Source organism: Neovison vison, chromosome 7, assembly GCF_020171115.1.
Source record: "Neovison vison isolate M4711 chromosome 7, ASM_NN_V1, whole genome shotgun sequence".
Taxonomy (NCBI): Eukaryota; Metazoa; Chordata; class Mammalia; order Carnivora; family Mustelidae; genus Neogale; species Neogale vison.
Window position 1 is genome coordinate 60627483 of NC_058097.1, and position 121795 is coordinate 60749277.

At 47.1% G+C, this 121795-nt stretch overlaps 3 protein-coding genes and 3 pseudogenes across 6 annotated transcripts; all 6 read right to left on the bottom strand.

The window, feature by feature from the left end:
- Window positions 1-307: 307 nt before the first annotated feature.
- On the bottom strand, window positions 308-45985 carry LOC122913415. The gene is given in 29 exon segments (XM_044260159.1): window positions 308-678; window positions 775-827; window positions 1160-1264; window positions 1992-2042; window positions 2645-2944; window positions 4831-5130; window positions 5821-6105; window positions 6936-6971; window positions 7164-7210; window positions 17447-17493; window positions 17785-17885; window positions 17888-17908; window positions 19619-19921; window positions 20071-20088; window positions 20091-20180; window positions 20183-20229; window positions 20231-20351; window positions 40637-40694; window positions 40769-40930; window positions 41685-41737; window positions 41939-41976; window positions 42055-42097; window positions 42428-42544; window positions 43506-43556; window positions 43871-44173; window positions 44387-44683; window positions 45058-45360; window positions 45504-45788; window positions 45970-45985. Coding segments are annotated over 29 exon segments (3798 nt in total). The 3' UTR covers window positions 308-531.
- An 18062-nt stretch (window positions 45986-64047) lies between these two features.
- On the bottom strand, window positions 64048-69087 carry LOC122912197 (leukocyte immunoglobulin-like receptor subfamily A member 6). 3 transcript variants are annotated; one of them, XM_044257654.1, is made up of 9 exons: window positions 68994-69087; window positions 68651-68728; window positions 68459-68494; window positions 67992-68279; window positions 67548-67850; window positions 67029-67325; window positions 66512-66814; window positions 64963-65013; window positions 64048-64819 (listed from the first exon to the last, which is right to left on the bottom strand). In XM_044257654.1, exons 2-9 carry the CDS (start codon window positions 68682-68684, stop codon window positions 64683-64685), a joined length of 1449 nt encoding a protein of 482 aa, XP_044113589.1. In that variant the 5' UTR covers window positions 68685-68728; window positions 68994-69087; the 3' UTR covers window positions 64048-64682. The 3 variants fall into 3 exon arrangements, with proteins under 3 accessions (XP_044113589.1, XP_044113587.1, XP_044113588.1); XM_044257652.1 differs by lacking the exon at window positions 67029-67325; XM_044257653.1 differs by lacking the exon at window positions 67029-67325 and having other exon boundaries at window positions 68651-68710; window positions 68994-69002.
- Window positions 69088-81968: 12881 nt separating this feature from the next.
- LOC122913416 lies at window positions 81969-86376 on the bottom strand (annotated as a pseudogene).
- Window positions 86377-98304: 11928 nt separating this feature from the next.
- On the bottom strand, window positions 98305-103059 carry LOC122912193 (leukocyte immunoglobulin-like receptor subfamily A member 6). Of its 2 annotated transcripts, XM_044257647.1 has the most exons (8): window positions 102777-103059; window positions 102585-102620; window positions 102093-102380; window positions 101644-101946; window positions 101307-101390; window positions 100588-100890; window positions 99014-99064; window positions 98305-98870 (listed from the first exon to the last, which is right to left on the bottom strand). In XM_044257647.1, exons 1-8 carry the CDS (start codon window positions 102808-102810, stop codon window positions 98734-98736), a joined length of 1236 nt encoding a protein of 411 aa, XP_044113582.1. In that variant the 5' UTR covers window positions 102811-103059; the 3' UTR covers window positions 98305-98733. The 2 variants fall into 2 exon arrangements, with proteins under 2 accessions (XP_044113582.1, XP_044113583.1); XM_044257648.1 differs by lacking the exon at window positions 101307-101390 and having other exon boundaries at window positions 102777-103058.
- Window positions 103060-104152: 1093 nt separating this feature from the next.
- LOC122912201 lies at window positions 104153-106342 on the bottom strand (annotated as a pseudogene).
- Window positions 106343-114919: 8577 nt separating this feature from the next.
- Window positions 114920-120477, bottom strand: LOC122913417 (annotated as a pseudogene).
- Between the last annotated feature and the right edge of the window lie 1318 nt (window positions 120478-121795).

Here is a 121795-nt window from a genome sequence, read left to right on the forward strand (position 1 = left end):
GTCCTGGGTATTTACCCCAAAGACACAGATGTCGTGAAAAGAAGGGCCATCTGTACCCCAATGTTTATAGCAGCAATGGCCACAGTCGCCAAACTATGGAAAGAACCAAGATGCCCTTCAACGGATGAATGGATAAGGAAGATGTGGTCCATATACACTATGGAGTATTATGCCTCCACGTAGATGAAACTAAATAATAGCTAGGAAGAAACATGACTGTTGATAGATGATAGATTTATTTGTTTATATAGCATAGCAACAGAAGTCAGAACTTACCCTTGAGAAGGAAAGGTGGTTTTGTGGACAATATTGGAAATGTCTGGATCATCATAATAGTATCCTAGAAGGGATGGGGGGTTTTCTAAGATTGTTATTCCTTCTTAGGATGAGAGGAAGATGAAGACTTCTGTCTTCCGATTCTGGCTGTTGTTGGGTGGGGGTGTGTTCAGAAAGTGCTATGGCATCTATGGAGAGCCTCCTCAGGGTCTTCTTGTGGGTTCTTGGGGCATAGGATTTATGCCTTGATTGGTCTCAGCCTGTTGCAAGTTCCATGTACACACTTTCATCATGCAAGGGTTCCCCAGGCCTCTGGGAAGTGGGAGTGGTGTTTTTCTGCATGAAAATGCGATGATCCAACTGTGTGTATGTCACTTCCTGTGGGTCTTCTGCTTGAGGGTCCTGCATGACAGGAAATGGTTAAGAGGATGAGCACAAACTCAGGGTATTTAGAGGAGATGAGATGGCACTGAAGAGGGTGAGGTGAGGACAACCTACCTCCCTACTCACCATTCTATCCACTTCAGGCTCTCTGTTCATTATAGCAGCATCTGCAAGGAATGGAAGTCATCAAAAAAAAAAAAACTTGGAAGGTTCTCATTTTATAAATACAGATACCAAAGCACAGAGAGATGCAGCGAAGGCCTGGAATTACTGCCACAAAGTAGAGTCAGAAGTTCTACTCTCTGAAGTTCAAAGATGTATCCCCTTTGTGTCTCCCTATTTCCATTCCGTTGATGAGGATGGGGGCATGGAGGTTCTCTCTAGAAAGCCCAACCTCTGTGGCCCCTACTTTGAACCAGGAGTCAGCCTGAACACAGAGGTACCCCTGCTCCCCCACTCCTCCCCAGACAGGTACTGGCCTCTACTTCCCAAGACTCACCCTCTTTGGGAGGGCACCACTGACGACTGAGGAAGAAAAGAAGGACAGCGAGGAAGACGATGACCACTAAGGGCACAGCCAGAACATGCTGGTGTCTGGGGTTATCTGTAGGAAGAAATGAATCCAATAGAAGCAAATCCAGGCAGGTACCCAGTCTGCTGCCATCTTGGTTCCAGCCCCACGAGACCATTTCAGATCTATGACCCACACAACTGTAAGATTATTTTAAAAACTGTGTTGTTTTCATGCAGTGAGCTTGTAGAGATTTGTTATAGCAGCAAAAGGAAATGGATATAAAGTGCATATCCAGAACAAGGATGTACAGTGGAGCAGTGCTTGAATGAATAAATGAGGCAATTGTGAATTTGGGTGGCAGACAGCATTCTCAGTTCTCTCTTCCTCTACTGGGTATATCACAGTTGCAGTCTGACAGACAAGAGCTAATTTCTTGGCAAATGGAACTTCTCTAAGCACTGCCTGCCCCTCACCAAATGCTCTCTTCCTTCCCCCTGCCCTCAATTCCCCACAAATCTTATCTCCACTTAGGAATGGGGACAGAGTAAGCCCAGCATTATTCCCAGCCAGGAGATAAGGTTTATTCTCACCCTCCTCTCCTGGAGGAGGTCTCTGATGCAGAAAATTAGAGGTTAAGAGTCCTCACTGGCCCCGTGCTGACCTAGACCGCTTCTGCTGTCATAGAGTCTGGGGATCAAAGAGGGAAGGTAATAAGCCCAAGATCACAGAACCGGAAGGTGGCTGAGCCAACACTCGAACCCAAGGCTTCTCTTTGTCAGGTTTCCACAAACAGGGATAAAAGGGACTCTTTACTCACCAGTTTTGGAGGTTGGTTTTGTGGATGGGAGGCAACTACTTGAAGAGTTTCATAAAATACAAGCCAGGAAAGAGGTAGAGAAGTGGAACTGACTGTCTTCTACCCACTGAAGCTCCTCATCATCTAACACTGAGCTCCTGGGAGCTCCTAGAACCCCTCCCCAGAATCTCTGGGGCCTTGACTCCCTGGACCTTCAAGCTGCTGAGAGGAGATGGGAGAGGCTGATGACGAAAAGGGGAAAGAACCTCTACTACAGAGGAGGCTTCTCCATCTTGTGGTAAAGACACTCATACCACGTGGGAGAGCACTTTGTGGGTGAGAGGTGAGGAACGGCTGCTAGGAAGTGGGTAATGGTGAGGTGCCAATGCAACGTCTGATATCCCTAAACCAAGCCTCTTCTCTCCTGATCCTGGGTTTGCCCTGATCTCTTTCCATCTTCCTGGGGACAGAGATCCCCAGTTTGGGTCACCACACAAGCTATGCAGGAGGATGCTGGAGGTGAGTCTTCAGTCTCTCCTTCCTTGTCTCTATCTATGCTTCCATCTCCCCAGAACTCCTAAGCATCCCACTAGTACCAGCAGGACTCTCCTGTTGTATGACCTTCAAATCTATCCTGAATCATTAGACACAGGGCAGGTTCTGGACTTCCTCACCTGTGACAGAAAGGAACAGTGGGTCACTCGGGCCTGACCACTCACAAGGAGAGGGGTTGAAGGAGCCATGGCATCTGTAGGTCCCACCTATGGCTGGGTGTGCAGGGCCCAAAGGGAAGTCAGCCTGGGTTGCACTGCCGTGCTTCTGTCCCTTAGCGAGCCAGCACTCATGGGGCTGCTCGTCTCTGGATAGATGGTACACATCAAAGGACCTCTCTGAGCAGCAGGACAAGGTCACGTTCTCTCCTGTCCTCACCACGGTGCCTGGCTGGGTCCAGAGAGAAGGTTTCTCGTGTAGACCTGGAGGAAGTGGAGGCAGTTCAGTACAGAGAGGCTCTTCCTTGCTCATAGTATCCTTCACACCTGGACTGAGAATTCTCTCCCCCTGTTCCCAGAGCCCAAGGCCCACTGTGTCCCCTCATGTCCACCTCTCCTACTGTTTCTTGTGCTTGCTTCCCTCCTATCCTTTTTCCCTTTTTAAAAATTTTTTAAGATTTTATTTATTTATTTGACACAGAGAGAGATCACAAGTAGGCAGAGAGGCAGGCAGAGAGAGAGGAGGGGAAGCAGGCTCCATGCTGAGCAGAGAGCCCGATGCGGGGCTCGATTCCAGGACCCTGGGACCATGACCTGAGCCGAAGGCAGAGGCCTAACCCACTGAGCAACCCAGGCGCCCCTCCTTTTTCCATTTTGTGCTGCCTTACTCTCTCTGCCCCTCCTGGAGTCTGTTGGTTTGAGATGCCTTTTACTTTATTTATGAGTCTCTCATTCCACCTTGTCTTTGTCTTTCTGCATTATCTATCTATCTATCAATCTATCACCTATCTATCTAAGTATCTATGTATCTTTCTATCATCTATCAATCTATCACCTATCTCTCTACTATCATCTATCATCATCATCTATCATCTATCATCTCTATCATCTATCACTTATCAATATATCACCTATCTATGTACCTATCATCTATCAATCTATTATCTATCATCTATCTATCTATCATCTATCAACCTATTATCTATCATCTATCAATCTGTCACCTATCTCTCTATTTATCATCTATCTATCAATCATCTATCAATCTATCTTCTATATATCTATCTATCATGATGTATCAGTCTATTATGTATCTATCTATCTAACTATCTATCATCTGTTATCTATCTATCATCTATCATCATTTCTCTATCTATCATCTATCTCCATCACCTTGGTTTCTGTGACCTGCTCTGATTCTCTGTCCCCAGTCCTCTTCTGGGATCTCTGTCACCCACCCCCACATCATCTTTCTCTTTTTGCCCCACTCTCAGGTCTTAGTCCTTTAGGGCTTTTATCTGCACTCTCCATCTTTCTATTTCTCTATCCCTTTTTATTTCTTTTGTTTTTTGTGCCTCCAAGCCAGTGTCTGTCTGTCTATCTGTCTGTCTTTCTCTGTTGTCCCTCCATTCTGTGTGTGTGTTCACATGCACACATGCATTTCTGGGTCTATTTACACAGAAACTTTCTATGTACATTGACACACATCGACTCTGCTTTCTCTCTGATGGCAACTCTCTGTAGGCTTTGACCTCAGTAATCCTGTAACATCTGGGGTAACCTTCAACACAGACCTGAGAATCAGCTTTGGGAACCCATAAAACACACCACACACAGGGGCTGGTTCGGGCTCCTCCCCCAGAGCATGGTTTCCTGGGGCCTATTGTGGCTCAACCACATGGGATGAAGGCGTGTGAGAGTGCATGCAGCATCTGTGGGTGCCACATGCAGTGAGGACCCAGGGCCCATCAGTCACCAGCCTGAGACAGGCCAGCCTGGCCCTGAAACTTGGTCACATACATGGTGTGTCTTTGGGTTCACCTGGTAGAGAAAAGGGCATGGACATTAACTGGAAACCACATTCTAAACTGTCCCAGGTCTCTGAACAAACTCAGGGTGGAAGGGAACCCTGTCTCTGATGGGGGTGTACCTGACTCTATCTGTCCTTTTGTTCTTTGTCTCCATTACTGACTCTGTCTCTGCCCCCTGTAACAAACGGTTTCTCTTCTGTCATTGTCTCTCTTGGTGTAGCTCTCACCCAGGCTGCCTCTCTTCATAAAAACCCACGTTCCTCACTTTCTTCACCACCTGGGGCTTCCAGGTCTTATCTGTATCTCCAAGAGGATGAGGACAGGTCTGGACAGTCTCACCTGTGATCATGATATCCAGGGGGTCACTGGGGGCAGACCACACATGGGAGGAGTGATTGAGAGAACCGAAGCACCTGTAGGTCCCTGCATGGGCGGCTGTCACAGGACCCATGGAAAAGTTAGCATGGGAGCCCCCATGATGGTGCTGACCAGCACGGTACAAGTGGTCCTTGGATACCCCCTCTCTGTGAAGAATGAAGCTTTCAAACAGGATCTCTGAGCAACAGACCAAGGTCACGTTCCCTCTTGATTTCACCAGGCGACCCGACTGGGCTAACAAGGAAGGCTTTCTGTAGATTCCTAAGAACATAGATGTTGTAAATTGAGAAGGAGTCACCCTGCCTCACCCCATTTCCTGGGATCTGAAATGACTGAGGGTGCCCTGTGTCTGTCTGTCTCCTTCTCCTCTGTATCCTTTTCTGTCTGAATGTCCACATCTATCTCTGCCAACATGGGTCTTATGGGCTAGGATCAAGGAAGGGGTTGAGAGAACTGGGATCCTTCTGGAGGCTGAAGGGGAGAATTCACACCTCAGTCTTTTCTAGCTCCTGGGGGCTGCCTGTATTCCCTGTCTTATGCCCCCTTCCTCCATCATCAGGCTAGCAGTGGCTGGTGGACTCTCTCAGGCAGCATGACTCTGAAGCTCGTTCTCCTGCTTCCTTCTACTTTGTAATTACAGCAAGCTCACCTGGATAATCCAGGATAATCCCCCCCATGTCAGGGTCACCTGCTTAATAACCTTAATTCCATATTCACCCTTAATTGCCCTTGGACTATTCATGGACATGGAGTGTTATGATATAGATGTCATTGGGGGGCCATTATTCTGCCCACCTTCATGAAATGCCCTCTCATCTACAATACTTGGAGCCATTCCCATTGTTCTAATTGGACTTGTTCTAATTGGACTTGACTAACACTCCCATCAGGAAATCTGACATTAGGAAGATTGGGACAGTGACTAGACCCTCTAGACAGGTGTTCTCTGACCTGTGACCACAATCACCAGGGGGTCACTGGGTGCTGACCACAGAGAGGGGGAATTGTGGTAGGATCCCTGACAGCTGTAAGTTCCTGCATGTTCTGGGGTTACAGGGCCAATGAGGACACCGTATTGCGATATTGTGCTATGGAGCTTGGAGATGAAGATGTCATTGTCCTTGTACAGTCTGAATGCTTCAAACTTGTGATGGGAGCGACAATGAAGAGTCACATGCTGCCCTTGAGGAACCACGGGGCTTGGCCAGGCAGAGAGGAAGGGCTTGTTCTGACCACCTGGGGGAGGAGGAGGCACAGTATTGGTTTCCCCTCCCTTGACTCAGAGGCCTCCCTTCTTTCCAAGTCTCCATGGCTCCTTTCCACTCCCATCATGCCCACACCACACAAAGACTCCCCACACCACACAGACATGTAGTCCTCTCCTACAACACACATGTCAACTGAGAGGTCTGGCTGAGTACTGAACAGTGGGCTCTTCCTAGGTGTTAGTAATGTAAGTCAGTTATGTAAAAGAAGACAAAGGAGATGCTGAACAGAAGAGTGATGACCTATGTATATGCCATAACATCAGCAAACCCATGAAGCAGGTGCCATGTTGGAATGTGCTGGAATTCCAGGGGTCCTGGTATGGGGATCTCTCCCCTCTGCTGAGAACATCAGTGGCAGCTGCCTGGGAAACATCAGTGGCAGCTGCCTGGGGCTCCTACCCTCGTGGGTGTGCTGGGGAGCTCGAGTAGTTGTCCCAGACTCAGACAGTCTATTGTTCCTGGCACCACTTGCCAACCCTGATCTACAGATAGCACCAGTTCCTCCTAGACCCCCCCAGGTCTGAGCAGCAGTATCCTCCAGATGGCTCTAGAGCCTGGCTCTAGATGGCTTCTGAGATGGCTTTAGAGCCCAGGGGAAGAAGGTGTAGGGAGGGTCTCTGGACCAATATTGGGACTAGAGTTTCCCTGGGCCCCCTACTTTTTAGTTCACAAGAGATTCACCCACAATTCCTCCCACATTCAAACAATCACCCAACCTCCTGTGCCGTCTGCTTTCCTATTACAGGAATTCTCTTATTCTGAGTGGATGGCAGCCCAAGGTTTGGGGAAAGGACTCACCCACGTGTGCCCCAATCCTCTGGCTGAAGAAGAACCCTGGAAAGAAAGACTCATGATGGATTACCCATCTCCATAGAAGACCCAGCCTCCCACTCCCCCGACCTGGCTTGAGTGTCACCATCAGGTCTGCTTTGTCCCCATGGGAATTTTCTGCGGTGGGGAGACCCAGCCTTCCAGACCAGTATTTCCTCCATGCATTCCCCCTCTTTGTCCCCTTCTGGGACTCACCAAGACATGCGAGGCTGATGACTCGAGGGGACATGGTGTTGCTCCTGCTGCACGGTGACCCAACAGAGTTGACAAGTACACAGGATGTCGTGAAATGGGGCCGTGTTCATGTTCATAAGCTGACCGCAGTGAGGAAAGGTGATGCACAGACACTCTTCTTACTCTGCATCTAGATGGCTGTGGGGCTCAGCTGAGGGTAAAGTTGGGCTTCCTGGAAATCGTTTAGACTGGACCTGTAGTGTCACATCATTTACTGTGGTGAGACTTGAAACACATCTCAGACACAATGTCTCATTCCCAGAATGATGAAAGGATAGTAGGTTTTTTTTCTTTAAATTTAAGCTTCAAAATCTCTGTATGTAACATACAACATATCTAGTAGATACTATTATAAAAAGAATTATAATATATGAATCAAAATGATTTTCTTTTTTTTGAACCAGGAAGAAATAGAAAGCCTGAACAGACCCATAACCAGTAAGGAGATTGAGATTGAAACGGTCATTAAAAATCTCCAAACAAACAAAAGCCCAGGGCCAGATGGCTTCCCGGGGGAATTCTACCAAACATTTAAAGAAGAACTAATTCCTATTCTCCTGAAACTGTTCCAAAAAATAGAAATGGAAGGAAAACTCCCAAACTCATTTTATGAGGTCAGCATCACCTTGATCCCAAAACCAGACAAGGATCCCATCAAAAAAGAGAGCTATAGACCAATATCCTTGATGAACACAGATGCAAAAATTCTCACCAAAATACTAGCCAATAGGATTCAACAGTACATTAAAAGGATTATTCACCACGACCAAGTGGGATTTATCCCAGGGCTGCAAGGTTGGTTCAACATCCGCAAATCAGTCAATGTGATACAACACATCAATAAAAGAAAGAACAAGAACCATATGATACTCTCAATAGATGCTGAAAAAGCATTTGACAAAGTACAGCATCCCTTCCTGATCAAAACTCTTCAAAGTGTGGGGATAGAGGGCGCATACCTCAATATCATCAAAGCCATCTATGAAAAACCCACCGCAAATATCATTCTCAATGGAGAAAAACTGAAAGCTTTTCCACTAAGGTCAGGAACACGGCAGGGATGTCCATTATCACCACTGCTATTCAACATAGTACTAGGAGTCCTAGCCTCAGCAATCAGACAACAAAAGGAAATTAAAGGCATCGAAATCGGCAAAGAAGAAGTCAAATTATCACTCTTTGCAGATGATATGATACTCTATGTGGAAAACCCAAAAGACTGCACTCCAAAACTGCTAGAACTTATACAGGAATTCAGTAAAGTGTCAGGATATAAGATCAATGCACAGAAATCAGTTGCATTTCTCTACACCAACAACAAGACAGAAGAAAGAGAAATTAAGGAGTCAATCCCATTTACAATTGCACCCCAAACCATAAGATACCTAGGAATAAACCTAACCAAAGAGGCTAAGAATCTATACTCAGAAAACTATAAAGTACTCATGAAAGAAATTGAGGAAGACACAAAGAAATGGAAAAATGTTCCATGCTCCTGGATTGGAAGAATAAATATTGTGAAAATGTCTATGCTACCTAAAGCAATCTACACATTTAATGCAATTCCTATCAAAGTACCATCCATCTTTTTCAAAGAAATGGAACAAATAATTTTAAAATTTATATGGAACCAGAAAAGACCTCGAATAGCCAAAGGGATATTGAAAAACAAAGCCAAAGTTGGTGGCATCACAATTCCGGACTTCAAGCTTTATTACAAAGCTGTCATCATCAAGACAGCATGGTACTGGCACAAAAACAGACACATAGACCAATGGAACAGAATAGAGAGCCCAGAAATAGACCCTCAACTCTATGGTCAACTAATCTTCGACAAAGCAGGAAAGAATGTCCAATGGAAAAAAGACAGCCTCTTCAATAAATGGTGTTGGGAAAATTGGACAGCCACGTGCAGAAAAATGAAATTGGACCATTTCCTTACACCACACACAAAAATAAACTCAAAATGGATTAAGGACCTCAATGTGAGATAGGAATCAATCAAAATCCTTGAGGAGAACACAGGCAGCAACCTCTTCGACCTCAGCCGCAGCAACATCTTCCTAGGAACATCGCCAAAGGCAAGGGAAGCAAGGGAAAAAATGAACTTTTGGGATTTCATCAAAATCAAAAGCTTTTGCACAGCAAAGGAAACAGTTAACAAAACCAAAAGACAACTGACAGAATGGGAGAAGATATTTGCAAACGACATATCAGATAAAGGACTAGTGTCCAAATCTATAAAGAACTTAACAAACTCAACACCCAAAGAACAAATAATCCAATCAAGAAATGGGCAGAGGACATGAACAGACGTTTCTGCAAAGAAGACATCCAGATGGCCAACAGACACATGAAAAAGTGCTCCATATCACTCGGCATCAGGGACATACAAATCAAAACCACAATGAGATATCACCTCACACCAGTCAGACTGGCTAAAATCAACAAGTCAGGAAATGACAGATGCTGGCGAGGATGCGGAGAAAGGGGAACCCTCCTACACTGTTGGTGGGAATGCAAGCTGGTGCAACAACTCTGGAAAACAGCATGGAGGTTCCTCAAAATGTTGAAATTAGAACTGCCCTATGACCCAGCAATTGCACTACTGGGTATTTACCCTAAAGATACAAAGGTAGTGATCCAAAGGGGCATGTGCACCCGAATGTTTATAGCAGCAATGTCCACAATAGCCAAACTATGAAAAGAACCTAGATGTCCATCAACAGATGAATGGATCAAGAAGATGTGGTATATATACACAATGGAATACTATGCAGCCATCAAAAGAAACGAAATCTTGCCATTTGCGACAACATGGATGGAACTAGAGCGTATCATGCTTAGCGAAATAAGTCAAGCGGAGAAAGACAACTATCATATGATCTCCCTGATATGAGGGAGTGGTGATGCAACATGGGGGCTTAAGTGGGTAGGAGAAGAATCCATGAAATAAGATGGGATAGGGAGGGAGACAAACCATAAGTGACTCTTAATCTCACGAAACAAACTGTGGGTTGCTGGGGGGAGGGGGGGTTGGGAGAAGGGGGGGTAGGGTTATGGACATTGGGGAGGGTATGTGCTTTTGGGTAAATTGGAAGGGGAGGTGAACCATGAGAGACTATGGACTCTGAAAAACAATCTGAGGGGTTTGAAGTGGCAGGGGGGTGGGAGGTTGGGGTACCAGGTGGTGGGTATTATAGAGGGCACAGCTTGCATGGAGCACTGGGTGTGGTGAAAAAATAATGAATACGGTTTTTCTGAAAATAAATAAATTGGAAAAAAAATAATGAATAATGTTTTTCTGAAAATAAATAAATTGGAAAAAAAATAAATAAATAAAATTTAAAAAAATTAAAAATTAAAAAAAACAAAAACAAAAACAAACAAACAAACAAAAAATTATTTTATTTCCCTTTTGAAGAATTACGCAGTCATTTAGAATTGTAGAATATCACTTTATTAGTAAAGAACAATGCGTGTACATTCTGGATTGTATGGTTTTACCTGAAATTCATCGTATGACCCAGAAATCCAAACTCCGAGATCCATTTGTCTGTCTATATATATATATATATATATATATATATATATCTCAGTGTTACATAAATTTAAGTATCCATTAATATAATGCTATGGGAAATTCACCTTCTTTTTAAAAATATATTTTAATTTAATTTCTTATTTTTTTGCATTAATATGAACCTCAGTTTTATTATTTTCAATAATAACCTTTTTCAAATAATCTCTTGTGACTGTTTATTATAGATTTGGGGTACAATTTATCTTTACCTGAGATCAATTTCAGCCAGTTTGAAGTCGTTACTAATAATATATTTTTTTAATTTTTTATTTCTTTTCAGTGTAACAGTATTCGTTGTTTTTGCACCACACCCAGTGCTCCATGCAATTCATGCCCTCCCTAATACCCACCTCCTGGTCCACCCAACTTCCCACCCCAGCACCTTCAAAACCCTCAGGTTGTTTTCCAGAGTCCATAGTTTCTCATGGTTTACCTCCCCTTCCAGTTTCCCGCAACTCACTTCTCCGCTCCATCTCTACTTGTCCTCCATGCTATTTGTTATGCTCCACAAATAAGTGAAACCATATGATAATTGACTCTCTCTGCTTGACTTATTTCACTCAGCATAATCTCTTCCAGTCCCATCCATGTTGCTACAAAAGTTGGATATTCATCCTTTCTGATGGAGGCATAATACTCCATAGTGTATATGGACCACATCTTCCTTATCCATTCATCCGTTGAAGGGCATCTTGGTTCTTTCCATAGTTTGGCGACCATGGCCATTGCTGCTATGAACATTGGGGTACAGATGGCCCTTCTTTTCACGACATCTGTATCTTTGGGGTCAATACACAGTAGTGCAATTGCAGGGTTATAGGGAAGCTCTATTTTTAATTTCTTGAGGAATCTCCACTCTGTTCTCCAAAGAGGCTGCACCAACTTGCATTCCCACCAACAGTGTAAGAGGGTTCCCCTTTCTCCACATCCTCTCCAACACATGTTGTTTCCTGTCTTGCTAATTTTGGCCATTCTAACTGGTGTAAGGTGGTATCTCAATGTGGTTTTAATTTGAATCTCCCTGATGGCTAGTGATGATGAACATTTTTTCATGGGTCTGATAGCCATTTGTATGTCTTTATTGGAGAAGTGTCTCTTCATGTCGCCTGCCCATTTTTGACATGATTATCTGTTTTGTGTGTGTTGAATTTGAGAAGTTCTTTATAGATCCTGGATATCAGCCCTTTGTCTGTAGTGTCATTTGCAAATATCTTCTCCCATTCTGTGGGTTGCCTCTTTGTTTTGTTGACTGTTTCCTTTGCTGATCAGAAGCTTTTGAACTTGATGAAGTCCCAAAAGTTCATTTTCGCTTTTGTTTCTTTGCCTTTGGAGACATATCTAGACATATCTAGAAAGAAGTTGCTGTGGGTGACATCAAAGAGGTTACTGCCTATGTTCTCCTCTAGGATTCTGATGGATTCCTGTCTCACGTTGAGGTCTTTTATCCAATTCGAGTTTATCTTTGTGTATGGTGTAAGAGAATTGTCAAGTTGCTAAGGAAATGTTGAAAAACAGAACTGGTGGCATCACGTTACGTGATCTCAAGCTTTACTACAAAGCCGTGATCACCAAGATAGCATGGTACTGGCACAAAAACAGACACATAGACCAGTGGAACAGAGCAGAGAGCCCAGATATGGACCCTCAACTCTCTGGTCAAATAATCTTCGACAAAACAGGAAAAAATGCACAGTGGAAAAAAGACAATCTCTTCAATAAATGGTGCTGGGAAAACTGGACAGTTATATATAGAAGAATGAAACTCACCTTTTATAAAAATTTTTAAATTTAATTTATTTTCAGTGTAACAGAATTCATTGTTTATGCACCACACCCAGTGCTCCATGCCATACGTGCCCTCCATAATACTCACCACCAGGCTCCCCAACCTCCCACCCCACCCCTTCAAAACCCTCAGTTTGTTTCTCAGAGTCCACAGTCTCTCATGGTCCATCTCCCCCTCCAACTTCCCTCAACTCCCTTCTCCTCTCCATCTCCCCATGTCCTCCATGTTATTTGTTATGCTCCACAAATAAGTGAAACCATATGATAACTGACTCTCTCTGCTTGACTTATTTCACTCAGCATAATCTCCAATCCTGCCCACGTTGACAGAAAAGTTGGGTATTCGTCCTTTCTGATGGAGGCATAATACTCCATAGTGTATATGGACCACATCTTCTTTAACCATTCATCTGTTGAAGGGTGTCTTGGTTCTTTCTAGTTTGGCAACTGTGGCTATGAATTGTGGCTATGAATGCTGCTATGAACATTGGGGTACAGATAGCCCTTCTTTTCACTACATCTGTATCTTTGGGGTAAATACCCAGAAGTGCAATTGGGGAGTCATAAAGCAGCTCTCTTTTTAATTTCTTAAGGAATCTCCACATAACAGTTTTTATAGCTCCATTTCATTGTTCTGGACTACAATATAGTATTTCTTGCATGAATATATCAACATGTATTTATCCATTCTCATTATTATAGATATCGGGCTAACATGCATATTGGGATAATACAGGTGATAGAGATACTTTAACAATAGTATTCTTCCAACCCATAAACATGGGACATCTTTCATTTGTTTGTGTCTTCTTCATTTTCTTTCATCAAAAGTCTTACAGTCTTCAGGGTATAGCTTTCACCTCTTTGGTTAAATTTATTCCCAAATATTTTATTATTGATGTTATTATAAATGAGATTGGTTCCTCCTCCTCCACATCAATTCAGTTTTTTTTTTAATTTTTTTTCCCAATTTATTTATTTTCAGAAAAACAGTATTCATTATTTTTTCACCACACCCAGTGCTCCAAGCTAGCTGTGCCCTCTATAATACCCACCACCTGGTACCCCAACCTCCCACCCCCCCGCCACTTCAAACCCCTCAGACTGTTTTTCAGAGTCCATAGTCTCTCATGGTTCACCTCCCCTTCCAATTTACCCAAATTCCCTACTCCTCTCTAACGCCCCTTGTCCTCCATGCTATTGGTTATGCTCCACAAATGAGTGAAACCATATGATAATTGACTCTCTCTGCTTGACTGATTTCACTCAGCATAATCTCTTCCAGTCCCGTCCATGTTGCTACAAAAGTTGGATATTCGTCCTTTCTGATGGAGGCATAATACTCCATAGTGTATATGGACCACATCTTCCTTATCCATTCATCCGTTGAAGGGCATCTTGGTTCTTTCCATAGTTTGGCGACTGTGGCCATTGCTGCTATAAACATTGGGGTACAGATGGCCCTTCTTTTCACGACATCTGTATCTTTGGGGTAAATACCCAGGAGTGCAATTGCAGGGTCGTAGGGAAGCTCTATTTTTAATTTCTTGAGGAATCTCCACACTGTTCACATCAATTCAGTTTTATTGTATCTTTCAAATATCACAAATATTGCGTTATGGTTGTCACTAACATAACACAGTCAAAAATAACAATAAAAAATAAAATATCACAAATAAGTTTGAAAAGTCATCTGGCATCTTGCTGTTTCTGTAGCCAGAAAACTTGGATCTTGTTTACCAGCCTGCTGAGCTGTTCTTTTCTCTGAAACATAGATACCACCCCAATCATTTTTTGGTCATCCTTCTTTTTTTTTAAGATTATTTATTTATTTGACAGACAGAGAACACATGGAGACAGAGACGTAAACAGAGAGAAGAGGAAGCAGGCTCGCCACTGAGCAGAGAGCCCAATGTGGAGCTCGGCCCCAAGACCCTGGGATCATGACCTGAGCCAAAGGCAAAGGCTTTGCCCCACTGAGCCACCCAGCTGCCCCTGGTAATCCCTATTTTTAACTCTTCTGGCTTACTGAATGGAAGCAGCTGAATTTGATACAAATTCAATCTCCTTTCCTTCAAGAGTTAACTCATCTCTCTGGGCTTGAGTTACTGAACAAGCAACATCTGGCCTCCCCCAAACCTTGTGGATGTGTTTTTCACCAAAAAATTTTGGATTTTGATGGGAAAATGATTCTCCCGAATGACAACAGTATTGCTAATGTCCTGCTGAGGTTTATGAGAGAACTAATCTGTTTGTTGCACTTAGAACAAAAGTGCATGTCACCTTGTTATTCAAAGGGTGTGGAACAGCATACAGAGATTTTTCTGTGGGGCTACTGTGAGAATCAGCAGCACCATGACCCAGGTCTGGTCCCTAATGTACTTCAGGTCACAAGGGGAAGATGGGCTTCATGTCTCTCGCCAGGGACACTTTCTGTCAGGGGCATTTGCAATGCCCACAGTCATTGTTTGGGACCTGCTGGCTTATTCTGGGATCTCATAGAGCCTGGTTATCCTTGAGCTCAAAGCATTTCTCTTCCTGAAGGTGTAGAGGTGTAGAGGGTCATATTGCCATTGCCATGGAAATGGGTCAGCATATCTAGGACCCTCGTGCATGGTGAACCTCAGAGGAAATGCGGGTCTTTCTTCACAGGTCCCACTCTTTTCTCTCTCCAGAAGTAAGATCCATAAGGGAAGGAACTATTAGCTGTGGGCAAGAATTATTCCAGGGATTGTCATTAGAGGTATTCCTGTGTTGGAAGCTCTCTGCCACCCAAAAGTCATTTCCACTTTTTTAAAAAAATTATTTTATATATATTTTAAAGATATTTTATTTATTTATTTGACAGAGAGCGATCACAAGTAGGCAGAGAGGCAGGCAGAGAGAGAGGGGAAAGCAGGCTCCCTGCTGAGCAGAGAGCCCTATGTGGGCCTCCATCCTAGGACACTGAGATCATGACCTGAGCCGAAGGCAGAGGCTTAACCCACTGAGCCTCTCAGGTGCCCTATTTCTACTTTTTAATACAACACTAAGGTCAAGGGGTTCTGTATCTGTTTTCAAGGTCAGGTCCCTAATAAGTTTCCATCTAGGAATGGAGTGGAGAGAACTCTGACCTTGGTGACCAGTACCCTTGCACACAGCTGTCTGTCCTGAACTCTCAGAGATTAGGGATGGGACAGACCAGGAATGAGCTGGAACTGAGGTTCCTCCCAGGTGCTCAGGATGATGGTCTGATAGGACAGAGGGCGAGTCCATGAGGAAGAACAGACAGATTCTTAGAGATGGACCTATACATAGTTCAGGCATTTGTATGGTTTACCACCATAATGGATTATGGGAAGCTTTTCCTCCCATTATTTATGGGGTTGAAGTTAGTCAGTTGTGCTAAAAAATGACTGGTCTCTTTTTTTAATTTATTTTTTATTTATTTTCAGCATAACAGTATTCGTTATTTTTTCACCACACCCAGTGCTCCATGCAAGCCGTGCCCTCTATAATACCCACCACCTGGTACCCCAACCTCCCACCCACCCACCAATTCAAACCCCTCAGATTGTTTTTCAGAGTCCATAGTCTCTCATGATTCACCTCCCCTTCCAATTCCCCTCAACTCCCTTCTCCTCTCCATCTCCCCATGTCCTCCATGCTATTTGTTATGCTCCACAAATAAGTGAAACCATATGATAATTGACTCTCTCTGCTGGACTGATTTCACTCAGCATAATCTCTTCCAGTCCTGTCCATGTTGCTATAAAAGTTGGGTATTCATTCTTTCTGATGGAGGCATAATACTCCATAGTGTATATGGACCACATCTTCATTATCAATTCATGACTGGTCTCTTGATGAACATTATGTATGCGATGGATTAATCCTATATGCAGGATTCTTGACATGTGCATTCCTATACACGATGTGGAGGATGAAATTGATCTGTGCACTGCTGGTGGTGTCAGTTTCTGATTTTCAACCTTAAAAATTCTCATTCCATATTAGCCATTAAATACTAATTGTGTGGGATTGAACTCTTGGTTTGTGTCTACACTGAGCAACACACTTGTCATTATTCTCCCGCAGGGTCCCATGCCTACACACATGGTTTCCTCTAGGATGTGGACTCCTGGGGCAGAGCTACATCCTTTGCTTTCACCAGGTGATTCTGATCTGATACCTAACTTGTCCTTAGCAATTTATACTCCTACCAGGAATGTACTGGGGTTCTAAGTACACAGTATTTTCTCCAATGATGGATATTGCCATTGTGTTCTCTTGCCTGTCCTGTGGCTGTAGTAGGATTTGTGTGTCAGTTTCCCTGAAACCGTGGCATTACACTGAGCTGGAAAATACCAGGATGTTTACAATACAGGGAGGCACACGTGCACGTTGGGATCACCAGTGAGATGAGCCCACAGCTGGATCACACTCACTCATGAAGACAGTGTATCCATGACTTCTACCTGGGTGCACAGTGGGTTCACACGGCTCCTTGATGTTGCCAATGATGGCGTATTTACACCAAAGAAATGGGCAAACGCTACGAATCACTACTTAAAAAAAAAAAAAGGAAAACCCACTTATTTGTTGGGGTCAGTGTAGCAGCTCCCCACCTGGCTACACCTCAAACACCCCAAAGCTCACTCAAACTGATGGTGTTTCTGGAAGATTCCACCAGGTGTCGCCACATGAAGACAGAAGAGCTCTGTGAGTCCAGAAAGGGTTCAGAGAATGGTTTTGGATTCATCTGTTCCAAAGTGGACCTGATTTTCACCCACTTATTTACTTATGAAAACAGTCTATGTTTTGCACTGAAGGGACGGAGGGCAATAGTGCCCATCAGGGAAGGTGGAAATGGAAAGTGAAGGAAAATGAATCCCACAAAAGTGGACCAGAGCTGCCGCTGTAGGAAGGTATGAACCAGCTGTGCTGTGTGGGAGGAACCCCCAAGTCACAGGCATGAGGAAAGATGGGGGCAGTCAAGGATGTCCAAAGTGCAGGAGGGAAAGCACCACAGGTCACAGGGGACAAGTCCTGGGCAGGAAGCAGCCCAGACATGTCCTGCACCTGAACCATGCTCCCCCTCGATGTTGTTAGCAGACAGATCAGCAAGCATGAGCTGCAGGCTTTCTCCAGATCCCTCTGGGCACCCGAGATGCATGCCCACAGCTCTGCCAGATAGAATGGTGGCTTTGTTCCCCCTTGTGTTTAGCTCCTGGCTGCATCTGGGGTCCTTCTCTGGCTGTGCTGAACCTCTAACAGCAGAATCCCGAGGACCACCTGGATCAAGACAGCCATGCCCATGCAGGTCAGATTTTCCAAGTGTAATCTCTGGGGTCCGAGGCTAGGAATGAGGGCAGAGAGGTTGCAGAGGTCAGAGAGGATCCAAATCACCCAGGATCCTGCATGTCCACCCAGGGGACCTGCTTTCCCACACAGGACACCCACTCCACACCAGCCCCATCACTGAGAATTTTTCCTACTCACTACTGCTGGGGTCTGACTTGTTTTGGGGTGGGCTCATAGTGCCAGCAGCTTCTGCAGGGAAGATGGAAGCAGATGGAAGGAGCTGGAGACCCCCGTCCAGCCTGTCCTCTGCTCTGTGTCTTTATCCCTCAGCCTGTCACTATGTGGTTTTTGTACAGTTCCTAAACTAGCCCTTCTCTGCACTAGAGAGCTTTCCTCTGCTCTCCTCACTGGATTCCTTCAGTCTCCTTGTTCTCTTTGATTTCAGACTCTGCTTCTGAGTCACTCGGGATAGATTCTGGCTGTGCCCCACCAGCTCAGGGTTGCAGAGAAAAATAGCCTCCCAGCACAGAAATCATCATGTCCTCGCATGTCCTCTGCTCAGTCTGGGACACAAGACCTCCTGGGCTCATGTCCCTGCAGATGACAGTTCCCACTTATTCAGTAGTCGGGGTCCCAGCAGTGTCCATGGATGAGGGGCTGGTGCCAGGGGCTCCTGACTGTCAGGAGGACAGAGGGTCCCATGTCTGGGGTCGAATCCCTCTCCCTCCATGTCAACCAGCTCCCTTCCTTCAGGGTCTGCACTTTATTCTGTACCTACAGTATTCCTCCTTGGCTATGTTCATTAATTCATTCTTCATTTACTTACAGATACCACAGTCCCAGACACACACACACACACACACACACACAGAGAGAGAGAGAGAGAGAGAGAGAGATCTGTGTGCGCACATCTACAACAGGCATATAAATATGTATCCACGAAAGGTGATGGTCAGTCACTGGGTCATAGGAACACCGTTATTGCCTGCATGCAGTGTGGATGGAGATGGGAAGAAGAGCTACATAAGTAAATAAATAAATAATAAATAAATGAACAAAAAAAATAAATGTGACTGATTGAAAATGTGCTAGGACCCGGGAGTGCCCAGAGTTTGTGCCCCACCAGGACCCTGTGAATCCAGTCTGGCCCAATGCACACAGGAGAAGGAGTACGGTTTCTGAGTCTGGCGTCCCTGTCACCTGAGTTCCCTTTGTCATCATCTGCAGGTGCTGCTCTAGAAGGTGTGAGAAGCAGACATAGGGACACTGGACCAGCATCCACACAAAAAGGAGAGTGGACACCAGTGCACATGGACATGTGGTACATCCTCCTTGGGGATCCCCATGAGCCAGGTTAGGCCCCTCCTAGGTCTCAGATGTGCACCAAGGGGCATGGAGGCGCCCAGGTGAGCACAGGAGGCAGCAGAGTGGTGCCTGCAGGTGGGGAGGCTTCTGTCCAGGAGAGTATCCCGAGGGGCTGACACCATGGATTGGATTCTGCTATGGAGGGACAGGAGGTGAGTGGGAGGTGCTGTCCACTCACCTTGGTCCTCACTCACCCCCCACGCAGCCCCTACTACTTCCTCTGCTGAGACTGCAGGATGGGGACCCCAGGTGCACACGGTGGATCTTCCCAACCTCTCCAGGACAGGACCCTCCTCTGTGGAACCCCTGTGATCCCCACATGTGCTACTGTGTCAGGCTTTCCAGAGACTTTTGTCCTTAGCTGACAGAGCTCAGACGGGACAGGGTCACGGACCCTCACCTGAGAGCAGCAGCTCCAGGGGGTCACTGGGGTCCGACGACACCTGGGGGGTATTGCTGTAATAGCCATAGCATCTGAACATCCACCTGAGGCTGGAGGTCATGAGGCCCACAGGGAACAGGGCCTGTATCCCCCCACGGGGGGCTGGCTGGTAGTTTGGGATCCAGGAGGGCTGGTTCTCTCCTTCCTTCATCAGGACGAACCTGTGGAATCCCATCCATGAGGCACACTGGAGGGTCACGTTCCCTCCTGAGGTCACGACAGGGCTGGGCAGGGCTGAGAGGCTGGGTTTGCCCTGGGATCCTAGGAGAGGAGGAGGGTATGTTGTTAAATGGGGCTCAGATCCCCCACATTATCCCAGGATGGGCTGTGAGAGTTAGACACCAGAGAGCCCACCCCCTTCCTGAGGGCAGAGCCTGGGCCTGGGCCTGGGCCCCTGAGTGGGCTCGCACCTGTCACCACCAGCTCCAGGGGTCACTGGCCTCTGAACAGCCAGTGGGACTGAGATAGTCACAGTGGTATCTTCCTGCATATACATCTGTCATGTGTGTGATGGAGAACTTGCCTTGTCTCCAGGCTCCAGTGGCAGCAGTCTGTCCCAGGTCCATGAGCCTCCCTTTAATGCAGCAGTACTCCTAGGCCTCCAGGCTCTCCTGACACCAGACAGTCATAGGTGTCCCCCAGGGCATCACAGAGCCTGGCTCAGCTCAGATGGTGGTTTTGCAGAGGTTCCCTGGAAGGAAATAGAGGCTGGGACACAGACCTTCCCCACCGCCAGGTCCCAGCTCAGCCCCAAACCCCCAGACGTCCCCCTCAGTCAGTTCATTACTGTTGTTCTTCTGGTGCCTGGTGGGTGACCCATGTCCCCAGTGAGGTGGTGGACTGGGATCTCTGGGGACAGACTCCCCTGCCTGTGATCTGGTCCTGGGGCCCACACTCAGCCCTGGAAGAGAGTCCCTGTGAGAGGTTTGCCCCAAATCTACCAGAATCCCTCCTCTCCATGAGCCTCCTGAGCCTGGGGTATCCGACAGACCAGGGCCCGAGTGTGGAGTGGGAGGAGTGTGGGGCGGGTCCCTCCCAGAGTGGGGAGTCCCCTCCCCTCGTCAGATCTCACGGAGACACAGCAGGACCATGAGGGTGGGGGTCATGGCGTCTCCTCTCTCTGGTTCTGGCTGTGCCATTGTTGGTATCATGGTGCCTGCAGGAAAGAGAGACACTCAGGGTGTGGATACCCAATGGCTGGTCCTCCTTTCATGAGGTTGTCATGTTAGCAGGATGTGAAACCAGGGAAGTGAATAGTCCCTCTTCTGAGTCCTGCTCAGGTGTCCATGATGTTGCTGCAGGGGGACCTGAGGCTTCCTGAAGTGCCCCATCCAGGTGAGGAGACCATGGCAGGTCCTTCCCTCCCAGATCCTCCCCCTGGGTCTCCTTCATCCTCAGCTCATCCATGGAGTCCCTAGACCCCAGGAATGCTGCGAAGGATGTGGGTTCCTGCTGCCCTGTGGAGGTCATGTCAGCACAGACATACCTGTGACAAATCTGCTCTGCTCAAGATGAAATCATGCTGGCAATGAGGCTAGAGGAGAAATAGGGGCAAATAGGGAAGGAAACACAGCCCCTCTCCTGGTCCTGGAGTGTGGGCTTTCTTTCTGCATAGCCTCTGTGGACTTCTCTATTTTCCTCTGAGTCTGTCTACTTCCACTTCCTGGGAGCACACCTCTGATCACCTGCTGGCTCCTCTGTCCCTTGATCCAGGGGCAGGGACATCCTCCCCACACTGTGGTCCTTTCCGTGAGCTATAAGAGGGCAATTCATGGGTGAGTGCTGTAATTTGAAGAACAAAGATGATTCTCATGTGAATACTATTGCCGTGTCCACTTCCCTGGTGACCTTGCGCACATCACCTGGTCTGTAGCATACTGTCCTGAACACCACTCAAAGTGGTTGCGATCAATCTTTGATATTTCCTGAACTGATTAAGAGGGGTGTGGCTGAGACACAAGAGGTCCATGTGTCAGACCCCACAATCAGGGTGAACCAGAGATCCATGTCCTCGAGAGACCCTATGTGACCCTATAGATGTGAAATGCTGTTGGTGATGTTTATGAAATGGTTTACAATAGCGTTTTACAGGAAATATGAAACAAGAGTTTCTGGAATTGAGAGGGACCACAGCAGAACAGAGAAGAAAGCTGAGTGACCAGCAGAGCCTGGGGTCCAGCTGAGGGTAGTCAAATATGATTGCTCCCTCTGTATGGCCAGAAGAGTTGCCACATTCTCGCAGGCAGGAAGGGTATTGAGTTTCTGGGTGAATGTGGAATCAGCGTGACCTTCCACTATGTGTGGGTTGGGCGCTGGCATGTCTCTTCCCTCTGGCCCAGCCCAGAGGTCAGCCCTGAGCCCTGAGTGTGTGTGTGGAGTGGTTCTGTCCCGTGGACTCACCCTCCACTGGCGTCTGCCCATGTGTGGGTGTGTGGTTCCCATGGGAGCCATTCCTGATGGACACATCCCTGCCCAGTCATTAAGTTCGGAGAGTGGATGCCAGAGGTCAGGGCAACAGGGACCATCCACCCCTTACAGTCCTGAAATCCAGGCAGCCCTGGAAGCAACTGTGTCTGGAACTCAGGGGTGTGGGAGGTGAGTGTGGGTGTGGGAGGTGAATGGACATCAGAGAGGGGCCCCCATATGTAAGGAGTGCTATGGAAGACTGTGTGCAAGTGGTCCTTCATCATCCAGGTCATGGAACAGCAGGAATATGGGAAACACATTTTTCACTAAGAATGTGAAATAGTGAAGGGAAGAGACAAGAAGGTGGAAGAGTGGGGGACCCCGTTTCATCCAGTCCCTTGAATTTAGCTACATAACTATCAATCCATTCTGCACAACATGAATTCAACCAGAGATCCAAGCAAAAAACATACCTGGAACTCTACAAGTAGAGAAGCGAGTACTTTTTGCAAGGTGGGATGTCCAGAGAAGTTAATCTGAGGGTAGATACCAAAGACAAATGGAGGGGGTGGGAGCCTCCATGTGTCCTCTACCAAGAAGAAGCTATAGCCCTCGAGAGCAAAATATGAACCCTTAGCAATCTCCTCCAGTGAGAGATATGGCTGCCTGAAAGGGGCTCTTGGGATGAAACAGGCAGACTTCTAGGTGGGTCATCAGTGTGGTCCCTGGATCCCAGGAACCTCAAAATAAGATAGTGCCGCCCAGAGGGGGGACAAGATGGCGGGGTACTAGGAAGAGGCGTCTTTTCAGCTGGTACCCCAAAGTGAGCTGATTACCTACCAAAGAACTCTGATCACCCATGAAATCAGCCTGAGATCAGAATTATACACGTCTGGATCTCTACAGGGGCAGAAGACGCCAGTGAGCAGGTAAAGTGGAATGGGAACAGCGGACTGATATCGGAAGATAAACAAAAGGGGGGGAGCCACCAGAGGCGACCGGTGCAAAAGTAATACCCCGATACGAGCGAGAGTGCCCTGCGTCTGGGGACCAGCATTAACTCGGAGACTGGTTGAAAGCACTCCAAAAGAGCAAAGGATCGCGGGGGCAAATTGTGGGAATCGGGGCGGCTAGGGACAGGGGCTTGAGTCCCCAGTCCCAGACGGCCTCCCCGGCGCGGAGGCAGAGAGAGTGCGGCGGAGAAACCGGCTCCTGGTCCCTAAGCCGCCAGCGCGCCCCAGAGCGCGGGGGTTCCGGCTCCTGTGAGGGGATGGGAGCCGGTCTGCAGAACGCGCGCTAGCCCTACCACAAAGCTTGAGATGCGCGTGCACGTCGCTCCAGCTCTCCTGGGTTTCTAAGACCCTGGGGCGTTTCTTGACCCGGGCCATTGTTTCAAAGTCTAAGCCACGCGCGCACGAAACTCTTCCCCGGACAGAGGCGCGCAAAAGCCCAGCCTGCGGCTTACGGACCAGTGCCCCGTTCTCAGTGCCCCAGACGCGCGCCCGACCCACAGCCGCCTCTGAAAAGAGGTGCGCGCAAGCCGGGCACTCCCATCCCCGGCCGGCGGCAAAATCTCAGTGTGCGATCGCTGCTTGGAACCTCTCTGGCGGTTGGGAGCTCCCAGACAGCCGCCACTGCCTTGGCTTTGGGGACGAGCAAAAGATCCTGCGCCCCCAGGGTCTTTAACTTGGAACCTGCACTGCCAGCGTCCAAGGGGGAATTTATTCAGATTCTGCACCCAGACTGAGGCTTCTCTCTGAGACGGAGATCAGGAAGTGTTCCAGGGTGCACCTTGACTGCACCAGAGTTGATACATCCAGCTACATCTGTTCAGTCTTCTCCCACCAAAATGACTAGGAGGAAGAATGCCCAACAGAAGAAAAATACAGAGGATGGACCTTCCGCAACAGAGCTAACGGCTATCAACATAGACAATATGTCGGAAAGAGAATTCAGGCTAACAATTATCCAGGCAATAGCTAGGTTGGAGAAAGCCATGGATGACCAAACAGAATTGATTAGAGCCGAACTGAAAGCGACCGGACAGGATGTTCACAATGTTAGGGAGGAGCTTAAAGCTACCAGGGAAGAGGTCCACAATGCTCTCAATGAGTTCCAATCCAATCTAAACTCTCTCAAAGCTAGGGTAACTGAGACAGAAGATAGAATTAGTGATCTGGAAGACAAACAGATAGAGAGAAAGGATCAGGAGGAAGCCTGGAACAAACAGCTTAGATCCCACGAAAGCAGAATTAGGGAAATAAGTGATGCCATGAAGCGTTCCAACGTCAGAATTATTGGAATTCCTGAAGGGGAGGAGAAAGAAAGAAGTCTAGAAGATGTCGTGGAACAAGTCCTTCATGAAAACTTTCCGAATCTCGCGAATGAAACCAGCGTCCATGTACTAGAGGCTGAACGGTCTCCACCCAAGATTATACACTCCAAAAAAACATCACGACACCTGATAGTCAAATTGAGAAATTATAATTGTAGGTATAATCTCTTGAAAGCTGCCAGGGCAAAGAGGCTCCTTACTTACAGAGGGAAGCCCATCAGAATAACGTCAGACCTGTCCACAGAGACCTGGCAAGCCAGAAGAGGCTGGCAAGATATATTCAGGGCACTAAATGAGAAGAACATGCAGCCAAGAATACTTTATCCAGCAAGACTGACATTCAAAATGGATGGAGAGATAAAGAGTTTCCAAGACCGGCAAGACTTAAAAGACTATGCAACCACCAAGCCGATACTGCAGGAAATATTAAGGGGGGTGCTATAAAAGAGGAAAAATCCCAAGAATAGCATTGAACAGAAATATAGAGACAGTCTACAGAAAGAAAGACTTCAAAGGTAACTCGATGTCAATAAAAACGTATCTATCAATAATCACTCTCAATGTGAATGGCCTCAATGCACCCATAAAACGGCACAGGGTTGCAGATTGGATAAAACGACAGGACCCATCCATATGCTGTCTACAAGAGACCCATTTTGAACCTAAAGATACACGCAGACTGAAAGTGAAGGGGTGGAGAAGCATCTTTCATGCCAATGGGACTCAAAAGAAGGCTGGGGTAGCGATTCTCATATCAGATAAATTAGACTTCAAACTAAAGACTGTAGTCAGAGATACAGAAGGACACTATATAATCCTTAAAGGGACTATCCACCAAGATGATCTAACAATTGTAAATATCTATGCTCCCAATATGGGAGCAGCCAATTACTTAAGAAAACTGTTAATCAAGATAAAGAGTCATATTGATATGAATACACTAATCGTAGGTGATCTTAACACGCCTCTTTCAGAATTAGACAGATCATCGAAGCAGAAAATCCATAAAGAAACAAGAGCATTGAACGACACATTGGACCAGATGGACCTCATAGATATATACAGAACATTCCACCCTAAAACAGCAGAATACTCATTCTTCTCAAGTGCACACGGAACCTTCTCCAGAATAGACCACATACTGGGTCACAAATCAGGACTCAGCCGATACCAAAAGACTGAGATGATTCCCTGCATATTATCAGATCACAATGCTTTGAAACTGGAGCTCAATCACAAGGAAAAGTTCCGAAGGAACTCAAACACCTGGAAGCTAAAGACCACCTTGCTTAAGAATGCTTGGATCAACCAGGAGATCAAAGAAGAACTGAAACAATTCATGGAAACCAATGAGAATGAAGACACTTCGGTCCAAAACCTATGGGATACAGCAAAGGCGGTTCTAAGGGGAAAATATATAGCCATCCAAGCCTTGCTCAAAAAAATTGAAAAATCCAGAACACACCAGCTGTCTCTACACCTTAAAGAACTGGAGGATCAACAACAAATCAAACCAACTCCACACATAAGAAGGGAAATCATCAAGATTAGAGCTGAGATCAATGAGGGAGAAACCAGAGATACAGTAGAACGTATCAATGAAACTAGAAGCTGGTTTTTTGAAAGAATCAATAAGATCGATAAGCCACTGGCTACACTAATCCAAAAGAAAAGAGAGAAATCCCAAATTCATAAAATTATGAATGAAAAGGGAGAGATCACAACTAACACCAAGGAAGTAGAAACAATCATCAGAAGTTACTACGAACAGTTATATGCCAATAAGCTTAGCAACCTAGATGAAATGGATGCATTCCTGGAAAAATATAAACTACCAAAATTGAACCAGGAAGAAATCGACAACCTGAATAGACCAATATCTAATAACGAGATTGAAGCAGTGATCAAAAATCTCCCAAAAAACAAGAGCCCAGGACCTGACGGATTCCCTGGGGAATTCTACCAAACCTTCCAAGAATAAATAACACCTATTCTCCTGAAGCTGTTTCAAAAAATTGAAGCAGAAGGAAAACTTCCAGACTCTTTCTATGAAGCCAGCATTACCCTGATCCCCAAACCAGGCAAGGACCATACCAAAAAGGAGAATTTCAGACCAATATCACTGATGAATATGGATGCTAAGATTCTCAACAAGATCCTAGCCAACAGGATCCAACAACACATTAAAAAGATTATCCACCATGATCAGGTGGGATTCATCCCTGGGCTACAAGGATGGTTCAACATTCGTAAATCAATCAATGTGATACAACAAATTAATATGAGAAGAGAGAAGAACCACATGGTCCTCTCAATTGATGCAGAAAAAGCATTTGACAAAATCCAACATCCGTTCCTGATTAAAACGCTTCAAAGTATAGGGATAGAGGGAACATTCCTGAACCTCATCAAATCTATCTATGAAAGACCCACAGCAAATATCATCCTCAATGGGAAAAAGCTTGCAGCCTTCCCGTTGAGATCAGGAACAAGACAAGGATGCCCATTCTCACCACTCTTGTTCAACATAGTATTAGAAGTCCTAGCAACAGCAATCAGACAACAGAGAGAAATAAAAGGTATCCAAATTGGTAATGAAGAAGTCAAACTCTCTCTCTTCGCAGATGACATGATTCTTTATATGGAAAACCCAAAAGACTCCACCCCCAAACTACTAGAACTCATACAGCAATTCAGCAGCGTGGCAGGATACAAAGTCAATGTGCAGAAATCAGTGGCTTTCTTATACACTAACAATGAAAATACAGAAAGGGAAATTAGAGAATCGATTCCATTTACTATAGCACCAAGAACCATAAGATACCTGGGAATAAACCTAACTAAAGAGGTAAAGGATCTATACTTGAGGAACTATAGAACACTCATGAAAGAAATTGAAGAAGACACAAAAAGATGGAAGACCATTCCATGCTCTTGGATCGGAAGAATAAACATCGTTAAAATGTCTATACTGCCTAGAGCAATCTATACTTTTAATGCCATTCCGATCAAAATTCCACCGGCATTCTTCAAAGAGCTGGAGCAAATAATCCTAAAATTTGTATGGAATCAGAAGAGACCCCGAATCGCTAAGGAAACGTTGAAAAACAAAAATAAAGCTGGCGGCATCACCTTACCTGATTTCAAGCTTTATTACAAAGCTGTGATCACCAAGACAGCATGGTACTGGCATAAAAACAGACACATAGACCAGTGGAACAGAGTAGAGAGCCCTGATATGGACCCTCAACTCTATGGTCAATTAATCTTCGACAAAACAGGAAAAAATATACAGTGGAAAAAAGACAGTCTCTTCAATAAATGGTGCTGGGAAAACTGGACAGCTATATGTAGAAGAATGAAACTCGACCATTCTCTTACACCGTACACAAAGATCAACTCAAAATGGATAAAAGACCTCAACGTGAGACAGGAATCTATCAGAATCTTAGAGGAGAATATAGGCAGTAATCTCTTCGATATCAGCCACAGCAACTTCTTTCAAGATACGTCTCCAAAGGCAAAGGAAACAAAAGCGAAAATAAACTTCTGGGACTCCATCAAAATCAAAAGCTTCTGCACAGCAAAGGAAACAGTCAAAAAAACAAAGAGGCAACCCACGGAATGGGAGAAGATATTTGCAAATGACAGTACAGACAAAAGGTTGATATCCAGGATCTATAATGAACTCCTCAAACTAAACCCACACGAAACAGACAAACACATCAAAAAATGGGCAGAAGATATGAACAGACACTTCTCCAATCAAGAAATACAAATGGCTATCAGACACATGAAAAAATGCTCATCATCATTAGCCCTCAGGGAGATTCAAATTAAAACCACATTGAGATATCACCTTACACCAGTTAGAATGGCCAAAATTAACAAAACAGGAAACAACATGTGTTGGAGAGGATGTGGAGAAAGGGGAACCCTCTTACACTGTTGGTGGGAATGCAAGTTGGTGCAGCCTCTTTGGAGAACAGTGTGGAGATTCCTCAAGAAATTAAAAATAGAGCTTCCCTACGACCCTGCAATTGCACTCCTGGGTATTTACCCCAAAGATACAGATGGAGTGAAAAGAAGGGCCATCTGTACCCCAATGTTTATAGCAGCAATGGCCACAGTCACCAAACTATGGAAAGAACCAAGATGCCCTTCAACGGATGAATGGATAAGGAAGATGTGGTCCATATACACTATGGAGTATTATGCCTCCATCAGAAAGGACGAATATCCAACTTTTGTACCAACATGGACGGGACTGGAAGAGATTATGCTGAGTGAAATCAGTCAAGCAGAGAGAGTCAATTATCATACGGTTTCACTCATTTGTGGAGCATAACCAATAGCATGGAGGACAAGGGGCGTTAGAGAGTAGTAGGGAATTTGGGTAAATTGGAAGGGGAGGTGAACCATGAGAGACTATGGACTCTGAAAAACAGTCTGAGGGGTTTGAAGTGGCAGGGGGGTGGGAGGTTGGGGTACCATGTGGTGGGTATTATAGAGGGCACAGCTTGCATGGAGCACTGGGTGTGGTGAAAAAATAATGAATACTGTTTTTCTGAAAATAAATAAATTGGGGAAAAAAAAATAAGATAGTGCCTGTGCCGGTAGAGTTCATAGCAGCGGAGTGGGGTAATTGGTTATGGTCAGTGAGCCCAGGGGGGTACTCTCCGCTTGATTCACCATAAGCCCTGAGCTGTGCTAACTGGGGGGACTGCTCCCAGCCTGGGGACCCTGCAGAAGACTGGAACATAGGAACCTTCCACCATCATCCGGGATGGGCAAAATGGGTCCAGTCCTGACCGGGCAACAGCTCTGAGGGTGACAGCCTGGTAAAGGACAGTACAGAGCTGCCCTCTGCCTTCCCCCAAGAGGGGCAGAGCTTGTAAGCTCCATACAGTGACTGCTCTCAGTTCCAGTACCCTACAAAGGGCAGTATCATGGGACCCTCGACTTTCCTGCAGGGTGTGCACTGCAGGAGTCTGCTGACTTTGGCACACATAGAAGTCAGGACCTTTTATCACAGAGGGTTCACAGGGAGGGGATCACAGTCTTTTCAGCTCTGGGCTGGAGATTGGGGCACAGGCATTTTTATTCTGATCCTCTGAAGAGCCACAGAAATCCTTCAGGGGAAAAAAGGCACACAGAGGACCAGGTTACCCTGAGCCTAGCCTACTGGCAAGGGGCAATGAACTCCCACCCAGGCAAGGACATCTGAGAAGCAGCATCGCAGCAGGCCCCTCCCCCAGGAGACACAGGTGCACAAGTTTACGGATCGCACAAGACTGTAAAACTCCAGCACTACGGGAACATAGTAGAGAGAATGCGATTTTTTTCCCTCATGATTCATTTCTCTTTCAGTTTAAAATTTTCCATTTCTCTTTTTTCTTGTTTCTCTTTTTAACTATTTTCCTATTTTATCAACTCGTTTTTAAGTCACGTTTTAACTTTCATTTCTTACATCTACATTTTATACATATGTTGGTCATTTTGGGCCTCCTTTCACTCTTCAGTTTTATTTGTCTATATATGTAAGTTTGCTTTCTTTGCAATTTTGAGATCGAGTGTCTTAATCTCAAATTAGTGCCCAAAAAGTGTCAAATCTCAAACACAGACCAAAATTCACTAAGGAACAAGCAGATCACCCCCGAGCCTTTTATTTCCTTTTCTGTTTCCATTTCTGACCTCTTCGGAATTGTCTGGTGTGTATTCTGCTTGGGTCATATTTGATATTTTTTAAAGATTTTATTTATTTATTTATTTGACAGAGAGAGAGAGAGAGATCACAAGGAGGTAAAGAGGTGGTCAGAGAGAGAGGCGGGAAGCAGGTTACCCAGTGAGCAGAAAGCCCGATGTGGGGCTCAATCCTAGGGCCCTGAGATCATGACCTGAGCCGAAGGCAGAGGCTTAACCCACTGAGCCACCCAGGCACCCCATATATTTGGTATATTTTGATTCTTCTCACTCACTCATCCATTCTTGTCTGGGCAAAATGACTCAAAGTGGGAATTCACAACAAAACAAAGAACCAGAGGTAATGTTCTCCACCGCAGATGTAATCCATATGGATACCAGTAAGATGTCAGAGATGGAGCACTAGATAACGATAACGTTAATATCTGGGCTTGAAAAAAGCATAAAAGACACTAGAGAATGTGTTAGTGCAGAAATGAGATCTAATCAGGCCAAATTAAAAATGCTCTAGCAGATGCTGCTTAAATTGGATACCATAACAGCAAGGGTAAAAAGGAGGTAGAAGAGAGACTGAGTGACGTGGATGACAGGTTGGTGCAAAGGAAGGAAGCCGAGGGAAAGAGAGGTAAACAACTAACATCTCATGAGGAGAGGCCTTGAGAAATCAGGAATGTTATGAAATAAACCAACATCAGAATTATTGGGAACCTGGGGGTGGGGGCAGAAGGTGTATTTGAGTAACCAGAGCTGAGAACTTCCCTAACCTGGGAAAGGAAACAAGCATTCATGTCCAAGAGGTAGAGATGACCCCTCCCCAAATCAATATAAAGATAGATCAACATCCACATTGAGAGTGATTATTGATAGATACGTTTTTATTGACATCGTGTTACCTTTGAAGTCTTTCTTTCTGTAGATTGTCTCTATATTTCTGCTCAATGCTATTCTTAGGATTTTTCCTCTTTTATAGAACCCACCTTAATATTTCCTGCAGTGTCAGCTTGGTGGTTGTATAGTCTTTTAAGTCTTGCCGGTCTTGGAAACTCTTTATCTCTCCATCCATCTTGAACGTCAGTCTTGCTGGATAAAGTATTCTTGGCTGCATGTTCTTCTCATTTAGTGCCCTGAATATATCTTGCCAGCCCTTTCTGGCTTGCCAGGTCTCTGTGGACAGGTCTGACGTTATTCTGATGGGTTTTCCTCTGTAAGTAAGGAGCTTCTTTGTCCTAGCGGCTTTCAAGTGATTATACCTACAATTATGATTCCTCAATTTGACTATCAGGTGTCGTGATGTTTTTTTGGAATATATAATCTTGGGTGGAGACCATTCAGCCTCTAGTACATGAATGCTGGTTCCATTTGCAAGATTGGGAAAATTTTCATGAAGAACTTGTTCCACTATATCTTCTAGACTTCTTTCTTTCTCCTCCCTTTCAGGGATTCCAATAATTCTGACGTTGGAACGTTTCATGGCATCATTTATTTCCCTGATTCTGTTTTCCTGGTTTCTAAGCTGTTTGTTCCAGGCTATGGTCAACTAATCTTCAACAAAACAGGAAAAAAAATACAGTGGAAAAAAGACAGTCTCTTCAATAAATGGTTCTGGGAAAACTGGACAGCTATATGTAGAAGAATGAAACTCGACCATTCTCTTACACCATACACAAAGATAAACTCAAAATGGATAAAATACCTCAACGTGAGACAGGAAGCCTTCAGAATCCTAGAGAACATAGGCAGTAATCTCTTCGATATCAACCACAGCAACTTCTTTCAAGATATGTCTCCAAAGGCAAAGGAAAGAAAAGCGAAAATGAACTTTTGGGACTTCATCAAAATCAAAAGCTTCCCCAATGTTTATAGCAGCAATGGCCACAGTCGCCAAACTATGGAAAGAACCAAGATGCCCTTCAACGGATGAATGGATAAGGAAGATGTGGTCCATATACACTATGGAGTATTATGCCTCCACCAGAAAGGATGAATACCCAACTTTTGCAGCAACATGGACGGGACTGGAAGAGATTATGCTGAGTGAAATCAGTCAAGCAGAGAGAGTCAATTATCATATGGTTTCACTTATTTGTGGAGCATAACAAATAGCATGGAGGACAAGGGGCGTTAGAGAGGAGTAGGGAATTTGGGTAAATTGGAACGGGAGGTGAACCATGAGAGACTATGGACTCTGAAAAACAATCTGAGGGATTTGAAGTGGCGGGGGGGTGGGAGGTTGGGGTACCAGGTGGTGGGTATTATAGAGGGCACGGCTTGCATGGAGCACTGGCTGTGGTGAAAAAATAATGAATAATGTTTTTCTGAAAATAAATAAATTGAAAAAAAAGGAAAAAGAAAAAAAAGAAAAGAAAAAAAAGAACAATTTAAGACAACTGAAAAAAAAAATCAAAAGCTTCTGCACAGCAAAGGAAACAGTCAAGAAAACAGAGGCGACCCACGGAATGGGAGAAGATATTTGCAAATGACAGTACAGACAAAAGGTTGATATCCAGGATCTATAATGAACTCCTCAAACTCAACACACACAAAGCAGACAATCATATCAAAAAATGGGCAGAAGATATGAACAGACACTTCTCCAATGAAGACATACAAATGGCTATCAGACACATGAAAAAATGTTCATCATCACTAGCCATCAGGGAGATTCAAATTAAACCACATTGAGATACCACCTTACACCAGTTAGAATGGCCAAAATTAGCAAGACAGGATAAAAGACTTCAATGTGAGAAAGGAATCCATCAGAATCCTAGAGGAGAACATAGGCAGTAATCTCTTCGATATCAGCCACAGCAACTTCTTTCAAGGTATGTCTCCAAAGGCAAAGGAAAGAAAAGCGAAAATGAACTTTTGGGACTTCATCAAAATCAAAAGCTTCTGCACAGCAAAGGAAACAGTAAAAAAAACAAAGAGGCAGCCCACAGAATGGGAGAAGATATTTGCAAATGACACTACAGACAAAAGGTTGATATCCAGGATCTGTAATGAACTCCTCAAACTCAACACACACAAAACAGACAATCATATCAAAAAATGGGCAGAAGATATGGACAGACACTTCTCCAATAAACACATACAAATGGCTATCAGACACATGAAAAAATGTTCATCATCACTAGCCATCAGGGAGATTCAAATTAAAACTACATTGAGATATCACCTTACACCAGTTAGAACGGCCAAAATTAACAAGACAGGAAACAACATGTATTGGAGAGGATGTGGAGAAAGGGGAACCCTCTTACACTGTTGGTGGGAATGCAGGTTGGTGCAGCCTCTTTGGAGAACAGTGTGGAGATTCCTCAAGAAATTAAAAATAGAGCTTCCCTATGACCCTGCAATTGCACTCCTAGGTATTGACCCCAAAGATACAGATGTAGTGAGAAGAAGGGCCATCTGTACCCCAATGTTTATAGCAGCAATGGTCACTGTTGCCAAACCATGGAAAGAACCAAGATGCCCTTCAATGGACGAATGGATAAGGAAGATGTGGTCCATATACACTGTGGAGTATTATGCCTCCATCAGAAAGGATGAATACCCAGCTTTTGTAGCACCATGGATGGGACTGGAAGAGATTATGCTGAGTGAAATAAGTCAAGCAGAGAGAGTCAATTACCATATGGCTTCACTTATTTGTGGAGCATAACAAATAGCATGGAGGACATGGGGAGTTAGGAGAAGGGATTTGGGGGAAATTGGAGGGGGAGGTGAACCATGAGAGACTATGGACTCTGAAAAACAATCTGAGGGGTTTGAAGTGGCAGGGGGTGGGAAGTTGGGGTACCAGGTGGTGGGTATTATAGAGGGCACAGCTTGCATGGAGCACTGGGTGTGGTGAAAAAATAATGAATACTGTTATGCTGAAAATAAATATAAAATGAGTAAAAAAAGAGAAAAACATAGATCAACACGCCAGCATATAATACTGAAGCTTGCAAATTTCAGAGATAAAGAAAAAATCCTGAAAGCACGTTGGGACAAGAAGCTCCTAACCTGTGGACAGAGAAACATCACCCAAACATCAGACCTGTCCACAGAGACCTGACAAGCCAGAAAGGGCGGTCGGGATACATTCAGTTACTAAATGAGAGGAATATGCAGCCAAGAATCCTTCACCCAGCAAGGCTGTCATGCAGAACTGATGGAGAGGTGAAAAGCTTTCAGGACAGACAGAAACTGAGAGGACATGTGACCTCCAAGCCAGCCCTAGAGCCCAAACGTAACACAGACTGCTAAGAAACAATCCACAGAAAGGCAATACAATGGCACTAAGTTCATATCTTTTTTAAAAAAAAATTTTAATTGTGTGATGTTAGTCACCATACAGTACATCATTAGTTTTTGATGCAGTGTTTCATGATTCATTGTTTGCGTATAACATCCAGTGCTCCATGCCATACATGCCCTCCTGAATACCCACCACCAGCCTTATCCACCCCCCACCCTCCCCTCTAAAACCCTCAGTTTGATTCTCAGAGTCCAGAGTCTCTGATGGTTCATCCCCCCTCTGATGTACCCCCTTCATTTTCCCCTTCCTTCTCCTAATGTCCTCCATGCTATTCCTTATGTTCCACATATGAGTGAAACCACATGATCATTGACTTTCTCTGCTTGACTTACTTCACTCAGCATAATCTCCTCCAGTCCTGCCCATGTTGGTGCAAAATTTGGGTATTCACCCTTTCTGATGGCTGAGTGATGTTCCATTGTATATATGGACCACATCTTTATTTCTTTTGTTTTTTTTCTTAAGATTTTATTTATTTAGTTGACAGATCACAAGTAGATGGAGAGGCAGGCAGAGAGAGAGAGAGGAGGAAGCAGGCTCCCCGCTGAGCAGAGAGCCCCACGCGGGGCTCGATCCCAGGACTCTGAGACCACGACCCGAACCGAAAGCAGAGGCTTTAACCCACTGAGCCACCCAGGCGCCCCTGGACCACATCTTTAATAGTGACTCTGAATTAAATGGGCTTAATGCTCCAGTCAAAGCATTGAGGACAGGGGAATTAGAGAGAAGGGAGTTGAGGGAAATTGGAAGGGGAGGTAAACTATGAGAGGCTATGGACTCTGAAAAACTATCTGAGGGGTTTGAAGTGACAGGGGGGTGGGAGGTTGGGGGAACCAGGTGGTGGGTATTAGAGAGGGCACAGATTGCATGGAGCACTGAATGTGGTGCAAAAACAATGAATACTGGTATGCTGGAAAAAAAGAAAAGGATAGAGGGTATCAGATCAAATAAAAAAGTAAGAGCCATCCACATGTCTAGAAGAGACCAGGTTTGTTTTTTAAATTTAAATTCAATTAAGCAGCATAAATACATCATTAGTTTTTTTTTAGACGAGGAAAAATGGTTTTATTATATTTCATGTATTCTCAGCATCTACCATTCAACAGAAGTGCCCAAATACTGTTGTTGTTGAATTTAGAAAGCTAATCAATGTAAATCCTTAAAGGCTTATGTTCTCATTTGTCTCAGTCAGTATAGATTCTATGTCTGAATTTTGCTTTTAAAGTCTGTATTCTTTTTTTAAAATTTCTTTCAGTATTCCAAGAATCATTGTTTATGCACCATACCCAGTGCTCCATGGGATCCCTGCCCTCCTGAATACCCACCACCAGGCTCACCCACCCCAAACCCCTCCCCTCCAAAACCCTGTTTGTTTCTCAGAGTCCACAGTCTCTCATGGTTCATCTCCCCCTCCAATTTCCCCCAACTCCCTTCTCCTCTCCATCTCCCCATGTCCTCCATGTCTTTCCTTATGCTCCACAAGTAAACAAAACCGTATGATAATTGACTCTTTCTGCTTGAGTTATTTCACTCAGCATAATCTCCTCGAGTCATCATTAGGCTTTTTTTCCAAGATTTTATTAATTCAAATCAAAACCATTGAGTTACCACCTTACACAAATTAAAAAGGCAAGAGTTCATCTATTGAAGGTCATCTTGGTTCTTTCCACAGTTTAGCGACTGTGGCCATTGCTGCTATTGTTAGGGTCTGTTATCAAAGGAACGAAACTGAGACAAAGTAAAAATTATGCAAAGCTCTATTTTATGCCAGCATTAGAAGTCAGACTGACCGAGCAGGGCCATCTCTGAAGAGAGCGACCACCCCCAGTCTACAGGCTCAAGAATCGACTGACCGGTCAGGGCCACCTGTAAAGAGAGCAACCTCTCCCAATCTTACAGTCTACCTTTTATTGGGTGAAACTGCAACCCATATCTTGGTATCTCAACCCACCGGGTTTGTGTGTCTCTTGCTGATTGGCTAGTTCCATCTGGACTGGTGACTTGTTATTTAAGATTACCCCATACCAGGAACTGTTACAAACAGTACTTTTTGGGAAGGCTTAGTCAGTTAACATATTCAGTGTGAATAATAAGATGGTCGTCCTTCCCAAGATGGAGTCATTTCGGATTGGGCAAGACCTTCTCAGTGTTACAAACAGTACTTCGTACTGATTAGATGTCTCCATCTGGCCTGACTTGTCCTTGTATTCTGGGCTGTGTTATCAGGAACTAGATGACTACATTTTCCTGGTTTCCTGGACTTGCTTTTAAGTAAGTTTCTCTGGGGGAGGGTCAATTTAAGTTCACTGCACAAACAACAAGATGGCTATTTAACCGAGATGGAATCGCTCTGGCTAAATAGGTCCTTACAGCTATGAACATTGGAGTACAGATGGCCCTTCTTTTCACTACATCTGTAACTTTGGGGTAAATACCCAGTAGTGCAATTGCTGGGTCATAGGGTAGCTCTATTTTTAATTTTTTGAGGAACCTCCACACTGTTTCCTAAACTGGCTGTACCAATTTGCCTTCCCACCAACAGTGTAGGAGGGTTCCCCTTTCTCCACATCTTCGCCAACATTTGTTGTTCCCTGTCTTGTTAATTTTTGCCATGCTAACTGGTGTAAGGATTGGTTGGTACCTCCAATTATATGAACTGAATGCTGTGCTGAATACAAACGGTCATAAGAAACATACTTGATACTGGCATAAAAACAGACACATAGACCAGTGGAACAGAGTAGAGAGCCCAGATATGGGCCCTCTATTCTATGGTCAATTAATCTTCGACAAAACAGGAAAAAATATACAGTGGAAAAAAGACAGTCTCTTCAATAAATGGTGCTGGGAAAACTGGACAGCTATATGTAGAAGAATGAAACTCAACCATTCTCTTACACCGTACACAAAGATAAACTCAAAATGGATAAAAGACCTCAACGTGAGGCAGGAATCCATCAGAATCCTAGAGGAGAACATAGGCAATAATCTCTTCGGTATCAGCCACAGCAACTTCTTTCAAGATACGTCTCCAAAGGCAAAGGAAACAAAAGCGAAAATAAACTTTTGGGACTCCATCAAAATCAAAAGCTTCCGCACAGCAAAGGAAACAGTCAAAAAAACAAAGAGGCAACCCACGGAATGGGAGAAGATATTTGCAAATGACAGTACAGACAAAAGGTTGATATCCAGGATCTGTAATGAACTCCTCAAACTCAACACACACGAAACAGGCAAACACATCAAAAAATGGGCAGAAGATATGGACAGACACTTCTCCAATCAAGACATACAAATGGCTATCAGACACATGAAAAAATGCTCATCATCATTAGCCCTCAGGGAGATTCAAATTAAAACCACATTGAGATATCTATCACCTTACACCAGTTAGAATGGCCAAAATTAACAAGACAGGAAACAACATGTGTTGGAGAGGATGTGGAGAAAGGGGAACCCTCTTACACTGTTGGTGGGAATGCAAGTTGGTGCAGCCTCTTTGGAGAACAGTGTGGAGATTCCTCAAGAAATTAAAAATAGAGCTTCCCTATGACCCTGCAATTGCACTCCTGGGTATTGACCCCAAAGACACAGATGTTGTGAAAAGAAGGGCCATCTGTACCCCAATGTTTATAGCAGCAATGGCCACAGTTGCCAAACTATGGAAAGAACCAAGATGCCCTTCAACGGATGAATGGATAAGGAAGATGTGGTCCATATACACTATGGAGTATTATGCCTCCATCAGAAAGGATGAATACCCAACTTTTGTAGCAACATGGACGGGACTGGAAGAGATTATGCTGAGTGAAATCAGTCAAGCAGAGAGAGTCAATTATCATATGGTTTCACTTATTTGTGGAGCATAACAAATAGCATGGAGGACAAGGGGCGTTAGAGAGGAGAAGGGAATTTGGGTAAATTGGAAGGGGAGGTGAACCATGAGAGACTATGGACTCTGAAAAACAATCTGAGGGGTTTGAAGTGGCGGGGGGGTGGGAGGTTGGGGTACCAGGTGGTGGGTATTATAGAGAGCACGGCTTGCATGGAGCACTGGGTGTGGTGAAAAAATAATGAATAATGTTTTTCTGAAAATAAATAAATTGGAAAAAAAAAAGAAACATACTTGGATCATCCCCATCACAGAGAGAATGATTTCAAGTTCTCATTTTTGAAGATGAAGGCCAGGTGCTGATTGCTAACCATGGCTTCATGAATTGTTGGAAACTCCTTTTTATTTCTGATGAGCTTTTGTGTGCATTATGAATTGTTGGGGTGTTTTATCACAAGCTTTGTCTCATATGTTGAGATTATTTCTTAATTTTAAATTTTTATTATTATGTTCAATTAGCCAACTTATAATACATCATTTTTGAATTTTGAATTATTGTTAACATATTAGTTTCAAGTGTCCATCATAGTGAATTAGCAATTATATACATTAGGCAGTGCTCACTCTAAGAAATCCAATTACAATGTGTCACACAAAAAATAATTACAATATTACTGATTATATTCCCTAAAGTGTAATTTTCATCCCTGGCACTCATTTATTATGTAACTGGAAGTTGGTATGTCTAATCCCCTTCACCTTTTCACCCATCTCCCCATACCCCTGCCTCTGGTTTGTGAGATGATCATTTTCACTTATTCTGTTAATGTGTCAGATTATATTGATTGAGTTAAGCTACTGTCTTCCTCTCCTCCCCCCAAAATCCAGTGTGTTCATGATGTAGAGTCCTATTGCTGGATCTTATTTGTGAACATATTGTTTAGAGATGTACATCTACGTTTATGAGAGAAATTTCCACAACTTTTTCATTCTGCAATTACCTTGCCAGTTTTTTTGGTGTTCACAGTTCCCTGCCCTGATCCAATATTGTTTCCTCCCTTTTTATTTTCAGGAAAGGCTTGTATAATTTTGGTGTGTGCATATGCATGTGTGTATGCATGTGTGTAAGCATGTGTGTGTTTCCTAAAGGGGTAAGTGTTTGGAGAAATTGCCAATGAAGCTTCCTTAACAGACACAAATATAATAAAATGATTATCCCCATGAGGTTAGCTCACACTTCCATGCCGTACCACAGCTGCCTTTCTTGTATGTGATGAGAACATTTAGATCTACTCTCTTTGCAACATTCAAGAATAGGGTAAATGTTATGAGCTGCGGTCATCATGCTGTATATGAGATCCCCAGAACTTGTGGTCTTACAATTGTAGAGACCTTGTTCTTCTGCCTATAATCCTGACCAACACCTCCCCATTTCCACAGTCCAGCCCCGACAGCCAGCACTCTGCTCTCCATTTCTCTCAGTTTCCACATACTTCAGATGGGGGACGGTTTGATCACATTCAATGCATTCAATGTATTCATAAGGTGATACATATTTTCTAATTCTCCATCATTTTAGTAGCTTCTATTTTGAGAATTTTACTCATTTCATCTACATGTCTCAAATATCAGCATAAAGGAGTTAATAATGTTCCATTCTAAATTTAAAGTCTGTAGGATGGAATGCCATCCTAATAATGATGTGTACCTCCTTCCTCTCTCTCTCTCTTTCCTTGATTTTGTGGCTAAGATTTATAAATGTGACCATTGCTTACAAAAAGGAACACTTTCAGCTTCATTGATTTTTCTCTATTTTTAAATTTGTCCTCTTTACTAGTTATGTCTTGTCTTTATTATTTTCCGCTTTCTACCTTTGTTTGAAATAACTTGCTATTCTTTTCCCAAATTCTCGATAGAATAGGTTCTGTCATTAATTATTTTAGTCTTTTTCTGTTCTAATAAATTGGTTCTTGGTTCTTATTTTCCCATTTCATAGATTTGATGTGTAACATTTACACTGTCCTTCAATGTAAACATTCTCTCGTTTCCATTTGGATTTCTCATTTCATTCATGGGTAATTGGGAAGTCTGTTGCTTTGATTTCCAAAGTGTAGGGGTATTACTATCTTTGATGGCAGAATCAGTGACTCCCAGAGGGTCCCAGGAGTTCTTACTGGTCCATGTGAAGAGTCAAGACTGGCTGGGGTCGTCATTAGGTGACACCCACTGTGGGAAACTCTTGTGCCTTCCAGGGTCCCTGTGGTCGCCCTCCATGGAGTGTGGGATCAGGACCCCTCCTGGGCTAGTGCATGGCCAGAGCAGCATACACACTGGGCTCTGCTGGGGGCTCCCCTAATTGGGAGGGAGGGGATGCCCTTGTCTCCTGTCTGAGAGTCAAGGGGTGAAGCTGGGTGTAGGTTACATCCTGGGGGGTGTCAGATGCAGCAACCTGCAGTGGGGAAGAGAGGGGAGGTTTGTGATTGAAGAGGGGGACCCTGAACACTTGGAGAAGAAGGGACCCACCTGACAGTCCATCTGCCTGCTTTACTCTGCTTGTCTGTCCTCTGAGTCCAGCAATCCCTCTGACACAGGGGAAGGAGAAATGGCCAGTCCCCACCTGAATCTTGATCTTGACCGGCTCACCTGGGCGTACGTCAGTCTCTGGGGGTCTTCATCTTGTGTGTTCTGCTGCAGACAGACAGTGAGAGGGAGGTTTGTCTCCTTGATTCCCCTTGACCACCTCAGACAATTTTCCCCATGGTTGCCAGAGCGATGCTTCAAACTTTCCTGCCCATTAGGTCACTTTCCTGGTGAACTCTCCAGGGGCTTCCTGAGCCTTGGGGCATGTGATTCAACTCTGGCTCTGATTCTATTCCGGACAGTGTTTCTTGCTCATTTGGTTGTAGCTGCATGGGCCATGCTCCTGAAAAAGCATGTTGCTGCCCCGGACCTTTGCACCTGCTACTCAGTACCCTGCTTTATTTTCCTTACCACACGTTGCTCTCAAGGATGCTGCCCACTTCCTTGCATATTGTCCACCACCCACAAAGTGAACTCATGGAGGGTGGTCAGATTTGCTCACAGCTATGCCAGCAGCACTAGGTGGGGCCTGGCAAATGCTGGGCTCCCTGTGTCTTTTGCTGGCTGAATGAATGAAGGGACTTAGTGACCAGTGGGAGAATCATTTCTTCATGCACCCTCTTGAGACATGGGCATGCACCCCAACAACAGAAGTCAGGCAGTGGCTGGGGAGCCAGACAAGAGGAGCACAGAGGAGGACCCACGAGGTCACAGTGGGCTGATCCTGGGTGCCCAAGGAGTGTGAGGGCCTCTGAAGGACACTACTGAGTTTGGGTGGTGTGAGGACACAGAAGTGTCCACTGGATTCTGTTTGGTACCACAAGGGCCCTGGGGTCTGCACAAGGGCTGGGGGTCTCACCTGATGGTCCAGCTCTACCCTCTCCTCAGGCTGAGTGTCTTGCATGGCAGCATCTGCTGGGACAGAACGGGGTGTGTCTCTTGGCAAGTTCCCTGAGCCCTCCTCTCAGGGCTATAGACTCTGCCCTCCTCCCAGTTAGGACATCTGCCATACTGGGGCTTCAGCAGTGGGCTGAGGGGTATGTGGGAATTCAGTCCTCAACCCCTCCCCAAGACCCTCCCAGCCCACCCCCAGAGCATCCCCCTTCATCTCACAGAGGCTCTCCTCCTGGGTGGCAGCAGCTGGGCTGGATCTGGGGAGGAGACAGTGTGTTAGGAGGAATAGCAGGGGCAGGTGGGTAGGAGTCTGGGGGACTGCGGGCAGGACTTACCTGACATGCAGGCCTCTGTCCTTGGGCTCTGGGTCTGCAGCCCCTGTAGGACATTGGGAATCTGTGTTCCTCTCAGCTGGGAGGGTACAACCCCCCCACTTTTGATTCCAGGGAAAGGCACCCTTCACACATACTGTCTGGGTGATTCACCATATCTTCAGATCAAAAGAGGGGAAAACCCTCAATTGGCACGTAGGGACTGACCTCAGGGTTTCTTTTTAAGTTATCTGGGTTGAGATTCTGCACAAGTGTCCTCCTATGCTGGCCTTTCAAACCACTCTGGTTTCCCTCTGGCCGCTGCCCTGAGCCCATCCTTTTTTGGCCCATGGGGCAGCCACCACCCCTGGAGCCCATCATGCACTTCCCTTCTCACCCGACTTCCTGCCTTTGCTCTGATGCCAGTGTTGAACCCAGAGGCAGACGAGGAGGCCGAGCAGCAGGATGAAGGCCATCGCGGCCACGATGAGGATGTACAGGTACCATTGGGGACCTTGGGCAGGAGCTACACGATAAATGAGCCAGTGATACCATTTAACTGAGCACCTACTGTGTGCCAGGAACATGCTGGGCTCTGTGCACTCAGCTCTGACCCAGGCAATGATCACCCAGCAGATGACTGCTGCCCTCTGCCCACCCCACAGACAGAAAACTGAGACAAAGAGAGGTCATTCATGTGTCTCAGGTCGCCCAGCATGGAGGTGGCAGGGCTGGGACTGGAGCCCAACTGTGGGTTTCCTGTGGTCTCTTCATGCTGTCTCCTGTGCAGACACCAGCTCGGAGTTCTGGCCCCCCATCTGGGGCACAGCCTTCTCTGCATCCTCTTCTGGAGCTGACGGTCCTTCCAGGGACCTTATTTACTGAATTATTATTGATTCAGTAATTATTAACTGAATGCCCCTGGCCTTATCCTCCCTCCTTATTACCTTAATTCCCCCCCGGCCATTGTCCTCCCTCCCCTCCCCCTACAATGTCACTGTCATTGTTGCGAAAGGACCCATAGATCACTACCTGGGGGTCTTCACCATGAGCCCTTCTCTCCCAGGATCAGAGCATGGTCTGATGGGAAATCTACTCTGTCCACGACTCTCTCCTTTACATTAGGGGAAACTGAGGTCCACACAGGGGAGGGGCATGTGCCAGCCAGCACCTCCGGAGGCCCTTGACCTGAAGGGGCAGCTCAGCCTCCGCTCCCCATGGACCCACCCACTAAGGCTGACAGAGAACATCATTCCCCCTCAGAGCCTCCTGGGGTCAGCAAGGGTGAGGTGCAAGGCCTGCAGGACTCCCCACTGCACTTGACTTCTCCTCCCCTACTGGGCCCCTCCACCTCCCTCTGCCATGACCACCCCAGCCCCCTCCACCAGCCTCAGAGCCCCTGGAGTCCCGAGGTCTCCCTGGCATCTCTGAAAGCCTAGAAGAAAAGCCACTGGACAGCAGCCCCTGTGACTCACAGTCAGCTGAGCCTGGCCCTGTGGTTGTGGGGCTGGGACCCATAGAGGGTCCTGGGGAAAAGACAGAAGTGTGGGGTGGAGAGGGAGGCAGGAGCTTCCCCTGACTCCTTATTGCTGCACACACTCTTCCTCCTCATGTGCGCTGTGGACCCAAAGGCCCTCCTCCACCGGGACAATTCTGGTGCTGTGGGCGAGGGTTGGGCAAGGGTGGGAAGACCCTGTTTCCCTCCTGCACTGTGAGGGGTAGACCCCTCTGCTGACATTCCCTTGGAGCCCCTCACTCCCATCCTAGACCAGAGCCCTCATGGACACAGGGCCCTGAAGACAATGTTGGGACACAGAGGGACAGACTCAGCGACTCTCACCTGAGACCAGGAGCTCCAGGGGGTCACTGGGCTGTGACAACAGGTAGGGTGAGGTGCTGGCGGAGCCGTAGCACCTGTAGGACCCCCCGTGGGCTGAGGTCACAGGACTCATGGGGAATTCAGCCTGGTGCTGCCCAGCTTGGTACTGTGATCTAAGACGCAGCGGGGGATCGGCTACTCCCTCCTTAGTCAGAAGGAAAGTGTCCACAGAGCTCCATGACAGACACAGCAGGGTCACATTCTCTCCTGGGGCCACCATGCGTCGCGGCTGCACCGAGAGGGAGGGTGTGTAGGGCAGCTGTCCTAGGGAGAGGAAGGGCATGTGAGGGGCTGTCCAGCCCTTGTTCTGAACTGAGTCTGTCTGTGTCCTCCGAATCTGTGCCATCCCATGCCCTGTCCCTCTCTGTCTCTCCCTCCCCCCGGAACCCCCCACCCCAATCCCAGCCACCACCACCTGGGCTCCCCTGGCAGGACCTGTGCAGCGTCTGGGTCCTGACTAATGCTGTGAGCCCTCACCTGTGAGCAGGATGTCCAGGGGGTCACTGGGGGCTGACCACTCGGAGGAGAGGGTGTGTCCACCGTAGCACGTGTACCGGCCCCCATGGGAGGGTTTCACAGGGCCCAGGGGGATGTCTGCCCCAGACGAGCCAGCCTGGGGCTGCTTGCCAAGCTGCCAGGGAGGGTCAGGTGCCCCCTCTTTGGACAGAGCGAATCTGTCGTAGCCAACATCAGAGCCTCACTGGAGGGTCACGCTCTGTCCAGGCGTCATTAGAGAGCCATGCTGGGTCAGCAGGGTGGGCTTCCCTGACACACCTGGGAGAGACCAGCAGTGGATGGCAGGGCCTGCTTTTCCCCAAACTTCCCTTCTCCTATACTGACTCCTGGGTCTCACTGTCCATCACCCTCTGTGACTCTGACCTGTGAGTCCCCATGGTCCCCTCTCCCACCCTGTCTTTGTGGCATGGGTCCTTTCGCAACAATGACAGTGACATTGTAGGGGGAGGGGAGGGAGGACAATGGCCAGGAGAATTCAGGTAATAAGGGCAATCTGGAAGGACCACCAGCTCCAGAAGAAGATGCAGAGACAGGCTGTGCCCCAGATGGGGGCTCTGGGCCCTGGGAGCAGTGTCCCTGTTAACTCTCAGGTGCCTCAAAACACAGATGGGGCAACAGTCAGACTTTCTCACCTGAGACCAGCAGCTCCAGGGGGTCACTGGGGTCCGACCACACCTGGGGGGTATTGCTGTAATAGCCATAGCATCTGATCATCCACCTGAGGCTAGGGGTCACAGGTCCAACAGGGAACAGGGCCTGGGTACCCCCACGGGGGGCTGGTTGGGAGCCCAGGGTCCAGGAGGGCTGGCGCTCTCCTTCCTTCATCAGGATGAATCTGTGGAATCCCATCCGTGAGACACACTGGAGGGTCACGTTCCCTCCTGAGATCACAACATGGCTGGGCAGGGCTGAGAGGCTGGGTTGGCCCTGGGATCCTAGGAGAGGAGGATGGGGTGGTGTTAACTCAGGCTCAGACCCCCAAGGTATCCCCAGGCTGGTCTGTAAGAGGGAGACACCTGAGAGCCCACCCCCTTCCTGAGGGCAGAGTCTGGGGCTGGGACCCTGAGTGGGCTCACACCTGTCACCACCAATTCCAGGGGGTCACTGTATTCTGACCAGTCATTGGGGCATTCATAGTCACAGCAGTATCTTCCTGCATATACATCTGTCATGTATGTGATGGAGAAGTTGGCCTTGTACCCGGACTCCAGTGGCTTCCGCTTTTCCCAATTCCATGAGTCCCCCTCTTTATGCAGGTGGTACTCCTGGGCCTCCAAGCTCCCCTGACACCAGATGGTCACAGGTGTCCCCCAGGGCATCACAGAGCTGGGCTCAGCCTAGATGATGGGTTTGGGGAGGGTCCCTGGAAGGAAACAGAGGCTGGGACACAGACCTTCCCCATCCCCTGGTACCAGCTCAACGCCAAACCCCCAGAAGTGCCCCTGGGTCATCCCAGAACTGTTGTTCTACATGCCCAGCAGCCTGCTGGGTGACCCCTGTCCCTAGTGAGAAGGTGGGACTGGGACCTTTGGGGACAGACTCACCTGCCTGTGCTTGCATCCTGGGGTCTTCACTCAGCCCTGGAAGACAGTCCGTGTGAGAGGTTTGCCCCAAATCCTAGCAGAACCCCTTCTCCCCACGAGCCTCCTGAGCCTGGGGTCTCTGACAGACCAGGGCTTGACTCTGGGGTGGCTTCCTCCCAAATAGGGCTCCCTTTCCCTCCTCAGATCTCACTGAGACAGAGCAAGGCCATGAAGGTGGGGGTCATGGTGTCTCGTCTCTCTCACTCTGGCTGTGCAGAGGGTGAGACCACGGTGCCAGAGGGTGAGACCACGGTGCCCACAGGACATGCAGACATACAAGGTATGGCTCTCAGAGGTAGTTGTCCTATCATGGGGTTGTCACGTATGCAGGATATGACAATAGGAAGGTGAACAACCCCTGCCCAGGGGCCTAGCCTGGCTCCGGTGTCCATGACAGTGCAGCGGGGGGACCCTGGGGCTCCCTGTGATGCCCAATCAAGTGAGGAGACCAGTGCAGATCCTTCCCTCCCAGAGCCTCCCCCATGGGTCTCCTTTATCCCCACAATCCTGGTCCTCACCATGGACGGGTCCGTAGAACCAGAGCTGCTGCAGAGGACATGGGTTCCTGCTGTGCTGGGGAGCTCATGTCAGCTCAGACACTCATGTGATGTCTCCGAATGGCTCAAGTTGAGATATCGGTGGCAATGAGCCCAGAGGAGAAATAGATGCAAAAAGGGAAGGGAACACAGACCGTCTCTTGGCCCTGGAGTGTGGGCTCTCTTTCTGTCACAGCCTCCAAAGACTTCTATGATTTCCTGTGACATGGTCCACACCCCATTCATGGGAAAATGCCTCTTTGAGTCCCTCCTGACTCTTTGTTGCCCCTTGTTCCAGGGACAGAGACATCCTCCTCATCCTGGGGTATTGCCTATAAGCTATAGGGAACAATACTTGGGTGAGTGCTCTGATATGAGAGACAAAGCTGATTCTCATGTCATTATTACTCCTGTGTCCACTGCCCAAGTGACTGTGAGTACAGTGGCCTGGTCTATAGCATGCTATCCTCACTCTACTCCTCAGAGTGGTTGTGAGGTCAGTGGGACCTAGATTGTGCATGGGATGAATTTTGTTAGATTCCTGACCTGATTAAGAGGGGTGTGGTTAAGACCAAAGAGGTCCATGTGTCAGACCCCACAGTCAGGTTAGATCATTGATCATAGTGAGAAGTCCCAGGGAAGACTGAGAGAAAACGGTGGGAATTAAGAAAAACAAGAGAGAGAAAGCTGTGATCAGTTCTCCACAGGCTGATGACCCAGTAGAGCCCCAAAATGCCTAAGAGACTTTATTTTATACTTCAATAACAAGAATGTTTATTAGGGAGTTTGAGGTTGGAGGACCACAAGTGCCAGGTGACCGCCTTGCTTCAAAGCAAGAGACTTTTCTAAAGCATATTTACAGACGAGCTCAAGGTCTGTGTCAGCATGACTGTGAGAGCTAATGTGATCCCAATAAAGTAGTGAATGAACTGCAGGGATTGTGAGAGCTAGCCCTTGGCAAGACTCCTGAGACTGCAAAGACCCTGTCAGCTTGCAGTTGGTTCTCCACATCCTTGAGAGACCCCATGTGTTCTTAACACTGAGAAATGCTAATTACAATGTTTCTGAAATTAGTAGAAACAGGTATTTGCAGAAAGTGAGAAACAAAATTTTCTGAAATTGACACGGACCACAACAGAAAAAGAAGTGAAAGCTGAGTGACTGCCAGTGTCTGGGATAAAGTTGAGGGGTCATCAAATTTGATTCTTGCCTCTGTGTGACCAGAACAGGCATCCACATTATCATAGGCAGGAAGGGCATCCAGTGTCTCACTGACTGTGGAAGCAGTGTGACCCTTCTACCATGTGTGGGGTGGGTCCTGGCATGTCTATGCCCAATAACTCAGTCCAGACATCAGCACTGAGCCATGTTCCCTGTGTGTGTGGAAGAGTTTTGTCCAGTGAAACCCCACACAGCCAGCTGTCCATGTGTGGGGGTGTGGCTTCCATGGCAGTCATCCATGCCAGACACATCCCTGCTCAGATGCTGTGTTGTGACAGTGGATGCCAGAGGTCAGTGGGGCTGTAACCACCCACCCCTTAGAGTCCTGAGCTTCAGGCAATCCCTGGAAGCAATTGTCTCTGGAACTCAGGGGTGTAGGAGGTGAGTGTTCAACAGGAACGGACATCAGAGAGGGACCCCAATGTGATAAGGAGGGCTCAAGAACATTGTGTGCAGACTTGTCAATCATAGTCCAGGACATGAAATGGCAGGAATATAGGAAACTCGTTTTATGTTAAAAATGTGAACTACACCATACACAAAGATAAACTCGAAATGGATAAGAAACCTCAATGTGAGACAGGAATCCATCAGAACCCTAGGGGAGAATATAGGCAGTAACCTCTTCGATACCAGCCACTGAAACTCTTTCAAGATATGTCTCAAAAGGCAAAGGAAACAAAAACGAAGATGAACTTTTGGGAATTCATCAAGATCAAAAGCTTCTGCACAGCAAAGGAAACAGTCAAGAAAATAAAGAGGCAACCTACAGAATGGGAGAAGATATTTGCAAATGACAGTACCGAAAAAAGGTTGATATCCAGGATCTATAACGAACTTCTCAAACTCAACACACACAAAACAGACAATCATACAAAAAAAATGGGCAGAAGATATGGACAGACACTTCTCCAATGAAGACATATAAATGGCTATCAAACCTATGAAAACATGTTCATCATCACTAGCCATCAGGGAGATTCAAATTAAAACCACATTGAGATACCACATTACATCAGTAAGAATGGCCAATATTAGCAAGACAGGAAACAACATGTGTTGGAGAGGATGTGGAGAAAGTGGAACCCTCTTACACTGGTTGTGGGAATGCAAGTTGGTGCAGCCACTATGGAGAACAGTGGGGAGATTCCTCAGGAAATTAAAAAGGGAGCTTCCCTATGACCCTGCAATTTCACTACTGGGTATTGACCCCAAAGATACAGATGGAGTGAAAAGAAGGGCCATCTGTACCTCAATGTTTATAGCAGCAATGGCCATAGTCGCCAAACTGTGGAAAGAACCAAGATGCCCTTCAATGGATGAATGGATAAGGAAGATGTGGTCCATATACACTATGGAGTACTATGCCTCCATCAGAAAGGATGAATACCCAACTTTTGTAGCAACATGGACGGGACTGGAAGAGATTATGCTGAGTGAAATAAGTCAAGAAGAGAGAGTCAATTACTATATGGTTTCACTTATTTGTGGAGCATAACGAAGAGCATGGATGACAAGGGGAGATGGAGAGGAGACGGGAGTTGAGGGAAATTGGAAGGGGAGGTGAACCATGAAAGACTATGGACTCTGAAAAACAATCTGAGGGTTTTGAACAGGCGTGGTATGGGAGGTTGTGGGAACCAGGTGGTGGGTATTAGAGAGGGCACGGATTGGATGGAGCACTGTGTGTGGTACAAAAACAATGAATACTGTTACACTGAAAAAAAAATAAATTAATTTTAAAAATGTGAACTACTGACAAATTGGAGCACATTGAGTATTTGTAGCAATAATGAAGTTATATTATGGAAAGAAGACAGAAATCAGGAAGTGAGTTAATTCAGTTCTCTGAAGGTAAAAGAAAAACACCAAAAACTTACTGTGACTGATCCTCCCATCTGTGAGAAGATGCAGCTGAAAGGCAGAACAGGAAATTGGAAGATAACACTGAGGATGCTTTGTCTGATGCCAGACAACAGGCTGAAATGAGAACATGCAGATACCCAGGGAACAGGGGGATGGTGGATACCATGTGTCTGGAAAGAGAGCAGTGAGGAATGTGTGAGACAACAGTCCAAGGGGCCAGTGTTCAGGTGTTGTAAAGAGACACAGATAGAGCAGCAGCCTGCTGGTATGCCTGGATGTATCCCTGGGATCTGTGTCTCCATATCTCCTGATAAAGCAAAGGAAGTTGACAGGAGCTGACTTTTGAGCAGAAGAAAAAAGCAGAGAGATTTGGAACATGCACTTATACGGAATCATGAATGAGGGATGCTTTACTCACCCAAGGGAGCTTGAAAAGACAAAGATAAAAGCGTCATCAGGGCCAACATCCTCAAGCACAAGGAGACAGGGACTTTGTGTAGCCTTGGGCTTCATCTTTGTGAGGGAGGAGGAGAGCCCCCCAGCAGGCATGCTCCCAGCCACTTATCCTTGGGTACTCTCCTGTACTTGGAAAAAGGCAATGTTTTCTAACTTTTTCTTTTTTTTTTAAACTGGGAAATTAAAGGATATTTTATTTATTTATTTACTTACTTACTTACTATGTCCAATTTTTTTCTAACTTTATCTTTTTATTTTTTTATTAATTAATTTATTTTCAGAAAAACAGTATTCATTATTTTTTCACCACACCCAGTGCTCCATGCAATTAATGCCCTCTATAATACCCACCACCTGGTACCCCAACCTCCCACCCCCCCGCCACTTCAAACCCCTCAGATTGTTTTTCAGAGTCCATAGTCTCTCATGATTCACCTCCCCTTCCAATTTACCCCAACTCCCTTCTCCTCTCGAACACCCATTGTCCTCCATGATATTTGTTATGCTCCACAAAGAAGAGAAACCATATGATAATTGACTCTCTCTGCTTGACTGATTTCACTCAGCATAATCTCTTCCAGTCCCGTCCATGTTGCTACAAAAGTTGGGTATTCATCCTTTCTGATGGAGGCATAATACTCCATAGTGTATATAGACCACATCTTCCTTATCCATTCGTCCGTTGAAGGGCATCCTGGTTCTTCCCATAGTTTGACGACCATGGCCATTGCTGCTATAAACATTGGGGTACAGATGGCCCTTCTTTTCACTCCATCTGTATCTTTGGGGTCAATACCCAGGAGTGCAATTGCAGGGTCATAGGGAAGCTCTATTTTTAATTTCTTGAGGAATCTCCACACTGTTCTCCAAAGAGGCTGCACCAACTTGCATTCCCACCAACAGTGTAAGAGGGTTCCCCTTTCTCCACATCCTCTCCAACACACGTTGTTTCCTGTTTTGTTAATTTTGGCCATTCTAATTGGTGTAAAGTGATATCTCAATGTGGTTTTAATTTGAATCTCCCTGATGGCTAGTGATGATGAACATTTTTTCATGTGTCTGATAGCCATTTGTATGTCTTCATTGGAAAGTCTCTGTTCATATCTTCTGCCCATTGTTTGATATATTTGCCTGTTTTATGTGTGTTGAGTTTGAGGAGTTCATTATACATCCTGGATATCAACCTTTTGTCTGTACTGTCATTTGCAAATATCTTCTCCCATTCCATGGGTTGCCTCTTTGTTTTATTGACTGTTTCCTTTGCTGTGCAGAAGCTTTTGATTTTGATGAAGTCCCAGAAGTTTATTTTCGCTTTTGTTTCTTTGCCTTTGGAGACATATCTTGAGAGAAGTTCCTGTGGCTGATATCAAAGAGATTACTGCCTATGTTCTCCTCTAGGAGTTTGATGGATTCCTGTCTCACGTTGAGGTCTTTTATCCATTTTGAGTTTATCTTTGTGTACGGTGTAAGAGAATGGTTGAGTTTCATTCTTCTACTTATAGCTGTCCAGTTTTCCTAGCACCATTTATTGAAGAGACTGTCTTTTTTCCACTGTATATTTTTTCCTGTTTTGTTGAAAATTAATTGACCATAGAGTTGAGGTTCATATCTGGGCTCTCCACTCTGTTCCACTGGTCTATGTGTCTGTTTTTATGCCAGTACCATGCTGTCTTGGTGATCACAGCTTTGGAATAAAGCTTGAAATCAGTTAACGTGATGCCCCAGCTTTATTTTTGTTTCTCAACATTTCGTTAGCGATCCGGGGTCTTTTCTGATTCCATACAAATTTTTGGATTATTTGCTCCAGCTCTTTGAAGAATACTGGTAAAATTTTGATCGGAATGGCATTAAAAGTATAGATTGCTTGGGGGAGGAGTCAAGATGGCGGAGAAGTAGCAGGTGAGACTACTTCAGCTAGCAGGAGATCAGCTAGAGAGCTTATGTAAAGATTGCAAACACCTGCAAATCCATCGGCAGATCGAAGAGAACAACAACAATTCTAGAAACAGAAAAACAACCACTTTCGAAAGGTAGGACTGGCGGAGAAGTGAATCCAAAGTGCGGGAACATAGACCCCGGGGGGAGGGGCTGGATCCCAGCAAGCAGAGGATCAACGGAGCACAAAATCGGGACTTTTAAAACTCTGTTCCACTGAGGGACATAGCTCCAGAGGCTAAACCGGGGTCAGCATGGCCTCAGATCCCGCTGGGTCATGGCTTTCTCCCTGTGATTTTTTTAGTCTTGCAGTTAAAGGGATTTTTTTCTTTTTCACTTTTTTTCTCTTCTTCTGCTAAAATTTTTTTTTTTTTTTTGGGAGTTTCAAAGACTAGTTTATTTTTTTTTCCCCCAATTTATTTATTTTCAGAAAAACAGTATTCATTATTTTTTCACCACACCCAGTGCTCCATGCAAGCTGTGCCCTCTATTAACTTTTACCCTTTCCTTTTTAAAGTTTTTTAACTAGTTTATCTAATATATATATATTTTCTTTTTTATACTTTTCTTTATTCATTTTCTTTTTTTTAATTCTTTTTCTTCCTTTCTTTCTTTTTGAACCTCTCTTTATCCCTCTTCCCCCCCCCTCACGATTTGGGATCACTTCTGATTTGATTAAAGCATATTTTCCTGGGGTTGTTGTCACCCTTTTAGTATATTATTTGCTCCTTCATATACTCTTAGCTGGACAAAATGACAAGGCGGAAAAATTCACCACAAAAAAAAGAACAAGAGGCAGTACTGAAGGCTAGGGACCTAATCAATAGAGACAATGGTAATATGTCAGCTCTAGAGTTCAGAATGACAATTCTCAAGGTTCTAGCCCAGCTCGAAAAAGGCTTGGAAGATATTAGAGGAACCCTCTCCAGAGATATAAAAGCCCTTTCTGGAGAAATAAAAGAACTAAAATCTAACCAAGTTGAAATTTAAAAAAGCTATTAATGAGGTGCAATAAAAAATGGAGGCTCTCACTGCTAGGATAAATGAGGCAGAAGAAAGAATTAGCGATATAGAAGACCAAATGACAGAGAATAAAGAAGCTGAGCAAAAGAGGGACAAACAGCTACCGGACCATGAGGGGAGAATTCGAGAGATAAGTGACACCATAAGACGAAACAACATTAGAATAATTGGGATTCCAGAAGAAGAAGAAAGAGAGAGGGGAGCAGAAGGTATACTGGAGAGAATTAATGGGGAGAATTTTCCCAATATGGCAAAGGGAACGAGCATCAAAATTCAGGAGGCTCAGAGAACGCCCCTCAAAATCAATAAGAATAGGCCCACACCACGTCACCTAATAGTAAAATTTACAAGCCTTAGTGACAAAGAGAAAATCCTGAAAGCAGCCCGGGAAAAGAAGTCTGTAACATACAATGGTAAAAGTATTAGATTGGCAGCTGACTTATCCACAGAGACTGGCAGGCCAGAAAGAGCTGGCATGATATTTTCAGAGCACTAAGTGAGAAAAACATGCAGCCAAGAATACTATATCCGGCTAGGCTATCATTGAAAATAGAAGGAGAGATTAAAAGCTTCCAGGACAAACAAAAACTGAAAGAATTTGCAAACACTAAACCAACTCTACAGGAAATATTGAATGGGGTCCTCTAAGTAAAGAGAGAGCCTACAAGTGGTAGATCAGAAAGGAACAGAGAAAATATACAGTAACAGGCACCTTACTGGAAATACAATGGCACTAAATTCATATCTCTCAATAGTTACCCTGAATGTTAATGGGCTAAATGCCCCAATCAAAAGACACAGGGTATCAGAATGGATAAAAAAACAAAACCCATTGCTGCTATAAACATTGGGGTACAGATGGCCCTTCTTTTCACTCCATCTGTATCTTTGGGGTAAATACCCAGGAGTGCAATTGCAGGGTCGTAGGGAAGCTCTATTTTTAATTTCCTGAGGAATCTCCACACTGTTCTCCAAAGAGGCTGCACCAACTTGCATTCCCACCAACAGTGTAAGAGGGTTCCCCTTTCTCCACATCCTCTCCAACACATGTTGTTTCCTGTTTTGTTAATTTTGGCCATTCTAACTGGTGTAAGGTGATATCTCAATGTCGTTTTAATTTGAATCTCCCTGAGGGCTAATGATGATGAGCATTTTTTCATGTGTCTGATAGCCATTTGTATGTCTTGATTGGAGAAGTGTCTGTTCATATCTTCTGCCCATTTTTTGATGTGTTTGTCTGTTTTGTGTGGGTTGAGTTTGAGGAGTTCATTATAGATCCTGGATATCAACCTTTTGTCTGTACTGTCATTTGCAAATATCTTCTCCCATTCCGTGGGTTGCCTCTTTGTTTTTTTGACTGTTTCCTTTGCTGTGCAGAAGCTTTTGATTTTGATGAAGTCCCAGAAGTTTATTTTCGCTTTTGTTTCCTTTGCCTTTGGAGACGTATCACAGTCGCCAAACTATGGAAAGAACCAAGATGCCCTTCAACGGATGAATGGATAAGGAAGATGTGGTCCATATACACTATGGAGTATTATGCCTCCATCAGAAAGGACGAATATCCAACTTTTGTAGCAACATGGATGGGACTGGAAGAGATTATGCTGAGTGAAATCAGTCAAGCAGAGAGAGTCAATTATCATATGGTTTCCCTCATTTGTGGAGCATAACCAATAGCATGGAGGACAAGGGGCGTTAGAGAGGAGTAGGGAATTTGGGTAAATTGGAAGGGGAGGTGAACCATGAGAGACTATGGACTCTGAAAAACAGTCTGAGGGGTTTGAAGTGGCGGGGAGGTGGGAGGTTGGGGTACCAGGTGGTGGGTATTATAGAGGGCACGGCTTGCATGGAGCACTGGGTGTGGTGAAAAAATAATGAATACTGTTTTTCTCAAAATAAATAAATTGGGAAAAAAACCCCATCTATATGTTGCCTCCAAGAAACTCATTTTAAGCCCGAAGACACCTCCAGATTTAAAGTGAGGGGCTGGAAAAGAATTTACCTTGCTGATGGACATCAGAAGAAAGCAGGAGTGGCAATCCTTATATCAGATCAATTAGATTTTAAGCCAAAGACTATAATAAGAGATGAGGAAGGACACTATATCGTACTCAAAGGGTCTGTCCAACAAGAAGATCTAACAATTTTAAATATCTATGCCCCCAACGTGGGAGCAGCCAACTATATAAACCAATTAATAACAAAATCAAAGAAACACATCAACAATAATACAATAATAGTAGGGGACTTTAACACTCCCCTCACTGAAATGGACAGATCATCCAAGCAAAAGATCAACAGGGAAATAAAGGCCTTAAATGACACACTGGACCAGATGGACATCACAGATATATTCAGAACATTTCATACCAAAGCAACAGAATATACACTCTTCTCTAGTGCACATGGAACATTCTCCAGAATAGATCACATCCTCGGTCCTAAATCAGGACTCAACCAGTATCAAAAGATTGGGATCATTCCCTGCATATTTTCAGACCACAATGCTCTGAAGCTAGAAATCAACCACAAGAGGAAGTTTGGAAAGAACCCAAATACATGGAGACTAAACAGCATCCTTCTAAAGAATGAATGGGTCAACCAGGAAATTAAAGAAGAATTGAAAAAAATCATGAAAACAAATGATAATGAAAATACAATGGTTCAAAATCTTTGGGACACAAGAATGGCAGTCCTGAGAGGAAAATATATAGCGGTACAAGCCTTTCTCAAGAACAAGAAAGGTCTCAAGTACACAACCTAACCCTACACCTAAAGGAGCTGGAGAAAGAACAAGAAAGAAACCCTAAGCCCAGCAGAAGAGAAATCATAAAGATCAGAGCAGAAATCAATGAAATAGAAACCAAAAAAAACAATAAAACAAATCAACAAAACTAGGAGCTGGTTCTTTGAAAGAATTAATAAAATGGATAAACTCCTGGCCAGACTTATCAAAAAGAAAAGAGAAAGGGCCCAAATAAATAAAATCATGAATGAAAGAGGAGAGATCACAACTAACACCAAAGAAATACAAACTATTATAAGAACATACTACGAGCAACACTACGCCAACAAATTTGACAATTTGGAAGAAATGGATGCATTCCTAGAAACATATATACTACCACAACTGAACCAGGAAGAAATAGAAAGCCTGAACAGACCCATAACCAGTAAGGAGATTGAAACAGTCATTAATAATCTCCAAACAAACAAAAGCCCAGGGCCAGATGGCTTCCCGGGGGAATTCTACCAAACATTTAAAGAACTAATTCCTATTCTCCTGAAACTGTTCCAAAAAATAGAAATGGAAGGAAAACTTCCAAACTAATTTTATGAGGCCAGCATCACCTTGATCCCAAAACCAGACAACGATCCCATCAAAAAAGAGAGCTATCGACCAATATCCTTGATGAACACAGATGCGAAAATTCTCACCAAAATACTAGCCAATAGGATTCAACAGTTCATTAAAAGGATTATTCACCACGACCAAGGGGTATTTATTCCAGGGCTGCAATGTTGGTTCAACATCCGCAAATCAGTCAATGTGATACAACACATCAATAAAGGAAAGAACAAGAACCATATGATACTCTCAATAGATGCTGAAAAAGCATTTGACAAAGTACAGCATCCCTTCCTGATCAAAACTCTTTGAAGTGTAGGGATATAGGGTACATACCTCAATGTCATCAAAGCCATCTATGAAAAACCCACCGCAAATATCATTCTCAATGGAGAAAAACTGAACGCCTTTCTGCTAAGGTCAGGAACATGGCAGGGATGTCCATTATCACCACTGCTATTCAACATAGTACTAGAAGTCCTAGCCTCAGCAATCAGACAATAAAAGGAAATTAAAGGCATCCAAATCGGCAAAGAAGAAGTCAAACTATCACTCTTCGCAGATGATATGATACTCTATGTGGAAAACCCAAAAGACTCTACTCCAAAACTGCTAGAACTTGTACAGGAATTCAGTAAAGTGTCAGGATATAAAATCAATGCACAGAAATCAGTTGCATTTCTCTACACCATCAACAAGACAGAAGAAAGAGAAATTAAGGAATCAATCCCATTTACAATTGCACCCCAACCCATAAGATACCTAGGAATAAACCTAACCAAAGAGGCACATAATCTATACTCAGAAAACCATAAAGTATTCATGAAAGAAATTGAGGAAGACACAAAGAAATGGAAAAATGTTCCATGCTCCTCGATTGGAAGAATAAATATTGTGAAAATGTCTATGCTACCTAAAGCAATCAACACATTTAATGCAATTCCTATCAAAGGAATTAATGCAAATTTTCCTCTCTGGACTGCCTTTGTTGTGTCCTACAGATTTTTTTTTTAAGATTTTTTTTTTATTTATTTATTTGACAGACAGAGATCACAAGTAGGCAGAGAGGCAGGCAGAGAGAGAGGGGGAAGCAGGCTCCCCGCTGAGCAGAGAGCCCGATGTGGGGCTCGATCCCAGGACCCTGGGATCATGACCCGAGCCGAAGGCAGAGGCTTTAACCCACTGAGCCACCCAGGCGCCCCTGTCCTACAGATTTTGAACCGTTGTGTTTTCATTATCATTTGTTTTCACGATTTTTTCTTTTTTTCCCCCCCAATTTATTTATTTTCAGAAAAACAGTATTCATTATTTTTTCACCACACCCAGTGCTCCATGCAAGCTGTGCCCTCTATAATACCCACCACCTGGTACCCCAACCTCCCACCCCCCCCGCAACTTCAAACCCCTCAGACTGTTTTTCAGAGTGCATAGTCTCTCATGGTTCACCTCCCCTTCCAATTTTTTCAATTCTTCTTTAATTTCCTGGTTGACCCATTCATTCTTTAGAAGGATGCTGTTTAGTCTCCATGTATTTGGGTTCTTTCCAAACTTCCTCTTGTGGTTGATTTCTAGCTTCAGAGCATTGTGGTCTGAAAATATGCAGGGAATGATCCCAATCTTTTGATACTGGTTGAGTCCTGATTTAGGACCGAGGATGTGATCTATTCTGGAGAATGTTCCATGTGCACTAGAGAAGAGTGTATATTCTGTTGCTTTGGTATGAAATGTTCTGAATATATCTGTGATGTCCATCTGGTCCAGTGTGTCATTTAAGGCCTTTATTTCCCTGTTGATCTTTTGCTTGGATGATCTGTCCATTTCAGTGAGGGGAGTGTTAAAGTCCCCTACTATTATTGTATTATTGTTGATGTGTTTCTTTGATTTTGTTATTAATTGGTTTATATAGTTGGCTGCTCCCACGTTGGGGGCATAGATATTTAAAATTGTTAGATCTTCTTGTTGGACAGACCCTTTGAGTACGATATAGTGTCCTTCCTCATCTCTTATTATAGTCTTTGGCTTAAAATCTAATTGATCTGATATAAGGATTGCCACTCCTGCTTTCTTCTGATGTCCATCAGCAAGGTAAATTCTTTTCCAGCCCCTCACTTTAAATCTGGAGGTGTCTTCGGGCTTAAAATGAGTTTCTTGGAGGCAACATATAGATGGGGTTTTTTTCCCAATTTATTTATTTTGAGAAAAACAGTATTCATTATTTTTTCACCACACCCAGTGCTCCATGCAAGCCGTGCCCTCTATAATACCCACCACCTGGTACCCCAACCTCCCACCTCCCCGCCACTTCAAACCCCTCAGACTGTTTTTCAGAGTCCATAGTCTCTCATGGTTCACCTCCCCTTCCAATTTACCCAAATTCCCTACTCCTCTCTAACGCCCCTTGTCCTCCATGCTATTGGTTATGCTCCACAAATGAGGGAAACCATATGATAATTGACTCTCTCTGCTTGACTGATTTCACTCAGCATAATCTCTTCCAGTCCCGTCCATGTTGCTACAAAAGTTGGATATTCGTCCTTTCTGATGGAGGCATAATACTCCATAGTGTATATGGACCACATCTTCCTTATCCATTCATCCGTTGAAGGGCATCTTGGTTCTTTCCATAGTTTGGCGACTGTGATACGTCTCCAAAGGCAAAGGAAACAAAAGCGAAAATAAACTTCTGGGACTTCATCAAAATCAAAAGCTTCTGCACAGCAAAGGAAACAGTCAAAAAAACAAAGAGGCAACCCACGGAATGGGAGAAGATATTTGCAAATGACAGTACAGACAAAAGGTTGATATCCAGGATCTATAATGAACTCCTCAAACTCAACCCACACAAAACAGACAAACACATCAAAAAATGGGCAGAAGATATGAACAGACACTTCTCCAATCAAGACATACAAATGGCTATCAGACACATGAAAAAATGCTCATCATCATTAGCCCTCAGGGAGATTCAAATTAAAACGACATTGAGATATCACCTTACACCAGTTAGAATGGCCAAAATTAACAAAACAGGAAACAACATGTGTTGGAGAGGATGTGGAGAAAGGGGAACCCTCTTACACTGTTGGTGGGAATGCAAGTTGGTGCAGCCTCTTTGGAGAACAGTGTGGAGATTCCTCAGGAAATTAAAAATAGAGCTTCCCTACGACCCTGCAATTGCACTCCTGGGTATTTACCCCAAAGATACAGATGGAGTGAAAAGAAGGGCCATCTGTACCCCAATGTTTATAGCAGCAATGGGTTTTGTTTTTTTATCCATTCTGATACCCTGTGTCTTTTGATTGGGGCATTTAGCCCATTAACATTCAGGGTAACTATTGAGAGATATGAATTTAGTGCCATTGTATTTCCAGTAAGGTGCCTGTTACTGTATATTTTCTCTGTTCCTTTCTGATCTACCACTTGTAGGCTCTCTCTTTACTTAGAGGACCCCATTCAATATTTCCTGTAGAGTTGGTTTAGTGTTTGCAAATTCTTTCAGTTTTTGTTTGTCCTGGAAGCTTTTAATCTCTCCTTCTATTTTCAATGATAGCCTAGCCGGATATAGTATTCTTGGCTGCATGTTTTTCTCACTTAGTGCTCTGAAAATATCATGCCAGCTCTTTCTGGCCTGCCAGTCTCTGTGGATAAGTCAGCTGCCAATCTAATACTTTTACCATTGTATGTTACAGACTTCTTTTCCCGGGCTGCTTTCAGGATTTTCTCTTTGTCACTAAGGCTTGTAAATTTTACTATTAGGTGACGTGGTGTGGGCCTATTCTTATTGATTTTGAGGGGCGTTCTCTGAGCCTCCTGAATTTTGATGCTCGTTCCCTTTGCCATATTGGGAAAATTCTCCCCATTAATTCTCTCCAGTATACCTTCTGCTCCCCTTTCTCTTTCTTCTTCTTCTGGAATCCCAATTATTCTAATGTTGTTTCGTCTTATGGTGTCATTTATCTCTCGAATTCTCCCCTCGTGGTCCGGTAGCTGTTTGTCCATCTTTTGTTGAGCTTCTTTATTCTCTGTCATTTGGTCTTCTATATCGCTAATTCTTTCTTCTGCCTCATTTATCCTAGCAGTGAGAGCCTCCATTTTTTATTGCACCTCATTAATAGCTTTTTTAAATTTCAACTTGGTTAGATTTTAGTTCTTTTATTTCTCCAGAAAGGGCTTTTATATCTCTGGAGAGGGTTCCTCTAATATCTTCCAAGCCTTTTTCGAGCTGGGCTAGAACCTTGAGAATTGTCATTCTGAACTCTAGAGCTGACATATTACCAATGTCTCTATTGATTAGGTCCCTAGCCTTCGGTACTGCCTCTTGTTCTTTTTTTTGTGGTGAATTTTTCCGCCTTGTCATTTTGTCCAGCTAAGAGTATATGAAGGAGCAAGTAAAATACTAAAAGGGTGACAACAACCCCAGGAAAATATGCTTTAACCAAATCAGAAGAGATCCCAAATTGTGAGGGGGGAGAAAGGGGATAAAAAGAGGTTCAAAAAGAAAGAAAGAAAAAGAAAAAAAAGAATTAAAAAAAAGAAAATGAATAAAGAAAAGTATAAAAAAGAAAAAATATATATATTAGGTAAACTAGTTAAAAAACGTTAAAAATGAAAAGGGTAAAAGTTAAAAAAATTTTAGCAGAAGAAGAGAAAAAAAGTGAAAGAGAAAAAAATTAAATTAACTGTAAGACTAAAAAATCACAGGGAGAAAGCCGTGAGTTCCGTGCTTTGCTTTCTCCTCCTCTGGAATTCTGCTGCTCTCCTTGGTATTGAAACTGCACTACTTGGTAGGTGAACTTGGTCTTGGCTGGATTTCTTGTTGATCTTCTGGGGGAGGGGTTTGTTGTAGTGATTCTCAAGTGTCTTTGCCCCAGGCGGAATTGCACTGCCCTTACCAGGGGCCGGGCTGAGTAATCCACTTGGGTTTGCTTTCAGGAGGTTTTGTTCCCTGAGCACTTTCCGTCGAGTTCCAGAGGACAGGAATACAAATGGCGGCCTCCTGGTCTCCGGCCCAGAGGAGCCGAGAGCCCGGGGCCCCACTCCTCAGTGCGCCCTCAGAGAACAATGCCCAGTAATTCCCGTCTGCCTGACCTCCGGCCGCGCTCCGAGCTCACCGAGCCTGCGACCGGTTCAAGCTTACTGTCGGCTCTGTCTCTGTAGCCGGCTTTCCCGTTCCAATACCCGCAAGCTCTGCGACACTCAGACACCCCCGACCCTTCTGTGACCCTGCAGGACCTGAGGCCACGCTGACCCCGCATGGGCTTTCCCCCGGTTTAGCCTCTGGAGCGATGTCCCTCAGCAGAACCGACTTTTAAAAGTCCTGATTTTGTGCTCTGTTGCTCCACTGCTTGCCGGGAAGCAGCCGCTCCCCCTGGGGTCTATCTTCCTGTCGCTTTGGATTCACTTCTCTGCTAGTCCTACCTTTCAGAATGTGGTTCTTTTTCTCTTTCTAGAATTGCTGTTCTTCTTCTCTTCAATATGCCGATGGATTTGCAGGTGTTTGCAATCTTTAGATAAACTATCTAGCTGATCTCCTGCTAGCTGAAGTAGTCTCAGCCTGCTACTTCTACGGATCTTGACTCCTCTGATTTGCGAATGTTGAACCATCCTTGTAGCCCAGGGATGAATCCCACCTGATCATGGTGGATAATCTTTTTAATGTGCTGTTGGATCCTGTTGGCTAGGATCTTGTTGAGAATCTTAGCATCCATATTCATCAGTGATATTGGTCTGAAACTCCCTTTTTGGTAGGGTCTTTGCCTGGTTTGGGGATCATGGTAATGCTGGCTTCAGAGAAAGAGTCTGGAAGTTTTCCTTCTGCTTCAATTTTTTGAAAGAGCTGCAGGAGAGTGGGTGTTATTTCTTCTTTGAAGGTTTGGTAGAATTCCCCCAGGGAGTCCGTCAGGTCCTAGGCTCTTGTTTTTTGGGAGGTTTTTGATCACTGCTTCAATATCGTTACTAGATATCAGTCTATACAGGTTGTCGATTTCTTCCTGTATTTTCAAATTTTTTAAGATCTGAATAAAACTTTATTTTGGGGGTGTTACAAGGTTCATTGTTTATACACCACACCCATTGCTCCATGCAATACCTGCCCTCCTCAATACCTACCACCAGGCTCTCCCTTCCCCCCCTACAAAATGCTCAATTTGTTTCTCAGAGTCTACAGTCTCTCATCATTTCTCCCCTCCTCCGATTTCCCTCAATTCCCTTTTCTTTTTTCTACTCCTAATGTCTTCCATGTTATTCCTTATGCTCCACAAGTCAGTAAAACTCTGCTGGTCTCTTCTAGACAGCATGTGGATGGCTCTTACTTTTTTATTCAATCTGACACCCTGTGTCTTTTGATTGGAGCATTAAGCCCATGTAATTCAGAGTCACTATTAAAAGAAGATGTGGTCCATATATATAATGGAATATCACTCAGCCATCAGAAAGGATGAATACCCAACTTTTGTATCGACATGGACGGAACTGGAGGAGATTATGCTGAGTGAAAAAAGTCAAGCAGAGAAAGTCCATGATCACATGGTTTCACTCTTATGTGGAACATAAGGAATAGCATCGAGGACATCAAGAGAAGGAAGGGGAAAATGAAGGGGGTAAATCGGAGGGGGGATGAACCATGAGGACTCTGAGAAATAAACTGAGGGTTTTTGAGGGGAAGGTGGGGATGGATAAGCCCGGTGATGGGTATTCAGGAGGGCACATGTTGCAGGGAGCACTGGGTGTTGTACACAAGCAGTGAATCATGGAACACTGCATTAGAAACTAATGATGTACGGTGTGGTTACTAAATAACAAAAAATCTGCATAAGATTATCAGATTTACAAATCTATTCAATAGATGTGGTGAGTGCACAATATCAATTTTTACACTAAATGCTTGCTCAAATGTAGACAATTATGAAGTATTTCATAACTTACCTTACATAAACATGCAAAGAAACAGGAGAAGCCACAATCACAACTGCCACTTCCCAACGGCACTCAGGGGAAGAACAAGGCACAAACAAGTCTGCTTCCAGAGAGTGGGAGCAGGGGTCAACAGGTGCGGAGACTGCAGCCCAGAACAACTCCTCAGTCCCGTATTTGTTAGATCCGAGATAACAATCAACAAAGGAGGAAGCAGATTATAGATAAACCATATATGTCTGACCAAGCAGGATGGGGTTAGTGGCTGAGTAAAGGCATTTGAAGGAATCATCTAATTAACTACAGGTGATCTCTGGAGAAGGGGAGAAAACAGAAGTACCGCCCTGAGCGGGTGGTCGACCCCAGCTGCTCCTCTGCAAGGACGTGTATCATCCTCTCCCCACGGGCCCCTGCTGTGCCACAATCAAGCATGTTTGGTCAGTACCTTGTTCTAACGGACGGTTACACACAACTTTATCTTCATTCGTACATTCATTTACTTATTTATTTATTTTAAAGATTTTATTTGTTTATTTTTGAGAGAGAGACAGAAACAGAGAGAGACGGACAGAGAGCGAACACAAATGGGAAGGAGGGACAGAGAGTGAAGCAGATTCCCCACTGAGCAGGCATCCTGCAACACAAGACTCCATCCCAGGACCCTGGGATCATGACCTGAGCCCAAAGCAGGTGCCTCACAGAATGAAACTCTAAGGCGCTCAAATCACAACAACAACAACAACAAAGGAAAACCCATTTATTCCTTGGAGTATTCCACCTGGCTGCACCTCAAAGGCCCCTGAGCTCACTCAAAATGATGGTGTTTCTGGAAGATTCCACCAGGTGTCGCCACATGAGGACAGAAGAGCTCTGTGAGTCCAGAGAGGGTTCAGGGAACGGTTTTGGATTCATCTGTTCCAAAGTGGAACTGATTTTCACCCACTTATTTACTTATGAAAACAGAGTCTGTGTTTTTGGCTGAGGGATGGAGGACAATAGTGGACAACAGGGAAAATGGAAATGGAAAGTGAAGGAAAATGTATCCCACGAAGCTGGACCAGAGCTGCCGCTGTAGGAAGGTATGAACCAGCCCTGCCTTATGTTACGAACCCTCAGCTCACAGGGATGAGGAAGGAGGGGCAAGCCAGGATGTCCAACAATGCAGGAGGGAAAAAACCACAGAGCACGAGGGAGGAGTCCCGGACAGGGAGCAGCCCAGGTGCACCTCCTGCACCTGAACCATGCTCCCCCTCGATGTTGTTAGCAGACATATCAGAGACGGTGAGCTGCAGGCTTTCCTCCAGATCCCTCTGGGCACCTGGGATGCATGCCCACAGCTCTGCCACATGGAATGGTGGCATTGCTCCCCCTTGTGTTTAGCTCCTGCCTGAGTCTGGAGTCCTTCTCTGGCTGTGCTGAGCCTCTAGCAGCAGAATCCCGAGGACCACCAGGATCAAGACAGCCACGCCCATGCGGGTCAGATTCTCCACCATGTAATCTCTGGAGTCTGAGGCTAGGAATGAGGACAGAGAGATTGTAGACAGGCAGAGAAGACCTAAATCATCCATATCCTGCATATCCACCCAGGGGACCTGCTTTCCCAGACAGGACACCCCCTCCATACAAGCCCCATCACTGGGATTTTCTCCTACTCACCACTGCTGGGGTCTGAGTTGTTTTGGGGTGGGCACACAGTGCCAGCTGCTTCTGCAGGGAAGATGGAAGCCGATGGAAGGAGCTAGAGACCCCTGTCTTGCCTGTCCTCTGCTCTGTGCCTTTATCCGTCAGCCTGTCACTATGTAGTTTTTGTACAGTTCCTGAACTAGCCCTTCTCTGCACTAGGGTGCTTTCCTCTGCTCTCCTCACTGGATTCCTTCAGTCTCCTTGTTCTCTTTGATTTCAGACTCTGCTTCTGAGTCACTCAGGATAGATTCTGGCTGTGCCCCACCAGCTCAGGGTTGCAGAGAAAAATGGCGTCCCAGCACAGAAATCATGTCCTTGCATGTTCTCTGTTCTGTCTGGGACACAAGACCTCCTAGGCTCATGTCCCTGCAGATGAAAGTTCCCACTTATTCAGTAGCCGAGGTCCCAGCAGCGTCCAAGGACGAGGGGCTGGATCCAGGGACTCCTGACTGTCAGAAGAGAGGGGCCCATGTCTGGGGTCGGGTCCCTGTCCCTCCATGTCAACCAGCTCCCTTCCTTCAAGGTCTGCACTTCATTCTGTACCTACAGTATTCCTCCTTGGTTGTGTTCATTAATTCATTCTTCAAATACTTACAGATACCACAGTGCTAGACATACACACACACACTCACAGAGAGGGAGAGAGATCTGTGGGTGCCTATTTACAACAGACATATAAATATGTATCCACGGAAGGTGACAGTCAGTTACTGGGTCATAGGAACACTGTTATTGCCTGCATGCAGTGTGAATCGAGATGGGAAGAAGAGCTACATAAGTAAATAAACCAACCAACCAACCAATAAACAAACCAAAAAAATAAATGAGACTCATTGAAAATGTGCTAAGACCCAGGAGTGCCCAGAGCCTTTGCCCCACAAGGATTCTGTGAATTCATCTAACCCAATGCACAGAGGAGGAGGACTGGTTTCTGAGTCTGGTGTCCCTGTCACCTGAGTTCCCTTTGTCATCATCTGCAGGTGCTTCTCTAGAAGGTGTGAGAAGCAGACACAGGGACACTGGACCAGCATCCACACACAACACAGAGTGGTCACAGCTGCATATGGACGTGTGGTTCAGCCTCCCTTGGGACTCCTGTGAGCCTGGATTAACACTCCCAGGTCAGGTGCTCACCAAGGAGCATGGAGGCCCCAGATGAGCACAGGGGCAGCCGAGCAGTGTCCACAAGTGCGGAGGTTTCTGTTCTGGACACTGTACCATGGGGCTGACACCACAGATTGGACTCAGCTATAGAGGGACAGGAGGTGAGTAGGAGGCACTGTCCACTCACCATTGTCCTCACTCACCCCCCATGCAGCCCCTACTCCTTACTCTGCTGAGACTGCAGGATGGGGGACCCCGGGTGCACACTGTGGATCTTCCCAACCTCTCCAGGGCAGGACTCTCCTCTGTGGAGACCCCATGAACCCCTGAACCCCATGTTTGTTATCGTGTCAGGCTTTCCTGAGACGTGTGCCCTGAGCTGACAGAGCTCAGACAGCACAGGGTCAGGGCCGCTTACCTGAGACAAGCAGCTCCAGGGGGTCACTGGGCTGTGACAAGAGGTAGGGGGAGGTGCTGGCAGAGCCGTAGCACCTGTAGGTCCCCTCTTGGGCTGAGGTCACAGAATTCATGTAGAATTCAATCTGGTGCTGCCCAGCTCGGTACTGTGATCTTAGACGCAGCGGGGGATCGGCTGCCCCCTCCTTGGACAGAAGGAAAGTGTCCACAGGGCTCCGTGACTGACAAAGCAGGATTACATTCTCTCCTGGGGCCACCCTGGGTCCTGGCTGCACCGAGAGAGCAGGTGTGAAAGGCAGTTGTCCTAGAGAGAGGAAGGGCAGGTGAGGGGCTGTCCAGTCTTTGTTCTGAAGTGCGTCTGTCTATGTCCTCCAAGTCTGTGCCATCCCATCCCCTGTCTCTCTCTGTCTTTCTCTCCTGGGGACCCCACAGCCTTGGTCCTGACCACCACCACTTGGGGGTCCCCTGGTAGGACCTGTGCAAAATCTGGGGTCCTGACTGATGCTGTGAGCCTTCACCTGCCAGCAGGATGTCCAGGGGGTCACTGGGGGCTGACCACTCAGAGGAGAGGGTATGTCCACCGTAGCATGTGTACCGGCCCCCGTGGGAGGGTCTCACAGGGCCCATGGGGAAGTCTGCCCCAGAGAGTCCAGCCTGGGTCTGCCGGCCAAGCTGCCGGGGAGGGTCAGGTGCCCCCTCCTTGGACAGAGCGAATCTGTTGTAGCCGACATCAGAGCGACACTGGAGAGTCAGGTTCTGTCCAGAGGTCACTAAAGGGCCCTGCTGTGTCAGGAGGGAGGGCTTCCCCGACACACCTGGGAGAGACAAGCCATGGATAGCAGGGGCTGAGTCCCCCGGGCCTCCCCTTCTCCTGTTCTGACCCCCGGGTCTCACTGTCCATCAACCTCAGTGACACTGACCTGCGAGTCCCCGTGGTCCCCTCACCCACCCTCTCATTGGGGCTCCCTGGGAGCAGAGTCCCTGTTAACTGTCTGGCTCCTCAAAACACATATGGGGCAATAGTCAGACTTTCTCACCTGAGACCAGCAGCTCCAGGGGGTCACTGGGGTATGACCACACATGGGGAGTGTTGCTGTAATAGCCATAGCATCTGAACCTCCACCTGTGGTTGGGGGTCACAGGGCCCACAGGGAACAGGGCCTGGGTCCCCCCATGGGGGGCTGCCTGGGAGATCAGGGTCCAGGAGGGCTGGTGCTCTCCTTCCTTCATCAGGATGAACCTATGGATTCTCATCCATGAGGCACACTGGAGGGTCACGTTCCCTCCTGAGGTCACAACAGGGCTGGGCAGGGCTGAGAGGCTGGGTTGGCCCAGGGATCCTAGGAGAGGAGGAGGAGGTGGTGTTAAATGGGGCTCAGACCCTCACATTATCCCCAGGCTGGGCTGTGTAAGGGAGACCCCTGAAAGTTCCCCCTTCCTGAGGGTAGAGTCTGAGTCTGGGACTCTGAGTGGGCTCGCACCCGTCACCACCACCAGCTCCAGGGTGTCACTGGGCTCTGACCAGCCGGTCGGACTGAGATAGTCACAGCGGTATCCTCCTGCATATAAATCTGTCATGTGTGTGATGGAGAACTTGACCTTGTCCCCAGGCTCCAGTGGCTTCTGTGAGTCCCAATTCCATGAGTCCCCCTCTTTACGCAGGCGGTACTCCTGGGCCTCCAGGCTCCCCTGACACCAGATGGTCACAGGTGTCCCCCAGGGCACCATAGAGCCTGGCTTAGCCCAGATGGTGGGTTTGGGGTGGGTGCCTGGAAGGAAACAGAGGCTGGGACTCACCTTCCGCACTCCCAGGTCCCAGCTCAGCACCAAACCCCCAGACATCCCACTCTGTCAGCCCAGAGCTGTTGGTCTCCAGCCCCCACTTCCTGGTGGGTGACCCCTGTCCCCAGTGAGGAGGTGGGATTGGGGCCCCTGGGGACAGACTCACCTGTCTGCACTTGGGTCTGGGGGCTCACACTCAGCCCTGGAAGAGAGTCCCTGTGAGAGGCTTGCCCCAAATCCTAAGAGATCCCCCCCTCCCCATGAGCCTCCTGTGCTTGGAGTCTCCAAGAGACCATGACCTGTCTGTAGGGCTGGTCCCTCCCAGACGAGGGCGTCCCCTCCCCTCCTCAGATCTCACCGAGACAGAACAGGGCTGTAAGGGTGGGGGTCATGGTGTCTCCTTTCTCTGGTTCTGGCTCTGCAGATGGAGGGCCCACTGTGACCACAGGACAGACAAACACACAGGGCGTGGCCACACAGAGGCCAGTCCTGCCTGTCATACGGTTGTCACATCAGCAGCCTCATAGGAAGGGGAACAGCCCTCCCCAGGCCTAGACTGGCTGTGGTGTCCATGACAGTGCAGCAGTGGGACCTCAAGTCTTCCTGAGATGCCCCATCCAGGTGAGGGGACCAGGGAAGGTCCTTCCCTCCCAGAGCCTCCCTCATGGGTCTCCTTCATCCCCACAACCCTTGGTCCTCACCATGGACGGGTCCCCAGACTCAGAGACGCCACAGGGGACATGGGCTCCTGCTGTGCTGAGAGCTCATGTCAACACAGACATGTGTGTGATGTCTCTGAATGGCCCAAGTCACAGTCACGGTGGCAATGAGCTAAGAGGAGAAAAATGGGCAATTAGGGAAGGAAGTACGGCCCCTCTCCTGGCCCCAGACTGTGGGCTTCCTTTTTGTCACAGCCTCCAAGGACTTCTCTATTTTCCTGTGACATGGTCCACACCCCATTCATGGCCACAGGCCTGTGTGAGTTCCTCCTGGCTCCTCGGCGCCTCTTGCTGCAGGGGCAGATTCGTGCTCCCCAGCCTGGGGTCTTGCCTGTAAGCTGTAGGGAACAATACTTGGGTGAGTGCTCTGATATGGGAGACAGAGCTGATTCTCATGTCATTACTACTCCAGTGTCCACTGCCCAGGTGATCTTGAGCACAGTGACCTGGTCTGTAGCCTGCTGTCCTGAACCCCATTCTCAGAGTTGTTATGGGTGTCAGTGGGACCTGGAATATGGATGGGATGAATCTCGTTAAATTCCTGACCTGATTAAGAGGGGTGTGGTTAAGACCAAAGAGGTCCATGTGTCAGATCCCACAGTGAAGGTGGACCTGCGATGCATCTCTCAAGAGACACCATGAGCTGTTAGCACTCAGAAAAGCTACTCATGTTTCTGAAATTATTGACAACAGCCTATTTCAGAAAAGAGAAACAAACATTTCTGGAATTTGGGGGACTTCAATAGAACAGAGGCCCCAACTGAGTGACCACCAGTGCCTGGGGTCAAGTTGGGGGTGGTCAAATTTGATTTCTGCCTCTCTGAGGTCATATGGGTAGCCAGGTCTTTACAGGCAGGAAGGGCATCCGGTTTCTGGCTGACTGTGGAAGTAGTGACCCTTCCACCTTGTGTGGAGTGGGCACTGACATGTCTATGCCCACTGACCCAGCCCAGAGGTCAGCACTGAGCCACATCCTCTGTGTGTGTGTGGGGGGGGAATGGTTCCATCCAGTGCACCACCCCCAGTGGTGTCTTGCCCATGTATGAGTGTGCGGCTCCCATGGAACCATCCCTGCCAGACACATCCAAGCTCCATTTCTAAGCCGGAAGATGGATGCCAGGAGGTAATTGGAGCTGTGACCATCCACTCCTTACAATCCTGAGCTTCAGGACAGCTCTGGGAGCAACTATGTCTAGAACTCAAGGGTGTGGGAAGTGAGTGTCCAACAGGAATGGACATCAGAGAGTGGACCAATGTGATAAAGAGTGTTATGGAAAACTGTGTGCAGAGTCATCAATCATAGTCCAGTGGAAGAGCCAGAATATGGGAAACTCATTTTCCTTTAAGCACATGAAATACTGGAAAAGTGAACATTGGGTTTTTGAAGCAATAACAGAAGCTATATTATGGAAAAAGATAGAAATTGGAAATGAATTAGTCAAATACTCTGGAGGTAAAAGATAATAATAATATTAAAAACTTAGCCAATATGTAGTACTATATATTAAACATAATATAAATAAATAAATAAATCTTTGATACAACAGAATGCAAGTACTTGTTTCATCTGTGAGAAGACACAGCTAAAGAGCAGAACATGAAACTGGAAGACAATGCTGAGGATGCTTTGTGGGGTACAAAACAGACTGAAATGAAAGCCTACAGATATCTGGGGAACCAGAGGGACACCTGGTACTGTGAGTTCCAGATGGATAGCAGTGAGGTGGGTGTCAGGCAACAGTCGCATTGGCCAATAGTCAGGTGTTTTACAGATGGAGACAAAACAGGCAAGTGCTGGTGTTCATGGAAGTGTCCATGAAATCTGTGTTTCCATATCTCGTGGTGGAGTGAAGGAAGTTGACGGAAGCTGACCTTTGAGCAGAAGAAAAATAGATTTGGGAAGAAGACCTGTAAGGAATGATGAGTGAAGAATGCTTACTCACCCATGGGATTGTGAAGGGAGAAAGGCAGAAGTGTCAGCAGGGCCCACATTCCCAAGTCCAAGGAGACTCTGGGCACCAGAAGAAGGGGCACAGTGGTGGGTGACTCAGTGAAGTGTCTGACTCTTGGTTTTGGTTCAGATCATGATCTCAGTGACTTGAGATTGAGCCCTGTGTCAGTGAACATGCTCAGAGATGAGTCAGGTTGAGACTCTCTCCCTCTCCCTCTGCTTCACCATTGTCCCCTTCCCCTACTCTCTCTCTCTCTCTCAAATAAATAAAATAAATGTTTAAAATAGAAGGAGGGGACACTGAGTGTCTCAGTCCATTAAACATCTGACTCTTGATCTGGCTCAGGTCTTGATCTCAGGTTCATGTTACAGACCCTGTGTTGGGCTCCATGCTGGACCCGGAGTCTACTTATAAAAGAAAGGGGAAAAATAAAATAGAAGAATGCATACAAGCATGTTGGGGTCACCAGTGAGGTGTGCCAGTGGCTGGATCACACTTACATGTGAAAGAGTGTATCCATGACTCCCACCTGGGCACACAGTGCCTTCACGGAGGTCCTTGATATGGGCCATGATGGGCATATTTACACTAAAGTAAAGGTAAAGTGCCATTAAGGACAGCTTTTTAAAAACTGATTATTTCTTAGAGCCAGTGTAGCAGCTCACTAGCAGGTTGTCACTTTGAACACCCTTGAGTTCCCTCAAACAGATGGTAATTCTGGAAAGCTCTACCAGCCATCATCAGATGAACAGAGACATCTGATTCCTGATTCTTGGGACAAAATAAAGTCTCACGTGTTTATTTTTGCCTCCTCATTAGATGGAAGGTGAGACACTGGAGATGTTCACCTCAAGGGATTGAGATGGTATTAGTTAGTTTCAGGAACTCCCTAGAAATGAGGGAAGGGAATACTTAGGCATTCCTATGTCTCCTCAACCACAGGCTCTATATTTGACTCTCTGGTGTAGCTGATACCCACAGACCATCACAAAACAAATGAGACTCCAAGAGAGGTGAGTGAGGAGGAATTGTGGGTTATCTGCCTGGGATCAGAGGGTCACATCCTTTCAAAGATGCAGTTGACCCCAGTGGACATGCAGGGATCTATGGTGATTTCAGTCTGCCCTGACCACCACAACCTCTAGCCTCACAACAGCCAGGATTATACAGTGGAGAATGTCAACCAGACGTGCATGTCTGCTGTGATCCTGATGGCTCTCGGGGTGCTTCTCTTTCAAGCATCTCTGTCAGAGAAGACTCCAAGATGCAGCCAGGAGATAAATCTGAGAGAGAGAAGACTGTTCAGCAATGTAGATCCTCACCACTGAGTGGGGTAAATCCTAGAAGAAAATCTGGAGCATTACACTGAGGGAACTGTATGTTGAGAATGTCCAGAGGATTAAAAATGGTTCACATGTAGGAAATGTGTGGAGAGAACATTTCTTGTTTGTAGTGGACTTTTGTGCCATTAAGCTGGTAATTTCCTCTCTACCAATAGTGATTGTCCCTGACCGGTCCCTGCCTGTCTCACTCCCATGACATGAGACTGCATTCATGATGCAGGTATGGACCTACACGTATGCACACCCTCACAGGCTGGTCCACTTCTATATATATAAACATTCTCCTTCATTTTTATTAGCCACATCCTTTGAAGTATACTTCTGTTCCATATAGAACACAAAATCTGGTTTTGAATCACTGAATAGATGGGGTAAAAAGAGAGTCTACTTGGAAACAGATAATGGAAGACCATTCCCTATACCCTCTCTGGACTCATAGAGCTGTTCTCTGCACATTCGATGATAGCTGGTAGAACTTTCCAGAATTACCATCTGTTTGAGGGAACCCAGTAGTGTTCAAAGTGAGAACCTGGTGGTGAGCTGCTACACTGGCTCAAAGAAATACAGTTTTTTTTAAATATTTTATTTATTTATTTTTCAGAGAGAGAGGGAGAGAGAGCGAACACAGGCAGACAGAGAGGCAGGCAGAGGCAGAGGGAGAAGCAGGCTCCCTGCCGAGCAAGGAGCCCGACGTGGGACTCGATCCCAGGGCGCTGGGATCATGACCTGAGCCGAAGGCAGCTGCTTAACCAACTGAGCCCCCCAGGCGTCCCAAATAAACAGTTTTTAAAATCAGGAAGGTGGAGAAGTGAACAGCAGGATCCACCTTTTCATCCCCACACATTAACCAACTCGTTCTGGTCCCTAACTTGGGATTATATATTTCCACAGCACTTTCTAGTTTTCAATCTGTCCATCTATTATTTTAAGGAATGACATGGTGGGATTTCTGCAATCCACCATGCAATCTCTCTAGGAGGAAGGATTACCACAATTCACATAAATCCAATTACTCATTCAGTTTGCCATGAGTGATTGGTAGGAAATGAACAAAAAGAGTTGTAGTTTACTCTCCTGAGGGAGAAGGAGGTAGTGTGCTAAAGGGGGCCATCACCCACCTATCCCTGGTGTGGACTGTGAGCAAGAGATCGTCCTGAGGCCACACTCTCTTGCCTTAAGCTTGGAGAAGGTGTGCCAGTGGGAGGGGGCCAGCTCCTGCCCTTACCTGTCACTACCAGGGACAGGAGGTCACCCTGCTGTGACCAGCTATTCCTGCTCTGATATGCACAATGGTATCATCCTGAATCATGTGAGCTCATGGATGCAAAGGAGAAACTGGCCTTGTTGCTGGAATTCTGCAAGGTCTTCACGAAGAAGGGTTCAGAGACCTTCTCTTTATACAGAGAGTAGACATCAGCCTGCAGAGACGCCTGACCCCAGATGGTCACAGGGCTCCCCTTGGTGACCATGGGGCTGGGATCAGCCCAGAGGAAGGGTTTGGGGAGGCCCCCTAGAAATGAATCAGATGGAGAGTTGCAAGGGTGCCCTTCTTTCATTTCCCCGCTTGCAATGTGGTAATGACATTGGTCATTATCAGTCCTGCCCCTCTGCATCCCCCAGCTGCCCTGTGGGGTTGTTGGATTGAAGCAGGATTTCTGGGGAGGGATGACCCACCTGTGCTTGGTCCCATAGGGCCTGACACATCCTGAAAGTGTCGTTAGATACAATATACATAACAACTACAATGTAAAAGGGTGAGGATACCCTCATTTAGATATTTTAAGGTTCCTACATTTCACTTGAAGAGGTAAAATACTAATTCTAACTTGACTGTGTTAAGTATGCATATGATAATATCTAGATTACTGCTTAACAGCACCCAAGAGGTATAGTTAAAACCCCAATAGGGATATTCAATTGGAATCCTAAAAAGATTTCTTAAAGCCAGGAAAAGGCAGATAGTGGAAATAGTAGAACAAATGAAAGAGGAGAGAAGCAAAAATAAAATGGAGATCTAATAACAATCTCATCTGTATTTACATTATATGTCAGCGGTCTAAACACAACACTCAAAAGACAAAGATTGTAAGATGGGTTCAAGAAAAACAACTATAAGCAAGACTCTTCTATTTGCGTCTATAAGAAATTCATTTCCAATGTAATGATGTAAATAGGTTAAAAGTAAAAGAATGAAGAATGTGGGTGAACCTCAAAAACACTATGCTAAGAAAAAAAATCCAGACACAGAGGTCACATCTTGTGTGACTCCATTTATATGACCTGAAGAGGCAAATTCAAGTGACAGGAAGTGGAGCAGAGATTGACAGAGGCTGGTGGCAAAAGCACATGTGAGTAATTATGTAATGGGTAGGGACTTTCCACTGGGATATTAAGAATGTTCTAGAAATGGATAGTGATGATGATTGTCTAACTTGGTAATGTAGTTCATGCCACTGAACTATATATATTAGTAGTGATTAAAATGGTAAATTTTATGTTCTGTATATTCAACCACATTATAAAATGTAGGAGAAAGAAAAATATATAACAGAAACACTAATCCAAAGAATATTGAAGTCATTGAATTAGCTTCCAACTGCTGCTGTCACAACTGACTACATACTTGGTGTCTTAAAACAACATAAATAGATTATGTTAAAATTCTGGAGGTCATAAATACAAATAGAGTCTAACAGCTATAAACTCAAGGAATAGGGCAACATTCACTTACTTCATCTTCATTCAGAACCAGAATTCTGAATGCAATTGACTTCTAAATATTGACCATGTATGCAGTGAATCTGGAAAGCTCCTTTTCATTGTTTTTTTTTTTAATTTAATTTTATTTATTCAGTGTTCCAAGATTCATTGTTTATGTACCACACCAAGTGCTCTGTGCATAATCTGCCCTCCTTAATACCCACCACCAGGCTCACCTAACCACCCACCTCCCTCCCTTCCAAAACCCTTGGTTTGTTTCTCAGAGTCCACAGTCTCTCATGGTTCATCTCCCCCTCTCCTTTTCAATTTGGGCAATACATCTTTATATTATTTTTTATTTTATTCAATTTTTCATTTATTTTTCCATTTGAATTCAATTAGCCAAGGTATAGTACATCATTAGTTTTTATATTATGTTCATTGATTCATTGGTTATGCTCAAACTGTGAAATATTGGAGGAATACAAGTATTATTCTATCCATTTCAGTGCTTCTCCCTTTGTTTTGTTTCCTTTAATTAGTTGGTACCTCCAATTATGAATTGATTGCTGTGCTGAATACAAATGCTCAAAAGAAACATACTTGGAACATTTCTCATCACAGAGAGAAGAACTTCAAGTACATATACATATATATAATTTTTTAATTATGTCATGTTAGTCACTGTATAGTACTTCATTTGTATTTATGTGGTATCCCATGATTCATTGTTTGCATATAACATCCAGTGCTCACTGCAACACATGCCCTCCTCAATACCCATCACCAGGCTAACGCATCACCCTGACCTCCTCATCTCTGAAAACCTCAGTTTGATTCCTGGAGTCCGGATTCTGTCATGGTTTTTCCCCCACTCTGATTTTCACCCACCCACCTTTATTTTTCCCATCCTTCTCCTAATGTTCTCCATTCTATTCCTTATGTTCCACGTATGAGTGAAACTATATGCTAATTGTCTTTCTCTGCTTGACTTATTTCACTCAGCATAATCCGCTCCAGTCCCATCCATGCTGATGTAAATGGTGGGTATCCATCCTTTCTGATGGCTGAGGAATATTCCCTTGTATATATGAACCACATCTTCTTTATCCATTCATCTGTTGAAGGGCATCTCAGTTCTTTCCTCAGTTTGACTATTGTGGACATTGCTGCTGCGAACATTGGCATGCATATGGTCCTTCTTTTCATTATATCTGTATCGTTGGTGTAAATACACTGTAGTGCAATTCCTGGGTGTTAGGGTAGCTTCATTTTTAACGTTTTGAGGAACTCCCATACTGTTTTCCAAAGTGGTTGCATCAGCTTGCATTCCCACCTATTGTGTAAAAGGGTTCCTACCTTATGATGTCCAAATACTGATGGCTAATCATGCCTTCATAGTTGGTAGGAAACACCTTTTTATTTCTGCTGAGTTTTTGTTTTCATTATGAATTGTTCATGTGTTTTAACAAGTGCTTAGTCTGCATCTGTTGAAATTATTTCTTAAGTTTTAATTTTATTTATTCCATAGGGCTTCTTAATATTTTTTATTTCTTTACAGCGTAACAGTATACATTGTTTTTGCACCACACTCAGTGCTACATGCAATACGTGCCCTCCTTAATACCCACCACCTGGTTCCCCCAACCTCCCACCCCCAGCCCCTTCAAAACCTTCAGATTGTTTTTCAGAGTCCATAGTCTCTCATTGTTCACGTCCCTTTCCAATTTCCCTCAACTCCTGTCTCCTCTCCATCTCCCCTTGTCCTCCATGCTATTCGTTATGCTCCACAAATAAGTGAAACCATATGATAATTGACTCTCTCTGCTTGACTTATTTCACTCAGTATAATCTCTTCCAGTCACGTTCATGTTACTACAAAAGTTGGGTATTGATCCTTTCTGATGGAGGCATAATACTCCATAGTGTATATGGACCATATCTTCCTTATCCATTCATCCGTTGAAGGGCATCTTGGTTCTTTCCATAGTTTGGCAACTGTGGCCATTGATGCTATAAACATTGGGGTACAGATGGCCCTTCTTTTCACTACATCTGTATCTTTGGGGACAATACCTAGGAGTGCAATTGCAGGGTCATGGGGAAGCTCTCTTTTTAATTTCTTGAGGAATCTCCACACTGTTCTCCAAAGTGGCTGCACCAACTTGCATTCCCACCAACAGTGGAAGAGGGTTCCCCTTTCTCCACATCCTCTCCAACACATGCTGTTTCTTGTCTTGCTAATTTTGGCCATTCTAACTGGTGTAAGGTGGTATCTCAATGTAGTTTTAATTTGAATAGTGATGATGAACATTTTTTTCATGTGTCTGCAAGCCATTCGTATGTCTTGATTGGAGAAGTGTCTGTTCATATCTTCTGCCAATTTTTGATATGATTATCTGTTTTGTGTGTATTGAGTTTCAGTAGTTCTTTATAGATCCTGGATATCAACCTTTTGTACTGTCATCTGCAAATATCTTCTCCCAACAAAGAGGGTTGCCTCTTTGTATTGTTGACTGTTTCCTTTGCTGTGCAGAAGATTTTGATCTTTTTTTTTTAAGAAATCATAGCACATGTATTTTTTAAGATATTTTCATAGCAATAAAAACAAAGGCTAATTAAATGTTTGTGAGATGTCAGGTATATGGTTAATTGCTCTATATAATAATTTTATAAAATTGTCCCAGCAACTTAAGGAGGTATATATTCTTGTCTCTATTTTAACAAGTGAAGTTACCGGTGCTTACTAAGTATAACTAAGTTCACATACAGTAAACAGACTGAGACTGTCTTGATAAAGTCCCAAAAGCTCATTTTCGCTTTTGTTTCCTTTGCCTTTGGAGACATATCTTGAAAGAAGTTGCTGTGGCTGTTTTTCAGAGTCCATAGTCTCTCATGGTTCTGAAAAACAGTCTGAGGGGTTTGAAGTGGCAGGGGGGTGGGAGGTTGGGGTACCAGATGGTGGGTATTATAGAGGGCACAGCTTGCATGGAGCACTGGGTGTGGTGAAAAAATAATGAATACTGTTTTTCTGAAAATAAATAAATTGAAAAAAAATGTAAAAAAAAATAAAAAAATAAAGTATCTCAAATAAGTCTGAAAAATCATCTGGCATCTCGCAGTTTCTGTAGCGGGACAGCTTAGATCTTGTTCACCAGCCAGCTGAGCTGTACTTTTCTCAGAAATATAGATACCACCCAATCATTTTTTGGTAATCCTTCATTTTAACTCTTCTGGCTTACTGAATGGAAGCAGCTGAATTTGATACAAGTTCAATCTCATTTCCTTCAAGAGTTAACTCATCTCTCTGGGTGGGCTTGAGTTACTAAACAAGCAACACCTGGCCTCCCCCAAACCCTGTGGATGTGTTTTTCACCAAGAAATTTTGGATTTTGATGGGAAAACCATTCTCCCGAATGAGAATGGTATTGCTAATGTCCCGCTGAGGTTTATGGGAGAACTAAACTGTTTGTTGCACTTAAAACAAAAGTGCATGTCACCTTGTTATCTGAAGGGTGTGGAACAGCATACAGAGATTTGTCTGTGGGGCTGCTGTGAGAATCAACAGCACCGTGGCCCAGGTCTGGTCCCTATGGTACTTCAGTTCACAAGGGGAAGATGGGCTTCATGTGGAGACACAGGACCCTGACCTGACAACTCCACTCGCCAGGGGCACTTTCTGTCAGGGGCATTTGCAATGCCCACAGTCATTGCTTGGGGCCTGCTGGCTTATTCTGGGATCTCATGGAGCCTGGTTATCCTCAAGCTCAGAGCATTTCTCTTCCTGCAGGTGTAGAGGTGTAAAGGGTCATATTGTCATTGCCATGGAAATGGGTCAGCATATCTAGGACGCTCGTGCATGGTGAACCCCGGAGGAAATGGGGGTCTTTCTTCACAGGCCCCACTCTTTTCTCTCTCCAGAAGTAAGATCCATAAGGGAAGGAACTATTAGCTGTGGGGCAAGAATTGTTCCAGGGATTGTCATTAGAGGTATTCCTGTGTTGGAAGCTCGCTGCCACCCAAAAGCCAGGGAGGCAGGTAGAGAGAGAAAGGGGAAAGCAAGGTCCCTGCTGAGCAAAGAGACCCTATGGGCCTCGATCCCAGGACCTTGAGATCATGACCCGAGGCGAAGGCAGAGGCTTAACCCACTGAGCCACTCAGGTACCCTATTTCCACTTTTTAATACAATACTAAGGTCTAGGGGTTCTGTATCTGTTTTCAAGGTCAAGCCCCTAATAAGTTTCCATCTAGGAATGGAGTGAAGAGAACTCTGACCCTGGAGAAGAGCACCCTTACACACAGCTATCTGCCCTGAACTCTCAGAGATTAGAGATGTGACAGATGAGGAATGAGCTGGAACTGAGGTTCCTCCCAGCTGCTCAGGATGATGGTCTGGTAGGACAGAGGGCGAGTCCATGAGGAAGAACAGACAGATTCTTAGAGACGGACCTCTACATAGCTCAGGCATTTGTATGATTTACTGTCATTTCGCTAAGCATGATACGCTCTAGTTCCATCCATGTTGTCGCAAATGGCAAGATTTCATTTCTTTTGATGGCTGCATAGTATTCCATTGTGTATATATACCACATCTTCTTATAATGGATTATGGGAAGCTTTTCCTCCCATTATTTATGGGGTTGAAGTTAGTCAGTTGTGCTTAAAAAATGACTGGTCAGAGAGATTCAAATTAAAACCACATTGAGATATCACCTTACACCAGTTAGAATGGCCAAAATTAACAAGACAGGAAACAACATATGTTGGAGAGGATGTGGAGAAAGGGGAACCCTCTTCCACTGTTGGTGGGAATGCAAGTTGGTGCAGCCTCTTTGGAGAACAGTGTGGAGATTCCTCAAGAAATTAAAAAGAGAGCTTCCCTATGACCCTGCCATTGCACTACTGAGTATTTACCCCAAAGATACAGATGTAGTGAAAAGAAGGGCCATCTGTACCCCAATGTTTATAGCAGCAATGGCCACGGTTGCCAAACTGTGGAAAGAACCAAGGTGCCCTTCAATGGATGAATGGATAAGGAAGATGTGGTCCATATACACTATGGAGTATTATGCCTCCATCAGAAAGGATGAATGCCCAACTTTTGTAGCAACATGGATGGGACTGGAAGAGATTATGCTGAGTGAAATAAGTCAAGCAGAGAGAGTCAATTATCATATGGTTTCACTTATTTGTGGAGCATAGCAAATAGCATGGAGGACAAGGGGAGATGGAGAGGAGATGGGAGTTGAGGGAAATTTGAAAGGGAGGTGAATAATGAGAGACTCTGAAAAACAATCTGAGGGTTTTGAAGGGGCGGGGAGTGGAAGGTTGGGGGAACCAGGTGGTAGATATTAGAGAGGGCACAGATTGCATGGAGCACTGGGTGTGGTGCAAAAACAATGAATACTGTTATGCTGAAAAAAATTAATTAATTAAAATTTTTTAAAAATGACTGGTCTCTTCACGAACATTATGTATGTGATGGATTAATCCTGTATGCAGAGTTCTTGACCTGTGCTTTCCTATACACGATGTGGAGGATGAAATTGATCTGTACATTGCTGGTGGTTTCAGTTTGTGATTTTTCAACCTTAAAACATCCCATTCCGGGACGCCTGGGTGGCTCAGTTGGTTAAGCAGCTGCCTTCGGCTCAGGTCATGATCCCGGCGTCCTGGGATCGAGTCCCACATCGGGCTCCTTGCTCGGCGGGGAGCCTGCTTCTCCTTCTGCCTCTGCCTGCCATTCTGTCTGCCTGTGCTCGCTCTCTCCCCCGCCCTCTGATAAATAAATAAAATCTTTAAAAAAAAAAAATCCCATTCCACATTTGCCATTAAATACTAATTGTGTGGGATTGAACTCTATGGTTTGTGTCTACACTGAGAAACACACTTGTCAATATTCTCCCGCAGGTGCCCATGCCTACACATATGGCTTTCTCTAGGGTGTGGACTCCTGGGGCAGAGCTGCACCCTTGCTTTCACCAGGTGATTCTGATCTGATCCCCAACTTGTCCTTAGCAATTTATACGCCTATCAGGAATGTACTGGGATTCTAAGTACACAGTATTTTCTCCAACTATGGATATTGCCATTGTGTTCTCTTGCCTATCCTGTAATTGTAGTAGGATTTTGTGTGTCACAGTTCCCTGAAACCGTGACATTACACTGAGCTGGAAAATACCAGGATGTTTACAGGGAGGCACACATGCACCTTGAGATCACCAGTGAGGTGACCACAGCTGGATCACACACACTCATGAAGACAGTGTATCCATGACTCCCACCTGGGTGCACAGTGCGTTCACAGGGCTCCTTGATGTTGCCCATGATTGGAGTGTTTACACCAAAGAAATGGGCAAATACTATGAATCACAACTTTAAAGACACACACACACACACACACACACACACACATTTAATCCATAGAGTCAGTGTAGCAGCTCCCCACCTGGCTACACCTCAAACGCCCCTGAGCTCACTCAAACTGATGGTGTTTCTGGAAGATTCCACCAGGTGTCACCAGATGAGGATAGAGGAGCTCTGTGAGTCTAGAAAGGGTTCAGGGAATGGTTTTGGATTCATCTGCTACAACGTGGTCCAAATTTTCACCCACTTATTTACTTATGAAAACAGAGTCTGTGATTTGGGCTGAAGGGATGGAGGACAATAGTGCACATCAGGGAAGGTGGAAATGGAAAGTGAAGGAAAATGAATCCCACGAAGGTGGACCAGAACTGCCGCTGTGGGAAGTTATGAACCAGCCCTGCTGTGTGGGAGTAACCCTTAAATGACAGGGATGAGGAAAGAAGGGGCAGTCAAGGATGTCCAACAGTGTGGGAGGGAAAGTACCACAGGTCACGGGGGGGAGTCCCGGACAGGGAGCAGCCCAGACATGTCCTAGCACCTGAACCATGCTCCCCCTGGATGTCGTCAGCAGACAGATCAGCGAGGGTGAGCTGTAGACTTTCCTACAGATCCCTCTGGGCAGCCGGGATGCATGCCCACAGCTCTGCCACATGGAGTGGTGGCTTTGTTCCCCCCTCGTGTTTAGCTTCTGGCTGTGTCTGGGGTCCTTCTCTGGCTGTGCTGAGCCTCTAGCAGCAGAATCCCAAGGACCACCAGGATCAAGACAGCCATGCTGATGCGGGTCAGATTCTCCACCGTGTAATCTCTGGGATCCGAGGCTAGAAATGAGGACAAAGAGGTTGCAGAGGTCAGAGAGGACCCAAATCACCCAAACCCTGCATGTCCACCCAGGGGACCTGCTTCCCATACAGGACACCCCCTCCATACAAGCCCCATCACTGAGAATTTCTCCTACTCTCCACTGCGGGGGTCTGAGTTGTTTTGGGGTGGGCTCACGGTGCCAGCTGCTTCTGCAGGGAAGCAGATGGAAGGAGCTAGAGACCCCCGTCCAGCCTGTCCTCTGCTCTGTGTCTCTATCCCTCAGCTTGTCACTATGTGGTTTTTGTACAGTTCCTGAACTAGCCTTCTCTGCACTAGGGGGCTTTCCTCTGCTCTCTTCACTGGATTCCTTCAGCCTCCTTATTTTCTTTGATTTCAGACTCTGCTTCTGAGTCACTCGGGATAGATTCTGGCTGTGCCCCACCAGCTCAGGGTTGCAGAGAAAAATGGCCTCCCAGCACAGAAATCATCATGTCCTTGCATGTTCTCTGCTCAGTCTGGGACACAAGACCTCCTGGGCTCATGTCCCTGTGGATAACAGCTCCCACTTATTGAGTAGCTGAGGTTCCAGCTGCATCCATGGATGAGGGCTTGGTGCCAGGGGCTCCTGACTTTCAGGAGCACAGAGGGGCCTGATGTCTGGGGTTGGGTCCCTGTCCCTCCATGTCAACCAGCTCCCTTCCTTCAGGGTCTGCACTTGATTCTGTACCTACAGTATTCATCCTTGGATGTGTTCATTAATTCATTCTTCATTTACTTTCAGATACCCACAGTGCCAGACAGACAGACAGACAGAGAGACACACACACACAGAGAGAGAGACAGACAGAGAGAGAAAGAGATCTGTTTGCGCACATCTACAACAGACATATAAATATGTATCCACAAAAGGTGACGGTCAGGCACTGGGTCATAGGAACACTGCTATTGCTCGCATGCAGTGTGGATGGAGATGGGAAGAAGAGCTACATAAGTAAATAAACAAATAAATAATAAATAAATGAACAAAAAATAAATGAGACTCATTGAAAACATGCTAAGACCTGGGAGTGCCCAGAGCTTGTGCCCCACAAGGACCCTGTGAATCCATCTAACCCCAATGCACACAGGAGAAGGAGGACTGGTTTCTGAGTCTGGTGTCCCTGTCACCTGAGTTCCCTTTGTCGTCTTCTACAGCTGCTTCTCTAGAAGGTGTGAGAAGCAGACACAGGGACACTGGACCAGGGGCCACACACAACGCAGAGTGGACACCAGTGCAGAGAGACATGGGGTGCATCCTCCCTGGGGACTCCCATGAGCCGGGATCGACCCTCCTGGGTCTCAGGTGTGCACCAAGGGGGGTGGAGGCTCCCACAAGAGCACGGGGTGGGCAGCAGAGCAGTGCCCGCAGGTGGAGAAGTTTTTGTCCAGGAGAGTGCCCCATGGGGCTGACACCATGGATCGGATTCTGCTATGGAGGGACAGGAGGTGAGTGGGAGGCGCTGTCCATTCACCATCATCCTCACTCACCCCCCATGCAGCCACTACTCCTTACTCTGCTGAGACTGCAGGATGGGGGACCCCGGGTGTACACTGTGGAACTTCCCAACCTCTCCAGGGCAGGACCCTCCTCTGTGGAGCCCCCGTGACCCCCACATGTGTTACTGTGTCAGGATTTCCTGAGACATGTGTCCTGAGCTGACAGAGCTCAGACAGCACAGGGTCAGGGTCCCTCACCTGAGACCAGTAGCTCCAGGGGGTCACTGGGCTGTGACAACAGGTAGGGGGAGGCTCTGCCATAGCAACTGTCGGTCCCCCTGTGGACTGAGGTCACAGGACTCATGAAAAATTCAGCCTGGTGCTGCCCAGCTCAGTACCGTGATCTAAGACTTAGCGGGTGATCGGCTGTCCCCTCCTTGGACAGAAGGAAAGTGTCCACAGGGTTCCGTGACTGACACAGCAGGGTCACATTCTCTCCTGGGGCCGCCATTGGTCCTGGCTGCACTGAGAGGGAGGGTGTGTGGGGCAGCTGTCCTAGAGAGAGGATGGGCGGGTGAGGGGTTGTCCAGCCCTTGCTCTGAACTGAGTCTGTCTGTGTCCTCCGAGTCTGTCCCTTCCCATCACCTCCCCTCCCTGGGGAGCCCCCACCCCTGGTCCAGACCACCACCACCTGAGCTCCCCAGCAGGACCTGTGCAGAGCCTGGGGTCCTAACTAACGCCATGAGCCCTCACCTGCCAGCAGGATGTCCAGGGGTCACTGGGGGCCGACCACTCGGAAGAGACTATGTGTCCACCATAGCACATGTACCGGCCTCCGAGAGCAGGTCTCACCGGGCCCAGGGGGAAGTCTGCTCCAGAGAGCCCAGCCTGGTGCTGCCAGCCAAGCTGCTAGGGAGGGCCACGTGCTCCATCCTTCGATAGAGCGAATCTGTCATAGCCGACATCAGAGCGACACTGGAGAGTCAGGCTCTGTCCAGAGGTCACAACAGGGCCCTGCTGGATCAGGAGGGAGGGCTTCCCCGACACACCTGGGAGAGACCAGCCCTGGATGGCAGGGGTGGCCTCTCTCCAAACCTCCCTTCTCCCGTCCTGACCCCCAGGTCTCACTGTCCATCACCTTCAGTGACTCTGACCTCTGAGTCCCCGTGGTCCCCTCACCCACACTCTCATTGGAGCTTCCCTGAGAGAAGAGTCCCCATTAACCTGTCTGGTGCCTCAGAACAGGAATGGGGCACCAGTCAGACATTCTCACCTGAGACCAGCAGCTCCAGGGGGTCACTGGGGTCTGACCACGCCAGGGGGGTGTTGCTGGAATAGCCGTAGCATCTGAACCTCCACCTGCAGCTGGAGGTCACAGGGCCCACAGGGAACAGGGCCTGAGTCCAACCACGGTGGGGGGGCTAGCTGGGAGTTCAGGGTCCAGTAGGACTGGCATTCTCCTTCCTTCATCAGGACAAACCCATGGAATCCCATCCGTGAGGCACACTGGAGGGTCACGATCCCTCCTGAGGTCATGACAGGGCTGGGCAGGGATGAGAGGGTGGGTTTGCCCTGGGATCCCAGGAGAAGAGGAGAGGGTGGTGTTAAATGGGGCTCAGACCCCCCCACAGAAGCCCCAGGATGGGCTGTGAGAGGGAGACCCCTGAGAGACCACCCCCTTCCTTAGGGCAAAGCCTGAGTCTGAGACACTGAGTGGGCTCACACCTGTCACCACCAGCTCCAGGGGGTCACTGTACTCTGACCAGCCGTTGGGACTGAAGAAGTTACAGTGATATCTTCCTGCATGTACATCTGTCATGTGTGTGATGGAGAAGTTGGCCTTGTCCCCAGGATCCAGTGTCTTCTCTCTGTCCCAGGTCCTTGACTCTCCCTCTTACGCAGGTGGTACTCCTGGGCCTCCAAGCCCCCCTGATACCAGATGATCACAGGTGTCCCCCAGGGCATCACAGAGCCTGGTTCAGCCCAGATGGTGGGTTTGGGGAGGGTCCCTGGAAGGAAACAGAGGCTGGGACAGGAACCTTCCCCACCCTCAGGTCTCAGCTCAGCCCCAAACTCCCAGACATTCCCCTCAGTCAGTCCAGAACTTCTATTCTCCATCCCCTGTTGCCTGGTGGGTGACTGTTGTCCCCACTGAGGAGGTGGGACTAGGACCCTGGGGACAGACTCACCTGTCTGCGCTCTGGTCCTGGGGCCCACACTCAGCCCTGAAAGAGAGTCCCTGTGAGAGGTTTGCCCTGAATCCTTGCAGAACCCCTCCTGTCCTAGAGCCTCCTGAGCCTGGGGCCTGGGAGAGACCAAGGTCTAACAGTGGAGAAGTTTCCTCCCAGACTAGGGTGTCCCCTCCCCTCTTCATATCTCACCAAGACAGAGCAGGGCAGTGAGGGTGGGGGTGATGGCGTCTCCTCTCCCTGGTTCTGGCTGTGCAGACGGAGGCCCCACTGTGATCACGGGACAGACAGACACACAGAGTGTGGCCACGGGCAGGCCTGTCCTGCCTGTCACAGGGTTGTCACGTCAGCAGTCACACAGGAAGGGGAACAGCCCCTCCCGAGACCCAGCCTAGCTCTGGTGCCCATGATGGTGCGGCAGGTGGACCCTGAGGCTTCCTGAGGTGCCCCATCCAGGTGAGGGGACCAGGGCAGGTCCTTCCCTACCAGAGGTAGCCCATTTGGTCTCCTTCTTCAGCACATCCGGGGTCCCCACCATGGCAATGGTTCCCAGACCCCAGGAATGCTGCAAAGGATGTGGGTTCCTGCTGCCCTGTGGAGGTCATGTCAGCACCGACATACCTGTGACAAATCTGCTCGGATCAGGATGAAATCATGGTGGCAATGAGGCCAGAGGAGAAATAGGGGCAAATAGGGAAGGAAACACAGCCCCTCTCCTGGCCCTGGAGTGTGGGCTTTCTTTCTGCATAGCCTCTGTGGACTTCCCTATTTTCCTCTGACACCGTCCACTTCCCCTTCCTGGGAGCACAACTCTGAGTCTGGGCTGGCTCCTCTATCCCTTAATCCAGGGGCAGAGACATCCTCCCCACATCCGGTGTCTTTTCCATGAGCTGTAGGGAGCAATTCATGGGTGAGTGCTGTGATTTGGGGAAAAAAAGCTGATTCTCATGTGAATACTACTGCCGTGTCCACTGCCCTGGTGACCTTGTGCACATCACGTGGTCTGTAGCATGCTGCCCTGAACTCACTCCAAGTGGTTGTGGGGTCAGGGGGACCTTGCACGTGGGTGCGGTCAGTCATTGATAGTTTCCTGACCTGATTAAGAGGGGTGTGGATGAGACACAAGAGGCCCATGTGTCAGACTCCTCAATCAGAGAAGACCAGAGATACACACCCTCAAGACCCTATGCGTCCCTACAGCTGAGAAATGCTGTTGGTGATGTTTCTGAATGGTTTACAATAACATTTTGTAGGAAATATGAAAGAAGAGTTTGGGAATTGGGAGGGACCACAGCAGAAACAGAGACAAAAGCTGAGTGACCAGCAGAGCCTGGAGTCCAGTTGAGGGTGGTCAAATATGATTTCTGCCTCTGTGTGGCCAGAAGAGTTGCCACATTCTAGCAGGCAGTAAGGGTATCGAGTTTCTGGGTGACTGTGAAATCAGCATGACCCTCCACCATGTGTGGGGTGGGCGCTGGCATGTCTCTGCCCTCTGCCCCAGCCCAGAGGTCAACCCTGAGCCACATTCCCTCTGTGTGTGTGTGGAATGGTTCTATCCCGTGGACCCACCCTCCACTGGCGTCTGCCCATGTGTGGTTGTCCGGTTCCCATGGGAGCCATCCCTGATGGACACATTCCTGTTCAGATGTTAAGTTCGGAGAGTAGATGCACAGGACACGGCGACAGGGACCATCCACCCCTTACAGTCCTGAAATCAGGGCAGCTCTGGAAGCAACTATCTCTGGAACTCAGGGGTGTGGGAGGTGAGTGTCCAACAGGAATGGACATCAGAGAGTGACCCCGATATGTAAGGAGTGCTATGGAAGACTGTGTGCAGAGTGTTCTGTCATCATCCAGGTCGTGGAACAGCAGGAATGTGGGAAACACATTTTGCACTAAGAACGTGAAATATTGAAGGGAAGAGACAAGAAGGTGGGAGAGTGGGGGGCCCCGTCTCATCCGGTCCCTTGAATTTAGCTATGTAACTATCAATTCTGCACAACATGAATTCAACCAGAGATCCACGCAAAAAACATACCTGGAACTCTACAAGTAGAGAAGTGAGCACTTTTTTCAAGGTGGGATGTCCAGAGACATGAATCTGAGGGGAGATAACAAAGACAAATGGAGGGGGGAGGGAGCCTCCATGTGTCCTCCACCAAGAAGTGTTATAGCCCCGAGGGCAAAATATGAACCCTTGGAAATCTTCTGCAGTGAGAGATATGGCTGCCTGAAAGAGGTCTTGGAATGAAACAGAGAGACTTCTAGGTGGGTCAGTGTGGTCTCTAGATCCCAGGAGCCTCAAAATAACATAGTGCCTAGGTGGTAGAGTTCCCAAGCAGCAGAGTGCGGAAACTGGTTGTGGAGAGTGAACGCAGGGGTGGGGGCTGGTGGGTGGGAGGTCGAGGGTACCAGGTGGTGGGTATTATAGAGGGCACGGTTTGCATGGAGCACTGGGTGTGGTGAAAAAATAATGAATACTGTTATGCTGAAAATAAATAAAAAATAAATTTAAAAATATTGCAGAAAAAAATAAACAAGGGATTATTTCTGAAGAAAAAAAAAGAAAGGATGAATACCCTACTTTTGTAGCAACAGGGATGGGACTGGAAGAGATTATGCTGAGTGAAATAAGTCAAGCAGAGAGAGTCAATTATCGTATGGTTTCACTTATTTGTGGAGCATAACAAATAACATGGATGACATGGGGAGATGGAGAGAAGGGAGTTGAGGGAAATTGGAAGGGGGAGGTGAACCATGAGAGACTATGGACTCTGAAAAACAATCTGAGGGTTTTGAAGGGGCAGGGGGGTGAGAGGTAGGGGAGCCAGGTGGTAGGTATTAAGGAGGACACGAATTGCATAGAGCACTGGGTGTGGTGCAAAAACTATGAATTCTGTAACGTTAAAAAGAAATTGAAAAAAAGAAAAAGAAAAATGAGAAATGGAAATTTTTTTCATTTTGCTGTATTTATTACAGTTTTTTAAAATTTCTTTTCAATTTAACAGAATTCATTGTTTATTCACCACACCCAGTGTTCCATGCAATGGGTGCCCTCCATAATACCCACCACCTGGCTCCCTCAACTTCCCACCCCCACCCTTTCAAAAGGGTTTTGAAGAGAAACAAAATTTTAAGCTGAAAGAGAATGAATCATGCGGGGGAAAAATGGCATTCTCTCTACTATGTTCCCATTGTGCTGGAGTTTTACACTCTTCTGGAATCCATTAACTTGTGCACCTGTGTCGTCTGCGGGAGGGGCCTGCTGTGATGCTGCTTCTCAGATGTCCTCGCTGGGTGGGAGTTCACTGCCCCTTGCCAGTTGGCTAGGCTCAGTGTAAGCTGGTCCTCTCTGTGCCTTTTTTCTCCTGAAGGCTTTCTGTGGCTCTTTAGAGGATCAAAATAAAAATGGCTGTGCCCCAGTCTGCAGTCCAGAGCTGAAAAGTGCCCTCTTTTTAGTGAACCCTCTGGGATAGAAGGTCCTGACTTCTCCTCTCCATCTCCCCTTTTCCGAGGTGAACCATGAGAGACTGTGGACTCTGAAAAACAACCTGAGGGCTTTGAAGGGGCCGGGGTTGGGATGTTGGGGGAACCAGGTGATGGGTATTGGAGAGGGCACGGACTGCATGGAGCACTGGGTGTGGTGCAAAAACAATGAATACTGTTACGCTGAAAAGAAATAAAATTAAAACAAAACAAAACAAAAGAACACTGGATCAGGCTTCCTGCTCCACGGGGAGCCTCCTTTTCCCTCTCCCTCTCCCTGCTGCCAACCCCTAACCCCACTGGTGTTCAATATCTCTTAATCTCTCAAATAAATAAATAAAATCTTTTTAAAAAGTTCCTGACTTCAAACCCCTCAGATTGTTTTGAAATGGCGGGGGGTTGGGAGGTTGGGGTACCAGGTGGTGGGTATTATAGAGGGCACGGATTGCATGGAGCACTGGGTGTGGTGAAAAAATAATGAATAATGTTTTTCTGAAAATAAATAAATTGGAAAAAAAAAATTCCTGACTTTTATGTGTGCCAAACTTGGCAGACTCCTGCGGTGCACGCCCACAGTGATCCTTCTGGAGAAAGTCAAGGGTGCCACGATACCGTCCTTTGTAGGGTACTGGAACTGAGAGCAGTCACCGTATGGAGCGCACAAGCTCTGCCCCTCCTGGGGGAAGGCAGAGGGCAGCTCTGTACTGTCCTTTACTGGGCTGTCACCCTCAGAACTGTTGCCCAGTTGGGAGTGGACCCATTTTGCCCATCCCGGAGGATGGTGGAAGGTCTCCATGTTCTAGTCCTCTGCAGGGTGCCCAGGCTGAGAGCAGTCCCCCCAGTTGGCACCGCTTGGGGTTTGTGATGAATCAAGCTGAGACCATCAGAAGGGATGAATACCTTTAGGATTCTGATGGATTCCTGTCTCACATTGAGGTCTTTTATCCATTTTGAATTTATCTTTGTGTACGGTGTAAGAGAATGGTCGAGTTTCATTCTTCTACATATAGCTGCCCAGTTTTCCCAGCACCATTTATTGAAGAGACTGTCTTTTTCCACTGTATATTTTTTCCATTTTGTCGAAGATTATTTGACCATGCAGTTGGGGGTCCATATCTGGGCCTCTACTCTGTTCCACTGGTCTATGTGTTTGTTTTTTGCCAGTGCCATGCTGTCTTGGTGATCACTGCTTTGTAGTAAAGCTTGAAATCAGATAACGTAATAACCCCCGTTTTATTTTTATTTTTTTCAACATTTCCCTACCGACTCTGGGTCTATTCTGGTTCCATAGAAATTTTAGGATTATTTGCTCCAGCTCTTAGAAGAATACCGGTGGAATTTTGATCGGAATGGCATTAAAAGGATGGATTGCACTAGGCAGTATAGACATTATTTTTAAATTAAATTTATTTATTTTCAGCATAACAGTATTCATTATTTTTCACCACACCCAGTGCTCCATGCAATCTGTGCCCTCTATAATACCCACCACCTGGTACCCCGACCTCCCACTTCCCCCGCCACTTCAAACCCCTCAGATTGTTTTTCAGAGTCCATAATCTCTCATGATTCACCTCCCCTTCCAATTTCTTCCAACTCCCTTCTCCTCTCTAACTCATCATGTCCTCCATGCTATTTGTTATGCTCCACAAATATGTGAAACCATATGATAATTGACTCTCTCTGCTTGACTTATATAATTCAGCATAACCTCTTCCAGTCCCGTCCACGTCGCTACAAAAGTTGGGTATTCATCCTTTCTGATGGAGGCATAATACTCCATAGTGTATATGGACCACATCTTCCTTATGCATTCATCCGTTGAAGGGCATCTTGGTTCTTTTCACAGTTTAGCAACCGTGGCCATTGCTGCTATAATCATTGGGGTACAATGACCCTTCTTTTCACTACATCTGTATCCTTGGGGTAAATACTCAGTAGTGCAATTGTAGGGTCATAGGGAAGCTCTATTTTTAATTTCTTGAGGAATCTGCTTGCATTCCCACCAACAGTGTAGGAGGGTTCCCCTTTCTCCACATCCTCGCCAGCATCTGTCATTTCCTGACTTGTTGATTTTAGCCATTCTGACTGGTGTGAGGTGATATCTCATTGTGGTTTTGATTTTTATTTCCCTGATGCCGAGTGATATGGAGCACTTTTTCATGTGTCTGTTGGCCATCTGGATGTCTTCTTTGCAGAAACGTTTGTTCATGTCCTCTGCCCATTTCTTGATTGGATTATTTGTTCTTTGGGTGTTGAGTTTGTTAAGTTCTTTATACATTTTGGACACTAGTCCTCCACACTGTTTCCAAAGTGGCTGCACCAACTTCCATTCCCACCAACAATGGAAGAGGGTTCCCCTTTATCCACATCCCCTCCAACACATGTTGTTTCCTGTTTTGTTAATTTTGGCCATTCTAACTGGTGTAAGGTGATATCTCAATGTAGTTTTAAATTGAATCTCCCTAATGGCTAGTGATGATGAACATTATTTCATGTGTCTGATAGCCATTTGTATGTCTTCATTGGAAAAGTGTCTGTTCATATCTTCTGCCTATTTTTTTTCCAATTTATTTATTTTCAGAAAAACAGTATTCATTATTTTTTCACCACACCCAGTGCTCCATGCCTATTTTTTTCCCCAATTTATTTATTTTCAGAAAAACAGTATTCATTATTTTTTCACCACACCCAGTGCTCCATGCAAGCTGTGCCCTCTATAATACCCACCACCTGGTACCCCCAACCTCCCACCCCCCCGCCACTTCAAACCCCTCAGATTGTTTTTCAGAGTCCATAGTCTCTCATGGTTCACCTCCCCTTCCAATTTAACCAAATTCCCTACTACTCTCTAACGCCCCTTGTCCTCCATGCTATTGGTTATGCTCCACAAATGAGTGAAACCATATGATAATTGACTCTCTCTGCTTGACTGGTTTCACTCAGCATAATCTCTTCCAGTCCCGTCCATGTTGCTACAAAAGTTGGATATTCGTCCTTTCTGATGGAGGCATAATACTCCATAGTGTATATGGACCACATCTTCCTTATCCACTCATCCGTTGAAGGGCATCTTGGTTCTTTCCATAGTTTGGCGACTGTGGCCATTGCTGCTATAAACATGCCTATTTTTTGATATGATTGTCTGTTTTGTGTGTGTTGAGTTTGAGGAGTTCATTATAGATCCAGGATATCAACGTTTTGTCTGTACTGTCATTTGCAAATATCTTCTCCCATGCCGTGGGCTTCCTCTTTGTTTTCTTGACTGTTTCCTTTGCTGTGCAGAAGCTTTTGATTTTGATGAAGTCCCAAAAGTTCATTTTCGCTTCTGTTTCCTTTCCTTTGGAGACATATCTTGAAAGAAGTTGCTGTGGCTGATATCGAAGAAGTTACTGCCTATGTTCTCCTCTAGGATTCTGATGGATTCCTGTCTCACGTTGAGGTCTTGTTTCTCTTTTTAATTATTTTCATATTTTATCAACATGTATTTAAGTCATTTTTAAACTTTCATTACTTTAATCTACATTTTATACATATGTTGGTCATTTTTTGCCTCCTTTCACTCTTCAATTTTATTTGTGTAATTGTGTAAGTTTTGCTTTCTTTGCAATTTTGAGATCAAGTTTCTTAATCTCAAATTAGTGCCCAAAAAGGATCAAATCTCAAACACAGACCAAAATTCACTCAGGAAAAAGCAGATCATCCCCCTCTTTTATTTCCATTTTGTTTTCATTTCTGACCTCTTTTGATTTGTCTAGTTTGGGTCATATTTGAGATTTTTTAAAGAATTTATTTATTTATTTATTTGACAGAGAGAGATCACAAGCAGGCAGAGAGGCAGGCAGAGAGAGAGAGGGAATCAGATTCCCTGGTGAGCAGAGAGCCTAATGTAGGGCTTGATCCCAGGACCCTGAGATCCTGACCCAAGCCAAAGGCAGAGGCTTAACCCACTGAGCCACCCAGGCCCCCCATATATTTGGTATATTTGATTCTGCTCACTCCCTCATCCATTCTTGTCTGGGCAAAATGACTCGAAGTGAGAATTAACAACAAAACAAAGAACCAGAGGTAACACAGATGTAATCCATATGGATATCAGTAAAATGTCAGAGATGGAGTTCTGGATAGCGATGATCAAGTTAATATCTGGGCTTGAAAAAAGCATAAAAGACACTAGAGAATGTCTTAGTGCAGAAATGAGATCTAATCAGGCCAAATTAAAAATGCTCTAGCAGATGCTGTCTAAATTGGATGCTCTAACAGCGAGGGTAAAAGAGGCAGAAGAGTGAGTGAGTGACGTGGAAGACAGGTTGGTGCGAAGGAAGGAAGCTGAGGGAAAGAGCGGTAAAAAACTAACAGCTCATGAGGAAAGGCCTTGAGAAATCAGGGATGTTATGAAATACACTGACATCAGAATTATTGGGAACCTGGGGGTGGGGCAGAAGGTGTATTTGAGCAACCAGAGCTGAGAACTTCCCTAACCTGGGAAAGGAAACAAGCATTCGTGTCCCAGAGGTAGAGATAACCCCTCCGCAAATCAATATAAAAATAGATCAACACACCAGCATGCAATACTGAAGCTTGCAAATTTCAGAGATAAAGAGAAAATCCTGAAAGCAGGTTGGGACAAGAAGCTCCTAACCTGTGGACGGAGAATCATCACCCCAACATCACACCTGTCCACAGAGACTTGGCAAGCCAGAAAGAGCAGGCGGGACACATTCAGTTACTAAATGAGAGGAACATGCGGCCAAGAATCCTTCACCTAGCAAGGCTGTCGTGCAGAACTGATGGAGAGGTGAAGAGCTTTCGGGACAGACAGAAACTGAGAGGACATGTGACCACCGAGCCAGCCCTTCAGGAAATATTAAGGGGGATTCTGTGAAGTAAAGAGAGAGCCCAAACGTAACATGGACCACTAAGAAACAATCTGCAGAAAGAGGACATTACAGGCAATTCAATAGCACTAAGTTTGTATCTTTTGAACTCCTCAAACTCAACACACATGAAACAGGCAAACACATCAAAAAATGGGCAGAAGATATGAACAGACACTTCTCCAATCAAGACATACAAATGGCTATCAGACACATGAAAAAATGTTCATCATCTTTAGCCCTCAGGGAGATTCAAATTAAAACCACGTTGAGATATCACCTTACACCAGTGAGAATGGCCAAAATTAACAAAACAGGAAACAACATGTGTTGGAGGGGATGTGGAGAAAGGGGAACCTTCTTATACTGTTGGTGGGAATGCAAGTTGGTGCAGCCTCTTTGGAGAACAGTGTGGAGATTCCTCAAGAAATTAAAAATAGAGCTTCCCTATGACCCTGCAATTGCATTCCTGGGTATTTACCCCAAAGACACAGATGTCGTGAAAAGAAGGGCCATCTGTACCCCAATGTTTATAGCAGCAATGGCCACAGTCGCCAAACTGTGAAAAGAACCAAGATGCCCTTCAACGGATGAATGGATAAGGAAGATGTGGTCCATATACACTATGGAGTATTATGCCTCCATCAGAAAGGATGAATACCCAACTTTTGTAGCAACATGGACGGGACTGGAAGAGATTATGCTGAGTGAAATAAGTCAAGCAGAGAGAGTCAATTATCATATGGTTTCACTTATTTGTGGAGCATAACAAATAGCATGGAGGACAAGGGGCGATAGAGAGGAGAAGGGAATTTGGGTAAATTGGAAGGGGAGGTGAACCATGAGAGACTATGGACTCTGAAAAACAATCTGAGGGATTTGAAGTGGCGGGGAGGTGGGAGGTTGGGGTACCAGGTGGTGGGTATTATAGAGGGCACGGCTTGCATGGAGCACTGGGTGTGGTGAAAAAATAATGAATACTGTTTTTCTGAAAATAAATAAATTGGAAAAAAAAGTAAAAAAAATTTTTTTTAATTGTGTGATGTTAGTCACCACACAGTACATCATTAGTTTCTAATGCAGTGTTCCATGATTCATTGTTTGCGAACAACACCCAGTGCTCCATGCAATCCATGCCCTCTTTAATACTCACCACCAGTGTCACCCACCACCCACTAAAGCCCTCAGTTTGATTCTCAGGGTCCAGAGTCTCTCATGGTTCATCCCTCCTCTGATTTACCCCCCATCAATTTCCCCTTCCTTCTCCTAATGTCCTCTGTGCTATTCCTTATGTTCCACATATGAGTGAAACCATATGACAATTGACTCTCTCTGCTTGACTTATTTCACTCAGCATAATCCCCTCCAGTCCTGTCCATGTTGATGCAAAAGTTGGGTATTTATCTTTTTTTTTAAATTTTTTCTTATATCTTTTCATGTACCAGAATTCATTGTTTATGCACCACACCCAGTGCTCCATGCAATATATGCCCTCCATAATACCCACCACCAGGTTCACCCAACCTCCCATCCCATGCCTGTTCAAGACTCTCAGATTGTTTTTCAGAGTCCACAGTCTCTCACGGTTTGTTCCCCTCCAATATCCCCCAACTCCCTTCTCCTCAAGAGGGTATTCATCCTTTCTGGTGGCTGAGTGATATTCCATTATATATATGAACCACATCTTCTTTTAATAGTGACTCTGAATTTAAATGGGCTTAATGCTCCAATCAAAAGACACAGGGTATCAGATTGAGTAAAAAAGTAAGAGCCATCCACATGCTGTCTAGAAGAGACCAGCAGAGTTTCTCTTACTTGTGGGGCATAAGGAACATAATGGTGGACATTAGGAGAAGGAAAAGTGAATTGAGGGTAATTGGAGGGGGGGAGGAACAAGGAGAGACTCTGGACCCTGAGAAACAAACCGAGGGTTTTAGAGGGAAAGGCGGGGATGGGTGAGCCTGGTGATGGGTATTCAGGAGGGAACAGATTGCAGGTGCACTGGGTGTTGTACGCAAACAATGAATCATGGAACACTGCATCAGAAACTAATGATGTACAGTGCGGTGTCAAAACAACAAAAAATCTGTATAAGATTATCAGATTTATAAATCTATTCATAAGATGTGGTGAGTGCACAAAATCAATTTTTTACACTAAATGCTTGCTGAAAAGTATACAAATATGAAGTATTTCATAACTTACATTACATAAACATGCAAAGAAACAGGCAGAAGCCACAATTACAGCTGTCACATCCCGACAGTGAACAGGAGAACGAGGCACAAACTAGTCAGCTTCCAGAGAGCAGGAGTCGGGGGCCACAGGTGCGGAGACTGCAGCCCAGAACAACTCCTCAGGCCCATGTTCATTAGATAACGAGATAACAATCAACAAAGGAGGAAGCAGATTATGGGCTAACGAAATATGCCTGATCAAGAAGTATAGGATTTGGGGTTGAGTAAAGGTATTTAAAGGAATCATCTAATTAACTACAGATGATTCCGGAGAAGGGGAGATAACAGAAGTTCCACCCTGAGCAGGGGGGTGACCCCAGCTGCAAGGACGTGTATCATCCTCTCCTCCAGGGGCCCCTGCTGGTACACTATTAAACATGTTTGGTCAGTAAATCATTCTGAGGGATGGTTACACACAACTTAATCTTCATTTGTACATTCATTTACTCATTTATTTATTTTAAAGATTTTATGTATTTATTTTTGGGAGAGACAGAAATAGAGAGACAGGGAGCAAACACAAACTGGAAGGAGGGACAGAGGGAGAAGCAGATTCCCCACTGAGCAGCGATCCCGCAACACAGGACTCCATCCCAGTACCCTGGGATCATGACCTAAGTCCAAGACAGATGCCTCATGGAATGAACCTCTAAGGTGCCAAAATCACAACTTTAAAAAAAAAGGACACTAGTCCTTTATCTGATATGTCGTTTGCGAATATCTTCTCCCATTCTGTCAGTTGTCTTTTGGTTTTGTTAACTGTTTCCTTTGCTGTGCAAAAGCTTTTGATTTTGATGAAATCCCAAAAGTTCATTTTTGCCTTTGCTTCCCTTGCCTTTGGCGATGTTCCTAGGAAGATGTTGCTGCGGCTGAGGTCGAAGAGATTGCTGCCTGTGTTCTCCTCAAGGATTTTGATGGATTCCTTTCTCACATTGAGGTCCTTAATCCATTTTGAATCTATACTGGGAATTTACCCTAAAGATACAAACGTAGTGATCCAAAGGGGCACGTGCACCCGAATGTTTATAGCAGCAATGTCCACAATAGCCAAACTATGGAAAGAACCTAGATGTCCATCAACAGATGAATGGATCAAGAAGATGTGGTATATATACACAATGGAATACTATGCAGCCATCAAAAGAAACGAAATCTTGCCATTTGCGACAACATGGATGGAACTAGAGCGTATCATGCTTAGCGAAATAAGTCAAGCAGAGAAAGACAACTATCATATGATCTCCCTGATATGAGGAAGTGGTGATGCAACATGGGGGCTTAAGTGGGTAGGAGAAGAATCCATGAAACAAGATGGGATAGGGAGAGAGACAAACCATAAGTGACTCTTAATCTCACGAAACAAACTGTGGGTTGCTGGGGGGAGGGGGGTTGGGAGAAGGGGGGTAGGGTTATGGACATTGGGAGGGTATGTGCTTTTGGGTAAATTGGAAGGGGAGATGAACCATGAGAGACTATGGACTCTGAAAAACAATCTGAGGGGTTTGAAGTGGCGGGGGTGTGGGAGGTTGGGGTACCAGGTGGTGGGTATTATAGAGGGCACAGCTTGCATGGAGCACTGGGTGTGGTGAAAAAATAATGAATACTGTTTTTCTGAAAATAAATAAATTGGAAAAAAATAAAAAATAAAAAAAAAGGAAAACCCATTTATTCCTCGGAGTCCGTGTAGCAGCTCCCCACCTGGCTACACCTTAAATGCCCCTGAGCTCACTCAAACTGATGGTGTTTCTGGAAGATTCCACCACGTGTTGCCGCATGAGGACAGAAGAGCTCTGTGAGTCCAGAGAAGGTTCAGGGAACAGTTTTGGATTCATCTGTTCCAAAGCGGACCTGATTTTCACCCACTTATTTACTTATGAAAGCAGAGTCTGTATTTTTGGCTGAGGGATGGAGGACAATAGCGCACATCAGGGAAGGTGGAAATGGAAAGTGAAGGAAAATGTATCCCACGAAGGTGGACCAGAGCTGCCTCTCTAGGAAATTATGAGTCAGCACTGCCTTGTGTTACAAACCCTCAACTCTCAGGGATGAGGAAGGAGGGGCAAGACCAGGATGTCCAATAATGCAGGAGGGAAAGCACCACAGGTCATGGGGGACGAGTCCTGGACAGGGAGCAGGCCAGACATGTCCTGCATCTGAACCATGCACCCCCTTGATGTTGTCAGCAGACAGATCAACAAGGGTGAGCTTCAGGTTTTCCTACAGACGCCTCTGGGCACCTGGGATGCATGCCCACAGCTCTGCCACATGGGATGGAGGCTTTGTTCCCCCTCCTGTTTAGCTCCTGGCTGTGTCTGGGGTCCTTCTCTGGCTGTGCTGAGCCTCTAGCAGCAGAATCCCAAGGACCACCAGGATCAAGACAGCTACGCCCATGCGGGTCAGATTCTCCACCATGTAATCTCTGGAGTCTGAGGCTAGGAATTAGGACAGAGAGGTTGCAGAGGTCAGAGAGGACCCAAATCACCCATGATCCTGTATGTCCACCCAGGGGACCTGCTTCCCCACACAGGACACTCCCTCCATACAAGCCCCATCACTGGGACTTTCTCTTACTCACCACTGCTGGGGTCTGAGTTGTTTTGGGGTGGGCTCACAGTGCCAGCTGCTTCTGCAGGGAAGATGGAAGCAGATGGAAGGAGTTAGAGACCCCCGTCCAGCCTGTCCTCTGCTCTGTGTCTCTATCCCTCAGCCTGTCACTATGTGGTTTTTGTACAGTTCCTGAACTAGCCCTTCTCTGCACTAGGGTGCTTTCCTCTGCTCTCCTCACTAGATTCCTTCAGCCTCCTTTTCTCTTTGATTTCAGACTCTGCTTCTGAGTCACTTGGGGTTGATTCTGACTGTGCCCCACCAGGTCAGGTTTGTAGAGAAAAGTGGACTCCCAGCACAGAAATCATCATGTCCTCGCATGTCCTCTGCTCAGTCTGGGACACAAGACCTCCTGGGCTCATGTCCCTGCAGATGACAGTTCCCACTCACTCAGTAGCCGAGGTCCCAGCAGCAGCCATGGATGAGGGGCTGGTGCCAGGGGCTCCTGACTGTCAGGAGAACAGAGGGGCCGATATCTGGGGTTGGGTCCCTGTCCCTCCATGTCAACCAGCTCCCTTCCTTCAGGGTCTGCACTTTATTCTGTACCTACAGTATTTCTCCTTGGATGTGTTCATTAATTCATTCTTCAAATACTTACAGATATCCACAGTGCCAGACACACACCACACACTCACACACACACACACACACACACACACACGCACAGAGGGAGGGAGGGAGGGAGGGAGGGAGGGAGGGAGGGAGGGAGACATCTGTGTGCGCACATCTATAACAGGCATATAAATATGTATCCACGAAAGGCGACGGTCAGTCACTGGGTTATAGGAACACCGTTATTGCTCGCATGCAGTGTGGATGGAGATGGGAAGAAGAGCTACATAAGTAAATAAATCAACCAACCAATAAACAAACAAAAAAGATAAATGAGACTCATTGAATACGTGCTAAGACCAGGGAGTGCCCAGAGCTTGTGTCCCACAAGGACCTTGTGAATCCATCTAACCCCAATAAACACAGGAGGAGGATGGTTTCTGAGTCTGGCGTCCCTGTCACCTGAATTCCCTTTGTCATCTTCTGCACGTGTTGCTCTAGAATGTGTGAGAAGCAGACACCAGAACACTGGACCAGTGACCACACAAAAAGGAGAGTGGACACCAGTGCACATGGACACAGGGTGCAGCCTCCCTGGGGATTCCTGTGAGCTGGGATTGGCCCCTCCTGGGTCTCACGTGTGCCCCACGGAGCTTGGAGGCACCCAGGTGAGAACAGGGGGGGGGCAGCAGAGTGGTGCCCGCAGGTGGGGATGATTCTGTCCAGGAGAGTGTACCCAGGGGCTGACAACACCATCAGATTCTGCTATGAAGGGACAGGAGGTGAGTGGGAGGCGTTTCTACTCATCATCATCCTCACTCACCCCCCACGCAGCCCCTACTCCTTACTCTGCCAAGATTGCAGGATGGGGGACCCCGGGTACACCCTCTGTGGAGCCCCTGCGGTCCCCACATGTGTTACTGCTTCAGGCTTTCCTGAGATGTGTGTCCTGAGCTGACAGAGCTCAGACAAGACATCGTCAGGGACACTCACCTGAGACCAGCAGCTCCAGGGGGTCACTGGGCTGTGACAACAGGTAGGCGGAGGTTCTGGAAGAGCCGTAGCACCTGTAGGTTCCCCTGTGGGCTGAGGTCACAGGACTCATGGAGAATTCAGCCTGGTGCTGCCCAGCTCGGGACTTTGATCTACGACGCAGTGGGGGATTGGCTGTCCCCTCCTTGGACAGAAGGAAAGTGTCCACAGAGCTCTGTGACTGACACAGCAGGGTCACATTCTCTCCTGGGGCCACCATGCGTCGCGGCTGCACTGAGAGGGAGGGTATGTAGGGCAGCTGTCCTAGAGAGAGAAAGGGCAGGTGAGTGGCTGTCGGGCCCTTGCTCTGTGGAGACTGTCTGTGTCCTCCGAGTCTGTCCCTTCCCATCCCCTGTCTTTCTCTGTCTCTCGCTCCCTGGGGACCCCACAACACCTGGTCCCAGCCACCACAAGCTGGCAGTACCTGAGCATATTCTGATGTCCTGACTGACACCGTGAGCCCTCACCTGCAAGCAGTATGTCCAGGGGGTCACTGGGGGCCGACCACTCAGAGGAGAAGGTGTGTCAACCATAGCTCGTGTACCGGCCTCTATGGGAGGGTCTCACAGGGCCCAGGGGAAAGTCTGCCCCAGACAACCCAGCCTGGGGCTGTCGGCCAAGCTGCCGGGGAGGGTCAGGTGCCCCCTCCCTGGACAGAGGGAATCTGTGGTAGCCAATACCAGAGTGACACTGGAGGGTCAGGCTCTGTCCAGAGGTCACGACAGGGCCCTGTTGAGTCAGCAGGGTGGGCTTTCCCGACACACCTGGGAGAGACATGCCATAGATGGCAGGGGCTGCGTGTCCCCAAACATCCCTTCTCCCGTTCTGATCCCCAGATCTCACTGCCCATCACCCTCCGTGACTCTGACCTGTGAGTCCCCATGATCCCCTCCCCCACCCTCTCTTTGGGGCCACCCTGGGAACAGAGTCCCCGTTAACCTGTCTCAAAACGGTGGTGGCTTTTTTTTTTTCTAATGGTGCCTCCAAACACGCGGGGCAAGAGTCAGACTTTCTCACCTGAGACCAGCAGCTCCAGGGGGTCACTGGGGTCCGACCACACCTGGGGGGTGTTGCTGTAATAGCCATAGCATCTGAATGTCCACGTGACGCTGGGCGTCATGGGGCCCACAGAGAACAGGGCCTTGGTTCCCCCAGTGGGGACTGACTGGGAGACCAGGGTCCAGGAGGGCTGGCTCTCTCCTTCCTTCATCAGGACGAACCTGTGGAATCCCATCCATGAGGCACACTGGAGGGTCACATTTCCTCCTGAGGTCACAACAGGGCTGGGCAGGGCTGAGAGGCTAGGTTTGCCCTGGGATCCTAGGAGAGGAGGAGAGGGTGGTGTTAAATGGGGTTTAGACCCCCACACACAGTATCCCCGGGCTGGGCTGTGAGAGGAGAAACCTGAGAGCCCACCCCCTTCCTGAGGGCAGAGCCTGGGGCTGGGACCCTGAGTGGGCTCGCACCTGTCACCACCACCAGCTCCAGGGGGTCACTGGGCTCTGACCAGCCAGTGGGACTGAAATAGTTACAGTGATATCTTCCTGCATGTACATCTGTCATGTGTGTGATGGAGAACTTGGTCTTGTCCCGGAGCTCCATCAGCTTTTGTCTGTCCCAGACCCTTGACTCTCCCTCTTTATACAGGTGGTACTCCTGGGCCTCCAGGCTCCCCTGACACCAGATGGTCACAGATGTCCCCCAGGGCATCACAGAGCCTGGTTCAGCCCAGATGGTGGGTCTGAGGAGGGTCCCTGGAAGGAAACAGAGACTGGGACACAGACCTTCCCCACCCCCAGCTCCCAGCTCAGCCCACCCCCAGCTCCCAGCTCAGCCCCAAATTCCCAGACATTCCCCTCTGTCAGCCCAGAGCTACTGTTCTCCATCCCCTGCTGCCTGATGGGTGACCCATGTCCCCAGTGAGGAGGTGGGACTGGGACCCCTAGAGACAGACTCACCTGCCTGGGCTCGGGTCCTGGGGCCCACACTCAGCCCTGGAAGAAAATCCCTCTGAGAGGTTTGCCCCGAATCCTAGAAGATCCCCTCCTCCCCTTGAGCCTCCTGAGCCTGGCGCCTCCAATAGACCAGGGCCTGGCTGTGGGGCAGATCCCTCCCAGACTACAGTGTCCCGTCCCCTCCTCAGATCTCACCGAGACAGAGCATGGCTGTGAGGGTGGGAGTCATGGTGTCTCCTTTCTCTGGTTGCAGCTGGGCAGGCGGAGGGCCTACTGTGACCACAGGACAGACAGACACACAGGGTGTGGCTTTGCCTACATCAGTCCTGCCTGTCACAGGGTTGTCACATCAGCAGTTCCACAGGAAGTGGAACAGCCCCTTCTAGGGCCCAGCTAACTCTGGTGTCCATGACGGTGCAGCAAGTGTACCCTGAGGCTTCCTGAGATGCCCCATCCAGGTGAGGGGACCAGGACAGGTCCTTCCCTCCCAGATCCTCCCTCATGGGTCTCCTTCATCTCCAGCACACCCTTGGTCTTCAGCATGGATGGGTCCCCAGACTCAGAGACGCTGCAGGGGACATGGGTTCCTACTGTGCTGTGGAGCTCATGTCAGCACAGAGATTCGTGTGATGTCTCTGAATGGCTCAGGTCGAGGTCATGGTGGCAATGAGCCAAGAGGAGAAATATGGTCAATTAGGGAAGGAAACACAGCCCCTCTCCTGACCCCGGAGTATGGGCTTTCCTCTTGTCACAGCCTCCAGGACTTTTCTATTTTCCTGTGACATGGGCCATACCCCATTCATGGGTACATGCCTATGTGAGTCCCTCCTGGCTCCTCGGTGCCCCTTGTTGCAGAGGCAGAGTCGTGCTCCCCACCCTGGGGTCTTGCCTATAAGCTGTAGGGAACAATACTTGGGTGAGTGCTCTGATATGGGACACAGAGCTGATTCTCATGTCATTACTACTCCAGTGTCCTCTTCCCAGGTGACTGTGAGCACAGTGACCTGGTCTGTAGCATGCTGTCCTTAACCCCACTCTCAGTGTGGTTCTGGGGGTCAGTGGGACGTGGAATGTGGATGGGATGACTCTTATTAGATTCCTGACCTGATTAAGAGGGGTGTGGTTAAGACCAAAGAGATCCATGGGTCAGATCCCACAGTGAAGGTGGACCAGTGATGCATCTCTCAAGAGAACCCATGAGCTGTTAGCACTCAGAAATGCTACTTGTGTTTCTGAAATTATTGACAACAGCCTATTTCAGGAAAGAGAAACAAACATTTCTGAAATTCAGGGGGACTTCAATAGAACAAAGGCCAAACCTGAGTGACCACCAGTGCCTGGGGTCAAGCTGGGAGTGATCAAACTTGAGTTCTGCCTCTCCTAGTTCAGGTGGATGGCCAGGTCTTCACAGGAAGGAATGACATTCAGTTTCTGGCAGACTGTGGAAGTCTTCCCAACCTCTCCAGAGCAGGACCCTCCTCTGTGGAGCCCCCGTGACCTCCACATGTGTTACTGTGTCAGGCTTTCCTGAGATGTGTGTCCTGAGCTGACAGAGTTCAGATAGGACAGGGTCAGGGCCCCTTACCTGAGACCAGCAGCTCCAGGGGGTCACTGGGCTGTGATAACTGGTAGGAAGAGGTGCTGGCGGAGCCGTAGCACCTGTAGGTGCCCCCGTAGGCTGAAGTCACAGGACTAATGGGGAATTCAGCCTGGTGCTACCCAGCTCAGTACTGTGATCTAAGACACAGTGGGGTATGGGCTGCCCTCTCCTTGGACAGAAGGAAAGTGCCCACAGAGCTCCGTGACTGACACAGCAGGGTCACATTCTCTCCTGGGGCCACTGTGGGTCGTGGCTGCACCGAGAGGGAGGATGTGTAGGGCAGCTGTCCTAGAGAGAGGCAGGGCATGTGAGGGGATGTCCAGCCCTTGTTCTGAACTGTGTCTGTCTGTGTCCTTTGAGTCTGTCCCTTCCCATCCCCCTTCTCTCTGTGTGTCTCTCTCCCTGGGGACTCCACACACCTGGTCCAGGCCACCACCACCTATGGCTCCCCTGGCAGGACTGGTGCAGAATCTGCAGTCCTGACAGATGCCATGAGCCCTCACCTGTGAGCAGGATGTCCAGGGGGGTCACTGGGGGCCGACCACTCAGAGGAGAGGGTGTGTCCACCATAGCACGTGTACTGGCCCATGTGGGAGGGTCTCACAGGGCCCAGAGGGAAGTCTGCCCCAGAGAGCCCAGCCTGGGGCTGCCCGCCAAGCTGCTGGGGAGGGTCAGGTGCCCCCTCTTTGGACAGAGCGTATCTGTCGTAGCCAACATCAGAGCGACACTGGAAGGTCAGTCTCTGTCCAGAGGTCATGAGAGGGCCATGCTGGGTCAGGAGGGAGGGCTTCCCCGACACACCTGGGAGAGACCAGCCATGGATGGCAGGAGTTGCCTCTCCCCAAACTTCACCTTCTCCTGATTGACCCCTGGGTCTCACTCTCACTCCCGGTGACTCTGACCTGTGAGTCCCTGTGGTCTCTTCACCCAACCTCTCATTGGGGCTCCCCTGGAAGCAGAGTCCCCATTACCTGTCTGGTGCCTCAAACATGGATGGGGCATCAGTCAGACTTTCACACCTGAGACCAGCAGCTCCAGGGGGTCACTGGGGTCCAACCACACCTGGGGGGTGTTGCTGTAATAGTCGTAGCATCTGAACGTCCACCTGAGGCTGGAGGTCATGGGGCCCACAGGGAACAGGCCCTGGGTCACCCCACAGGTGGCTGCCTGGGAGTTCAGGGTCCAGGAGGGCTGACCTTCTTCATCCTTCAGCAGGATGAACCAGTGGAATCCCATCCGTGAGGCACACTGGAGGGTCACTTTCCCCCCTGAGGTCACAACAGGGCTGGGCAGGGCTGAGAGTCCGGGTTTGCCCTGGGATCCTAGGAGAGGAGGAGGGCGACATGTGAAATGGGGCTCAGAACCCCCACATTATCCCAGGCTGGGCTGTGAGAGGGAGACCCCTGAGAGCCCACCCCCTTCCTGAGGGCAGAGCCTGGGGCTGGGACCCTGAGTGGGCTCGCACCTGTCACCACCACCAGCTCCAGGGGGTCACTGGGCTCTGACCAGCCAGTGGGACTGAAATAGTTACAGTGATATCTTCCTGCATGTACATCTGTTACATGTGTGATGGAGAACTGGGCCTTGTCCCTGGACTCCAGTGGCTTCTGTCTGTCCCAGACCCTTGACTCTCCCTTTTTATGCAGGTGGTACTCCTGGGCCTCCAGCCCCACCCCAAAACCAGATGGTCACAGATGTCCCCCAGGGCATCACAAAGCCTGGCTCAGCCCAGATGGTGGATTTGGGGAGGGTCCCTGGAAGGAAACGGAGGCCGAAACACAGACCTTCCCCACCCCCAGGTCCCAGTTCAGCTCCAAACCCCCAGACGTCCCCCTCGGTCAGTCCAGAACTTCTCTTCTCCCCCCGCCCATGCCTGGTGGGTGACCCCTGTCCCCAGTGAGGAGGTGGAACTAGGACCCCTTGGGACAGACTCACCTGTCTACACTCTGGGCCTAGGGCCCACACTCATCCCTGGAAGAGAGTCCCTGTGAGAGGTTTGCCCTGAATCCTTGCAGAACCCTTCCTCCACATGAGCCTCCTGAGCCTGGGGTCTCTGACAGACCAGGGCCTGGATGTGGGGCTGGTATCTCCCAGAGTAGGGTGTCCCCTCCCCTCCTCAGATCTCACCAAGACAGAGCAGGGCATTGAGGGTGGGGGTCATGGCGTCTCCTCTCCCTGGTTCTGGCTGTGCAGACGGAGGCCCCACTGTGACAGACAATACCACAGGTTGTGGCCACATGGAGGCCTGTCCTGCATGTCACAGGGTTGTCACATCAGCAGCCCCCCGGGAAGGGGAACAACCCCTCCCCAGGCCCAGCCTGGCTCTGGTGTCCATGACAGTGCAGCGGGTGGACCCCGTGGCTTCCTGAGGTGCCCCATCCAGGTGAGGAGACCAGGGCAGGTCCTTCCCTCCCAGAGCCTGCCCCATGGGTCGCCTTCTTCCTCAGCACATCCGGGGTCCCCACCATGGAGAGGGTCCCCAGACCCAGGGAATGCTGCAAAGGATGTGGGTTCAGGCTGCCCTGCAGAGGTCATGTGAGCACCGACACACCTGTGACAAATCTGCTCGTCTCAGGATGAAATCATGGTGGCAATGAGGCCAGAGGAGAAATAGGGGCAAATACGGAAGGAAACACAGCCCCTCTCCTGGCCCTGGAGCGTGGGCTTTCCATCTGCACAGCCTTGTGGACTTCTCTATTTTCCTCTGAGTCTGTCGATTTCCATTTCCTGGGAGCACACCTCTGAGTCCCCTGCTGGCTCCTCTGTCCCTTGATCCAAGGGCAGAGACATCCTCCCCACACTGTGGTCCTTTCTGAGAGCTGTAGGGGGCAATTCATGGCTGAGTGCTGTGATTTGGGGAACAAAGCTGATTCTGGTGTGAATACTACTGCCGTGTCCACTGCCCTAGTGACCGTGCACATGTCACCTGGTCTGTAGCATGCTGCCCTGAACCCCACTCAGTGGTTGCAATCAATCATTGGTATTTCTTGACCTGATTAAGAGGGGTGTGGCTGAGACACAAGAGGTCCATGGTTCAGACCCCACAATCAGGGTGGACCAGAGATCCATGTCCCCGAGAGACCCTGTGCATCCCTACAGACGACAAATACTATTGGTGATGTTTCTGAAATGGTTTACATTACGTTTTGCAGGAAATAAGAAACAAGAGTTTCTGGAATTGAGAGGGACCACAGCAGAACAGTGATGAAAGCTGAGTGACCAGTAGAGGCTGGGGTCCAGCTGAGGGTGGTCAAATATGATTTCCGCCTCTGTGTGACCAAAAGAGTTGCCACATTCTCACAGGCAGGAAGGGTATCGAGTTTCTGGGTGACTGTGGAATCAGCGTAACCCTCCACCATGTGTGGGGTGGGCGCTGGCATGTCTCTGCCCTCTGCCCCAGCCCAGATATCAGCCCTGAGCCACATCCCCTCTGTGTGTGTGTGTGGAATGGTTCTTTCCCGTGGACCCACCCTCCACTAGCGTCTGCCCATGGGTTGGTATGCAGTTCCCATGGAAGCAATCCCTGATGGGCACATTCCTGCTCAGATGTTAAGTTCGGAGAGTGGATGCACAGGGGAGGGCGACAGAGACCACCCACCCCTTACAGTCCTGAAATCAGGGCAGCTCTGGAAACAATTGTGTCTGGAACTCAGGGGTGTGGGAGGTGAGTGTCCAACAGGAATGGACATCAGAGAGTGACCCCGATATGTAAGGAGTGCTATGGAAGACTGTGTGCAGAGTGGTCCGTCATCGTCCAGGTCGTGGAACAGCAGGAATGTGGGAAACACATTTTGCACTAAGAATGTGAAATATTGAAGGGAAGAGACAAGATGGTGGGAGAGTGTGGGGCCCTGTCTTATCCAGTCCCTTGAATTTAGCTACGTAACTATCAATCCATTCTGCACACCTTGAATTCAACCTGAGATGTAAGAAAAAAACATACCTGGAACTCTACAAGTGGAGAAGTGAGCACTTTTTTCAAGGTGGGATGTCCAGAGGCGTGAATCTGAGGGAGATAACAAAGACAAATGCAGGGGGCGGGAGCCTCCACGTGTCCTTCACCAAGGAGTGTTATAGCCCCGAGGGCAAAATATGAACCCTTAGAAATCTCCAGTGAGATATATGGCTACCTGAAAGGGGCTTTTGGTATGAAACAGGCAGAATTCTAGGTGGGTCGTGTGGTCCCTGGATCCCAGGAGCCTCAAAATAGCATAGTGCCTGAGACGGTAGAGATCCCAAGCAGCAGAGCTGGGAAACTGGTTATGGTCAGTGAGCCCGGGGGGGACTCTCAGCTTGATTCACCACAAACCCCGAGCTGTGCCAACTGGGGGATGCTCTCAGCCTGGGCACCCTGCAGAGGACTGGAACATGGGGACCTTCCACTATCCTCCAGGATAGGCCAAATGGGTCCACTCCTGACTGGGCAGCAGGTCTCAGGGTGACAGCCCAGTAAAGGACAGTACAGGGCCACCCTCTGTCTCCTTTTTCTGGTTTCTCTTTTTAATTATTTTCCTATTTTATCAACATGTATTTGTTTTGAAATTTTTAAAATTTATTTTTTATTTCTTTTCGGCATAACTGTATTCATTATTTTTTCAACACACCCAGTGCTCCATGCAATCCATGCCCTCTCTAATACCCACCACCTGGTTCCCCCAATCTCCTACCCCTCCAACACTTAAAACCCCTCAGATTGTTTTTCAGAGTCCTAGTCTCTCATGGTTCACCTCCCCTTCCAATTTCCCCCAACATGCATTTTTTTTATTTTTATTTTCAGCATAACAGTATTCACGTATTTTTTTAAGTTTTTATTTCTTTTCAGCATAACACTATTCATTGTTTTTGCACCACACACAGTGCTCCATGCAATCTGTGCCCTCTCCAATACCCACCACCTGGTTCCCTCAACCTCCCACCCCCCCCTTCAAAACCCTCAGATTGTTTTTCAGAGTCCATAGTCTCTCATGGTTCACCTCCCCTTCCAATTTCCCCCAACTCCCTTCTCCTCTCCATCTCCCCTTGTCCTCCATGCTATTTGTTATGCTCCACAAATAAGTGAAACCATATGATAATTGACACTGTATTTAAGTCATGTTTAAACTTTCATTTCTTACATCTACAATTTATACATATATTGGTCTTTTCTGGCCTCCTTTCACTCTTCAATTTTATTTGTGTATATATGTAAGTTTTGCTTTCTTTGCAATTTTGAGATCAAGGGTCTTAATCTCAAATTAGTGTCAAAAAAGTATCAAATCTCAAACACAGAGTAAAATTCATTCAGGAACAAGCAGATCACCCCCATCCCTTTATTTCCTTTTCTGTTTTCATTTCTGACCTCTTCGGATTTGTCTAGTCTGTATTCAGCTTCGGTCATATTTGATATTTTTTAGAGATTTTACTTATTTATCTGACAGAGAGAGATCGCAAGCAGGCAGAGAGGCAGGCAGAGAGAGAGGGGGAAGCAGGTTCCCCAGTGAGTAGAGAGCCCAATGCAGGGCTCGATCCAAAAACCCTAAGATCATGACCTGAGCTGAAGGCAGAGGCTTAACCCACTGAGCCACGCAGGCACCCCATATATTTGGTATTTTTGATTCTGCTTACTCACTCATCCATTCTTGTCTGGGCAAAATGACTCAAAGTGAGAATTCACAACAAAACAAAGAACCAGAGGTAATGTTCTCCGCCACAGATGTAATCCATATGGATACCAGTAAGATGTCAGAGGTGGAGCTCTGGATAACGGTGATCAAGTTAATATCTGGGCTTGAAAAAAAGCATAAAAGACACTAGAGAATGTCTTAGTGCAGAAATGAGATCTAATCAGGCCAAATTAAAAATGCTCTAGCGGATGCTGTCTAAATTGGATGCTCTAACAGCGAGGGTAAAAGAGGCAGAAGAAAGAGTGAGTGACGTAGAAGACAGGTTGGTGCGAAGGAAGGAAGCCGAGGGAAAGAGCGGCAAACAACTAACAGCTCATGAGGAGAGGCCTTGAGAAATCAGGGATGTTATGAAATACACCGACATCAGAATTATCGGGAAACTGGGGGTGGGGGCAGAAGGTGTATTTGAGCAGCCAGAGCTGAGAACTTCCCTAACATGGAAAAAGAAACAAGCATTCATGTCCCAGAGGTAGAGATGACCCCTCCCCAAATCAATATAAAAATAGATCAACACCCCAACATGTATTGCAAATTTCAGAGATAAAGAGAAAATCCTGAAAGCAGGTTGGGACAAGAAGCTCCTAACCTGTGGACGGAGAATCATCACCCCAACATCACACCTGTCCACAGAGACTTGACAATCAAGAAAGGGCAGCCGGGACACATTCAGTTACTAAATGAGAGGAACATGCGGCCAAGAATCCTTCACCTAGCAAGGCTGTCGTGCAGAACTGATGGAGAGGTGAAGAGATTTCAGGACAGACAGAAACTGAGAGGACATGTGACCACCGAGCCAGCCCTTCAGGAAATATTAAGGGGGATTCTGTGAAGTAAAGAGAGAGCCCAAACGTAACATGGACCACTAAGAAACAATCTACAGAAACAGGACGTTACAGGTGATACAGACTGAGTGATATTCCATTGTATATATAAACCACATCTTCTTTAATAGTGACTCTGAATTAAATGGACTTAATGCCTCAATCAAAGGACACAGGGTATCAGTTCGAATAAAAAAGTAAGAGCCATATGATAATTGACTCTCTGCTTGACTTATTTCACTCAGTATAATCTCTTCGAGTCCCGTCCATGTTGCTACAATAACAAAAAGCATGGAGGACATGGGGGTTAGAGAGAAGGAGGTTGGGGTAAATTGGAAGGGGATGTGAATTATGAGAGACTATGGACTCTGAAAAACAATCTGAGGGGTTTGAAGTGGCGGGGGGTGGGAGGTCGGGGTACCAGGTGGTGGGTATTATAGAGGGCACGGCTTGCATGGAGCACTGGGTGTGGTGAAAAAATAATGATACTGTTATGCTGAAAATAAATAAATGAAAAAAAAGTAAGAGCCATCCACATGTCTAGAAGACACCAGGTTTGTTTTTTAAATTTAAATTCAATTAAGCAGCATAAATACATCATTGTTATTTTTTAGACGAGGAAAAGTGGTTTTATTACATTTCATGTATTCTCAGCATCTACCATTCAACAGAAGTGCCCAAATACTGTTGTTGTTGAATTTAGAAAGCTAATCAATGTAAATCATTAAAGGCATATGTTCTCATTTGTCTCAGTCAGTATAGATCCTATGTCTGAATTTTGCTTTTAATGTCTGTATTCTTTTCAGTGTTCCAAGATTCATTGTTTATGTACCACACCCAGTGCTCCATGGGATCCCTGCCCTCCTGAACACCCACCACCAGGCTCAACCATCCCAACCCCCTCCCCTCCAAAACCCTATTTGTTTCTCAGAGTCCACAGTCTCTCATGGATCATCTCCCCCTCCAACTTCCCCCAACTCCCTTCTCCTCTCCATCTCCCCATGTCCTCCATGTCTTTCCTTATGCTCCACAAGTAAGCAAAACCATATGATAATTGACTCTTTCTGCTTGAGTTATTTCACTCAGCATAATCTCCTCGAGTCATCATTATGTTTTTTTTCCAAGATTTTATTAATTCAAATCAAAACCATTGAGTTACCACCTTACACAAATTAAAAAGGCAAGAGTTCATCTTTTGAAGGTCATCTTGGTTCTTTCCACAGTTTAGCGACTGTGGCCATTGCTGCTATTGTTAGGGTCTGTTATCAAAGGAACGAAACTGAGACAAAGTAAAAATTATGCAAAGCTCTATTTTATGCCAGCATTAGAAGTCAGACTGACCGAGCAGGGCCATCTCTGAAGAGAGCGACCACCCCCAGTCTACAGGCTCAAGAATCGATTGACCGGTCAGGGCCTCCTCTAAAGAGAGAAACCCCTCCCAATCTTACAGTCTACCTTTTATTGGGTGAAACTGCAACCCATATCTTGGTATCTCAACCCACCAGGTTTGTGTGTCTCTTGCTGATTGGCTAGTTCCATCTGGACTGGTGACTTTTTATTTAAGATTATCCCATACCAGAAACTGTTACAAACAGTACTTTTTGGGAAGGCTTAGTCAGTTAACATATTCAGTGTGAATAATAAGATGGTCGTCCTTCCCAAGATGGAGTCATTTCGGATTGGGCAAGACCTTCTCAGTGTTACAAACAGTACTTCGTACTGATTAGATGTCTCCATCTGGCCTGACTTGTCCTTGTATTCTGGGCTGTGTTATCAGGAACTAGATGACTACATTTTCCTGGTTTCCTGGACTTGCTTTTAAGTAAGTTTCTCTGGGGGAGGGTCAATTTAAGTTCACTGCACAAACAACAAGATGGCTATTCAACCGAGATGGAATCGCTCTGGCTAAATAGGTGCTTACAGCTATGAACATTGGAGTACAGATGGCCCTTTTTTTCACTACATCTGTAACTTTGGGGTAAATACCCAGTAGTGCAATTGCTGGGTCATAGGGTAGCTCTATTTTTAATTTTTGAGGAACCTCCACACTGTTTCCTAAACTGGCTATACCAATTTGCCTTCCCACCAACAGTGTAGGAGGGTTCCCCTTTCTCCACATCTTCACCAACATTTGTTGTTCCCTGTCTTGTTAATTTTTGCCATGCTAACTGGTTTAAGGATTGGTTGGTACCTCCAATTATATGAACTGAATGCTGTGCTGAATACAAACGGTCATAAGAAACATACTTGGATCATCCCCATCACAGAGAGAAGGATTTCAACTTCTCACCTTTGAAGATGAAGGCCAGGTGCTGATTGCTAACCATGGCTTCATGAATTGTTGGAAACTCCATTTTATTTTGGATGAGATTTTGTGTGCATTATGAATTGTTGGTGTGTTTTATCAAAAGCTTTGTCTGCATCTGTTGAGATCATTTATTAATTTTAAATTTTTATTATTATGTTCAATTAGCCAATTTATAATACATTTTTGAATTTTGATTTATAGTTAACATGTGATATTAGTTTCAAGTGTCCATCATAGTGAATTAGCATTTATATACATTAGGCAGTGCTCACTCTAAGAAATCCAATTACCATGTGTCACACAAAAAATGATTACAATGTTACTGATTATATTCCCTAAAGTGTCATTTTCACCCCTGGTGCTCATTTATTATGTAACTGGAAGTTGGTACGTCTTAATCTCCTTGACCTTTACAACCATCGCCCCATACCCCTCCCTCTGGTGTGTGAGATGGTCATTTTTACATATTCTGTTAATGTATCAGATTATATTGATTGAGTTAAACTACTCTGTTCCTTCCCTCCCCCCAAAATCCAGTGTGGCCATGATGTAGAGTCCTATTGCTGGATCTTATTTGTGAACGTTTTGTTTAGAGATGTACATCTAGGTTTACGTGAGAGGAATTTCTGCCCCTTTTTCATTCTGTAATTACCTTGCCAGTTTTTTGGTGTTCACAGTTCCCTGGCCTGATCCAATATTGCTTCCTCCCTTTTTATTCTCAGGAAAGGTTTGTGTAATTTTGGTGTGTGTATATGCATGTGTGTAACCATGTGTGTGTTTCCTCAAGGGGTAAGTGTTTGGAGGAAATTGCCAATGAAGCTTCCTCAACAGACACAAATATAACAAAATGATTCTCCCCATGCTGTTAGCTCACACTTCCATGCCATACCACAGCTGCCTCTCTTGTATGTGATGAGAACATTTAGATCTACTCTCTTTGCAACATTCAAGAATAGGATACAGTGTTATGAGCTGCGGTCATCATGCTGTATATGAGATCCCCAGAACTTGTGGTCTTACAACTGTAGAGACCTTGTTCTTCTTCTGTCTATAATCCTGACCAACACCTCCCCATTTCCACAGTCCAGCCCGCCAGCCACCACTCTGACTCCATTTCTCTCAGTTTCCACACACTTCAGATGGGGGACAGTTTAATCACAGTCAATGCATTCAATGTATTCATAAGGTGATACATAATTTCTACTTCTCCATCAATTTAGTAGCTTCTATTTTGAGAATTTTACCTATTTCATCTACATGTCAAATATATCAGCGTAAAAGAGTTAATAATGTTCCATTCTAAATTTAAGGTCTGTAGGATGGATGCCATCATAATAACGGTGATGTGTACCTCCTCCCTCTCTTTATCTCTTTCCTTAGTTTTGTGGCTAAGATTTATAAATGTGACCATTGCTTACAAAAAGGAACACTATTAGCTTCATTAATTTTTCTCCATTTTTATATTTGTCCTCATTACTAGCTACATCTTGTCTTTATTATTTTCTGCCTTCTAACTTTGTTTGGAATAACTAGCTATTCTTTTCCCAAATTCTCGATGGAATAGGTTCTGCCATTAATTGTTTTAGTCTTTTTCTGTTCTAATAGATTAGTTCTTGGTTCTTATTTTCCCATTTCAAAGATTTGATGTGTAACATTTACACTGTCCTTCAGTGTAAACTTTCTCTCATTTCCATTTGGATCTTCTCATTTCATTCTTGGGTAATTGGGAAGTCTGTTGCTTTGATTTCCAAAGTGTAGGGGTATTACTATCTTTGATGGCAGAATCAGTGACTCCCAGAGGGTCCCAGGAGTTCTTACTGGTCCATGTGAAGAGTCCAGGCTGGCTGGGGTCATCATTAGGTGACACCTACTGTGGGCAACTCCTGTGCCTTTCAGGGTCCCTGTGGACCCCCTCCATGGAGTGTGGGGTCAGGACCCCTCCTGGGCTAGTGCATGGCCAGAGCAGCATACACACTGGGCTCTGCTGGGGGCTCCCCTAATTGGGAAGGAGGGGATGCCCTTGTCTCCTGTCTGAGAGTCAAGGGGTGAAACTGGGTGTAGGTTACATCCTGGGGGGTGTCAGATGCAGCAACCTGCAGTGGGGAAGAGAGGGGAGGATTATGATTGAGGAGGGGGACCCTGAACGCTTAAAGAAGAAGGGACCCACCTGACAGTCTGTCTGCTTGTTTTCCTCTGCTTGTCTGTCCTCCGAGTCCAGTAATCCCTCTGACACAGGGAAAGGAGAAGTGGCCAGTCCCCACCTGAATCTTGATCTTGACAGGCTCACCTGGGCGTACGTCGGTCCCTGGGGGTCTGCATCTTGTGTGTTCTGCTGTGGACAGAGAGTGAGGGGGAGGTTTGTCTCCTTGATTCCCCTCGACCACCTCAGACAATTTTCCCCATGGTTGCCAGAGCGATGCTTCAAACTTTCCTGCCCATTAGGTCACTTCCCTGGTGAACTCTCCAGGGGCTTCCTGAGCCCTGGGGCATGTGATTCAACTCTGGCTCTGATTCTATTCCGGACAGTGTTTCTTGCTCATTTGGTTGCAGCTGCATGGGCCATGCTCCTGATAAAGCATGCTGCTGCCTCAGGACCTTTGCACCTGCTACTCTGTACCCTGCTTTATTTTCCCTGGCCACATGTTGCTCTTGAGGATGCTGCCCACTTCCGTGCATATTGTCCACCACCCACAAAATGAACTCATGGAGGGTGGTCAGATTTGCTCACAGCTATGCCAGCAGCACTAGGTGGAGCCTGGCAAATGCTGGGCTCCCTGTGTCTTTTGCTGGCTGAATGAATGAAGGGGCTTAGTGACCAGTGGGAGAATTTCTTCATGCACCCTCTTGAGACATGGGCATGCACCCAACAACCAGTAGTCAGGCAGTGGTTGGGGAGCCAGATAAGAGGAGCACAGAGGAGGACCCACAAGATCACAGTGGGCTGATCCTGGGTGCCCAAGGAGTGTAAGGGCCTCTGAAGGACACTACTGAGTTTGGGTGGTGTGAGGACACAGAAGCGTCTACTGGATTCTGTTTGGTACCACAAGGGCCCGGGGGTCTGCACGAGGGCTGGGGGTCTCACCTGATGGTCCAGCTCTACCCCCTCCACAGGCTGAGTGTCTTGCATGGCAGTGTCTGCTGGGACAGAACGGGGTGTGTCTCTTGGCAAGTTCCCTGAGCCCTCCTCTCACAGCTACAGACTCTGCCCTCCTCCCACTTAGGACATCTGCCATACTGGGGCTTCAGCAGTGGGCTGAGGGGTATGTGGGAATTCAGTCCTCAACCCCTCCCCAAGACCCTCCCAGCCCACCACCAGGGCATCCCCCTTCATCTCACAGAGGCTCTCCTCCTGGGTGGCAGCAGCTGGGCTGGATCTGGGGAGGAGACAGTGTGTTAGGGGGCATAGCAGGGGCAGGTGGGTGGGAGTATGGGGGACTGCGGGCAGGAGTTACCTGTTGTGCAGGCCTCTGTCCTTGGGCTCTGGGTCTGCAGCCCCTGTAGGACATTGGGGATCAGTGTCCCTCTAGGCTGGGAGGGTATGACCCCCTCCCCCTTTTGATTCCAGGGAAAGGCGCCCTTCACACCTACTGTCTGGGTGATTCTCCATATCTCCAGATCAAAAGAGGGGAAAACCTTCAATTGGCACAGTGGGGCTGACCTCAGGGTTTCTTTCTAGGTTCTCTGGGTTGAGATTCTGCACAAGTGTCCTCCTACGCTGGCCTTTCAAACCACTCTGGTTTCCCTCTGGCTGCTGCCCTGAGCCCATCCTTCTTTGGCCCATGGAGCCGCCACCACCCCTGCAGCCCATCACCCCCTTCCCTTCTCACCCAATGTCCTGCCTTTGCTCCGATCCTGGTGTTGAACCTGCAGGCAGACGAGGAGGCCGAGCAGCAGGATGAAGGCTACTGCGGCCACGATGAGGATGTACAGGTACCAGTGGGGACCTCGGGCAGGAGCTACACCATGAATGAGCCAGTGATGCCATTTAACTGAGCGCCTACTGTGTGGCAGGAACCTGCTGGGCTCTGTGCAATCAGCTCTGTATCCATCAACAATCACCCAGCAGACGACTGCTGCCCCACCGCCCACACCATAGACAGAAAACTGAGACAAAGAGAAGAGGTTATTCATGTGTCTCAGGTCACCCAGCATGGAGGCGGCAGGGCTGGGACTAAAACACAACTGTGGGTTTCCTGTGTTCTCCTCATGCTGTCTCCTGTGCAGACACCAGCTCAGAGTTCTGGCCCCCCATCTGGGGCACAGCCTGTCTCTGCATCTTCTTCCGGAGCTGATGGTCCTTCCAGATTGCCCGTATTACCTGAATGCCCCCAGCCATTGTCCTCTCTCCCCTCCCCCTACAACGTCACTGTCATTGTTGCGAAAGGACCCATAGATCACTACCTGGGGGTCTTCACCATGAGCCCTCCTCTCCCAGGATCAGAGTCATGGTCTGATGGGAAACCTACTCTGTCCACGACTCTCTCCTTTAGACTTGGGGAAACTGAGGTCCACACAGGGGAGGGGCATGTGCCAGCCAGCACCTCCGGAGGCCCTTGAACTGAGGGAGCAGCTCAGCCTCCGCTCCCCATTGACCCACCCACTAAGGCTGACAGAGACCATCATTCACCCTCAGAGCCTCTTGGGGTCAGCAAGGGTGAGGTGCAAGGCCTGCAGGACTCCCCACTGCACTTGACTTCTCCTCCCCTACTGGGCCCCTCCACCTCCCTCTGCCATGACCACCCCAGCTCCCTCCACCAGCCTCAGAGCCCCTGGAGTCCCGAGGTCTCCCTGGCATCTCTGAAAGCCTAGAAGAAAAGCCACTGGACAGCAGCCCCTGTGACTCACAGTCAGCTGAGCCTGGCCTGTGGTTGTGGTGCCGGGACCCATAGAGGGTATTGGGGAAAAGACAGAAGTGTGGGGTGGGGAGGGAGGCTGGAGCCTCCCCTGACTCCTTATCACAGCACACACTCTTCCTCCTCATGTGCCCTGTGGCCCCAATGGCCCTCCTCCACCGGGACAATTCTGGTGCTGTGGGCGAGGGTTGGGCAAGGGTGGGAAGACCCTGTTTCCCTCCTGCACTGTGAGGGGTAGACCCCTCTGCTGACATTCCCTTGGAGCCCCTCACTCCCATCCTAGACCAGAGCCCTCATGGACACAGGGCCCTGAAGACAATGTTGGGACACAGAGGGACAGACTCAGCGACTCTCACCTGAGACCAGGAGCTCCAGGGGGTCACTGGGCTGTGACAACAGATAGGGGGAGGTGCTGGCGGAGCCATAGCACCTGTAGGTACCCCCGTGGGCTGAGGTCACAGGACTCATGGGGAATTCAGCCTGGTGCTGCCCAGCTCGGTACTGTGATCTAAGACTCAGCAAGGGATCGGCTACTCCCTCCTTGGTCAGAAGGAAAGTGTCCACAGAGCTCCGTGACAGACACAGCAGGGTCACATTCTCTCCTGGGGCCACCATGCGTCGCGGCTGCACCGAGAGGGAGGGTGTGTAGGGCAGCTGTCCTAGGGAGAGGAAGGGCGTGTGAGGGGCTGTCCAGCCCTTGTTCTGAACGGAGTCTGTCTGTGTCCTCGAGTCTGTGCCATCACATCCCCTGTCCCTCTCTGTCTCTCCCTCCCCCCGGAACCCCCCACCCCAATCCCAGCCACCACCATGGGCTCCCCTGGCAGGACCTGTGCAGCGTCTGGGTCCTGACTAATGCTGTGAGCCCTCACCTGTGAGCAGGATGTCCAGGGGGTCTCTGGGGGCCGACCACTCGGAGGAGAGTGTGTGTCCACCGTAGCACGTGTACCGGCCCCCATGGGAGGGTTTCACAGGGCCCAGGGGGAAGTCTGCCCCAGACAACCCAGCCTGGGGCTGCTTGCCAAGCTGCCAGGGAGGGTCAGGTGCCCCCTCTTTGGACAGAGCGAATCTGTCATAGCCAACATCAGAGCGACACTGGAGGGTCACGCTCTGTCCAGACATCATTACAGAGCCATGCTGGGTCAGCAGGGTGGGCTTTCCTGACACACCTGGGAGAGACCAGCAGTGGATGGCAGGGGCTGCTTTTCCCCAAACTTCCCTTCTCCTATCCTGACTCCTCGGTCTCACTGTCCGTCACCCTCCGTGACTCTGACCTGTGAGTCCCCGTGGTCCCCGCTCCCACCCTGTCTTTGGGGCATGGGTCCTTTAGGGGGAGGGGAGGGAGGACAATGGCCGGGGGCATTCAGGTAATAAAGGCAATCTGGAAGGATCATCAGCTCCGGAAGAAGATGCAGAGACAGGCTGTGCCCCAGATGGGGGCTCTGGGCCCTGGGAGCAGTGTCCCTGTTAACTCTCAGGTGCCTCAAAACACAGATGGGGCAACAGTCTGACTTTCTCACCTGAGACCAGCAGTTCCAGGGGGTCACTAGGGTCCGACCACACCTGGGGGGTATTGCTGTAATAGCCATAGCATCTGACCATCTACCTGAGGCTAGGGGTCACAGGTCCAACAGGGAACAGGGCCTGGGTACCCCCACGGGGGGCTGGTTGGGAGCCCAGGGTCCAGGAGGGCTGGCGCTCTCCTTCCTTCATCAGGACGAATCTGTGGAATCCCATCTGTGAGGCACACTGGAGGGTCACGTTCCCTCCTGAGGTCACAACAGGGCTGGGCAGGGCTGAGAGGCTGGGTTGGCCCTGGGATCCTAGGAGAGGAGGATGGGGTGGTGTTAAATCGGGTCAGACCCCCAAGGTATCCCCAGGCTGGTCTGTAAGAGGGAGACACCTGAGAGCCCACCCCCTTCCTGAGGGCAGAGTCTAAGGCTGGGACTCTGAGTGGGATCACACCTGTCACCACCAGCTCCAGGGGGTCACTGTATTCTGACCAGTCATTGGGGCGTTCATAGTCACAGCGGTATCTTCCTGCATATACATCTGTCATGTATGTGATGGAGAAGTTGGCCTTGTACCCGGACTCCAGTGGCTTCCGTTTTTCCCAATTCCATGAGTCCCCCTCTTTATGCAGGTGGTACTCCTGGGCCTCCAAGCTCCCCTGACACCAGATGGTCACAGGTGTCCCCCAGGGCATCACAGAGCTGGGCTCAGCCCAGATGGTGGGTTTGGGGAGGGTCCCTGGAAGGAAACAGAGGCTGGGACACAGACCTTCCCCATCCCCAGGTACCAACTCAACGCCAAACCCCCAGAAGTACCCCTGGGTCAGCCCAGGACTGCTGTTCTACATGCCCAGCAGCCTGCTGGGTGACCCCTGTCCCTAGTGAGGAGGTGGGACTGGGACCATTGGGGACAGACTCACCTGCCTGTGCTTGCATCCTGGGGTCTTCACTCAGCCCTGGAAGACAGTCCGTGTGAGACGTTTGCCCTGAATCCTAGCAGAACCCTTCTCCCCATGAGCCTCCTGAGCCTGGGGTCTCTGACAGACCAGGGCTTGACTCTTCGGTGGCTTCTTCCCAAATAAGGCCTCCCTTTCCCCCTCAGATCTCACCGAGACAGAGCAAGGCCATGAAGGTGGGGGTCATGGTGTCTCGTCTCTCTCACTCTGGCTGTGCAGAGGGTGAGACCACGGTGCCAGAGGGTGAGACCACGGTGCCCACAGGACATGCAGACATACAAGGTGTGGTTCTCAGAGGTAGTTGTCCTATCATGGGGTTGTCACGTATGCAGGATATGACAATAGGAAGGTGAACAACCCCTGCCCAGGGGCCTAGCCTGGCTCCGGTGTCCATGACGGTGCAGCGGGGGCACGCTGGGGCTCCCTGTGATGCCCAATCAAGTGAGGAGACCAGGGCAGGTCCTTCCCTCCCAGAGCCTCCCCCATGGGTCTCCTTCATCCCCACAACCCTGGTCCTCACCATGGACGGGTCCCCAGAACCAGAGCTGCTGCAGAGGACATGGGTTCCTGCCGTGCTGGGGAGCTCATGTCAGCTCAGACACTCGTGTGATGTCTCCGAATGGCTCAGGTTGAGATATCAGTGGCAATGAGCCCAGAGGAGAAATAGACGCAAAAAGGGAAGGGAACACAGACCATCTCTTGGCCCTGGAGTGTGGGCTCTCTTTCTGTCACAGCCTCCAAAGACTTCTATGATTTCCTGTGACATGGTCCACACCCCATTCATGGGAAAATGCCTCTTTGAGTCCCTTCTGGCTCTTTGTTGCCCCTAGTTCCAGGGACAGAGACATCCTCCTCACCCAGGGGTCTTGCCTGTAAGCTATAAGGAACAATACTTGAGTGAGTGCTCTGATATGAGAGACAAAGCTGATTCTCATGTCATTATTACTCCTGTGTCCACTGCCCAAGTGACTGTGAGCACAGTGACCTGGTCTGTAGCATGTTATCCTCACTCTACTCCTCAGAGTGGTTGTGAGGTCAGTGGGACCTAGATTGTGCATGGATGAATTTTGTTAGATTCCTGACCTGATTAAGAGGGGTGTGGTTAAGACCAAAGAGGTCCATGTGTCAGACCCCACAGTCAGGTTAGATCATTGATCATAGTGAGATGTCCCAGGGAAGACTGAGAGAAAGCGGTGGGAATTAAGAAAAACAAGAGAGAGAAAACTGTGATCAGGAGTTCTCCACAGGCTGATGACCCAGTAGAGCCCCAAAATGCCTAAGAGACTTTATTTTATACTTCAATAACAAGAATGTTTATTAGGGAGGTTGAGGTTGGAGGACCACAAGTGCCAGGTGACCGCCTTGCTTCAAAGCAAGAGACTTTTCTAAAGCATATTTACAGACAAGCTCAAGGTCTGTGTCAGCATGACTGCGAGAGCTAATGTGATCCCAATCAAGTAGTGAATGAACTGCAGGGATTGTGAGAGCTAGCCCTTGGCAAGACT

Bases quoted from the DNA above. Each gene is read 5' to 3' on its own strand.
- LOC122912197 (XM_044257654.1), bottom strand. From the start codon at position 68,684: ATGACCCCCACCCTTACAGCCCTGTTCTGTCTCG. The intron at 68,495-68,650 runs GTGAGATCTGAG...ACTCTCTTCCAG, and splicing joins TACAGCCCTGTTCTGTCTCG to GGCTGAGTGTGAGCCCCCAG. The intron at 67,326-67,547 runs GTGAGAAAGTCT...TGTCTCTCCCAG, and splicing joins CCTGGAGCTGCTGGTCTCAG to GTGTGTCGGGGAAGCCCTCC.
- LOC122912193 (XM_044257647.1), bottom strand. From the start codon at position 102,810: ATGACTCCCACCCTCACAGCCATGCTCTGTCTCG. The intron at 101,391-101,643 runs GTGAGAAAGTCT...TGTCTCTCCCAG, and splicing joins CCTGGAGCTGCTGGTCTCAG to GTGTGTCGGGAAAGCCCACC. The intron at 98,871-99,013 runs GTGAGTAAGAGA...CCTAATTCCTAG, and splicing joins CAACTCAGACCCCAGCAGTG to CCTCAGACTCCAGAGATTAC.